Source organism: Molossus molossus, unplaced genomic scaffold, assembly GCF_014108415.1.
Source record: "Molossus molossus isolate mMolMol1 unplaced genomic scaffold, mMolMol1.p scaffold_m16_p_5, whole genome shotgun sequence".
Lineage (NCBI taxonomy): Eukaryota > Metazoa > Chordata > Mammalia > Chiroptera > Molossidae > Molossus > Molossus molossus.
Genome location: NW_023425388.1, coordinates 65,811,552 through 65,955,730, shown reverse-complemented (window position 1 = coordinate 65,955,730; position 144,179 = coordinate 65,811,552). Strand labels below are relative to the sequence as shown.

The 144,179-nt window shown below is 41.9% G+C and overlaps 2 protein-coding genes and 1 pseudogene across 2 annotated transcripts; all 3 read right to left on the bottom strand.

Moving 5' to 3' along the window:
- Positions 1-9,770: 9,770 nt before the first annotated feature.
- Positions 9,771-28,667, bottom strand: LRRC58 (leucine rich repeat containing 58). The gene is made up of 4 exons (XM_036243418.1): positions 28,105-28,667; positions 19,445-19,573; positions 18,524-18,801; positions 9,771-15,216 (listed from the first exon to the last, which is right to left on the bottom strand). Exons 1-4 carry the CDS (start codon positions 28,602-28,604, stop codon positions 15,008-15,010), a joined length of 1,116 nt encoding a protein of 371 aa, XP_036099311.1. The 5' UTR covers positions 28,605-28,667; the 3' UTR covers positions 9,771-15,007.
- A 14,476-nt stretch (positions 28,668-43,143) lies between these two features.
- On the bottom strand, positions 43,144-43,601 carry LOC118617515 (annotated as a pseudogene).
- Positions 43,602-55,964: 12,363 nt separating this feature from the next.
- On the bottom strand, positions 55,965-112,078 carry FSTL1 (follistatin like 1). Its single transcript, XM_036243837.1, has 11 exons — positions 111,992-112,078; positions 111,776-111,832; positions 75,204-75,308; positions 72,989-73,118; positions 72,094-72,126; positions 70,664-70,794; positions 65,775-65,893; positions 64,344-64,456; positions 63,925-64,035; positions 61,477-61,553; positions 55,965-58,548 (listed from the first exon to the last, which is right to left on the bottom strand). The coding sequence occupies exons 1-11, from the start codon at positions 111,992-111,994 to the stop codon at positions 58,504-58,506; spliced, it is 924 nt and encodes a 307-aa protein (XP_036099730.1). The 5' UTR covers positions 111,995-112,078; the 3' UTR covers positions 55,965-58,503.
- Positions 112,079-144,179: the final 32,101 nt, after the last annotated feature.

Genomic DNA, 144,179 nt, shown 5'->3' with positions numbered 1-144,179 from the left:
GTAAATTATTCTTTATTTCAGTTAATGCCTCCTTCATTTCTGACTGTGCATCCATCATTTCTGACTGGTCCTTTTTTATGCTCTTGAGGCCCTCACTAAGTTCACTGAGGTTCTCACTAAGTTCATTGAGCATCCTTATAAGCAGTATTTTGAACTCAGCATCTGTTAGGTTGCTTATCTCCATTTTGCTTAGTTCTTTTCTTGGGGTTTTGTTCTGTTCTTTCATTTGGAACCTGTTTCTTTGTCTCCTCATTTTGGCTGCCTCCCTGTGTTTGTTTCTGTGTATTACTTAATGAGAGGTATGGGGCTATCTGAGACCAGATGCTGCTTGTTTGAAAGAATTTAGGAAAACCTGAAGCAGGATCCAAGACAGGCCAATCCTATGGTTAAGCAACTGGCAACAGCTTGGGTGGGCCTGAAAGTTGGATGGGGCAGGGCCTCAGGGAATCACCAGGGCGGGGCAACCAGTGTGAGCCAGGTTGCTGGAGTCCCAGATATGGTGGCTGTCTGCCAGCCCAGGGAAGGGCTCACCAAAGAAACAAAGGCCTCTGATAGCACATTTGTCCCGGAGAAAGCCCTTTCTCCAGCCCTTGCTCCAGTGCCAAACAGCTCAGTTCTTCCCTGTATGTCTCTGGTGCCCCTCGAGCTACCTCCCCTCCAAGCTTAGAGGGAAAGAGTCCGATAAGTCCGTGCGCGGGCCCTTTAAGGAGCTACTTGGGCCTCCAGCCGCATCAGCTTTCCTGAGCCTCAGTTCCCACTGGTTTTTCCAGCCAGAAGTTATGGAGACTTCTCTTCCTGGCACTGGAACCCTGAGCGGGGCACCTGGTGTGGTAGGGGACCCCTCAGTCCTCAGGAAGGACCTTCCCACCTGAGGTGTCCTCCTGATCTTTATCTGCCACACATGGGTGTGGGCCCAGCCGTTGGCCTCCGCCCCTCCTACCAGTCTCGATGTGGCTGCTGCCTTAATTCCATTCAGCTTGATTTCAGGCGGTTTTGAGTGATGGTTGTTCTGTAGTTTAGTTGCAACTTTGATGTGCTTGTGGGAGGAGGTGATACTGCCTTTACCTACCCGCCATCTTGACCGGAAGTCAAAATTAACTTTATTTTTGACATTATCTTCTTTAATAATGAAAACAATTAAGTTGTATATTTCCTTCTGCGTACAGCTTCCATTGTGATATTTGGGTTTTGGTTAAAGTGTATTTTCCATTGCTTTATAGATATTTTATAATTTTGTTTTGATTTCTTTGTATGGTCTTCTTTACATTATTTTTCAACTTTATTGGATTAAGACAGGAGGATGTGATTTTTACAGTCTGTTAAGATTGTCTTTGTTGTCAAATATGACTAATTTTTAAAAATATTCTATGTGTACCCAAAAATGTTTTGTTATTATTCTTTGTTTGAGAGATATTAGATTCTATACATAGCTATTACATCAAGTTTATTGATTGCATTATTTAATTCTATTGTCATCCCCTATTTGTTATATACCATATTTGCCCAATTCTGAAATAAAGTATGTCTTCCACTATAATTGCATTTTATAAAATTATTTTTATATTTCTTATAATTTTTACTTTTTTGTAGTTAGCTGTTATGTTGTTTGGTATATACACTTATACATTCTCAGGCTATGATTATGTATTTCTCTATATTTTATCTGTTAATCTTTACTGATTCCTTCCTTCTTTATCATAACACACTCACTATTATAGTTAAGCCTCTTCTGAAGTATTTTCTTTAACTGGAAAACAAAAATGTTAGTCTCTGACTTCTTTTTTTCATCCTCACCTGAGGGCATTTCTCTTTTTTTGCATTTATCTTCAGATAGAGTGGGAGGGAGAGAGGGAGGAAGAGAGAGAAACATTGATGTGAGAGAGACACATAGGCTGGTTGCCACCCACATGACCCCAACTGGGCCGGGGACAAACTGCAACGGAGGTACGTGCCCTCAGCGGGAACTGAACCTAGGACCCTCCGGTCCGTGTGCCGACGCTCTTTAACTGCCGAGCCAAAGTGGCCAGGGCATTCTCTGACTTCTTATCTGTAAGTATCTTGCTTTCCACATGACAACTGAATGATGTATTGGTTGGTCATGGTGTTCTTGTGTAGCCATCCTTTTCTGTCAGAGTCTGAAAATACCATATCACTGATATGTGGAATCTAATGAACAAAATAAATGAACAAACAAAACAGAAACAAACTCATAGATACAGGGGAACAAATTGATGGTTGCCAGATGTGAGGGGATTGGGGGGCTGGGTAAAAAGGTGAAAGGATTATGAAGTATAAATTGCTAGTTATAAAAACAGTCATGAAGGTGTAAAGTATAACATAGGGAATATAGTTAATATTGTAATAACTATGTATGGTGTCAGATGGGTAGTGGATGTATTAGGGTGATCACTCTGTAAGTTATATAAATGTCTAACTACTATGTTGTACACCAGAAACTAATATATTGTATGGCAACTGTAACTGGGGGAAAAAAAAAAGCCTGCAGATGTTATTCCACTAACTTCTAGCTACTGGTGATGCACATAAGAGGTCTGATTCTGTTTGTTTGTTTGTTTGTTTGTTTGTTTGTTTGCAATAATTCTTCCTATATGGGAGCTTGTAAAAACATTTTTTTTTTTTTTTATTACAGTTTAGGACTCTTACCAGGACATTCCTAATTGTGTGTGTGTGTGTGTGTGTGTGTGTGTTTGTTCACTGATTCAGCTTGAAACTTAAAGAGCCCAATCAATCCACAAACTAAGATATTTCTTGGTCCCAGAAAATTTTCTACTTTTATATATTTAATTATTGCCTCTCCTCCATATGTGTCTTTTTCTCCACCCAGATATCCTAATATTGTGTGCTAAGGCTCTTGGATCTATCTTCAAATGTCTTGTCTCTTTTCTCACAATTTAATAGTTTTATTTCTTTCTTTGTTCTGTGCTTTGAGATATTTTCTCCATTTGATCTTCTAGCCCACTAATTTAGGTCTCAATAGTGCTCAGTCTTTCCTTTCGGTCATGCACCCAATTAAATTTGAAAATCTTTTCTTTTTTGTCCTGCTCCCCCCCCCCCCCCCCCTTTCTTCTTAGCCCCAGAGGCCTTTCTTTTTTCCTGCACTTGTATCTTCTTGGCATATGTTTTATCTGTTCTGATTGATCTTCCTCTATGCTACTGAATCCCTTTGGATACATTATTTCCTTTGCTGACTCAGTGGGGCTCAGGGATGCTTGTGGAGTATCCTAAGACGTAGTAGTCATAGAAATGGTGGAAGGCAAAATGATCTCTTCTCTTTCAGTTAATTGTATTAAGATAAATTGTCTGCAAGACTTCTTTGGAAGCAGGAAGGGAGATACCCTGCTCCCTGGTCTTTGTAAATTCTATCAGCCTTGGAAGCAAGGAGGACACAACTCATCATTCTGTTCCTTTTTGTCTTCTTGGGACCAGAAAAAAAGCCACACATCCATGTAGGGTTCAAATCAGCCTTTATTCTTAGCTCCCACAAGTTCTCTGAGAGCCAAGTTTTCCCTGGATTATTTGGGTTCTTCTTGCCCCAGCCATTTCCAATAATGGTTTCTCTTGTATCTTTGGTAGGGGGATCGCAGCACCCTTTCTTCGCTCTAGGACTCATGCAGAGCCCACAGTTTCACTTTCATTCAGACACTCATAGGCCTTAGCTACCATTTCACGAAAGAGTGAAGTTGCTAGTTGGAGAGATTGCCATCTTCTCCGTGTTCTGGTTCTCAGCTACCTTACTAAACCCTTGGAAGGCATGACTGACTACCTCTTTATCTTCCATGTCTAATCCTGTGACCTACACATCATTAGTATAGTGAAGATGAAGAAAGAGAAGGGAAAGAAAGAGAGGAAGAAAAGGAGGGTAAGGAGAGTAAGAGAATCAGGGAGAAGAAAAGGAAGGAAAGTAGGTCACCAGGGCCAAAAATCTTCAGTGGAGCAACTGTCTTCTGAAGATTAGTTCTTAGTATCAAGGAATTTCCTCAAATCAGCATCTGCATCTAAAATGACCTTCTCGCCTTCCCAACCGCCTGATTTTGAGGGTGTGCAGCCATGGGGCCTGGAGTTCTGGATCTGTTAGTATATGAATGATTGCCTAATTTGGTCTGGGTGCTCATGGTTGCACAAAGAAAAGAGATTAGATGCTGGATACCTGGGGCTAAAGGGCATATAGAGGAAAATCACCCTCATCAGAGTTAACAGGGTCATTAATGATAAGCAGATCCTTACAAATCTTGATTTGAAAAATGAGTCATCTGCTTTATGTCAGATTGACTACTGGATCTTTGCTCTAAGATGGCATTGGCACTGCATTTCTCAAAGGAGAAGAAACCCTCCTGTCACAGAGCCTAGCGCTGCCTGCAGTGTCACCAAGCAGCTCATTTACTCCTCTCTGGGCCACGTGCTCAGGTGAAAGTGACAGGTACATTCTGGCTTCTGTGACAAAGATCCAACTTCAATCTTTGGATGTGCATATGTGTACATTTGCATGGGGTATCTGTATGTGTATGTGGGATTGCATAGGGATTAGGGTTTATCAGAATGTAAATAAAGGTTTGACCCAGTTCAAGTCTCTCTCCTTTATAGTACCTTGAAGAAATTATGTTGCCTGAGAGTTCATAAGAACAATCAAAAATAAGTAAGAGAGCGAATCTTCTTTTTGGGATAAGTTTATAACAATTAACATGTACATACATGTATGTGGAAATTTACAAATGATATGCATATATAACTGCACGGTGGTTCGGGTATCAATCACCTGCCTTCCTCACTGGAGCATCCATGGAGCACTCAGCCAGGAGTGGCTGGGGAAGCCTCTTGTCCTGCTTTTCTCCTCCTGGATATATCAACTCCTGTATCCATACCCATCTATCTGCTTATTAGTGGTAAGTTTAAAAGCTTCACTGTCAAGAATTCTTTTCTCACATATTTTTCTTTTTAGTTAATACTCACCAGAAGGTATTTTTCCATTGATTTTTATTTATTTTTAGATAAAGTGGAAGGAAGGGAGGGAGGGAGAGAGAGAGTTTAGAAACATTGATGTCAGAAAGACACATAGATTGGTTGCCTCTTTCACAACCCTGACCAGGGCTGGGGATCGAACCTGCAACCCAGGTACATACCCTTGACCAGAGAATTGAATCTGTGACCCATCAGTCCTTGGGCGGATGCTCTAACTGCTGCACCAAAGAGGTCAAGGCTCTTTTCTCACATCTTGATGTCCACTTCTTATATTATTTGATTTATGTTTCAACTGCATAGAGCTGTGACCCTATTGCTTTCTAATTTTTCTCTTCCTAATAGGTGTTGCACAAACACCTGTTGGAAGTGTGACTCTGCATGCATTGACTTTCAAAGTGGTAGAAGGAGTCTGGGTTGGGAGAAAGGACAAAGTACTGAGAGGAAGGGAGCAGCAACATTTTGGAGCCAAAGGTAGAAAAAACATATAATGCATATGTGCATGTACACACACACACACACACACACACAAACACTATACTACACTGTCTTACTAGTGTCATTCTGTTTCTCTGCTGACATCAATAATGTAAAAGTTGCCTTCATATCTAATCTGGCTAGCACAAATCACAAGAACCTTAAGAAATACTACCTCTAGTGACAATTTTTTAACTTCAGAATTGCAAAAGAAATAAAAATCATCTCTGAGGTATTTAAAGAACAGGATAGGTCTCACCCTGATAGTTGAAATGTCCTCTTGTGTAAAGTGGTGTGATGATGACTTTTCAAAGTCTTGCTACTAAATATTTGATTCTGAGATCACTTAGAACAAGAGAAAAATTCCTACTGCAGGCCAGGTTTAAAAATGTAATTATATAGCCCTGGCTGGTTTGGCTCAGTGGTAAGAGCGTCACCCACGGACCAGAGAATCCCACTAAGGGCATGTACCTCGGTTGCATTTTGTCCCCGGCCCCAGTTGAGGTCATGTGGGTGGCAACCACTCGATGTTTCTTTCTCACATTAATGTTTCTCTCTCTCTTCCTCCATCTCTCCCTCCCGGTCTATCTGAAGATAAATGCAAAAATGTCCTCGGGTGAGGATAAAAAAAAAAAGTAATTGTAGTTACACCATGGCAAAAGTCATAGGTATCCAGTAATCATCTGATTCATTCTTATCCATTGGTCAATTACACCAAGTGATATAAAGGGCAGAATTTTAATTGCAGATTTGGGGGCAAAGTTCTCACAAACTCTGCCCCTGGCTGCACGTGCATTGGCTCTGGAGGAGAGAATAAAACACTTAAACACAGGTGACTTAGAAGGGTGTGGTGAGTGATGCAAGAACTTAGAAATATTTTAGAGCTACAAAAATAGAAAGGAGTTTTAAGCACAGATAATTGTAGACTCAAAGTGATGAGGAGCCTCAGAGATCACTGTCAAGGTAACAAAGTTTAAAACTAACACAAAGGACATTTAATTGTAAAGCTTTCTAGCTGTAACATAAGCTTAATTTCTAAGAAGTTAAACTTATTGCATATATCTTTAGTTTAGCTTTTAGAACTCCCAAAGCAACATTTTAAATCCGGTCTTTATTTGTAGGAAGAAAAGAGTCATAGTAACATTTTAAGAATATTTTCTTTGTCATGAGTTTCCAGTAAACAGACAAGTTTACTTTTCCATTTAAATCTTCCCTATATTCACACAGGTCTTGCGAGTGATTATGCAGATATAAGAAGTAAAATAATCATGTAGTCTCATAGCTAGATCTAAAATAAATGAAGGTAGAAATTATGTTTAGTACTTATGTGTAGTGTTGAACTTGTTTCCTATCAGGGAATTCTATGTTTATGGATTAACGATAGTGTTTTCTTCTAGACAGATGTTTACATTTGTTATCTTTCATGGTAATGCCAACCTGTTCATCACTGCTGCTTAGGATGTTAGTCATGTGTTTATCTGTGGTCAAAAGAACCAGCGTATGACTTGACAAGGTTTTCCTCTCCCACGGAAAGGCTATCTTCTGCCTCATGGCTATAAACCTGAGCCATCTGACCAAGCCATCCTTTCGTGAATATTTCTGGTCAATTTGATCTGTTTGCTGCATTTGCGTTCCAGATACTCTTAGTTGCAATTGGCTTCAGTATGGACAATTAGCTTGAATATATCATCTTACATACTCAAAATACTTTTTTAAAAAAGTGGCTGATAGGGAGACACAAAGAACATTGAATTAGCAGTCAGTGCCTGGTCTAAAGTAGGCATTCCATTAAAAATAATAGTTTTAAAAAACAGATGAAGGGATTCTAACCCAGCTCTGTTGCTGTTTATCTAAGAGTACTTGAGCAAGTCGCTTTATCACTTTGGGCTAATTTCTTTAACTGTTAAAACCCTAGTTCACTGACTTCAAGTTACCAAGATGACTTTCCCTAAAGAATTATCACCCTTGCTGGGCAACTGAGTCATCTAGGGGAGCTTCTGCAACTACTGATGTCCAGACTCCACTTCTAGAGATCGGGTTATAATTGGTCTGGGGATGGGGCCCAGACATTTGAATATTTTAAAGTTCCCATGGTGATTCTATTGCACAACTAGGGTTGAGAACCACTGCCCAGAAGAAATCTTTCTAGTATCCTTTTCCTCCCCATGAAAGACTAATTCATCTGCTTACACGGCCAAAGTCTGATAGTTGTTCCAGGTTTCTCTGTTGGATAGTGCTACAGGGTTTAAGATTTGACCTGTCCTCCATCGGATCGTAGTGTGTGCTGGTCAGCCTTGTGGAATGCTATCTAGGGGTAGACAGCCCCTGCAGGGGAGTCTGTGATTTGGTTGGTTATATTCAATTTAAGAACAATATAAGCAGCTCCATTCTGATTCGATAACACTGATATTTAGATCCCTTTCTCCAGTCTATGTTAATTTCTTAATAGATTTCGAATTCAGAGGAGTAAGAGTGTAATCCACACCAACTTGACCAAATCTAGCCCTACCTCACAGTTGTCATGAGGTTTAAATAAAGTAGGTTTTGAAATGTGCTTTGTAAACAGTAGAGCTACCCAGATGTTTACTCTTATCTAAGGTTTCCCAACATCTAAAATTTTGAACACAGAGATGTCGTGCAGACAGCATCACTTTGATGCCAATTGACCTATTACAGTGCAGCACCAATTCTGTTACTGATTTCCTATCAATAGAGTAGTAAAGAAAGAGAGGGGCATATACTATCGGAGAAACAGCACTGAAGTGGGAATCCAGAGGCTTGGATTCAAGATTTAACCATGTGAAGTCTTGAAAGGTCTCCCTGGGCTTAAATTTTTTCATCTCGCAAGCGAACGACACAATTCCAGACCTTTAAAGTTTATTCTAGCTCTAATGTTAGGGAATGCTGATGGAATTTTCCATAAAGCTGGCAGTGACTGATGTGATGGGAAACATCCAATTCTCACATATCCCCTGAAGCCTGTGGCTTCCTCTTTAATTTCTACATAATTAAACAAGCCATTAAAACAACAATGTTCTTCTGACACTTGTTCTAAAGACAACATCCCCAACTGGGCAGATTAGGGCAGTTTTAGCCTCAAGAAAGCAAAGAGATCAGTTACACCCAATGTTTTCTCTCTTGTGCCCTCAAGTTTCTGAGCCTATGCATACTAAGAAGCTTTCCTATACTAAGAGGGAAGTGTTGAGCTTCTTCCACCTCAGCCAATTTGAAACATTGGCTGTTTCACAGTGCCTCTCCTATCCACTCTATTTTACCTCAACTCCTAACCAACCACAATATTTTTCCAAATTTAGAAAAATGTCAGCTTTCTAGAGTCACTAAAATAAGGGCACTAAAGAACAATACTAGCCCAGCTGGTGTGGCTCTGTGGTTGAGCATTGACCCATGCACCAAGAGGTCACTGGTTCAGTTCCCGGTCAGGGCACATGCCTGGGTTGTGGGCTCTCTTCCCAGTAGGGGAATGTGCAAGAGGCAGCCTATCAATGTTTCTCTCTCATCGATGTTTCTATCTCCCTCTTCCATCCTCTCTCTCTAAAAATCAACAAAAACATATTTAAAAGAACAATGCAAAATACTATAATATTAATGTTGCTCAGTTAGTACTATACTACTTTGTGTTAAAATTGTTTGATTCTGGACTACGTGCAAGAAGTAACTGACCTTAAGTTAGCAAAATGACCTCACCAATTTCTTATGAGAGCATGCATCCATAAATCTAAGACTGTGAAAGCAGAAGGAACTCTAGTAGAAAGGAATCTGGTATAATTCATCTTTTATCCCTTGCACCTAGCACAGAGAGTAAATGTTACTATATGCTTAATGCATGTATTCATGTACTGAGACAATTCAATAAACAGATGAGCAATGATATAGCAAGTAATCAGGCACATAACAATATTATAAGGATTTTAGTTTTTAAAAAAATAAGTGCTTGTCGATTAAAACTAAAATACGATTACTTTTCCAGAGTATAGAATCAAATTACAACACACTTTTAATACAATGTTTGATATGGCAAAATTCACAGAGGGTTAGTTCATATAAGATCACATTCTTTTCTGTGTCCTGGGGGGAGGTGGGGGCAAGGGGAGAGAAGGTACAGAATTGGAGTGGCTTATTCTTTTTAGAGCATTTACCACTACAAGATAACACAGACATTTGATCTAATAAACTGCATCTTGTCCTGAAAATAAAATTTAATTATTGAATCTTGTTGCTGAATTACATTTATTGTTGCCATTAAGTTTTAAATATCTATATACCTATATAGATATTCTTAATTCACAAGATTTCAAATACAGAAAAATTTAAAAATCAGATAAAAATAACTTGACTAAAGTATATGTATTTTCAACATTCTGTTTATACTTTAAAGTCCCAAACTTCATAAAAAGTTAAAATACTGATTATTTAAAATATTTCTCCCATTATGCTTTTGTTTCTCATGAATACAAAGTGGGCTCAGAAATGCAAAACATTAACTGTAGGCACACAGGTCTCTCCACAATGGTTGTATAAAGTGACCACAGAGTTTAATATTCTTTCCCAATAATACATCAGTATCAACCATTTAAGTTAGTGAAAGGATTCTCTTAAAACATAATTTTCAGACAGAAGTATTAACCAATTTGGTAATGTTTTTTTGTAGTATCAGCAATAGAGATGTCAATCTTATCCTAGTTTGTTTCCTTGACTATTATTTAGAATAAAAGGATTTTATTCAATTTATTCACAACCAGTAGTAGTTCTGGTGAATGCAGACAGTCTCTCTAGGAACCATGCTTTCTGGTATGATATAAAAAACCTTCATTAAATTAAATACATTTTAATATTTACAAGATTGAATACTGTCTCTGGTGATAAACTGAGACAGATCAATACTAGATAAGCCTAGTAGCACCCAAATCAATATTACCCTGAAAATGTTAAATTATATGCAATGTGTGTTGTTAGTGAACTATTATTTTCTACATAATTCTTGGCAAATATGGGCCAAGGAGAGAGAAAAAGAATGAAGATATTTACATGCAAAAATATTAAAACACTCCCTTCAACCTAGTACTATAGAGAAGCCACTCACAAAATATGCTAGGCCTCATGGCAGTAATCTTTCTATGATGTTATTAATTATGAACTTGGTTAGGAACTGCTATCACCCCTTAGTGGTAGCAGATACATTTTTTTTATGAAATAATATTAAAAAGAACATACCTCTTTACTGATTTTATTTCAGGATACTCTATCCTTATAGCTTTGACCTTCTGAGAGGATGCAGGCTTGGGATTTTCTCTCCAGAAGCCCTAGGCTCAGATATGAGGTCTTATTTAGGAATCCCTTAGGATCATAGTGTTTCTTCCTCAGTCAGATGCAAAGGATGACAAGACTGTCACAAAAATCTTATTAAATGACATAATTCCCCAAACTCTGGGTAAAGAGTGGAGGATTTAAGGCACACACTTCTGAGCACAAATGAAGACACTGCTTCCTTTGAAACGATCATGACTCTAATGAAAATACAAAATTGCACGCTATTAAATACATCCCATTAATGTTAGAGAGTATAGTGCTTAATACAGATACAGTGGAGGCCAAGCACTTCTTTTCTATAGAGAGGACATCAGAACTATGTACTGCAGAGCATGCTGCCGAACAACCTATACAATAGCCTTTACTTTTGTTAAACGCCCAGCTCACTATTTTGGACTAAATGGGGAGTAGTATCTATACTGCCATATTAAAAATCTCTGTTTTGGATAAGAAGGGAGTCATTTAGGTAAAAATTAGGTATTTCTAAATAAATGCAGGTTAAATAATTTCATATACACATACTATAACTGATATAGTTTTGCCTAGTCTTATTATTTAGAATAGCTTGTTATATAAAATGCTTTAAAAGATCAAACTTTATTTGCAGTAATTATGTTTTGTGGTTTTTTTTTACATAGTAAAAAGGTAAACATTAACCAAGACTGTACCACAAATTCCAGGTTAATGGGGTATTACTTTCTCCCTCGCTGGATTGGCTATAAGAAAATCCTATTATTTGCAGGCCCTTCATTACGGAGGAATGTGGAAAATATCCTAATAGCAGAAACTAAAGAAATCAATGAGAAAGGCTTTCAGATTGTAGCCAGGGGGGCACTTAATTTTAAAACAATTCACTATTACTTTAAAGAACTTTCTTTGCTCAGGGATATCCCTGGTGACTTCTATTTCCTTGCCCTGTGTTGCTTTAAAAGATTCCTTTCATTTTACACTCCTGCAATGAGCCTTTTCCTTCTCATCTTTTGTTTAAAATTGATATTTACAATGTTTGGTGGAATTGGTCTGCAGTATTACACTGCACTAGTGTAAATTGCCTTTAACTTTTATTTACATCAATACAAAAATTTCTCAAATTTGAGGTATAATTTACAATGCAAATCTTTAAAAAATTTTGTAGCTTAAAGTTCCAGGTATCAAGAATGTTAGAATAAGAGACTCTTCTGGCACACATTCAAGAAGTAAAATATGAATGGTAACCCTTAGCTCTACCTCCACTACTCAAATACAGGGAATACTGAGAACCCTGACTAGCTTGTCCTTAGGTCAGCCACTCTCTGGCACCATGAAAGCAAAATACTGTATTAGCTAATCGTCCTATTTCCTAAAACCCTAGGACTATTTCACAACTCAATTTGGAGACACTGAGAACTGTGTCTTTATTCTAGGAATAAAGATTACTAAGAACGTCCAACGTATCCATTTCAATTTCAAATATTAACTCTTAAGAATTTCATTCCAAACACATTAATGATTTGGTTAAGTAGTTTTATCCACATAAGTGTTGGTCACAAAATTATCCAAGTGGAGATAAAAATACTTATTTCATTATGAAAATTAGTGCAGATTCTATAAATCTCAAAAAATGTAGTTAAAGTTTATTAACTATAGTTTAACCACAGATATGTGATTTAACTAGAGATATAGACTATCATTTTAAATACATAGTCAGCTATATGATTCGGGAGCTGATTATCTGGTTTCTGGAATATCAAGTCCCTTATATCTCACTTTCTGGTTTAATTTCTACAGTCACCAGTTACGAAAAAAGGGAAGGTGGAGGAAAACAAGCAAACAAACGGAAAATCTTAAAAATTATTAGCAGCTCTTGTAAAAGGTTAAAAGGTAAACTTAACAGCTATAGTTAAAACTAAAAGCTATAATGCAGATTTCAGTAAAAGTCACCAAACAGCTGGATACTGATCATAGGTTTTCAAATATACAGAGAACCATAGCAAACATTTTGCTGAAAGATATTTTGCTGAATGGTATGTACATTATATAGCAAAGGCTAGAAACTGTTTCTGGTTAGACCTATTTACATGTGTAAAAGCTCAATCAGTATATCTTCTTTCTGGGAAGCTGGAAAGAGGTATGTAAGGTTAATTACCATATTTACATACCTACCCACTTATTTTACAAAGATTAACTCTTAGAAGATTACTCAAGCTGTTACTTAGGTCAAGCTGGTAATGAATTTGAAAGTAAATTGAAGCATTTAAGCCAGAAAATTTGGTCCTATTGAGTATCTTACTATGAATACATTATTTTCTATGAAAATATTTTATGTATTTAAACTAAGTCATTTACACAACATGTTAAGCTTGCTACTCATGTACTGCCTAAGCCATCTTTACCATTCATAACTTTGTGGTATGTAGCTTGCTGTGGCTCAAATGGAGAAGTAAAAAAAAATTCTTTATTACTTCCATTGTAAGATATACTCACCCATGTACTACTTTGCTAGGCAGTAGATATATACTAGATTACTTCCACAGAGATAGAAAATTTCCGAATCAAAAGGAAAAAAGTATCTTACATTATAAAAAGGGAAAGGGATTTACTTTATAGCAGCGTTTCACAACTGCAGTCATGAAACTCTCATGTTTCATGAATTAACATATAATAAACAAACCCTTCACTATCCTAAAGTATATGTTCTTCTGAAATAAAAAATAATATATATGACAGAAAGCTAATGCATATAACATTATTATTATTATTCTAAAACAATGTGTTTTAAGAAATGATGTGCCCATTCATGAATGCCAGCAGGGAGACTGTCTTCTGTTCCAACGCACTTCTGACCTGTGTATTATTGCACAGGTAACACTTACCAACAAACCATCATGCTATTATAGGTTAATGATCTAAGATTGCTAGTATGTGTTTGCATTTTATTTTATAGTATCAGCTTATAATTGGACCATTATTCAATTTTTATTGCATATTAAGCTAGTTAATAAAAATCTGGTCATTAGCAAATAATCTGTGAAAGCATTTTTCTGCAATACTTTAATATTTGTATGTTATCAATACATTATTTTCAAAATATATTTCATGGTTAAACTGGTTTTGAAAATTGTTCTAGTGTGTACAAACACAATGACTTTTGCCCCCAATTTCATTTAGTTATTGTCAAGTTTTTCTAGTGTCTCTTTAAAATGTAGAGAAAGTTACATTTCTGTACACACAGGCAATGGTGTCATACCTGACTGTTAACATTTTAAGTCATTTTCTCATTCCTTTAAAGCAAGATATAAAGCAGCCTTTCTGGCTTACATCTCTTTTCTGTCAAAATAAATCTGACCAATTTTTCAATCAAAAACTCTTTTATTCTCCAATGAACAACTGATCAAGACTGTGGCCTCCCATTACATGTGAAAGTGACTTTCTAGGGGATTACTTTGTGTTTAAACAAAAATGAAGTTAAGGTGGCCATGAGCCCAGATGTCAGATATACAGCTGTTTACCTAGGTCTGTTGAAGCATAATTCAAAGTGTTCTGCATAGTATGACAGCTACAGGCTGCTCTGGTACCATTTCTTGAATACAGTTCTAAATCCTAGCTAGAACTTAAGGCACTATAACAGTCATTGCTGGGTTACCTAAGGGTAACAATAATCACATAAAATAAAGGAGCAGAACTGAACAGTTTAAAACACCACATGAAGTTATATCCCTTACTTTACCAGTTAGTAGGTCAGAAAGGTTTAGGTCCTATGTAACCATCTGTGAGCTCATCTGAATAGCTCTGTAATTTAGACATATGGCAACAGATGAAAGGAAGGGTAGTCCTATTATGGTACAGTGTTCAACCTACACCCAAGGACAACTCTGGGAATAAGTACAGCTTTGACCATTTCTTTCTTCATCTCAACTGTCACCACTCATGGTGTATCACAGCACTGCTCCTCAGAATGTTCTAGCCTGCTGAGGGAGTTACACAAAACTTGAGTGAAAAGTGCAAACAAGCAGCCACATTTGAAACTGCTATTCAGAGTGAATTACATTTAAAAAAATCCAAACATGGAACTGGATTCATTCCTGCTGAATGGGTGGATGAAACATAAAATCTTTTACATCATCTTTGACTCTTTCATTGACATTCAAAATGGAAGATAATGTTTCCAGTGAACTTCATAGTCTATTTTCTTTTCTAACCATCTTTTCTCACTCAGTCTTTTAGTGCTTCACTCCACCCCGCACTCTTTTCAACCAAGAAGAACTTTCTGCATCCTGTGTGCGGCAACACTAATTTCATCCTCCGAGTCAGACTCGCTCTGGGACGTGGAGCTGTGAGAGGCGGAGCTGCATGGTGAAGAGCACTCTGGCGAACACAGGTAGTGCATCAGGGGTAGGCGGTACTTCCCACAGAAGTCCACAAATTTTATCTGTCTGACACAGCAGTCAAAGTAGACTCCTGGAGAGAGGGAGGAATAAGTATAGAGTAATCATTACAAAGCAAAAAGTCAGTTCCTCTTGCAACCATTTCTCCAGCATTCTGAAGCAATGCCATGTACTGTCTTCTCTTTTGTGAATCTCAAGCTGAACTAGTAGATATTTCTACAGCATTTTATAGCTATTTATAGCGATTTGGCTGCAAAGAGAAGGCCAGGAGATTTATCTTAAAGGGAGCTGGTATTAAAGTACACTGTTTATTTATCTTGTTTTCTCTGGGTGATTTGGAGAACAGTGCCTGATAGAGATTATAAAATACCTACAGCACCCTTCCTCCACCAACCAGCAGCTCCTTAGTACTACTCTACAGTCAAGAAACTTTAAAAAGTCCCCAACACTTCAAAATTTGCAGAAAGGGGACTACTTTTGGTACCTCTGTTCTTATGTATTGAGAAGCAAAATGAAAAGAAACAAAATGCTATCGTACATTTCCACAGGTTCTAAATCTACAGGCTTCAGAACTATTTCACTAATGGTCTCATAGTGTTTTCAGGCAACTATATATTATTAGGTAGAGTGAAACTCGTATTCAGCTCTCGTCATTCCTAATTTTGATTCCATAGTGCTCCTGAACTGTGGCCCTTCAGCTAAGTAAAAACACAGTTAGAGCTGAGAGAAAAGCAGAGGTTGCTGTATCTCAGGGTTCTAGCTGCTCCTTGAAGACACTGCATATCTCTAACCCAGGCTAATGCAGTGACTGCAGTATCACTGGAATATCTGGAACTCAGGGTCCTATCTTCTCTCTAGAGAGGAATGTCAACCTCTACACCTTACCTAAGTTTCCTCTGGCACCAAGTACTCTGTGTGTGTCACATAAAAGACCAAAATAACAAGATGTGGTCCAAACAAAGGAGAAATAATAATTTCTACTTATTTTTTTCTTATACTTTCCCATTAACTTTCTAATATTTTTGATCCTACAGTAAGTATAACTCATAGTTTAAGAAAGGAAATTCAAGATATATTACTTTGAACAATTAGAAAAGTAGATAAATTCAATAAATTGGTCAATCAATTTTTATTTTTCCTTTATAAATATTAGAGAGAGAGGAAGGGAGAGGGAGACAGACATGAAAATATTGATTGGCTGCCTCCTGCATGCCCCCCACTGGGGACTGGGCCCACAACCTGGGCAAGTGCCCTGACTGGGAATCAAACCGGTGACCTCTTGGTGCATGGGTCGATGCTCAACCAGTGAGCCATGCCAGCTGGGTCAATCAATATTTTTATCATACCCTCAAAATGTGTTAGCTTCTTGAAAACAGGTGGAAATAACAAAATAAAGCATTATAGAATTACCATGAGCTAAAATAGTACAACATTATCTTGCTGTTTGTAAGATCTCAGACTACACAAAGAAAATATCTCACAAAATACAAAATTTTTTGTTTGGAGTTCAATAACTAATGAATCTGAGAAGGAAAAGTGTCAATAGTTCATTTTATATATTATCTCAAATTTTAAGTAATAATTTTAAATGTATTTTTGTTTCTAAGATAAATAACACATCAGTATACTGAATAAGTAATTCAGAGACAACTAAGAGAGAAGAGAGAATTCCTATAGAGGTCCCTTTCCAGAAAAGGATAGATTTAAAGAAGAGATTAGATAGAGACTATGAAGCCTGGTGTGAATGTTGCCCACGGCCACTGTCAAAGCCAACTGAGGAATGAGGACCAGAGAAAAGCGTAAGCACTTCTAATGCGGCACAGCACAGCAACCTCTACTTCTAAGAGTGAGTGGCTAGTAAGGGCCCAGAGTATTGTTCTTTTTGAACTAATAGTCTCTTTTTCCTCTTTTGACAGTCTTTGAGGAACTTAAAATCATTTCTCCTTTTTAAACCTTACAATGGTTTCAAGATATGATGGGACGTCCAGGAAAAATCTCTGGTCATCATTCTGTATCATTTCCTCAGCACCTACATTTATATGACAACAGTAAAAACCTTTCTATATCCCCATCAAATTGCATTTTTTAAGAAGTAGTCTTTTATGAGGGAGCCAGAATAAAATGACCTGCTATCAGTCACCAACTCCTCCATACCCCTGGCATTCCAGGCCCTTCATAACCTGGTCTCAATGTATCTTTTATAAACTCTTTTCTCTCATTACTCCTCTAATTGTACATTTGAGTCAAATTATTATTCATCCAACATTCTGCCCCACAATGCTGTTTTATCTCCAATTTTATTCTTTCCATCTGAAGAGTTTCTAATCTGCAATCTTACCCTATCAAAATCCAACTCATACTTAAAGAACCATCTCACCTTTTCCAGATCTAATTAAATGTATTCTCTCCCTCCTCTGATTTCCAATACTATAGTGAATTCCTACTTCACTCTGCTTTACATTATAGCATTTGTTTAATTCTCTCCAAATGCTCTAAACTCAAGAAATTTTGAACCATGGATTTAAAGAATACAAAATTACAGGGTACATTTTGAAATTGGTACACATTCTGCCCATTCTCATATATCTTGAATCATACTCTATAAAGGTACCTGATACTCAGAATGGTGTCTTTAAAAACATGTCCCTCACATAGACAACAATGCTGGGGACGGGGTGAGAGGGGACTTGGGAGGAGGGTGTTAATGGGGGGAAAAGGAGAAACATCTGTAACAAAAAAAAATTAATAAAAAATTAAAATTAAATAAATAAAAACATGTCCCTCAAATAAATATGAAAGGTAGCTAAGCATTTTAGAGATTCTAAGCAATGAGGACTTATGCTTCTTTTGTGTTTCCTCTCATTTTATAAATCTTATGACAGTTCCAAAAGAGGATGAGACTTTCTGGGTGTTTTCCTTATGTATGAATTGTAAAGAACTATGAAAAGAATAGAAACAAAAGAAAAAAAGGAAATCCAGAGCAGGTGAAATGTCGTTAGTTTCTGGTAAAGGGGTGAAAGGATAAGGAAAACAGAAACAAAGACTGACTGCCTTTCTCTGAAAAAAGACAGCTAATGAAAACAACACTTAGATCATCAATTTTATTTATTCATTAATTAATTGATTTTTAGAGAGAGAGGAAGGGAGAGGGGGGGAGAGAGAGAAATATCAATGAGAGAGAACATCGATTGGCTGCCTCCTGCATGCTCCCCACTGGGGATTTGGCCTACAACCTGGGCATGTGCCCTGACTGGGAATTGAACCGGTGACCTCTTGCTGCATGGGTCAATGCTCAACCACTGAGCCACACCGGTTGGGCTAGATTATCAATTTTAAAAATAGCTAAATGAATGGGAAACAAGGACACTAAATTGACTTACCTCCACACTTTGGGTTTGGGCAATTGCTGGCTAAACTCAAGTATCTAAGAAGATTCCCAGGAAGATCACAGGGAGTGTAGGAAATATTTCTAATTTTAATGGTCCGTGCAGCTAATTCCAGGAGAGTTGGAGGGTCGTAGGTTAAATCTCTAACAAAACGAACAACCAACGGATTTCCTCGCAAACTCAATTCTTCCAAATGAATAAGGTTGAGGATCTCTCGAGGCAGGTATGTCAGCAAATTATTGTGAAGACTGAGGGATCGAAGTGAATGCAACCTAGAATTAATGTAGTACAAAAACCAATGGGATTACTAGCAGAAAAGTTAAGTGAAGAACATGATTTTCCCATAAGAACGAGCACTTAAGATTAAGGTCAATGGAAGTAAAATTTAAAAGTGCTGAAACTAGATCAGAGTGCAGATTTGTAAATGTCATGAAGGCCTTTTGCCTATGGAATCGTAGAAAGTTTAGAATACTTAAAAATATTATGATGTGCTAGATGAAATATAAATGCTAGATTTAAAGATATGGTGGGAGTTTTATCATTCAGATAACCAAAAAGGAAAGATTCTAAATGCAACAGGAATCAAGATTCTTCACATTATCTTATTAGGACAGGAATGATTCATATCAAATATAAAATCAATAAACTCCCATAAAACCTGGGAAATCTTTGCCAAATGAATACTCTTATTTTTGATTACAGAAAACGGGCTATACAAATATTGTGAGGAATAAACCAGAGATTTTAAAAGTAACATTAAAAATAAGCAACACCATTCACGGCAAACCTCAGAACTGTAATTACCATGTATATATCTAATTCTTTTCTACATATAAAACATGTGGGCGGATACCAAAACAGTAATTCCTGAGCATGTATCTCTATGTATATACATAAACTGCCTGAATTACTCACTGTGAAAGCTGAGGCGGCACACTTTGGATTCTGTTGTCACATAATACCAAGTAATTTAGAGAAGGCAGATTTGCTAATTCTGGTGGAATTTCTTTGATGAAGTTTCCTCCAAGATATAAACACTCTAAACTGCAAAGATAAATAAACAAAAACAAAAAGTAAATAAACGAAAGCTAGATAAGATACCCCATTGCCTTTATTACAATGGACACATTTCATTTATTCATTCAGCAAATGTTTTACTTATGATTTGCTATGTGCTGAAGCTTACAAGTAAGCAGAAAAGACAAACCAATATTAGACAATATTATCGATACTACCTACTGGTTTTAATTTTGTTAGTATTTATTTCATTTAATCCCAGCTTTACCATTTACCAATGTAATAATTTGAGCCAGTTACTTAATCTCATTATGCTCATTTCCTCTTCTTTAAAATGGAATAATATTAGTATATATCATGTAAAGTGCCTAGTCAACAAGTATGAATCAGACACCTACCATGCACCATTCTATGGAATATAGTGCAAATAAGACCAAGTACTTGACCTTAAGTAGCTTACATTCTAGTGAGGGAGACAGACAATAAATCAGTGAATTTGTGTATATTTTGCCAGATAGCTTTAAGGGCTATGAAGAAATAGGAAGGTAATCAGACGTTGATGAAAGTGATATTCCTGATCAGGTGGTCATAAAAGGTTTCCTGTAGAGGATGACATCTGAATGGAGATCTGAATGAAATGACTGAGTACAAATCCCTGTGTTGTAAAAGAACACCACAACCAGTGTGGGTAGATCAGGGAGATAGAGGCAGGGCAGTGACAATCACACAGGTCAGAGAGGTAGCCTAGGAAGGCCAGATCAGAGGGTCCTTCAGACATTAGTAAGGACTTGGAATTTTATCAAGTAGTGTACTCTTTACAAATACCCCAATACATTAAAAGTAAACAGATAGAAAAAGATATACCAAGCGAATTTCTACCATTTCACATCTGGACTACTACTACATTAGCTTCCAGTCTGGTCTTCCTGCTTCTACTCTTCCCATCACACTCTCCTCTCACTCCAGCAGCTGTTTTCCACACAACAGACAAGTTATCCTTCTAGAGCACCGATTTTCAATCAGTGTGCTGCAAGAAGTTTTACACCCTGGCCGGTTTGGCTCAGCGGTTGGAGCGTCGGCCTGAGGACCAGAGAGTCCCGGGTTTGGTTCCAGTTCCCGCTAGGAGCATGTACCAAAAAAATAAATAAATAATAAGAAGTTTTAAAACATATAATACCTATTTAGTCAGGGGCACTGACCTCTTTTCCCTTAGCCTGTCAAATAAAAAAGCGTCAATAGCCATTCGGTGTGAATGAATCCAAGTTATACCTATTTTTTGTTGTTGTGTTGGATAACCTGAAATATATTTTTTGGTGTGCTGCAGAATTTTAGTAAGTAGTTTGTGTGTGCCATGAGATGAAAAAGGTTGAAACTCGTTGTTCTCGAATGTAACACAAGTACGTCCTTTAGAGATTCTTTCAGCAAGGACCCACTATGGTTGTTAATCTCGGAGGCCTGTGTCTCTAATATTTTTATTTTTTCCCACACTCTGGAGTAACAAACAGCTTGGCTGGGCATTAAATTATAGATTGACTGTTCCTTTTATTAGCACTAGGAAGATACTGCTCCATTATCTTATTTCAGCCAGTATTATTATTGTTCCTTTGTAAGTATTCTGTCGTTGTTGTTTTTAATCATGAGCTTCTAGGATCTTTTTTCTTTCTTTCTTTTTTTTTTTTATCCTCACCCGAGGACATTTTTCCATTTTTTTTTGTTCAGATAGAGCGGGAGGGAGAGGGAGGAAGAGAGAGAGAGAGAGAGAAACATCAACGTGAAAGGTACACATCTAGTGGCTGCCACCAGCACAACCAACCAGGGCCGGGGACAAACTGCAACCGAGGTACATGCCCTTAGCGGGAACCGAACCCGGGTCTCTCTGGACCGCAGGCCGACACTCTAACTGCTGAGCCAAACCAGCCAGGGCGGATCTTTTTTCTTTATTTAACCTTATTGTTCTAAAATTTTGTGTGTCAAGATATCAGTTTAATTGTGGGAAATTATTGGCCACTGTTATTTTAAACACTGCCTTTCTTATGTACTCTCTATTCTCTTTCTAGAATTCCTACTCAATAGCAGTGGAACTTCAGAATCAATTCTCCATGTCTCCTAACATTTCTTTCATACTTTCCAGTTCTTTATCTCTTTGTGCTACAAGCTATCATTCCACCTACTGAGTTCATAATTATATTTTTTCATTTCTAGAAATTCTAATTGGGGTTTTCATAACTATCAATTTTTAAACTTCTTATTCTTGTTTTATTGATGAAGTTCCCATCTTTACCTCTCTGAAGTTAGGAAACAATCTTATTTTAAAGTCCTTTGTAGATTATCTTATTACATGTATTTTCGAGGTGTAATTTCTTCCATTTGTTGAATTTCTTATCTGTACTTCATAATCTCACTTTCCTTGATGTGTGGTGATTCAAAGTGATGTCATTTAAAAAATATATTAATAACACTTTTTCTATTTCTGATTGTGTAAATCTTTTACATTTATACTGCTTAGTAAAAGCAGACAAGTTTAATCCCAACATGTTAATGGTTTGTCTTTCAAATATTGCCTGTATCAAAAATCAATTATCTGTATATGAGACTGAATTATCCTACATGTAAATAAATGTTTAAGGACTGGTTTAAAAACTTCCATGCAGGATTTTTTGGTCTTAACAAAAATGGTCTAAGTTAATGCTCAGTTATTCAGAAATCTCTATTTTTGCAATGATTAGAGTTACTAGAATTAGAATAGAAAATCTGGAGCCCCCAAAACAGAAACTACCCTGGAAAAAGAATTATTTTATGAGAAGATTATCTAGGAAAAAAATTAGCAAACTTGAAAGTCTTTTTATAATGGATTCAATAGTTAAATAACAACGTGTATTACAGTCTACCAAAGGAGAAAAGACAGTGAATAAAGGAGACAATGAGTGAGAGCAAAGTTAAATATTGTCTTTTCTATTTAAGTCAAAAACCTACAGAAACTAGAGTCTGGTGGTAAGTTACTACTCAATGTCTTTTTCTCTCAGTGTTTTGGAGTGGGTGGGGAGGCATACAGACAAAATGCCAGACCTTAGTAGTTATGGTGACTTGGCAGAGAAGAATCTGGTGTTCTACAATATAACCAAGCCCATGATTTCAAAATTATATCAATTCTCTTTTGCAACTGATGGGTATCATTAATCAGATTACACAACCACTATAGTAAATTTATACTTTCAGGATTATTTCCTCACTTAAACTCAAATAATTCTCAAAGTTCTAGGGACTTGAAGCCTTTAAATGATTTATGAGAATTAAATTTCTAAAACACACACTACTGTTTCAAAACATGCTTTTCTGTAAGGAAAAAAGAAACCATTGTTGAATTTAAAGCGAAACTGTAGTATTTAGCCCTGGCCAGTGTGGCTCAGTAATCAGAGCATTGGCCTGCGCACTGAAGGGTCTCGGTTTTGATTCCTGGTTGAAGGCAAGTACTTGGGTTGCAGGTTTGTTCCCTGTACCCCTACAGGAGGCAATCAATCGATGTGTCTCTCTCACTTTGATGTTTCTCTCTCTCCTCTCTCCCTTCCACTCTCTGAAAATCAATGGAAAAAAAATATCCTCGGGTGAGGATTACCAAAAAACAAACAAAAAATGTACTATTTAAAAGTTCTGTGTTTGTCAGCATTGCACCTCTGTTCACCAGGCTTGGAACAACTCTATTTTTACAGTGTTCGACAAATACAGAAAACAGGAAAATCATTAAAAATTTTTATAGAAGTCTTCCTTTCCTTTCTGTTTATCATTAACACACCAACCTTAGATTTGTTTCTTGAAAAGTATTCCATGTCTCCAATCTCTAGTGATACTGAAGTGGGTGGCTTTTCTCTAGCAAAGGTCAATGACCCATTTAAAAAAACACACTACAGCCCTGGCCAGTTTTGCTCAGTGGGTAGAGTGTCGGCCTGCGGTCCAGAGTGACCCAGGTTCTGTTCCCACTAAGGGCGCATACCTAGGTTGCAGTTTGTCCCCGGCCCTGGTTGGTCGTGCAGGTGGCAGCGACTCAATGTGTCCCTTTCACGTCGATTTTCAATCTCTCTCTCTCTCTCTCTCTCTCTCTCTCTCTCTCTCTCTCTCTCTCCTCCTCTCTCTCCCTCCCACTCTAGCTGAACAAAAAGTGGAAAAATGTCCTCTGGTGAGGATAAATAAAGTGTAAAAAAACACACTACATAATCCCTTAGTGCCAATCAATTTTAATCACAGATATAAGTAGAAAATGTTTTGCTTCTCCATCTAAATAAAAATGGCATTAAATATAACAAAAATATACATTAGTCCAATATTACGATTTGTTCAAGGGAGATGAAATTAAAGTGAGACACGTTTGTATACAAAGAGGCAGAAAACCAAGTAAGAGAAACACAAGAACCATATTTTTGTGGCTAAAGAAAGTAATTTTCTTGAGATAGCATCCCCATATTGAATCATACAGACTTTTAAAGTACATTATATGTTCAAAAGTAGAAGCACCAGTGGAAGAATCACCTCTTGGTACTTGTCCCAAACTAAGGCAATAAATGAAAGAAATCAGAGGGAAAAAGTTGAGAACCAGAGAAAAACTCAGTATGTGACTCTAAATGGGGAAAATTTTTTTTTATTTAAACTTTATCACATTCTATTGACCATCTGGTCCAGTCACTTCTTTCGTAAGCTATTAATTTATTTATTGCACACTAGCTTCAAAACATTCCAGCGCATTAATATCTACCTTTTGTTTCTATCACAATCCTCTTATCTTCAATTTCTGAAACCACATCAAGCAGACAGTGAGAGACGGATCATGAACAGAAAAAAGGCATTACTTGAGAAGAAAATATTGTGAGAAATGGTGCCAAATGTAACTCACTTGTGCTCAAACCTACTCTCCAAATGAAATGTTTAGAATCCTGGATGCCAAACAGTCCTGAAGGCTCCCATTTAAAAAAATAACCAATGGGTGATAAGTTATTAAGTGTCTAAGCTAACTGAGAGGAATAAGTTAAGAGGTCATAGGAAACAGGTCAAAATACTAATTACACCTACTTTTGCAATGTTATAAAAACAAAAATAAGTTTGTCCATATACTAGTCCAACAGATATTACACCGACTAGTTGAAGAATAACCTCATACTTTTTTTTTTTTAATCCTCATCCGAGGACATTTTTTTTCATTTTTTGTTCAGATAGAGTGGGAGGGAGAGAGAGAAAGAGAGAGAGAGAAACATCGACGTGAAAGAGACACATCGACTGGCTGCCACCCGCACAATCAACCAGGGCCGGGGACAAACTACAACCGAGGTACGCGCCCTTAGTGGGAACCGAACCCGGGTCTCTTTGGACCGCAGGCCGACGCTCTAACTGCTGAGCCAAACTGGCCAGGGCTAACCTCATACTTTGATGATAAGAATTTATATCCATAACCTCATGATTCACACTGAGCCTAATTTACTCCATGGGAAAGAAGTTAATCATAAAAATAAGATTTTCAGCACCTACTAATTTGTTATATTTCAAAATTGATCTTTCAGAAGCCATTTTTAAAGAGATTTGCCACTAGGGAAAAGGATTAACAAAGTACAGAAAACATACATGAAGACACCATACAAATCAAAAGAGGTTAATTATACCAATGAAGCTAAAGTTGACACCCTCTCCCCACTCCATTCTTACACAGCAAAAAGAGATGTGCTTAAAACTCTGTGTACTTAGAATAAAATAGAAACTTTACCAGGGCCTTCAAGATCTGACATGGCCTGAGGTCTGGTTCAAATACATTTGCCACTTTCCTGCTTGGCCACTTTCTCACTATGCTCTAATACAATGTTCTCCTTTCAAAATTTTGGCCTTTAGTCCTTCTTGCTTCTGGGCTTTCACCTGTGCTGTTCCTTCTACCTGGACTGATCTCACCCCACCCTCTCCTAGTTAATTCTTACTCTTCCTTCAAAAGCTCAATTAAAATGTTATTTGCTCACGAACCAAACTAAGTCAGGCCCCTCTGTTATTTCATTTCAAGGCACTCTGTAGGTCTTCAAAGAATTTATAACAAATGTAATTAAATAATGAGGTTTAATGTCTCTTGAAGTATGTTAGTTCCATGAGGGCAGGGTCATGTTCACCACACCTGACACATGGTAGGTATTAAATAAGTATCTGTTGATGAGATGAGTAAATGAAGAGACATCTTGTCCAAATGCCTCATTTTGCAGATTAGGAGGCTATAGTCAGGATATGCTAAGTGACTTGCCTAGGGCTGGGACATCAAGAATTCTTATTGTCAGGCCAACGTTCTTTTCACTACAATTAACTCTAAGGCCCCTCCCAGCTCTAACATTCTGTTATCTCAGAAAACTCAATAAAAGCTGCGAAAATATTTTACAGACCAAAGAAACTTTTTTTCCCCTGCTTTAGACAATTCCCTTGCTTTTGTTCTATTTATTTCCCTGCACAACACATTTAAGGGAATTTTACTGTGTCTCTGTTTCTTCCTTCTATTTAATTCAACATACATTAACCAAATAATCTAGTAGGTGAGAAAGATCTGTAAAGAAAGAATTATAATCAATAGGATAAATGCAATGGTGGGATGAACGAGGTACAGAGGAAGTACAGTATAGGTAATAAATTAGCTGTTGTCCAGGAAGTAGTAAAGAAAGAAAACAAAGAGATCACCATCAAGATGGGTTTTGAAGGATGTATAGGAATTTGCCAGGTACAAGCAGCATTCCAGGCAAAAGGAAAAGAATATGTACAGAGGCAATGCATCCATTCAACACATATTCAGTGAGTGCCCACAGGTGCTGGTAACATGCATGGTTCACTGATTTCTACAAATTGTACAGTAGTTCCTTTTGTTTGCAGTTTTGTTCTGCAGTTTCAGTTACCTGTGGTCCCAAAATATTAAATGGACAATTCCAGAAATAAATACTTCATAAGTTTTAAATTATGCACCATTCTGACTAGTGTAATAAAATCTAGTGCCATCCTGTTCCATCCCACCTAGGTTGTGAATCATCCTTTGTCCAACACACACACACTATATACACTACACACCTGGTAGTTACTTAGAAGCCATCTCAGTTATCAGCTGATGTTCAAGTAACATTTATTTTACTTAATAATGGCTCCAAAGAGCAAGAGTAGTGATGCTGGCAATTCTGGTATGTCTAAGAGAAGCTTTAAAGTACTCCCTTTAAGTGAAAAGGTCAAAGTTCTCTACTTAAAGAGGAAAAAAAAATCATATGCTGAGATTGCTAAATTCTAAGATAAGGATGAATCTTCTATCCATGAAATTGTGAAGGAAACAGAAATTCATGCTAGGTGTGGCACCTCAAAATGTGTAAATTACAGCCCCAGTGCCTGATAAGTGCTTAGTTAATAATGAAAGAGGCATTAAATCTGTGGGTGAAAAACATGAACAGAGAAAGACTACATTTACCTAACGTTTATTACATGTACATTGTTATAACTGTTCTATTTTATCATGTTATTGTGGTTAATCTCTTACTGTGCCTAATTTGCAAATTAAACTTTATCACAGGTAAGTAGCTGTAGGAAAATACATGGTACATATAGGGTTAGATATTATCTGAGGTTTCAAGTATCCACTAGGGGTCTGAAAACCTAGCCCGCCATCCTCCACCCCCTATAATGGGGGACTATGGTATTGCTGGTATCGCTAGAGAATAGAGAACAGGGAGAGTGTCTAATAAATGTCCTAGAAATCAAGGTTCAGATCAGAGTATATCTTGCGAAAAGGCCTAAATTTTTTCAATAGCAGCGATTTTCAACCAGTGAGCAGCAAGAATTTTTAAAACATGCAATACCTGACTATTTAGTCAGGGGCACTGATTGCTTTTCCCAGACTGTTAAATAAAATTTTAAAAAAAGGCAACAACCAACACAATACCCACCCAGTGTGAATAAATCAAAATTATACCTATTTTTTGGTCAGATCTGCAAGAAATTTAGTATATATTTTGTTGTGCTGCAGAGTTTTGGTAATTAGTCTGTGTGTGCCCTGAGATGAGAAAGGTTAAAAATCACTGATCTAACCCTGGCAGGGTGCTCAGTTGGTTGGAGCGTCCTCCCATAGTCAAGGCTGCTGGCGATCTCCGAATCTCGGGTGGGACACGTCCAAGCAACCAATGAATGCATAAAATGGGTGAACAACAAATCGATGTCTCTCTCTAAATCAAACTTTTTTTTTTTAAATCGCTGGAAAACCATCAAAGACTACAGAGCGTGAAAGTAACAACATGTACATTTGTCTGAGTAGCTATCAGTTTGTATCACTCCCCCAAACCCAATAGACAGAAAACTTGCCTCGAAAATCTGCACACGGGAAACATATCAAAAGCTGTCACACACTATCTTATTAGATTCGCTGAGCTGGTACCGGGTGGTACCCACTGCCAAGGAGTTAAAGGAAGAGCCTGGAAGAAGGCATTTAAGTGACAACTAAACGGTCCAAGACCAGGCCCAGCGCCCAGGGGCTCCGGGACACCGATCCAGGCCTCCCTCCTCTCCGGCGGGGACCCGCTTACCTCCGCAAGTTCTCGATCTCGGCCGGGATGGTCTGCAGCTGGTTGCCCCCCAGGCTGAGGGTCTGCAGCGCGCGGAGCTCCAGCACCGAGGCGGGCACCACTTGGAAGCAGTTCCCGCTGAGGTTGAGCACTTGAAGGCTGCGAGAAAGAGGCGACTGGGCCAGACCCTTGGGCAGCGCGCCGGGCCCGCCGAGCCGGTTGTTCTTGGCCAGCAGCGTGCGCAAGCAGCGCAGCGCCAGCAGCTCGGGCCCGAGCGCCGTCAACGCGTTGCCGCTCACGTCCAACAGCTGGAGGTGCGGGAAGCCGCTACCCAGGGCCCGCGGCAGCGACACCAGACGGTTGTGCGGCAGCAGCAGCCGCAGCAGCGCCTCCCGCGCGCCGCGCCGCTCCTCGCCTCGCAACTCCAGCTCCGACTCCAGCGTCTCGGGGGACACACTGAGGCGGGACAAGTTCAGCTCGGCCTCCCCGGCCGCGGTCACCGCCGCTCCAGCTTCCTCCATCCCGGCCGCCGCAGGGCGCGCGGCTCCGGAACCCGGAGAGCTCCGCGGCGCCCCGGAACCTGAAGCGAGGCCTGCGTTGGAGGTGGCGGGGGCGGGCGCTAACTCCGCGCGTCCACGCCCAGTCGCACACGTGAGGCGGCGGGTGCGCGCGCACCGCCCAGGGGCCTGGCTTCGTCTCACGTGGCGCGCGGCGCGCGGCGCGGCGTCGGGAGCTGCTGGGGGCAGGGAACTGGGGGCGGCCACGTTGGTGTCTGAGTCCTGCGGCTTTGGGCCGCTGCGCTTTATCTAGTCCCCATCTGGTGACCTGTCCCTGGAGTCCAGGGCCGCCTCTGTAAACAGCCCGAGGACTGTTTGGCTATCTGGCATTTGCTGCTAGTCCCCAGTTAGGAGTGCGGCCCCTAGTTTGCAAGATTCAGTGAGAACTCAGGAATTTGGTGATGATTCAGCCCATTACAGCAAGTCCAGGAATGTAAGGTCTGGGGATTAACCAAGCTGATTTCAAAATGCGGAGCTAGCTGGACTAGAGATCAGAACCCCTAGCTTTTGTCTCGGGTTCTCCTGTTAAACAGCTTTGTGTCCTTGGACGTGGAATTTGATTTGTTTCTCTATACGTAAAATATGGATAACATTTATCCTGCCTGTCCTTCATACAGGGTGTTTTTTTTTTTTAAGCCTGATAAAAGTAATGTATATCAAGTAGGACTGTTTTGGCTATAGAAGCACTTCTGTGGTTTTGGGTTTAAGTTGTAGTGGCTAGAAATGAAAGTCATGGAGGAGGTTCATTAATTTGAGATAGCTCAAACTAATTGATCAAATTAAGAACTCACAAAGTATTGAGATTTTATTGCAGGTTAAAACTACAATTTAACTGGGAAAATCTTGACTCTGGCTTTAATTGGACACTTCTAAGTAACATATTTTCTCTTGCCCTAAGCTTGTCTTTTCTGAAATTACTTTTTATTATTTTGAAGACATGAATAGAAGTGAGGAAAATATTTAGCATTCTTTTACAAACCTAATGCATTACAGTGTTGAAGTTGTTTATAGTCAATGACATTAGATTGCTTTCCTTCTAACAAAGAATAAACAGTGTTTCTTGCCAGTCTTTTGTGTGAGAAGCTTTATGTCTCTTACCTACTGCCAAACTTTAATTTCTAGTTGAGTTATACTTGTGGGAGGATATACTTTGTCAGTTTAAACCAGGGATAGAATGTTTTTAAAACTGATACTGTCCTGATTTTGAAACCTATTTTGAAAGGATCCTTTTAAAAATTAGACCTTGTTTTGGATCAAGATCACATTCTGGCAGGAACCCTAATATGTGAAAATTACAAATATTTAAAATAATACAGTTTTATGCTTTAAAAAAATGTATATATGTGATAAAAATAAAGTGACAGGAATGTAATATAAAATGCAAAAAAATACTAATGTGATTCAGAAATAGAGTTAAGATTACAAATCTGTGACATTAAAGGGGAAAGGTGGAAATAGCCTCAATAATAGAAAATGAAGCTACCTGATAGAAAGTTTTTTTTTTGTTTGTTTGTTTGTTTTTTTATCCTCACCCGAGGACATTTTTCCATTTTTTGCACAGACAGAGTGGGAGGGAGAGAGAGGAAGAGAGAGAGAGGGAAACATTGATGTGAAAGGGACACATCGAGTGGCTGCCACCAGCACGACCAAGCAGGGCCAGGGACAAACTGCAACCGAGGTACGTGCCCTTAGCGGGAACCGAACCCGGGTCTCTCTGGACCGCAGGTTGACGCTCTAACCGGCCAGGGCCTGATAGAAAGTTTTGAAGAAATGTTTAGATTAATGTGAGAACCCATTTATTGCTCATTATAATAACACCCTCTCTATCTCAGCTACCATGGATACATCCCTCTTTCTTGTGGCCACATGGGTCAAAATTAAGCAGCATCCCCAATACTATAGTGGCCTTGAAATTATCCAGTTAGGCTGGAGAAGTTTGAATAACCCCTGGGAGGTAAAAGGGCTTTGGTGGCTTGCAGACCTTCATAATGATGGGGTCTGTCTTGTGGGTAGCAGAAGGAGATGCCAGAGAAGCAATGAGGCCACTGGAGAATATGAAGAGGAAAGGAGACAATATAATGAATTATTTAGGGAAAGGGTTGGATTTCAAGGGAATGGGTAAGTACATGATATATTTGTTCACTTATCAAAACTATACCACTAAGCTACTGTTGGGTCAAACTGACTATATTACAAAATAAGCCTTTAAAAAAATTTTTTTTTCTTTATTAATTTGAGAGAGAGAGAAAGATAGAAACATCAATTGGCCACCTCCTGTATGCCCCCCGCCCCACCGGGGATTTGGCCCACAATCTGGGCATGTGTCTTGACCAGGAATCGAACTGGGGACCTCCTGGTACGTGGGTCTATACTCAACCACTGAGCCACACCGGCCGGGCCACAATCTCACTTTTATCCTTAGCTCAAGGTGGCATAAAATATAAACATAGCAATGTTAAATATTGCTGGAAATCAAAGAAATGCAAAATAAAATACCAAAATGGGATGTTTTTAATAAGTTGAATTAACAGAAATTTTAAAATGGCTGTTTCCGTTTCCAGCGCTGTGGAGTCCTGGTCAAAAATGGCGGCAGTGGCTGGGTCCTGGGATTCTAGGCTCCTAGGTGGGTTCTGGCCACAGCTGGTGCAGCCTATGTCAAATGGTGCCCAGGGTGAGGAGAGCTCAGCTCACATGTGGAAGGCCCTCACCTACTTCATGACACTCCCAGGGGTGGGAGTGAGCAAGCTGAACGTCTTTCTGAAGTCACACCACTGAGAGCAGGAGACACCCAAGTTCATTGCCTACCCCTATCTCTGTATCGGGTCCAAGCCCTTTCCCTGGGGAGATGGTAACCATACTCTATTCCATAATCCTCATCTGAATCCACTTCCAACCAGCTATAAAGGTGAATATACAGAATCTGGACCACTACCCAACGGGGACCACAGCACTGGTTTGGACCATTACTCTGCAGACGGACCAGAAATGTGTATGGGACCTTAAGCTGACCTTCTTTCCTAGTATAAAATGATGACTAGAACATACTGATGTTCTGTCTCTTTTCTTATGGCAGGAGATGACTTAGATAAATAACTTAGATTGGTCACAGAGGCAAAAAAAATAAAAGAAATTAAAAAATGGCAGAAAGGCTGCAGAGAAGCAGGCACTCTCACAATCTGCTGACGGTAGAAGAAAGTGCTGCAAACTTTCTAGAAGGCAATTTAGGTCAAAACTATGAATCCCCTTTCAAATAGCAATTGCATCTCTGTGAATTTACTTTAAAAATAACATTGGATAAGTGTACAAAGATGTAAATACAAGATTATTGTTGAAACTCAGTTTACAATATCTAGAAATAAAAAACCACCTAAAAGCCCATCCAGAGAGAGATGGATCCATTATGGAAATAAATGATGTAGGTCTAAACTTATTGACACAGAAAACATTACTGTGTATAGTATGGTCTCATTTTTGTGGAGGGGGGAATAAAATGTCTAAGTAGGTGTACACATAATAGAAACTGGAAATACGTGCCTCAGAGCATTGGGCACACAAGGAGGGGTATGATGGGCATAGTCTTCTCTGAAGCATAAAATAATGGAATTAAATGGTCTATAGTATATTGATGAACAATAATAAAATCCACTAAAATCAGTCTGCTTTTTAGTATCACCATCTCTAGCAATTCTAAACAACAACAAAAAAATATGGTATATAAGCCTGCATTGCCTTTGGGTCCCTGATTCTTATGGACTCCCTCCCCCCAAAGCTCCTGTATGTACGTATGTCATAAATTTTGTTATTCCTTCCTGTTAATATATCTCATGTCAATTTATTATTGGACTATCCAAAAGAACTTAAGAGTAGAAGGAAAATTATTTTTCCTTATAGCTATTTTTATCCATTTGGAAAGCATCACTATAACTTCCCAGATACACTTGTATATTTTCTAGTTGCATCTCTTCCACTGTTGGCTTTGCCCCAGCAACATCCAGAAAGACCCAGTGACAGTTGCTTGTGAAGTTGTCACTGACCCGTCAAATATCGTCTTAAGGCAGACTCTGATCCAAATGAATGTAAATATAACTCACCTAGAGAAACGGATTTGTATGTTAGATAAATCGAATTCCAGGTTTATATAGCAAATCAAACACATCTTTATAGGATCAGCCTGAGGGACCTTGACTCAGTGGGCACCTCACAAGGAATGCTGAGGTGCTGGATGTCTCTCTCTGCTAAGGGTATATCTGGTAGGTGTGGAATCTGGAGGTGGTGTCTGGGGAACCTTCCTGGGATCTAGCAGGGAGTGGCTGGGTTATGCTGACCCATACTCTTTTTTGGCTAAGGCAAATTTTTACCTTTCTTTTTGTTCTTACAGAATGTCTTTCTTTTGTTGACTGTCAACATACTTCTTGTTCATGATGCAGGTGAGTTGCTTTTCAAAAACAACTTTGTGGGTATGTCTAAAACAGCTTTGGAGATAGTGAAGAAAATAGTGGTTTGGAGATTCTTTTTAAAAAATCAAGTGATTTAATCTGACCTTCAGTCTTTTCATTTGTTTTATGCGGATAATGCTGCATTTGTTTCATAGGAAATAGTGATGAACAGATGGGAAAATGTAACAGGCACCAATCGTAAAGCATTATTGTTTACTGTAATTTCATTTTTTAATAAGAAAAACCTCCCCACACCCCCATTTTGGTTTGTCCATTTGAGGCCATATCTGGATAATTACACTTATTCACACCTATAATTTGAACTCCCCCAACGAAAAACAAATCTAGACTTCCCCCAACTCTTACATGTTAGGTGACTCTGACAAGTACTGATTTAGAGTATAGTATCACAGAATATTTGAAGTTAGGTCTGTCCTGAAAAATCTGGATGGGCAGTCAACACAGTATGGTTCTTGGCTTTTTGTTTTTTATAACTCTGTACTCAATGCTTCAAAAATGTTGGGACGAACAGTATATACATGTTGAAATATTAATGTAATTCAGCTAACTCAAAGTATATATGCAACAATGTCTTTACTAAAAAGTATTAATCCACAATCTGCAATTTAACTACTCTGCAAAGTCATGAAACACATTTATATTTTTCAGACACATGCCGTCTCCCAGGGACCTACAGCAGTTCAGCTGGTCGCTTAAAGGTAACAGCTGCTTGAAGGTAGCAGATCTCAGGCTCCAAAGATCTACTCAGGAGTTAGTGCAAAGCCTGGTCCGCCCAGGTTACTTCAACTGGCTCTTTTCTTTTGATGTGCGGTTAGTGTGTGTGTGTGTGTGTGTGTGTGTGTGTGTGTGTGTGTAGCAGAGCAGTAGGTCAAAGTAAGATGGTAATTCAATGATGGTCAGGAACAACCCAAACAAATAAATTAAAGGAATGGGTTTGTATGTAGGTAAGGAAGAGAAGGGTATATTAGCTCTAATATTATCTGACATTTTATAGCAATACTGTATTGGCAACTAATACTATGTGCTAAGTACTATAGTAGGTGCTTTAGATATAGGGTCTATCTACAGTTTTTAACATGTTTTCCCATATCAGCTTTTTGCTGAGCTTTTGCCTCAGCTTCTTAGGCCTTGGAAAGCTAAAGACACATGATTTAGAAATAATACAGATTGAACCAAACCAAAAGAGTTATTCAGATTCAAGTAGGACCATCTGCAGACACATCAGAAGTTGGTTTTTATATTGCTGATTACACAGTCAGTAGTTTGTGTTTCATGATTTGCTGGCTAGAACCCTTGGATTCTTGAGCCTGAGACCTTTCCTGTGGGGCCAGAAAGAATGTAGCTATAGCAAGACCTCCTGGGTATAACTTAAGAAGCTAGAAGCTATGCTATACTGAGGTATCCACCCATCTGGTTCACTCCTCTGTCCCTCTGGAAAATGACTAAGCCATGTCCTTAGGTTCTCAAGGTATTTCATAACTACCTAGGGCAGGTGTTCTCATCCTAATTATACATCAGGAAATTATAGCTCAAAGAGATTAAGTAACTTGCCCAAAGCAAAATGACTTAGGCATTGGGGAGACTTAGAATTAGAACTTGGATTTACACATCTTCAGACTAAGGTTTATAACTATAATCCACTGCTTCTTGACTATAACCACATCAGACAAATAGCAACAATTTGAGTAATACTTGAACTGAAACATAGGCTGTCCTTCATCTTGAGCCTTCAGAGTCAGACTGGAATATATCATTGCATTCTTTTTCTTTTTAAGCATACAAAGACATATTATATTGGGATAACCATATCACAAATTGGAACAAAATGTCCAGCAATAGGAATAAGTTAAATGCATTCTATTTCGTTCATAATTTCTCTTCCATGATTTCCAAGGTATTTTTTTTTCAACCACGGTTCACATTCAGTACTGTTCTGCATCAGCTTCAGATGCACAGCAAAGTGGTCAGAAAATCATGCACTCTACAGAGTGGTCCCCTGGCATCCCAAGCATCCACCCGCCCCCATACATAGTATTGACCATATTTCCCATGCTGCAATCCACATCTCTGTGCCTGTTCTGTAACTACCAATTTGTACTGCTTAATTCCTCCACCTTTTTCACCTACCCCCCAAACCCCCTGCCTTCTGACAACTGTCAGTCTGTTCTCTGTTTCTATTTTATTTGTTTATTTTGTTCTTTAGATTCTACATATAAGTGAAATCACATACCATCGCATTCTTGGGACTCCACCTTGCCCACTGAAGATCTTGGGATTTCTCACCTCCATCATAACGTGATCTCTTTATATAGGTTTTATTTGTTCTGTTTCCCTGGAGAACCCTGACTAATATATCAGGAAATATTTATTAAGTGTTTTCAATGTGCTAGACATATTCTAAAAGCTTTTCCTGAATTAATTTAATTTTTATACTAACACGGAGGTAGGAACTGAGGAAAGAGCATTCTGGGCCTGCCATAATGTGGGAACAGACAAAATACACACATTGCAGCTCTCACCTTCCATGTCCATCGGTGGGCTCATTTTTTCAGTCTTCCAGTGATTTTGCAAATACCGGATTTCTTATACTAATTCCTACCTGCTTGAAATAGTTAGAGTGATTTCTTTTTATCTATTATTAAGTCCTACCTGATACAGCATTCACTGGTCTTTATAAGCACTCTACTAAGTTCATTTCTTCTCTGACCGTCTCAGTGTCTACAGAGGAGTAATGGGCCCACCCTTTCTTTTTTCTTTTTTTGTTACGTGCCCCTAGCAGGAACCAAACCTGGGACTATCTGGTCCGCAGGCCAACGCTCCAAACACTGAGCCAAACCAGCCAGGGCATGGGCCCACCCTTTCACTGATGTTACCCTCTCCTGCCATTTCTCCTTTGTGGAGGACCCAGAAAATCTTGAGAGGAATATGAGGTAGAAATGATAAAGAATGCCTCCACTTCTTCAAGTACTAGGATTTTTTTGAAGTTTTCTCTAAGTTGGTTTACCAGTTTTGTAATAACACAGAGCAACTAGAGGACCAAACCTCTTTGTATGGAGGAAGAGTCTCCGTGGATCGGGCTGAAATTTCTGAAATTTCACTTTTACTGAGAAATGTGGATCTCATGGATGAAGCTCTCTACAAGTGCTCAGCCATCACACCACACGTTAGAGGTGGAAGTATAAGTAAACTAATAGTAGAAGGTAAGGAAATTTATTGGACGAACTTGGTTTTAAGCTCTGACTGTTCATAGGGATAAGTTGTAAGTTTTCTCTGCCAGTAGTCTCACTTTTTCTCTTCTACTCAAATCATTGTAAACTCCTCTCATTCCTATAATGAGAATCAGATATTTGGAATGTCAGTTCATGTTAGTTAAAAATATGCTCTGAACCAAAGTTGCTATACACCTATCATTCAAATAAGCAAACAAAATATAGGGAAAAAAACAACACTGGCCTTATCCCAAACTCACCAGATTGTAATGCTGAAACACCAAAAACATTAAATAACAATATTACTACATGGGTGCTCTGAAATCTGATGTGTGGTTTAGTGAGAAAAGCCCTGCATTGAGAGTTAAGAGGCCCAAGTTCTAATTCTGGACAACTCATTAGCTTTTCTAGGCTTCATTTAAATGCTATTAAAATATAGGTTTGGGATCTCCGTAGTGACTCAGGGATCTTCACCTTCCTCAGCATTACATGGAGAGTGGTCTTCATCCCACCAGAGTTCTCACAGGGTTGTGGAGGGACGCATAGCAGAATTCCTCCAGGATAGGAGGTAGAAGAGATGGAAAGGTGAAGGTGATGAGATAACTTGTTTGTTATCTTCCGTGTTTCTCAGCAGAGTATATGATGTCAGCAGATAGTTAGAAATGAACCCCCTGAAAAGGGGAAGATTCCAAAAATAAATATGGCAGCAGTAGGTGAGACCTGGAGGGCAGGAGCATATGTGTCTCCTGATTTTCTCTCACTGTACCTGGATCAAAATTTTAACTACAGTGAACCTCAAGATATGTTGCCTAAATAAGGGTTAATGTAAAAACTCAGGGCAAGATTTCTGCTAGCCCAACCCTCCTGGGGCTGAAATAAAAAAGGAACTAACTGTTTTGTTATTTTTTTTCAACCAGACTCTGAAATGCCCCAGGTGCAGTTTAATAGGATTGATGATAAGGATGTGGCCACATGCGTCTCCAAGGGCTGGTATCTCATGCCCAATGTGACCTGGTTGGACCAGGCAGAGAGGGACCTGAGCAACAACCATACCATGGAGGTCCTAGAGGAGCAGATGAATGGCTTCTACAGGGTGTTCTCCGTCCTGAAATACCCTGTCAAGTTGAATGAGAAATATGTCTGCTGCATAACAGAGACAGATGTGAACAACCAGCCCTTCAGAATCATCTGCAAGTACCCAAGTGAGTGAGTGAAGGCAGGGTGTATTTCACCACAGAGAAGTCATCAGTCATTAATATTACTGAATGCCAAATGTATCAGGCACTTCTGGGCTCTTTGGAGATTTAAAGAAACATCAGGAACATAAGATTGTAACTTGGGGCAAGAGAAGGTGGTGAGGTGGAATCTCTTTGGGTTTGAAAAGAGACCACACTTCAGGGACTGACAACGTTTACCCCATTGATGTGGTGGTTACTGTTGGTGAGGCTTCTGTTCCCTTGCTAAGGACATCAACTTTATGACGTGGTGGGCTGGGTAGTCATAGCTGCCATTTATCAGCCTCTCACCACATGCCTGGCACTTTATATATTTCATTTTAAGTCCTTGTCTCAACCCTGCAAGGTAATTGTTATTGTTGTGCCCTCTTTTATGAGGAATCTAAGAAATTAAATGGTTTGACTAAGGTCGTGGCTAATAAGCACAAGAGTTAGGATTCAAACCCATTCTTTCTGAATCTAGGCTTCATGTACCTTATTTTCTTACACCACACAACATTTACATAGCTAAGACCGCAGACTGTGTGAATAGATCTAAGTTTGGGGAAGGGGAGCCCCTGTGTGATAGGTAATGAGACTAGAAATGAAGTCACTGGCCCACTTATCAATCGTGGACAGTCTTTATGTTGCTTCTTGCTACATTTTGGGGAACCCTGTAGTTCCTTGATAGAGTCTTTGAGAAAAAATGTGATGGATAATTTGTGTACATTGGTTCTGTTATATCCAAACTGTTTCTGCATTCCTCAAGGAAGGAGTCAAGGACTTGAAAAGCATATAAGAAAAGGAACATGTATTTATCGAATATATATGGTGCGCTAGGGTGAACCTAAGTACCTTCACATACCGCATTTAATCCCACAGTGATCTCTGAGGTAGATATTATTATTCCATTTAGCAGAGAAGGAAACAGGAAGAGAAGGTAAATTTCCAAAGGCTACACAGCTGAAAGTATTAGACCTAAGGATTTGAACCCAAGTCTAAATGTTAACAAAGCGAGTGTACTTTCCACTATAACATAGTTGACTCAGGGGCAGTAAAGTCCTTGTGTTATAGCATCCGGAGCCTCAGGCAGAGTCATCGATGTATGCTGCCACAGGTGGCCCCACCTGCCTCTCCTTTGAGGAGGAAGGTGATGGTGATGGTGATGATTAAACTTGCACCATAAGCTAATTCCTTCTACTTTCCTGTATCCCTGACTTAGATCCTTAGCAAGGCCTCCTTGGAGGGTTCAATCTGGCAGGGACTTTAGCCATTATCTTCTACTAACCACAGCATGAGGAGTGAGGAAACAGAAGTCCAGAGAGGTGAGATAGTTGTCCAAGGTTGTACAACCTCTACATGAGAAGTGTTAAGGGAGTCTGACTTCATGCAAAGGTTGATTGGCCTCATTTCAGGTTTGGTAAATGTGGGCATGGCAGTTAATCAAAGCATTCAAGACACTTTTGCAATACTGGATCTTCCAGTAACTAGCCGTGAATATTATACAACCATTAAAATTATTCACTAAAATTTTTAATGACATGGGAGAAGGCTCACAATATAATGCTAAATTTAAAAAGCAAGATGTAAGCTTGTATGTGTAGTATAAGCCCAAGTTGTTTAACTGTGTGCATATATTAATAACTATTATTATTAATGATAATTGCTGGTTACTTTTGCCTGATTGGATTAAGGCAATTTTTTATTTTCTTTTTTTACTTGTCCATCTTATGTAACATTCTATAATTAATATGCATTATTTTTATAGTACAAAAGAGCTATACTTTAAAAATCTTTTTAAACACCTTTATGAAGTATAATTCACATACCATAAAATTCATACATTTAAAGTGTGCAAATCAGTTGTTTTAGTGTGTTCACAGAGTTATGCAACCAATATCACAATTTAATTTTAGAACATATTTATTGCCCTGAAAAGAAATCCTATATCCATTAGCACGCACTCTCCATTCTTCCCATTATTCTCTCAATCCTAGGCAAACACTAAGCTACTTTCTGGGCAATGTAGATTTGCCTATTTGAACCTTTCATATAAATAGAATCATATAATATATGGTAAATGGCTCATTTTACTTAGAATTATAATATTTTCAAGATTCATTATGTTGTAGCATGTATCAGCACTTCATTTATTTTTATTGCTGAATAATTCCACTGTTTGGATATACCACATTTTATCCATTCATCATTTAATGGAAATTTGGGTTATTTTCACTTTTTGGTTATGGTGAATGGTGCTGCTATGAATATTGGCATAAAGCATGTGTGGACGTGTCTTTAGTTTTCTTGGATATATACTTAGGAGGAGAATTGCTAGGTTATGTGATAATTCTTCTTTTTTTTTTTTTAACTTTTTGAGGAATTAACAGACTGTTTTACAAAGTGGCTCTACCATTGTACATTCCCACCAAGAGTGTATGTTTCATTTCTCAACATCCTTGTAAGCACTCATTATTATCGGCCTTTTTTTATTTTAGTCATTCTAGTGGGTATGAACAGGGTCTCATGTAATTTTGATTTGCATTTCCCTGATGGCTAATGATGTAGAGCATTTTTCTACATGTTTATTGGTGATTTGTGTATTTTCTTTGGAGAAATATTCATTTAAATCATTCTCCCATTTTTAAAATGGGCTACTTCTTTCTTTATTATTGAGTTTTGTTTTTTTTTTCCTCACCCGAGGACATTTTTCCATTTTTTGTTCAGATGGAGCGGGAGGGAGAGAGAGGAACAGAGAGAGAGAGAAACATCGATGTGAAGGGACACATCGAGTGGCTGCCACCTGCACGACCAACCAGGGCCGGGGACAAACTGCAACCGAGGTTCGTGCCCTTAGTGGGAACTGAACCCAGGTCTCTCTGGACCGCAGGCCGGCGCTCTAACCGCTGAGCCAAACCGGCCAGGGCTTGAGTTTTAAGACTTATTTATGTATTTCTGATACCAGGCCCTTATCTAATATATGATTTGCAAATACTTTCTCCCCTTCTGTTGGTTATCTTTCACTTCTTTATTTTATTTTTATTTTTGTTAATCCTTTCTTGAGGATATTTTTTTCTTTGATTTTTTAGAGTGGAAGGAAGGGAGGGAGGGAGAGAGAAAGAGATATCAATGTGAGAGAGACACATCAATTGGTTATCTCCTGCATGCAGCCCTGGTTTGGGCCAGGGATCAAATCTGCAACCCAGGTATGTGCCCTTTGCCAGGAATCTAACCTGTGAACTTTGGTGCATGGACTGGTGCTCTAACCACTGAGCGAAACTGGCCAGGGCTCTTTTCACTTCTTTTTTTTTTTTTTGAATGTTATTTATTTATTGTTAATCCTCATTCAAGGATATATACTTTTTCTATTTATCTTTAGATGGAGTGGGAGGGAGAGAGAGTGAGAAAGGGAGAGAGAGAGAAACATCGATGTGAGAGGGACACATCCACTGGTTGCCTCCTGAATGACTGGGGATGAACTGCAACCAAGGTACGTGCCCTTGGCCAGAATCAAACCCAAGACTCACTGGTCCGCAGGCCAACGCTCTACTGCTGAGCCAAACTGGCCAGGGCTCTTTTCACTTCTTGATGATGTCTTTTGAAGCAGAAAAGATTTTTATTTGCCTATTCCAAGATCACAAAGATTTACTCTTATGTTTTCTTCTAAGTGTTTTATGATTTTAGTTGTCTTGATTACTATAGCTTTTTAGTAAGTTTTGATACAGGGAAGTGTGGATCCTCCAACTTTATTCTTTTTGAGGATTGTTTTGGCATTTTTGTTTTGATATTTCCCTATGAATTTTAGGATCAGCTTACCAATTTCTGCAAAAAGGTACCTGGAATTTTGATACAGAATGTGTTGAATTTATAGATCAATTTTTGTTTGTTTGTTTGTTTTTTTATCCTCACCCGAGGACATTTTTCCATTTTTTCTTTGTTCAGGTAGAGTGGGAGGGAGAGAGAGGAACAGAGAGAGAGAGAGAGAGAAACATCGATGTGAAGGGACACATCGAGTGGCTGCCACCCGCACGACTGACCAGAGCCGGGGACAAACTGCAACCAAGGTACATGCCCTTAGCGGGAACCGAACCCGGGTCTCTCAGGACCGCAGGCTGGCGCTCTAACCGCTGAGCCAAACCGGCCAGGGCTATAGATCAATTTTGGAAGTACTACCATCTTAACAATATTTTCTTCCAGTCTATGGACATGGATGTCTTTCCATTTATTTAGGTCTTCTTTAATTTCTTTCAATCATGTTTTGTAGGTTTCAATGTATATGGCTTCTACTTATTTTATTAAATTTATTCCTAAGTACTTCATTATTTTTATGCTTTGTAGATACAAGTGTTTTCTTAATTGTATTTTTTAAATGTTTTTTGCTAGTATAAAGAAATACAATTTATTTTTGTACATTGTATTTGTATCTTGCAAACTTGTTGAATTTATTAGTTATAATAGGGTTTTTGTGGATTCCTTAGTATTTTCCATATATAAGATAATGTTATCTATGAATAGAGACAGTTTTATGTCTTCCTTTCCAGTCTCAATTACTTATATTTCATTTTCACAATTAACTGCCCTGACTAGAACCTCCAGTACAATGCTAAATAGAAATAGTGAGGGTGAACATTCTTGTTTTGTTCCTGATCTTAAGGTCAAAGCATTTTGCCTTTCATTGTTAAGTATGAAGTTAGCTCTGAGTTTATTGTAGATGGATTTATTAGGTTGAAAATATTTTCTTCTATTGCTAGTTTGCTGAGTGTTTTTTTTTTTTTTATTATTATTATCACAAATGAATTTAGGGTTTTGCCAAAAGCTCTTTTTAATCAATTGAGATAATCATGCAGTTTTTTTTTTTTTTTTTTTTATCCTCACCCGAGGATATTTTTCCATTTTTTGTACAGATAGAGTGGGAGGGAGAGAGAGGAAGGGAGAGAGAGAGAGAAACATCGACGTGAAGGGACACATCGAGTGGCTGCCACCCGCACGACCAACCAGGGCCGGGGACAAACTGCAACCAAAGTACGTGCCCTTAGCGGGAACCGAACCCGGGTCTCTCCGGACCGCAGGCCGACGCTCTAACCGCTGAGCCAAACTGGCCAGGGCAAATCATGCAGTTTTTGTCCTTTATTAATATAGTATATTACACTGATTGTATATTGAACTGACCTTATATATTCCTGAAATATATCACATTTATTCATGGTACATAATTCTTTTTATATATTTCTGGATTCTGTTTGCAGATATTTTTTTGAGGATTTTTGTATCTCTGTTGATAAGAGATATTGGTCTGTAGCTTTCTCTTTCTTTGGTATCAGGATATTATTGGTCTCAGGGATTAAGTTGAAATGTATTCCCTTATCTTGTAATTTTTTGGAAGAATATATGAAGGATTGGTTTTAATTCTTCAACTTTTGGTTTTGTTTATTTTATCTATTGTCTTCCTATTCTCTACTTCTTTTACTTCAACTCTAGTCTTCATTATTTCCTTCTTTCTGCTTGCTTTAGGTTTAGTTGGATTTTGTTTTTCTAGTAACTTAAGGTACAAGGTTAGGTTATTGATTTGAGATTTTTTTTTTCTAGTGAAACAATGATTTTATTGCTTGAGTACATAGACATTTTATGCAACCAGGGCAGAGGCTGTGGATGACTTGTATTTCCAATTGGGGATGGGGGAAAACTCGTTTGGTCTTATAACATAGAGCCAACCGACAAATATGGCTCCTGGTCAGAATCTGAAGGAACCTAGTATCCTATCTTTTCTGTTCCTCTCAAGATGCTTTCAAACAGCAACAGCTTTCTTAATTAAATTGTAGAGATCCTCAGGGAGATCAGGAGCAAGTTCTTTGGACTCGACAATTCTCAAGATTTTATTGCCTGTCACAAAATGTACTTGTGCAATGCCATGTGAGTCTCTTAGGAATGCACCAATTTGTGAGAGAGTCAGACTCTTCTTGGCCATTTGTAGATCTGTTCCTTCACATGGTCAGATGTCAACTTTAGCCAGGTCTGGACACTGCGGTGGTAGGGCAGAGCTGACTGAGAAAGGCCTTTCCCAGGAACAAGCATGCAACCCATGATGGCAGAGGACAGGTGGAAACCTTTTTTTTTTAATATAGGCATTTATAGCAATGAATTTTCTTCTGAGTGCTGATTTAGTTGCATCCCATAAGTTTTGTTATGTTATGGTTTCATTTTCATTCATCTCAAAGTATTTTCTAATTTCCCTTGACATTTCTTCTTTTGCCCATTATTTAGAATTGTGTTGTTTACTTTTCACATATTTTTTATTTCCTAAATTTTATTCTGTTTTTGAGTTCTAATTTTATGCCATTTTAATAACCTTTGAAAATGTGAAGTGTGAGCATTGAGGAGAGTAGTGATTCTCTAAGCAGTACCTCCAGACCAGCAACATTGGCACTACCTGGGAGCTTGCTGGAAAGGCAGACTTTTGGGCCCCACTCAAGATGTACTGAGTCAAAAATTCTGGGTAAGCCTAACAGTTTGTGTTTAAGAAGGCCTCCAGGTGATTTTGACTCACTCTCAAATTCAAACACCACTGATATAGGGTATTGACTCTTGCGGGAGGGGGTGAAGACACCCAGAGAAACTCTGGCCTGTCCCTCCCTATGAGGGTGGGGTGCCATCTGCTCAAAGCCATGAGCAGCAGGTGAGGAAAGCAGAGTTCCTGACTCCTTGTCCCATTCCAGTAAAATAGGGCTAACTAGACAGACTCAGAGATTTAAATCTTATTTTTCCTTTAAAGGAAAGAAGAGTGGGGTTACTTACTCTGCAGACTATTAAGCCTTTTCCAATAATCAGAGGTCTTTGACCAGTTTAGTGGGCCACAGACTCTCTCTGAGACACTAGGATAAGTTATTAATGAGATGTGTTTAAGGAAATTCGTGTTTTATGTCCTGCTAAATTTCAACACCTAAAAAAGATCCTGGAAATGCCTAACAGGCCCATATATTTTACTTTTATTCACCTCCTTTCATGGGTGTATGTATATAAGGCCCTTTGAGATTTAACATATGCCTGTTTTTCTAGCCTCATAGCTCTCTGCTTTTCAACACATGGGTATTGCTCATTGTTCTCAGCTTACCAACTCCTGTAGTCTCTAGATTCTATTTATTTTTTCATTTTGTCAAGCCTTTTTAGAGACTCTTCCAATGCTTGGATGCCTTTCTTTTCTTGGATTGCCTAATGGACTCCTGCTCATTCTTCAAGATTCGGCTCAGACTTTAAGCCCTTCTTAACTTACTCTCATTTCCATTTGTTCAGTAGTTCATTCATTCATAAAATATTTGTTGGGCTACAACTCTATGCCAGATTTTTTTTAGGCATTGGGGTACAACAAGGAGTAAAATAAATTCCTACTCTCATGGAGCTTACATGATGATAGTAGGGAGAAACAGACAGTAAATAAACAGATTTTTAAAATATTTAGTGTGTCCTCCATGGACAAAAACTAAAAACATTTCCCTTAAGAACAGGAACAAAACAGGGATGCCCACTTTAGCCATTCTTCTTCAACATAGTACTGGAAGTCTTAGCCACAGCTATAAGACAAGAAGAAAAAATAAAAGGTATTCAAATTGGAAAAGAGGAAGTAAAACTGTTATTATTTACAGATGACATGATATTGTATATAGAAAACCCTAAAGACGCCATTGAAAAATTACTAGATTGCCCAACCAGTGTGGCTCAGTGGTTGAGCGTCGACCCATACACCAAGAGGTCACTGGTTCGATTCCCAGGTGGGTCACAAGCCCAGGTTGTGGGCCCAATCCCCAGTGGGGGACATGTAGGAGGCTGCCAATCAGTGTTCTCTCTCATCAATATTTCCATCTCTCTTTCCTTCTTCCTTTCTCTCTCTCTAAAATCAATAAAGAAAAAAAATTGCTAGATTTAATAAATGAATTTGGCAGAGTAGTAGGATACAAAATTAACATCAAGAAATTGATAGCATTCTTATACACCAATAATGAACACTCAGAAAAGGAAACTAAAAAAACAACCCCATTTACCATCGCAACAAAAAAAATTTAGATATCTAGGAATAAACTTAACCAAAGAAGTAAAAGACATGTTCTGAGAAAACTACAGGACATTGAAAAAAGAAACAGAGGAAGATATAAAAAAGTAGGAACATATACCATATTAACGGATCAGAAAAAGCAACATCATTAAAATGTCCATACCACCTAAAGCAATCTACAGATTCAACGCAATCCCTATTAAAGTACCAATGGCATATTTCACAGATCTAAAACAAATAATCCAAAAGTTTATATGAACAAAAAAAGACCCTTAATAGCCACAGCAATCTTGAAAAAAAAAAAAAAAGAACAGATATCAAGTTATACTACAAAGCCATCATAATCAAAACAGCCTGGTACCAGCATAAGAACAGGCATATAGATCAGTGGGACAGAACAGAAAACCCAGAAATCAACCCACAACATTATGTGCAATTAATATTCGACAAAGGAGACAAGAGCATACAATGGAGAAAAGACAGTCTCTTCAATAAATGGTGTTGCCATGATCTCACTTATATACGGAATATAATGAACATAACAGTCTGAGGAATACAGTAGACCCAGACACATGGAAGTGGGGCACAGACTGACATCCCTCAGAAGAGGGGATGGGGTTTGGGGGGGGGGTGGGAAGAGATAAACCACAGAACTTATATGCATGTATGCATGACTAATGGACATGGACAACTAAGCCGGGGACAGGGTGGAGGGGGGGAGGGGTGGGGGGTGCCAATGGGGTAAAAAGGTAAAATATCTGTAACAAAAAAATAAATAAATAAATAACATTTTCAAAAAAAAATAAATAAATAAATGGTGTTGGGAAAATTGGACAACTATATGCAAAAAATGAAACTAAACTACCAACTTACACCATACACAAGAATAAACTCAAAATGGATAAAAGACTTAAATGTAACCCATGAAATCATAAAAATACTAGAAGAAAATGTAGGCAACAAAATCTCAGACATCACATATAGCATAATTTTCACCAATACATTGCCTAGGGCAAGAGAAACAAAGGGAAAAATTAATAAATGGGACTACATCAAACTAAAAAGCTTCTGCACAGCAAAAAAAAAAAAAAAAAAAAACCCACAAAAAAACAAAAAACCCAGCATCAAAATGAAAAGGAAACCTACTCTTTGAGAGAACATATTTGCCAATGATACATTGGATAAGGGATTAATATCCAAAATATAAACAGTACTTATACAGCTCAACAAAAAGAAGACAAACAATCCAATTAAAAATGGGCAGAGGTCCTTAATAGACAGATCTCCAAACAGGACATACAAATGGTCAAGAGACATATGAAAAAATGTTCCATGTCACTAATCATCAGAGATATGCAAATTAAAATGACTATAAGGTATCACCTCACACCTGCCAGAATGGCTGCCATCAACAAATCACCAAACAACAAATACTGATGAGAATGTGGAGAAAAGGGTACCCTAGAATACTGCTGGTGGGAATGCAGACTGGTGCAGCCACTATGGAAAACAATATGATGTTTCCTCAAAAAATTAAAAATGGATCTGTTATTTGACTCAATGATCCCACTTGTAGGAATATATAGTAAGAAACACTAATCAGGAAGGATATATGCACCCCTATGTTCATAGCAGCACTATTTACAATAGCTAAGATCTGGAAACAGACCAAGTGCCCATCAGTAGATGAGTGGATAAAAAAGCTGGGGTACATTTACACAGTGGAATACTGTGCAGCTGTAAGAAAGAGAGATCTCTTACCCTTTGAGATGACATGGAGGGTATTGGAAAATGTTATGCTAAGCAAAATAAGCTAATCAGAGAAAGACAAGTATCACATGATTAAAAGGTCTGAGTCAACAGGAGATCACATCCACAACGCAAGGCCAATGTAGAACAACATGATTTAATTGCATGTGCCGGAGTGCAGGTGGGCTGAACCCACAAAAGGAATCAGCCTCGAATAACAGTTGGGATGTAGGTTATATATTCTGCTTCTAGCTTCTAGAAATTCCTGCTGACTTACTCTGCCTAGCCCATTGTCCACTTGGCAGTTGGACTGATCTGGTATCACATCCTGCATCTGCTGGGTGATTCATTGTCTTGGGGAATATCTGATAATTTGTACTCAGCAGAAGGCTGAGCAAAGGTCATGCAAGCAACACATTTTTCACGGTTTCTGCCTTTTGCAAGCTTTTGCCTTTACCCTTTAAAGTGTTATTAACCCTTTCAGTGATCTCACTTACTTACGGAGTATAATGAACAAAATAAGCTGATGATCAAAATAGATCTAGAGACATGGGAGTAGGGAACAGCCTGACAAACCTCAGGGGGAAGGGGATGGGAGGGTGGGAAGAGATTAATCAAAGAATTTATAAGCATATATGCACAACTAATGAACACAGAGAACAAATGTGGTGAAGGTTGGGGTGGAGGGTTGGGTGGGAAGCAGGGAGGAGAGTGTCAATGGAAGAAAAAAGGAAGAACATCTGTAATACTTGCAACAATAAAGATAAATTTTAAAAAAGCATGTTTGGGAGAGTTTAAGAGATAATATCAGAAAGATAATAGGAGGCTGAATTGCATGGTGCTTATAAGCCATTATAAGGGTTTGGCTTTTGCTCATGCTATGGGAAGAGATGCAAAGTTATTAGAGGGTTTTGAACAGAGGGGTGAGATGATCTGACTTATATTTTAAAAGTATCTTTCTGGCTAATTTTGAGAAAAGACCCAAGAGAGGCCAGGTGTGGGAACAGGGTGACCAGTTGAGATATTGTTGTAGTAACCCAGGTAAGAAAAGATGACTTGGTCCAAGGTGGTAGTATGTGTATATGTTTTTTAAAGTAGAGCAAGTGGATTTGCTGACAGATTAGATGTGAAGGAAAGAGATGATCAATGATGACTAAGGTTTTTGCCCTAAGCACCTGGAAGAATGGAGTCACCATTTTATTCTGATCAGAAAGTCCTGGTATTTTGTTTGGGATGTGTTAAGTTAGTGATACCCATTTCAGATATTTGAGGGGCAATGTAGAGTAGATGGTTGGATATGAAATTGGAGTTTCGAAGAGAAGCCTAGGCTTGAAACATAAATATGGAAGTTGTCAACCTCTAGATAGTTTTGAATTATGAGACTATATGGACTCACCAAGGGAGTAGTCATAAATGGAGAAGAGTAGAGTTCAGACACAGGCCTGGGACTCTCCAGCATTTGTAGGTCAGGGCAATGAAGAGAAACCAGGAAAGGAGAATGAGAAGGAGTGGACAGTAAAGTGGAAGGGAAACTAGAAAGTGTCATGACCTGAAAGCCAAATGAAGAAAATGCTTCAGGGAGGAAGTTGTGGTGACCAGTGTCAAAAACTGCTGATGGGTCAAATAAGATGAATGAGAATAGGTCATTTGATGGGAGGAACATAGACTACTCTTGAAGTCTTTAAATAGATCACTAGACAGTTAACATAGAGGACAGTTTTTTCAAAGGGGAGCAGTAGAGCAATGTTTATTAACTGAGAAAGTTTTAGGGTCTTGTTTTTCTTTTTTTCCTTTTATTTAGATGGGAGAAATTATTAGTATTTGTATGCTGATCATGAGCAAATGGAGAGCGTAAAGATGATGTAGGAGGAGAGGGGGAAATTACTGAGTAATGTCTCTCAGGAGGCAGAGGGGATAGGGTCTAATGTGCAGGCAGAAGGGTTTACCTTGGTAAGATTATGTGAAAGGGAGTTACACAGAGTATGTGGGCTCAGATGCAGAAAGGTGAGTAGTGGTAGTGGGTGCTTGTGGAAATTCTTTTCTGCTTGCTTCTAATTTTCTTATTGAAATAGGAGGCAAGTTTTTGGCTGAGTGTGAGGTTAGGGATGGTGATGTGGAAGACTTAAGAGAAAGGATGAAATAGTCACCCAGAAGAGCAGGCGAGAATAACTAAAGACACGTAAAGGCTTCCTGGGCAGTACTTAAGGCACTTTTGAGATTCGTGGTCATGAATTTAAAGTAAGATCCCTCAGCATGATTGTGTGTTTTTCTCCAGCCACATTCAGCTGCTTGTGCGTGGACAGAGAATGAGAGGAGAGTCGGGTTAACCAGATGTGGGGGTTTCGCCATGCATGTATAACAAAGGAAGACAGATGCATGGTAGAAAGAGAAGAGAAGACTCAATCTTGGGATCTCAGCTGGGTTAGGAAGGATGAAGAATGCAAAGGGAAGGAGGGACAGTGAAAAAGTGGTAGGATTATTTGGTTTTAGGTCCAAAAGCTTCTTGAAGTTGGGTGCTAGAGATAGTGAGATGGAGGGTTGGAGAGTCAATGCCTGACATTGAGATAATGGAGGTGGTTGTAGTTACTGCTGATGACAAAATCTAAGTTCTGACCATGGGGAGGGTGGCTAAGATAAGATGGAAAACAAGATCCTTGGAAGAAAAATCCAAGGGTGATCAGTGGATGGATCATATATGAGATAGTGACATCAAGAATTATGGCAGAAGTACTGTTGTACAGCTTGACAGAGACAGCAGCTAAAATAAAGGCATGGTGGTAGGGATAAGAGAAGACTAACATGGAGGGGTAGCAGATGGAAAAGTTTAATGATGTGGAATTGTAATACAGTGGTTTGTAGAGAGGAAGGTAAGAAGGTAGCTGTAATGAGAAGTAAGAAATTCACCTACCCCAAATGTATGAAGAATGTTGGAAAGAAAACCAGCACCACTTGAACGAGCTGGAAGGGAAGGAGTGTCCCCAGAAGAGAGCCAGATTTCAATCAGAGCAAGAAGGAGAGGAAAATATTAACAGGAAAAGTTGAAACTGGAAGGTGTTTGCTAATGATTGATAGCAAGTTCCAGAGGGACTTCGGAAAGGATTCCAGAAAGCTGGGAATGGGTTGGAAATGGGGTCAGAAAAGAGAGGGTACAGAGCCATATGGGGCTCGGAGTCCATGGGATGAAGGATACACTGGGGTTCTAGGGCTTCCTGCAGCCCTAGAACGTGAACAGGGAAAAGGACATGATGAGATTAGATGTGGTGGTGTCAAGGCAGACCCTGATGTCAAAGTTATCAATGTGAGGGGAAAGAGGGTGAGGGTGTCTCCAGGAGCACTTGGAGTTCTGAAGTCCTCTCTTCTCTCTCTGATGGAGTTGTGAAGGCCAGGGTGGAGCTGACTTATCCTGAGCACGTGGAACTCTGGGACTCCGTTTGGACTCTTGTGGGTGATGACATGGAAGCTAGAGAAAGAGATGCAAGACAGCCACATTTAGTAGCGCAGGTTGTGCATGTTACAGTTCAAGGACGCTCCATTTGCATAGGCTCTGGTGTGACTGGCACCTCTGGAGGAGTGCAGTGAGACTGCCCTGGAAAAACACTCTCTGCATAGCACCCCAGACACACTGTATTTGCAAAATTGTTGCACTGCTGAAATTCATCTTCTCACAAGACTGTGAATCCCTCCCGAACAGGAACCACATTGCCCTATCTTTCTCTTTTGGCTCCTGACACATAGTAGGCTCTTGGAACAGGTGTTGTTAGCTGTTAATTCCTGGGTCTTTTCATCATGGCCTCAGAGATGCAAAATAACTTGGAAATTTGAAATGGAAATGCAGGACCTCTTTATTCCTTTCCTCAGGAAAAGTCAGAAGCATCCGCCTCCCTTTTCGCCCTGTGGGTTTGCAAGCTAATGAGCAGACTCTGCAGTAGTTCATTGGCCTGGGATGAGTTCCTTGCAGGGTACGCTGGGGTGTTGTGGGCTTTGCTGACTGATGACATCAGCCTCACTTTCTAGTGTCTCATTCCCATAGACCTAACAGACGCAGCAGTGCTGTTTCTGTCTCCCTTCTCTCTCTTTTCTCTTCTAGCTTCTTTAATTGTTCCCCAAACAATATTGTTAAATTAATGAATGAGAAAATCAGGATTTTGCCTTTCAAGCAAAGGAGAGCTGCCCGAGGTGAATGAGTTATTTGAAGGCAACTGGTCTTAGGCGGAACGAGGAGAATTTGTTTTTCACAACTGGTCTTTCCTGTGTAACCTTCAGAAACACACTGAAGCTAAACGCAGGGTTTGTTTCTGATCCCAAACTCCAGCCTGCAATGTTTCCTTTCTTTTTTGCGGGGAGAAAATATCCTTGTACTTCTGACTACTATTAGAGACTTGAATCACATCTGCCCAAGAACCAGGAGCTCCTGGTTTTCTCTGTGGATGATAGTCTTCTTTTCCTGAGCACCAATCTGCCATAAACAGAAAAAAAGTAAGATGGTACCCTGGCCTGTGTGGCTCAGTGGTTGAGCATCAACCCATGCATCAAGAGGTTGCCGGTTCGATTCCCAGTCAGGGCACATGCACAAGTTGTGGGCCAAATCCCCAGTGGGGTGTGCAGGAGGTGGCCAGTCAATGTTCTCTCTCATCGATGTTTCTATCTCTCTCTCCCTCTCCCTTCCTCTCTCTCTCAAATCAATAAAGAAAAAATATTTTTAAAAAAAGTAAGATGGTAATGGGACCAGTGTCTTGGATGTTGATTAAAATTATAGGAGCTCTCCAATTTTGTCTATCATAGGTCTTATATTGAAGTCTTGTTTCTTTCTCCTATTTTATTTATAAGATTGACTTTTATTTGACCTATGCCTCTCACACATTAAGTTCTCTGAGTAAATTTGAAAAATCTTCAGTACAAAATGAAAGATAATTAAAGGCCTTATGAACTGCATACTCTGTATATTGATGTGGTGCTTCCGTGACAGCTTGCTGGGGAGTTTGGAGCAGAGCAGGTTTTCTCTAAGACAGAATTTTGGGGGTTTGGTAACAATGTTACATAGGCACTGTGCTGATACAAAGGAGAACCTGAGAAAGATACATCCGTAAAAATGCTTGTGAAATTATTATATTTGTAAAAGCCTTCTCTGGGCATTACTAGACAAAGTCTCTGGACATGTTGGAAATGCAAAGAAGGTTAGACTGGGGACCGCATTTCAGGGAACGTCACAGGCCTGACCTGAGCTGCGCTCACAAACCTACTCAAAAGAAGCTGAAGCGAGACGTGCAGATGGTTATTAGAACTAAATGGAAGAACTGATGACTTACTTATATGTGATCAGCAATTACATAATACAGAACACCAATTAGGAATTAATGGTTCACATTGATGTGGTGATCTTTATTATTTTTTTAAATCCTCATCCAAGGTTATTTTCCATTTATATTTAGATAGAAAGGGAGGGAGAGAGGGAGGGAGGGAGAGAGAGAGAGAGAAACATTGATATGAGAGAGACACATTGATTGGTTGCCTCCCACACAACCCGACCAGGGCTGGGGACTGAGCCACAACCGAGGTACATGCCCTTAACTGGAATGGAACCCACAACTCTTTGGTCTGCGGGCTGATGCTCTATTCACTGAGCCAAACAGGCCAGGGCAATGATCTTTTTCTTTTTTTCCAATTATAGTTGACATTCAGTATTATTTTATATTAGTTTCCGGTGTATAGTATAGTGGTTAGACAATCATATAATTTACAAAGTGATCCTCCTGATAATTCTAGCAGCCACCTGGCACCATACATAGTTATTACAGTATTATTGCTTATATTCCCCATGCTGTACTGTACATCCCCCTGACTATTTTGTAACTACCAATTGTACTTCTTAATCCATTCACCTTTTACACACAGCCCCCAACACCTCTCCTATCTGGCAACCCTCAGTCTGTTCTCTGCATCCATGAGTCTGTTTCTGTTTTGTTTGTTCCTTTATTTTGTTCTTTAGATTCCACATGTAAGTGAAATAATATGGCTTTTGTTCTCTGACTGACTTATTTCACTTAGCATAATACCCTCTTGGTCCATCTATGTTGGTGCAAATGGTAAGATTTCATTCTTCTTTTTTATGACTAATATTCCTTTGTATGTGTGCAACACATCTCCTTTATCCATTCATCTATTGATGGACACTCGGGTTGCTTCCATATCTTGGCTATAGTGCATAATGCTGCAGTGAATGTAGGGGTGAATGTGAAGATATTTAAAATAAAGGGAAAGAGTGTGACAAAGTAGAAGGAGTATGAGAGGGACCCAGGTTTGAATCCTGACTCTGTTCCTTGCTAGTTGTGTGGCCTTAGATAAGTTCCTTAAACTTTATTAACTGTATATTTCTTATATATAAAATATCTTTTCACAGGTCATAGAACTATTACAAACCAATAAGAAAAAGACAAACAACCAATAGAAAAATGAGTTAAGGGAATGAAAGAAAAGGATATGTATCAGTAATTCATGAAAAGATACTCAATCTCACAAACGGAATAATAAAATAAATAAATAATAAAGCAACAGCCCTGGCCAATTGGCTTAGTTGAAGCATCATCCCATATACCAAAAAGTTGTGGGTTTGATTCCTGGTTAGGGCACATTTCTAGCTTGTAGGTTTGATCTCTGGATCCCTGTTAGGGGTGCATACGGGAGGCATTCAATCGCTGCTTCTCTCTCACATCGATGTTTCTCTCTCTCTCTACCTCTTTCTCTAAAAACAATAAACACATATCCTCGGGTGAGGATTGAAAAAAGTAATCATAAAGCAATGAGTTACCATTTTTTCTCTATCAGAGGCTCAGAATTTTAAAGACACAATGCTTGCAAAAATGTAGTAGAGAAATAGACATGCTCAGCTCATTTTAGTGTGAATGTAACTGAGTGCAACCTCTTTGAAAGATGATGGGCAAATTTATAAATGTACACATTCTCTAACAGGAAGATTTTTTCCACTGTATACAATTTGGATTTTTTTTTTTTTTTTTTTGCCATGTGCATATATTACTCTTTCAATAAGAAATAAGTGTTAAGTAATTTGAAAAAATTAACTCCTATTGACAGGAAGACCCCATCATTCTAGCAGCAAAATGATGCTTCTTAGGTGACATCATGAAACAGCCCTGAGCAGCAGTAGCCCAGGGTTTCCTCTCCTCATGTCCCACATCCATCCAGACTTACTCCAGGGCTCTGAGGGAATCAGATCCATCTACTCTTTCATATTCTTCTTCTTTCCCTCTCGTCCTTCCCCTTATTTCAGAAACAATTCAAGAGGGAATGATGGGAACTTAACACAGGTGCTCCAGAGCTAAAGCTAATTAAAGTTATTTGTACTAATTTGCACAATTTGTAATATTAAATTTTGATTATAGAAAACTTTTCTGGATTATGCTCTTTTCAGGCTATTTTATTTTTACTTCCTGAACACATGCATACTGTAATAGCAGGAAAAACGCTCCCAGAACATGGTAGAAGGTTGGCAGAGGCCAGCCAGTTATTTAAAAGTGGTTGTGGACGAGGTACACTTCAAATTGGGTTATGATTCCCTTCTGAGAATGAAAATTGAATAATCAAACTGTGATTAATGAGATTGGTAATCTGTGACAATAACATAACCAGAGATAGCCTTTTAAAAATATATATTTTTATTGAGTTTTTTTTTTAGGTAGAGAGAAAGGGAGAGGGGGAGAGAGATAGAAACATCAATGAGAGAGAAACATTGATTGGCTGCCTCCTGCAAGCCTCATTACTAGAGATGGGGCCCGCATCCTGGTCATGTGCCCCGACCAGGAATCAAACCAGTAACCTCTCAGTGCGTGGGACGACTTTCAGTCCACTGAGTCTCACCGCCCAGGCACCAGAGAAAGCCTTTTAATATTTGATTAGCATTTGAGTAATATCCCAAATCCAATCAAGGTGACCTGGCTATAATTTTAGGGAAGCAAGACATGAGATTAAATTAAGAAAGTGTAAACGTCATCAACCATAATGAGCTCTTTCGGAAGATGGTGTTACTGGGCAGTGGGGAGTGCATGAGGCCTATAACAGTCCCTGGGACAGGGTGGTGGGAGGCAAGTGCTGGTCATGTGTCTCCGAGGCAGATTGGAACAGAGGGTCTTAACCACCAACATACAGTCCACTTGGAAATGTTTATCCCTATGGATAATGTATGTCTATCAGGTAAAAGCCATTAAAGTTATCCAGCCAGACCTGGCCCGCTCCCTGTGCCAGCTGCCCAGGTTTATTTGGCTTCTCATACAAGTTTACCTTCAGCCAGCCTGACCTGATGCCATTCCGGTCTCAGAAGACCCCTGCAGGCTTCAGGAGTCATTTAGTTTAACCTCTTCTCAATACAGGAATGCTCCCTGACGTCTTATCACTTCCTACACCAGTCCCGTCATCCATCATACTTTTAAATAAACTTGTTCTATTTCTGAGTAAATTTTCTCTCCCAGCTGCAGTTCCAAAATTGTATCAGTCCTCTTTTAAGGCTCCTGAAACCCAAATCCACTTTTATGAAGTGAATATGTTCTCATAACTTTATTTGGGGGGAAAGGAAACCAATACAATTGTTATTTTAATTTCTTTATTTATCAAGAATATCCAAAAAAAAAAAAAAAATCAGGAGTTACAAAAACACGTTAAATGCAATATGGAAGCCTACTAAATGCAAATACATTTCACAAACACATAGGCAACAGAAACCTGTTCAAATTGCTTCTTGAAATTTGACTATTTAAAAACATAAGTGTAAAGGAAAGACATTCAGACTGGTTCACATGGACTTATTGGCAGGTGGAAGAGCCTTGCTTTCCAAAAACAGTGATGGAGTCCAGAGTCCTGGAATGTGAGGTTTCCATGGACACTGGATCTTAACAGAAGCTGTAATTAATGTTTATAAAACCATACACACACAGAGAAAGCCCAAGGAAGCTTGCAGACTAAGCCCTGTGCTTTTAGAGAGCTGGAAGAAATGAACCCAATTTAATCCTGTTTATTTGCTCCATGCAAGACTCCCCAAAATAGGCTAGTTAGCAGCTTTCTTTGAAAGGTCACCAGATCGAGTGATTCTGTGGTGCAGACAATAGCTTCCCTATTTACAGGGGGAATGCACACTGACTCTTGGGAATTCTAAGTTGCAGGGTAGGGTAAGTCTTGGATGGCAACCACTGTCCTAAATGTTACTGGTGAGGAGACACTCTGGTTTCTTGCTGTAAACAAACTGGTATTCCAGTTCTCACTCCGTGTCCAAGTGCTGGCAGACTCGCTCAAGCCGTGCTTCTGGGGGTCTTCCAAGGCACTGGACAGGAGGTGCATTTCACAAGTAGGGTTCGAAGGGAGCTTTTAAGTGGGATGTAGATAAAGCTTAGAATTCTACCCAAGTGGAATGTTCTCCTTTCAAAGGAGAATAAAGAAAGTTGTTCAGAAGAAGTTCCATTTTCAGTACAAGTTTCTCAGTTGCCTGTGCAGTACAGTCTACATAACTGCCCTCTGGCGCTCTGTCATCTGCCTTCGGAAAATGAGATGTCGAGTTTTTCATCTTTGTTATTCCACATGCATGTTCAATGTGGTATTGAGTGGGGTTAGTAAATACACAGGCCAAAAGACACAGGAAGGACATCTCACCAATCACAATTTTAAGATCAAATTTCCACTTTTCCCCCCTCTTAAAATGTGACATCTCCTTGTGTCCTCATCTCTAAATGGACAGCCCTTTCTGTTTCCAAGAAGGTTAAAGAGGAAATGCAAGAGTGAAGACAAAGTGGCGTGGTTCTCCTCCCCACGCTCCCAGGGCAGGGTTTACCCCAGAGCGCTCTGCCGCCACACAACCGGAGGGGCCGTTCAGGCTGAGGTCAAATTTGGTCATCTTGTTTTTGGCTGTATCTTTTTCTTATAACAAGTTTCCATTTATCCTAAGAAGAACTTGAATGGCAGTCACAGGAACCTGTCTCCTCTAGACCAATGATTGGAACCAGACTTTATAATTTATGAAATCGAAAGGTTAATGCATTCCTACCTGCTCACTGAGGAAACTGAGGCCCCGAAATAGGAAAGGCCAGGGCCAAAGTCACTCTCCTAGTTAGTGGTGGATCAAGGAGCACGCCGATAGGCTGGGATATCCAAGCCTTACTTGGCTACACTTGTCTCCATCCTTTGAAATACTGATGTTCATGAATTTAGAATAACAGAACAAATTAGCCTTTGGATCTTGAAAGCTTTGTATGGAGATGCTTCTCTTCTCTGGCAGCCTGCTGATCCCCTGGAAGCCGGGAGTGGGGGGCAAACTCTGGGCTGTAGCTAGTATATGGCAGGGTGGGAAGTCTGGGTTATAGCGGTCCCCGCAACAGGAAGAACCCCAAACTCCCTCACCTCTGAAATGGTAGGACTACTGGAAAATAATTACAAAAGCTTAATTTCTAGTCAAGAAAATAAAATATTAAAAATAACAACAATAATATGATAATAATTTGAAGATGAAGTCAACATGCCAAAAAAAGTTTTACAGAAAAATAGCACCTTTGGTAAAAAGTATTTAAAAAAAATTGTTTAGGTCTCTAAGGGGCTGAACATACACAAGTATCTGCATCATTTGGGTGCACCCTCCCAGAAACTCCATCAAGTCTGAGTGATGCTGGGGAACGAGCAAGACAGCTGCGTATCTAGAGGCAGGGGGTGGGGCCACGAGGAGACGCAAAGATGCTGGAGTCTGTTATGCAGACGGCAGCAGAAAGGGCTGGAAGCAGAATGTGTTCTTCTCCGCGAGCTTCCCACACCCCTCCTCTAGGGATAGTCTGCTAGATTCTCTCTGGCACTGCTTGCTCTCCCTGCAGCGTGTTTATAGCTGTGGCAGACACAGAAGTGGTTCAGACCTGGGTCCACTCCTCTCCCGGCCCTGATGCAGTTTCCTTACTTGCCTCCAGCCCCCAAGTCCCATGAATAGTTTCTCTCAAATCACTCCCAGAAATGAAGGCTATGGCCCTTCCCCTCCTAGCCACCACTCCCTGTTCCTTTATTGCAAAACAAATAGACAAAATAAAACTTGTTGCTATACAGGCAAATACTGGTGATTTGGCGATTGTAGCAGACACTTGTGTATACTGGACTCAGCGCTGAAGTGGAGGAGAAGGTGCCGGGCTCTGGACACCGTTCCCAGCTGCCTCCTCACTAGATCTCTTTGGTGCTCACTCTCTTGGTCTTTTCAGCTGTTTCCTTTGAGAGGCAAGAGAAAAATGAGCATGATGAAATATTTTTTTTTAAATCACTAGCATTTATCCACTCCTCCAGACTTTATCTAGCACTGACGGACATATGGTGATGCTGAATTTTAGTTCTGTTTCCTTGTCTGTCTCCTCTATGGATGGCAAACGACTTGTGGGCATGGATCATGTCTTCTTCATGACATGGTCGTGTAGGGGCTATCACTGAATTAACAGCTGACCCCATGTGAATCCCTAGGAAACAATCAGGTCAGATATTGTTATGCCCATTTTAAAGATGAAGAGAAGGATACAAAAGGAAAGTGCTACAAGACGTCCTGAGTCCAGGTCCGGAGAGGCATTAGGAGCAACAGGCTCTGGAGGCATGTGCCTGAGCTTCAGCTGTGGCTGTGCTACTTTCTGGGGGACTTGGAGCATGTTATGATGCTTCCCGTGCCTCTATGTCTTCAACTACAAAATGAGGCTAATAAAGTGTCATCTCTTACAAGTGATACATTTCTCCAAAGAAGACATTCTTCTTACAGCCTATAAACACATGAGGAGACATTCAACATCATTCATTACGGAAATGCAAATCAAAACTACAATGAGATGCCACTATACCAGGATGGCTAAAAGACTGGACAGTGACAAATGTGGGCGAGTTTGTGGAGAAACTGAAACTGCTGGTACGGATGTAAAATGGTACAGCCATTTTGGAAAACAGCTTGGTACTTCCGCAAAAGATTAAACAGAGTTACCATTTGATCCAGCAATTCCACCCCTAACTATATACCCAAGAGAACTGAAAACACAAAAAGGTGTGCAAGAATGTTCATAACGACATCATTCATCACAGACAAAAGTGGAAACCTAAATATCCATCAACCGCTGAATGGATACACAATATGTGCTATATCCATACCATGGAACGTTATTTAGGCACAAAAAAGAGGAAAGCATGCATGTATATCAACAGTAACTGAAAAAAATTTTAAAAAGTACTGAAGCACTGATTCATGCTATAACTAGGATAAACCTTGAAAACATTATGCTAAGTGAAAAAAGTCAGGCAGAAAACACTGTGTAGTATATAATTCCATTTATAAATGTCCAGAACAGTCAAATCCACAGTTAGAACGTAGGTTAGAGGTGCCAGGGAAGAGTGAATGTAGAGTGTCTTCTAACGGCTGTGAGGTTTCTTTGGGGGATGACAATGTTCTGGATAGATCATGATGGTGGTTGACAATCTTGTGAATATACTGAAATCCACTGGATTATACACTTTCAAGGTGTGAATGTCACATATGAATTCTAGCTCAATAAAAAATTAAATAGGAAATAAAAACAACAGTGACTGGTATCTAGCAGACGCTGTTGGTGCCCTGTCCACAGCCCCTGGTCTCTACCGTTTCAGTTCCCTGGTGAGGCTTCTTACTGCGAGTATCTGCACCTCTTTTTCTGCTGCTGCAGCCTGCTCTGCTCACACGTGTTGGCAGGCCAGAAATGCCAGCGGACTTACATTTGCTGGCGGCAGCCTCACCAATGGCTGACAGGAGTTCGTGTAGGAACACCCTCAGGCATGGAATCTCTGCTCCCACAGTTCTGCACAGGGACTAAGTTCCCTTGCCCACAGTGGTTAACTCCGCTGGATACACACTTGATTGCTTCCATCCCTTCCTGAGCTCACTTCCCAACTCCCCTTCTGGTGTTGCCTGTGTTGCCTCCCAAATAAATGATTTGTACTTGAGTCCTTGCCTTAGCATCTGCTCCTGAAGGAATTCACAGAGACACTTAAAAAGATAGCTAACCCCTCACTCTCTACTCTGATCATCTCTATATCCTAGAAGAAAGAAATTCCCATGAGTTTTTTGTTTGTTTGTTTTTGTTTTTGTTTTAATGGAGTTGTATTTATCTGGAGACTCAAGCCTGCTAAAATATGGAAAAACAGAAGGTTGGGAGATTCTACTTTGGTTCAAAAAACTGACATGAGGTTTCTACACTATTAGTGACAATAATGACAAAATTCATATAAAATCAATAAATATGAGCAATTACAGTTAATATGAACAATTCTTTATTTTCAAGTCAAATATTCCATCTTAATAGTTTCTCAGTTTTTGTGACTGCTATATTCCTTAAAAACGTCTACATCAGAGAGAAGGCTTGAATTACCAGACCAGATTTGCAGACAGGTGGTCTAGGGTACAGTACCTTAGTTAAGGCCATCTCATAAACTAGTGGAAAGACAGGCCTGGGAGTACAGCATACCCATGTTTTCCCTCTAGGCCCTTAGCAAAATATGTCAGTGGATCACTATTCTGATAAGAACTTTTTCCCCAAGAAGGCCTTCAACTTGACACAGAATCTGAATAGAATTCTTATCTTCTCTTCAGGAAGCAGAACCTCAGAGTTTCCAGTGTTTGTGAATCCCAGACTGTTTTCTAGCCAGCTTCGCATTTAACTTAAATCCTTTCTGCTGTAGTCCAAACCCACTAATTTCACGCTCATTGAGGCCAAGTGTATATCAAGCCCTGTGCTAAATACAGGGATGCAGTGGTGAGCAAGCCATAGAGCTTGGCCTGCAGGAATCCATGGTCTTTGGGTCTGACACTGGTTGTGACAGAAAACACTGAATTTATTTAACCTATGCTCATTTGCAAACCACTTGCAACCCATTTGCAAAGCACCAACAGGCTGATTCTTATTTATAAAGCAATTTATCAAGTTGTAATCTACATCTGTTAGGACCAACAGGACCTTGCAAGGACCCCACCAGGGGACTGTATCATGGTTTGATGCTATAGGTGTATCACACAGGACCTACTGTATTAAGCAGAATGCATCTTTCTGGTCTCCTGGGACATTAGGCAATATCTGAGTGGTGGAAGGGCCTGGTGGTGGCAGAGATACCTGAATCAGCATGGAGGCTGCAACTCACCTGGTGCTTTTGGAGCTCCTGGACGTATCTGGTCATCTCCTCCCCTGTCTGGGTCTGGGCCCCTTTCTGATTCTTTCCTGCAAGAAGAACCAAGGCTCAGAGCAGAGGTGGCTGACTGAAGCCAGTTAGAGATCCCGCTGGTATCTACTGTCTACGTTCTTAATTTCATCTCCCATTAAATCTGTGGGAAAAGAAGTGAATTACCTACATTCCTCTGACACCTCCAAAGCGACACACCTCAAACAAAGCAAACTACCCCCACTCTTCTCTGGACTCTGTTCCTAGTGGCTTCAATTGCTCCAGCACTGAAGGGACTGGCCTTACAGAAAGAGCTACGGAGAAAATCCGGATCCTGACTCAGAAGTTCTTCTGGGGCTGTGATTCCCTCCCTTTCACAGGCCCTGGAGAACGATTCAAATACAGTGTTCAGACTGCACCGCCAGAGACCGTGATTTGATTGTTGTGAGGTGGGGCCTGGCATGGGGTTCTGTAAAGCTCTCAAGATGGTTCTGACAAGTAACCAGGGCTGATCACCACCACACCTACAATATTTACCAAACTTGCAGAGTGGAAAAAAAGAAAAATCACAGAATACATCTTAAAAACAGGTCTTCAAGCTGTTCTTTTGCAGATTCTGATTCAGTATGTTTGGGATGGAGCTCAGGAATCTGTACATATCAAGAACAGCACTGTCGTTAGGTAACACTGCATCACCAAGGCTTCCTGACTTCAGCATCTAGCTGCCTCCAAGGCAACTTCCCTTGGCCCCGGCTCCAGCTGCCTTCACGTCTCGGTGCCCCTTCTTTTCTACTCCATTGGGATTTAGGATCTAACTTTCAGGTACTGACCTGAAAATGCCTTGGATGCGCCCTCTACAAAGTCCTCTAGATCCACAGCCCACACACTAAGACTTGCTAATGCCCCTGGAGCACCACCATGGAGAGCGCTCTTTGCACCCACGCAGGGCTCTGAATCTGGGCCATCCAGAGAGGGCGAACAAACCAGTTACTGTGGAAATGGATGTGGTTCCATGGGGACAATCATTTGGATTTTGTCTGATGCATGTGACAGGGTTCATTATCCAGATGATCATAAACCAGCTGTTCGCCATAAACCAACTGCCTGCGTCTTAGAAATGGATGGCTACCTTTACCTAGCCAGACCAGGAGCAGTTAGGTGTGGAAAGCTATTGTGGGAGTTTGGGGAAGATGAGTATGGGAGGCTTCCTCCTTGAGGCAGGCTGGGTACTGTTTTGAGATGTTCTCTCTTGGCTTCAGTAGCTACTATGTGCTTCGCATGGCTACCCTGTTTGATTTGGCCTTCAGCAACTTCTAGGCAGTTCTAGTTTCTAAACAGCCTCTTCCTGCTCTTTCACTTGTCTCTGGAGTTAGGGGGCCTCCTGCTCTCCCACACTAAGAAGAGACGTAGTCCCGGGAAGTGGGACACAAGGGATCCCCTGGGTAGTACTGAGTTCCATTTGTACTGTTGGTGTTGTCTGGGCTTTTGAGCTAAAGAAATCTCTTCCTGGATCCTTGAACTCTGCCTCCAGTTACCAGTTTCATTGACCTTGAACATGACCCTAGGACCAGACTTGTCTTGACTTAGTTGGCTTTTTAAGATATAATTTTAGGTTCACTCCACCTGGTGTAAAATTTGGGCTTGATTCCTTCCAACTGACCTTTCTTCCCTGAGCACATGTGACCTGGCTTCACCTTCTCTGTCTTGCCTCCACTCTGAATGGGGCCTGGTGTTTTCCAAGGGCTCAGCTTTAATCTTTGACATCATTGGAGCCCAGGACTCTGATGGGGCCCTAGTGGTTCCAGTATACACTTTGGCTTCTGCACTGGCCTCCCAAACTCTCTGACATCTCTAGATCCCCAACCCATCCTGCCCATGTCTCAAATACCTCAACTTTCTCTTTTTTGAAGGAATATCTAATTCTGTTAGTTCACAGAAGGTCTACAAATAATCTTCCTTCTTCTGCTGAGAATAGGTAACGAGGAGGAGTCATTTTATCTTCCAAATACCTGAGTTTTTACATTGAGGATTTCCTTAGCTGTCATAAGGATTAAGTGGGTTAATATGTAAAGTGACTGGAAGCTGCCTGGCACGTTGTTCTCAGTAAATTAAGTGTTTGCTTTCATTATTATCACTAGTCCAATCTCCTATCAACATCTGATCTTGCCCTGGGTCTTGAACGTCTTTTGTTCCAAGCCTCTGGAGTGGTTTTCAGACTTTAATCATCTGGGATAAGTGCTTCGTCCTCAATGCTGCCTTCTAGGAGCTCCAGTATGACAAGTTCGAGTCTGTCCCTTGCTGCCCAGGTTCCTTGCTCCCAGCTACCACCTTACTCTTCTCGATCATCCCCACCCCGACTCCTCTCGTGGTGATTCTGTGAAGGAAGCTCTCTCCCTGTTGTTCCTTCTTTCCGCCTGAGGCACAGCTCACCGTCACAGGTCATGGCTGTGCAGACCCAGTTTCCACAGGCACAGACACAGCGGTTACAGTCCACCTCCGTCTCGGCTCCATCTGCGTACATTTCATCCTCCAGGGCACACTCTGTAGAGACCAGAAATAAGGGGCAACAGTTTAGGGTGAAGGTGGAACACAGAGTCCTGACTACAGTCTGTGCACTTTTCCCCTTCCAGAGACACGACCTGCCTGTCCCTCAGAGGCACCACATCTGAGCAAATGCTACACCAGCCAAAGGTTTTGGGACCTGAACATCACCCTGGAGATGATGGGCTGGAGCCCACCTAGAGTCATGGAAGGGAATTTTCTTAGCAAGCTCTGGAGAGTGCCATCAGTTTTGGCTCCCCAAAATGCTCCCAGCCCCTCTAACTCCCCATTTCTTGGGTTAAGCATACTCTTCTCGGGGGGGTTGAAGGACGGGTTGAGGCACTTGAGGAACTCTTGGAAGCTGAGTTTCCAGTCAGCATTTTCATCAGACAGTTCAATGAGAGCATCAACACAGAGTCCTCTGAAACAGAACACAGGAGAAATGTGTCAGCCAGACCTCAGTGTCATTCCCGAAGAAAGAAGGTAAGCATCAGGACCACATACACCCAGGACCCCAGAGGAGGCCAAGAAGGTGACTGTTAAGTAAGAAAGTTTCTCTCTACACTGACCTCCCTCAGCCACCCACCATCCTCACTCTTGTAACAACCTTCAGTTTGTTATACCGAATGTCAGTTCACGCAAATGTTCCCAAGACAGCTGAAATTTCCCAAATGGTTTTGTTCAGTTTTGACTGACAAAGGTTTCACTGCCTGCACACCTTCCACCAGTAATTGCCTTTCCCTGTGGAATAAGTGTCAAGCCAACCAAACTAGGAAAATCAAAACAGAAGAAAGAGGAATAGACGATCTGAAAGAACGTGTGATTTGAAAGAATGCGGAGTTCAAGCAAGCATCACTATTCTAGAAGTTTCATAGAACCCCAGCTCCCTCACTCTCCCCGTGGCCTGGATTTTGAGCCCTGGCTCAATCACTTACTACCCAAATGGCCTTGAGCTAGTTATTCAACCTTTCTGTGCCTGTTTTCTCATCTGTAAAATGGGGACAAGAAGTCCTCCTTCACTGAGATTTAATGAGGACCAAATGCTGAACTTGTAAAATATTGTCTAATTTTAGGTTATCAAAATGTGAAGCATTTTCAGATACTATATTTAGGCCATGTACTATTTTTAAGAAGGAATCTTTCTAGAATCTGGGCTTTGTACTTCTTTTAAATGCAGTGGTGCTTAAACTATTTTTAATTCTTACCAATGTATTGGAACCACACCAGAAGTTTCTTAGGGATTCATTTTTATTACTATTTACTCTGGGATAATACCAGAAAAGGAGAAGGATGTACTCACATTTGTAACAATTAAGGTTCTCTACATGCAATATCTCAAAAAATTATCTCAAAAAGTCAGAACTAAAGCTATTTTAGACCTACACTTAAATAATACATTAAAGTAATTCCTTCAGAAAATTAACCATTAAAACATTACCCACAGCACTCATAAACAACTTTGCTCTGATGTGACCATGGTCATTTATTTTAAAATTACACGCTTCTGTTCCTTGCAAGTTTTAGCCAAAAACAATAACCATTTGATCAGATAACAGTGATGCTCAGTATATTAGTTCATAATGTTCATAATGTCCACAGAGTAAACCAGGCAGAATTCCTGTTTTAGTTTTTACTTCACATTAGCACTGCTCTCCTTTGCAGCTAGGAAGAGGTTCAAACCCCTGCTCCTCTCCAGCCTTCCCCGCAGGGACCCTTCCAGCCCCTCTCACTCCACTCACCTAAGCAGCTTGTTGTTCTCCTGGTCTGCATAGGTGGTGATGTTGATGGCGGTTTCATTCTGCTCCACAAATTTCAGGAATTCACTGGAGTCCAAGCGAGAGTCACCATTATCGAAGTTCTAGAAAGGGATGAAGAGATCTTTCAGGAACACTTTGTAGAACCCAGTTCCAGCGTTTCCCTACGTGGCCCGACTCACTTCTGATTCACCTTGTTCTTGTCACCTTCCAACCACCCCTGCCTTGACTTGGCCTCAGAGAGCTACAGCACCAAAGGCTCAAATCCCTGGGCACTCAGAGACGGCGCCTGAGCCCCAAGATGGAGTGTGACATGCCCGGGCAGAGGCCACTGAGGGCCTTTCAAGCCCAGACCTGGCTCAGGAGGGCAGCCTGAGCCCACTTGTGTTGCCCAAGAAGCCTAGAAGGCTTGGGAGACTCTGCAGAGAGTCAAGATGGCAGCCCCGGGTTCAGGCCAGCCACCACACCAAGTTCTCAAACCCTAACGAACATGGACTAACAAAGCTGTGAGTCAAAATACCTGCAGTGGAGCATAGGATGTGTATTTCTAACGCACTGCTTGGCAGCAATGACACAGGTGGCCCTCAGCGCTCATAGGACCATTTCCTACTGCCTGATCTCCGGCTTCTCTGGCCTGCTCAGTGCTTAACTTTCACACTCGTACCCCCAACTGACCACATCAGTGAGTCAAAGGCAAAAGGTTTGTATCAGAACCTGCAGGCGGAGACGGTGCAAAGTCCCCCACTCGTCCTGTGCTCTGGGCCCGACTACAGATGTGAGCACAGGTCCTCGGCTTACCCAGGGCAGGCTGTCCTTGTTACCCAGCTGACATCCCACGAGCACAAGGTGAGGGTGTAGTGAGCTCAGACATTGTCCCTACTTTGTCAAGATGATAAATCAAGACCTCTTACTCAGGCCCCAGCTGCAGGAGGAGGCTGTGAATGTCAAGGCTTGGATCAAATTCCAAGTTGAACACTGTTTTCCTAAATAGTTCCAATGGAAAAAGGTTTTTCTTCCAAATTCTTTCCTTAGGTTGCCTCATCCTGCTGCCCTGAGAAATAATCAGCACCCCCATGTCACCTTCAAGGTGGCTCACCAGAAGGTGTAAAGAATTCTGGAAGTAAGGTCTGTCCATGTTTCCAGGTAGAAGGTAAAGGTACAGCTACCAACACTCCTCCCATGACTGTTATGGTCGCATGTGTTCTCCTCTAAGGTTGTACATCTTTCCAGGGTACAAACAGTGACAGGAATGTTTAAGACAATATGAGGGCCTTTGTTTAGTACCTGTTTATCATTTTTGTCCTCCTTTCCAGGAAGAGGTCTCAGATGCACCCCAAGGAAACTTCCCTGAGTGTTCACCTTGTGAGGTCTTGATTCGTTAATGGAGAGAAATGAAAAAAGATTGCCCAGGTACCATTCTTAGCAGCATAGGACTTTCTTGAGTCCAAATGTTGCAAGTGCTGGACAGACCGGAGCTACTCTTACAGACCCCAACACATCAGGGCCTGAATACAGACTGAGTATGGGGAGAGGAACAGTCCAGCAATGGCTGTGGACCCAGAGGGCACCAGGGGTGCCCAGGACCTGGCGACTACAGCTCAGGCAGCTCCGAACGAGCAGTGCTGGGTGCACGCATGTCACATTCAGTGGGACCAGAATCCAGGCCTGAAGCGGAGGGAGGTGCCAGCCTGCCAGCATTCATCTCATGGGGGCCCATTGGGCTTCCCCAGGCCAGGTCTGTATGTGGCATCCTCAGGAAAACAGAGGTCTGATACCCGCCCCAAAACAGCCTGGAATCCCTAGGGGGCCTGCATGGGGTGGGGCATGAACTTGGACCATGAACTTGGACCATGAACCAACCTAATTCACTTGGCCTCTGTTCAACTAACCAGTGACAAAGGCACAGTACCTCTTTATACCTGCATTTCCCAGCTCTATACTTCTCAGTAACCATAGGGTTGTGGAAAGGCAGAAAAGCGTGTTATGAGACCCATGTTTAGGGTTTATTGCAAGTTTAGGGGTTGTGAAAGGAGATGGGCTAGGCCAGGTGCTCACGCACGCTCAGCAGCTGGGGCGATGGAGAACGTGATACCGGGATAAGGGAGATAAGGCTGGATCCGGTTTCAGCCTGGCCCCTAGGAGTCTGCCACCCAGAGTCCAGGGGGTGTGCGTGACATGGCCATGAAAGGCTCTTTCTTCACCTCTGCTCACCCTTCCACCTACGAAATAGTGACTGGATCATCAGCTGAGGTGAGGGTTTGATGTTGGTCTTACCCACATGCTGATTACATTTGCTTTTCAATTAATTTTGCTACAAGGAATGTCAGCTGGGATATCGGGGGATTTACTGGTTCAGTCTCCGTGAGATATGAGATCACCTGTCAACAGGCAGCTGTGTGCCTGGTGGGAAGGATTCTCCCTTTGCAATCGGCACACACAGGTCTCAGATAATCATCAAAAAAATAGATAGCGAAGGACAGATAAAGAGCTTCCCAGCGAGAAAAAAGCTAAAGGAGTTCATCAGCACCAAACCAGTATTACAAGAAATGTTAAAGGGTCTTCTTTAAAAAGAAGAAGAAAAAAAATATGAACAACACAAGGGCAATAAATACATGTCTATCAACAATTGAATCTAAAAAACAAAATAAATGAACAAGCAGAACAGAAACATTTTGACAGTTGCCAGATGGGAGGGCGACTGGGAGATGAGTGAGAAAGGTGAAGGGATTAAGAAGTACAAATCGGGTCCTGGCTGTTTTGGCCCAGCAGTTAGAGCATCAGCCCGTGGACCAAAGAGTTGCGGGTTTGATTCCAGTCAAGGGCACATACTTCGGTTGCAGTTTGGTCCCCAGCCCTGGTCGGGGTCGTGCAGGAAGCAACCAGTCGATATGTCTCTCACACTGATGTTTCTCTCTCTCTCTCTCTCTCTCTCTCTCTCTCTCTCTCCCTCCCTACTCTCCCACTCTATCTGAAGATAAATGGAAAAAAAAATACATCCTTGGGTAAGGATTAAAAAAATAAAGAAAGAAAGAAGTACAAATTGGTAGTTACAGAATAGTCATAGGGATGTAAAGTACAGCACAGGGAATACAGTCAATAACATTCTAATAACTATGTATGGCTCGGATGGGTACAGTTTGGATGGGTACAAGATTAATTGGGATGATCACTTAGTAACGTACTTCGTGTCTAATCACTGGGGTGTACACCTGAAACAAACACTGTATGCCAACTGTAACTGAAAAATGAAAAATAACTTAAAGTAAAAAAAAGTAGACAGTGAAACCCCTATTTGCTTGGAAGACACTGCCCAAGTGATTGGGAAGAATGAGCGTTGTGTGTGTCGGTTGTGACCCAGCTAACCTCGGCTGGGAGAGAGAATGCCCTACAGAAAAGCTACTTTCTCAAGAGGCCTTGTAGGCTTCTGAGGGGAGCCTGTCAGAGTAACTTACTGTCGGAAAAGGTGGTACTGTGCTGAGGGAGGTGTGGCATCCAGGTACTTGGAAATCAAATTAACGCCAGGTGTCGGATACCACCAAGGGGCCACTAAGAACAGTGACGAGATCCCAGACGCCTCTTGGAAAGTGTCCTGGAGCCCCACAACTACCGTGCCATGATGACTCGGCAGGTGCCGCTCACAGGGCTTTTGAAAAACCAATTTCTTTAAGTTTCTTTCTTTCCTGTCTAACTCTCCTGATTTAGCAGTACGGTGAGTTTTTCCATAAATGAGGAACCCCTCCCTCTACCAAGGGCACCATAACATGGGAAGGCTGAGACAGAGAAGGGCTATGCTTTAATGTCCAGGTGTGATCTCAAACACTTGGAATCCAGAGAGAGATACTTTCTGCCAAAGAGGAGCACTTTCTGTCTAAAGACAACAATACAAGCAAATGACCACATATCCTAACCCAGTATCTGGGGTGCATAATGTCAGTTAGAAAGAGGAATCCAGACTGGGCTGGTGCTGAACACATTTGGTGACCACAGAGATGCCAAGAAGTCCCTCATGTGTCTGGGGTTGCTCCTGAGTCCTGGCTGGTTAGGTCCTGGGACAGAAAGCCCTGGAGGCATGTATATGTCTGGGGATAAGCAACCACCCAAAGAGGGGCTTTTGTGCTTATGTGGGAATGTGGGTAACTGAATGCATGTGTCTGTGAGTAGGATGTGTCTCTGTGTGGTGTGTGCATCTCTGTAAATGGTGTGTGTGCATGTTTGCATGTGCCTATGCATGCTTGCTTTATGTATGGTTCGTTTATCTGAGAGTGGCACACATACGTGTGTGTCTGTGTTCTGCCCATCAGCTGGAAGTGTCCTTAACTGCTTCGTCCAACACCTGTCTCAAGCTCTCTGAAAGAGCCTATGACATGCTAGCCCCGCTCGTGGCCAAGTACGAAGTCTTCCCTCATCTTCCTTTTTGAAGCAGCATCTCTCCTGTCTCTTTAAATATGAAAAGAGTAGCAATATCTAGGTTCATCAAGGATCCTGAACCTATGAAATGCCAATCCATCGACTCTTCTCAGATGAGAGTTGTCCTGCAGGCCATGGATGGTCAGTTGATGACAGAGAAATGTCAAACTGGGTTGGAAAGTAGCTGAAGAGGCCTGGGCCTGAGTGAGATCAGAAGGTGTTTTATACCAGCAGCCAGTTCTATAAGGCGTCATTCGGGGTAGGGGATGGAGCCCGGCTGTACTTTTCATGGATTAGAGCCCAAAGGCTGTACTGCTGGGCCCCCGCTGATCAAGCTGGTCAGAAGGCAACTGCTACTGCTCCATGGAATGATCTATGATGAGGAAACACTCAAGGCCTCTCTGCAGGTTTGGATGTCCTTGTGGTCTGGCCACAGGGGACAGTCTTTGACCCCAACTGTGGATTACCTTAAAGTACTTGTCCAGGATTTCACTGTAGTTGCTGCCTTTAGAGAACCAGCTGTCTGGAATGATCTCTGCTTCCAGCCACTGAATGATACGACGCCGGAGCTCGTCGCGGTTGGACTGATAGCAAACGACTGCAGGAAAGGAGGGGCAGGTCAGCTACGCGGTGAGGACCCCAGTGTTACCCAGCACCCACTACGTGCAAGCCTGGGGCTCTGCACCATCTCACTGAAGACCCACAGCACCCAGGGAAGCGGGATGATCATGCACATGCTACAGGGGAGTCAGCCCAGGGCACACACTGGAACGTGTCTTACCCAGGATTCAAGCTCACATCTCTAAAGAATTTATAAACATGAAGAGTATTGAAACAGAGAGACTATGTTGTGTAGGTGAGAAATAAAAAGTAGAGCAGCAAAATAAAGGATATTTTCATTAAGTTTAAGAAACTGAGGGGTAGGGGGAAATCAATCAATCAACAGAACAGCTCTCTTGGCCTAAAGATGAAGCAAAATAATAAATGAATAAAAGAGACCACTGCAATTCCTTATGCCACTGGGTTTCTGATTCTCCCTGTATAGCTTTTCCCTCTCTCACCAACTGGGTCTATCAAAACTTTCTTACACCTGAAATTTTACACTGTCTGCATTTATCCTTTATTATACGCAACAAAAAACGAGGCTACGGAAGGGCCATGTTGAAGCCAGGCCCTGGGCAGTTGTGTAAGCCACATGGAAACAACAGGTGAGGCTGAGGGTTGGGTGGGTCGGGAAGCAGAGGAGGAAAAGACTTGGCCAAAGGGAATTCCTGGAAGACAATACATGTGAAAAGGGCACTGAGCCAGTGAATGAAAATCAGGGCACCTCGCCCCACCCTGCCCCTTTTCAGCTGTGTGATTCAGGGAAATCCACTTGGTCTCTCTGAGCCTCAAGTTCCTCATCCATAAAGATAACTGCAATAAGATCTGCCTCACAAGGTTATTGTGAAGATTTAAGGAAAAGTATATGCTAAAGGGGTCTGTAAGTATAAATTATGATGACATTTTACTTTTTATTCATAGAAAATCACAGAAGAAATCTTACTGGCATTTCAAATTATCCCTTTTCAGAAAAAAGTATGCCTTCTGACCCTGTCATTCCCTGACATCAGCATATCTCACAGAGCACTGAGGGAAGGGAAGGACTCTGGCTTTCTCGTCCTTGCAGTTCAACCACTACTCAGCAAAAATGCCAAGTGCAGTCAACATTCTGACCCAACCAATTGCTTCAAATGGCAAACACAAAAAATGCAGTTTTGCAGTTTCTCTGAGCTATGTGTAGAGTGACCAGTTGTGGGTCACAGGGGCTGACCCACAGATCTTGTGGTCTTCAGCAAGGACTGTGGAACATGAAATGTCCATCATGAAAAGAATTTCCTCCCGAAGATGCACTCACCTGGGCTGGCAGATGGACTGATAGATTTCTTCTCTGAAAGACAAAAGGAGAAGATGCATAATGCAAAGTCAAGAAAATAGAAAGTTTCTGTGTATTATTAGGATTAAAACGGCCCCACATTAAGGGGCCACTTGTAACCTTTTCATCATTTTGTCTTAAGTCCTTGTTTCTTTTCTTTCTTCCAGGACCCAAGTTTAGGGGTCTGTTCTTTCCTGCTTTGTTTGACATTTTGGGGCCACTGAGTTCCCTCCTGGTGTCACACCTTGTCCTCTTAGGTTGAGGAATAGGGGAGGTCACTGGGACCTTGAGAACCCATATGGAATCACTATGGACATGAAATGGAGTGGAGACCAACACATGGGAAACAGCTTCCTGTTTCTCCAGGGAAGTTCAAGACTGAGAAAGGTTAGGCAGGGCAGTGGCTGGGCAGGGGGCTAATGTCTGATGAGCAATGAGCATGGGACCCCTCCCCTCTTATCCTTATGGCAACGGTTTGAGTGTAAAGTAGAGGAAATATAATATTACTAGAGCTGAGAGGTACCCAAATGTTAAAACCATTGGAAAAGTGAAATTTACCTGCTTTTAAAAAAGATACAGAATTCATTTAAATACTTCCTTATTATTACTGATTACTGACGTGGTCCTCTATCCACTATCCAGCTGCAGATAGAGCTGGAAGCCCCCTTGGGGGTCTGATGCAGAAAATCCTGGGCAGAGGCCTGGGCCAACCAGGATGAACCCATCAAGCTCATGAGTGCCAAGAGGATGTGCCTCCAAGAACCTAGGTGGTCTCCATGGCTATGGATGCTGTGGTCAGGGTGGAAAGGACTCCAGGACCCATGCCACGCTGCTCGGCTCGCTAGCTCCGCATGGTTGCAGTGGGAGCACGCCCTACCTTTGCAGTGTCCATCGTAGTCGACCTGGATTTTGGATCCAGTGAGGCAGGCATCTCGATGCAGCTCACAGTGGTTGAGGTAGGTCTTGCCATTGCTGCCACACACAGGCCTCTTGTGAGGTTTGCATTGCTGAAACAGACCCGCAAAGGATGCTCATGCAGTCAAGGGTGCCGGCACACACACGAGCATGCACACACGTGAGCATGTACACACACAAGTATGTACACACGTGCCCCCACAGAGCCATCTTGTGAGGACTCCCCACCAGCTCTGGCATCTGTGACCCTACCCCCCTCAGTGTTGGAGGCACCTTGTCACCTTGCAGTCCCATGTGAGCCCGTGTACTGATCCTGGTCATCTCTTCTATTCAGTGAAGATACAGAACCCCCTCCCTGTTCCACCCCCATAAAACTAGCAGAAAGGGCATTTTATTAGAAGTCAGGAATTTGAGGTTTTTGTCACTTTGTAGAAAGTCACTCAGTGTCTTCGGATGCTCTAAGATCCCTTAAAATTCCAACACTCTGTGACACAAAACAGCCAGAGCTGAGCTGGAAATGTGGAGACTGAAAAGCAGGTAAACGCCCCAATTCTTCAGCTCTTCTGGGGCTGAGCCATAAGAGTCTTTGCTCTCTTGCTTTGTTCAGTATTTTGGAGCCATTCTGTGTTCCTCCTGATCTTACAGTGCCTGTTGTAAGGCTGGGGCTGGGGCGCCTCGTCTTTGTGAAGTACCACAGAGAATCATTATGAACACGGAAATGGACTCAAGTTCACTTGGCAACTCGGTTCTACTTTGGCTACTTAAAGTGCCATGGTCACAGGCGAGCTCTTAAGACTTTTGTGGTTGAAAGGAGAGACAGGGAAGCAAGTTCAGCTCAGACCTAAAAAGGCATCCAAAGCAAAAAAGAGCAGATGCAGTGGAAAGAAACACAGAACACTGGACTGGGAGGTGGCCCAACCTTTCCAGTTTACAGACAAGAATACCAAAGCCGGGAAGATAAACTAGACTTCACCTATATTTATTTCTGGGTTCTACTATGTGCTGGGCACTGGGCAAAGCCAAAATATGGTCTCTGTCTTCATGGCATCCAGTGGCAACCAGCTTGCTTCAAGTCACACAACTGCACGTTTCCAAGCTGAGACTAGATGTCAGGTTTCTGAACCCTATGTCTGAGCTTAAGCCACTACACAGTGACCAGTACATCTCCAGTGAGGCCCTGCCATGGTCCCGGCATATCTGTTTTTCTGGTTTCTAAATTGGAGGACTTCCTCTCTGGGGCAATGGGTCAGGACCCTTCCCCTGGGGACTGAGTTGGGTGTATTTATTTGCAGAAAGACAGATGTATTCCAGGCTTGGGTTGGTTTGACAGAAAGGGGCAAAGGGCACACACCCAGGGTATCTATGTTTGCCTGAAGAGTGAGAACTTACCAGAATCCTGCTTACAAAAGAAGTATTTCTCGAAAGCACATTTTGCTGTTCATAGTTCATTAAAAAAACAAAACTGAAAAACCTGCATTCTGTTTTTTTTTTAATTGGCCTATCCTTTGACTTAGCAAGCCCTACTGGGAATCGATCCTACAAAAATAAAGGCAGCAGCATGTAGGGCTATTTGCACAAGGATGGTATTGTTTAGAGGCAAACAATAGAAAAATGATTACATAAATCTGCTTCTTTTACACCACTAAAAATTATGCAGCTGTTACAAAATGAGTTAGAACTATACATGCTGGCTGGCAGGGCTTTCTGTGATACATGAATGAGTACAAAATGCAAGTGGCATATTACATATCTATTTATATTATGATCCCATTTTTGTATAAGATACAAGGAAACCCTATATGTTTATAGTAGCAAAGGAAAAAGTGTGGAACAGTTACCAACTGTTAACACTGGTTAACTCAGACGAATAGGATTTGAAGGTTATGCGGAAGATTATTGTTTGTACAAATATCTGTAATTTTTTGACTTACATAAAGAAATTATTAATTTTGTAATTTAACAATCTTATAAAGCTAAACATGAAAGAAAAAAAAATATATGCCTGCATTCACATCTGATTTTTAACTCCTGGATGAAAATTCCACTTTTTCAGACAGACAAGGTGTGCTTTCGTAAAGATGACAAAATGGTTGGCACTGCTCTGCCGACTGGCGGCTCCAGCAAGGCAGCCACACTGGCCTGCGCCGCTGTCCTCGGGCTCCCGACTCAGGACTTACCTCAATGCAGAGGCAGGTGGGCTCTCCCTTCTCAGTCACTGCACATTCCCGGCCGGCTCCACAAAACACATTGGCGCAGATCTTGGATTTGCTCCTTAGTTCTTCCTAAAACACAAAATCACAAGGAAAATCGTGTCACTGAAATGAGCCCATCATGGGATGAGCTCTTCCAGGCTCAGGACTCGGTCTGGAGTCACGGCTCACAGTGTTGAAGGGTCCTGAAGAGCCAGAAGCTGTCCCCGGCGACCAGCACCAGCCTTGCTGGCCCTGCTCCAGCCCAGGCCACCTCTGAGTCCCTAAGATTGTTTCTTAAAGAGCAAGAGCTCCTTTCTTGCATGCTCCCTTTCTTCTAAGAATATTTATTGGGTAATATAATATTACCCATGATATGCCAACACTACACTAAGGAATGGAGATATAGGGGCACAGTCCCTGTCCTCAGGAAGCTCCATGACTCTCTGAGGAAGCACAAATAAAGAGATCTTTAGAAAGCAATATGGAAGCACCAGGGAGCTGGAAGGGAGAAGGAGGGCAAGAATCACATGAGGCACTGTGAGAGAGGAGGCCTTGACTGATTCCCAAAGGATGAGAAGAGTAGACCAGGGAGACATGGAAACATTTGAGAGAAATATGGATATCTGAAGGACCAAAATCTCACTGAGTGGTATTCAAGGCAATATCATCTCAAAAGGCAAAAGAAGGATGGCGAAGCCACTGACACATGGGTCTGCTATTATTCGATATGGTCTAATTCAGCCCCTGTCTACATCGGCCTCTTGCTTCAAGATCAAGAGGGTCAAACCATCTGACAAGCTGAACTATCCTCAAACCACTTGTGGTCAGACATTCCTGTTCAGACATGTGCACCAGAATGGAAAAGGCAGGGAATAGCTCCAATCTATGCCTGTGAAAACATGGATGTTTGTAGTCATGCATGTCAGCGACACACTCGTTCTCATACTAATTGGTGGCTAAAAACCAGTGCCACCTCATTTGCCACTCAGGCCAGCAATAGTGGTGGCTGAACGAAGGAGAATGGATTCCTCCAGACACTTGTGCTGACTGGCTGAGCAGGCGATCACCACAGGCCTGGGGCCCTGCCCACTGGGGTGCATCGGCTGAGACAAAACCTACGAAGATGGCAGGAGCTGTGATGGGCTCATGGGACTGGCGGTAGTCAAGGTGGGGATGGAACCTAAGGTTCTGCCCTTCAGGCCACGTCTACTATGCCATGCGGAGAACTCACATTCTCCAAATCACTTCTAACAGTAAATTCTTTTAGCTGGTAGATGTTTTATATCCAAGAATAGGTCAAAGAAAGCAAAAAACAAAGCAGGTATTGAGAGCTGAGGGACTGTGTCCAATACAACTGGTCTGCTGCCACCCAGAGGCTGCTTTGCAAACTCCAGGCTATTATTTTTTCTCCTGAGCCAGCTTGCTGGTCACACAAGGCTCCCATTGGTCTAGAAACCCTTGCCACGCTCACATCTCATTGGTTCACATGCTGTTGCTACACCCATTCTTTTTTGGATGTTGCTAAGGCGAATTCAATGAAGCTGGCAGGCAGGGAAGAAAAGAGGAAGTAATTCCCAGAAGGCTGGGAGGGCTAGAGAGCTGTTGTTTCCTAAACCAGGAATGGAGATAAAATCTAACATATTCTCCAGACAGAGCAGCCCTCTTGGAAACTGTACCTGGGAATAGAAAGCAGTTCTAAAAAAAAAAAAGTGGAAAAGGCTATTGCTGACCAGTATATAAAAAAATCTCAGATAAGACTATCTTCTCCTTTTCCTTTTAGGAAACAGCCCTATAACAGAGGGATACAGACAAATATATAACCTTCTGTGAGTGTGTCACACAAAAACACACAAATGCATAAAAAGCCTGCTCAGACATAGGCCTACACTTAAAGACATACCAGCACACAGTTCCATTGCAGACGCCCACAACTGTTAGACTTATTAGCTGTGTGTTTTAATTCTTTGAGTCTCAGTTTTCTCCTCTGCAAAATAGGGGTAAACACCACCCCTGCCCTGTGAAGATGAAATGACATATTTGGAAGTGCATCACTAACTGTGAAACAAACTGCCCGTGAAAAGTGCTATTAATGTTAATGCTTATAGGATTCCTGCAGAATAATAGCCTGTGGCATTTATGGAGCCTCTTTTTAAAAGCCTTATGTTGCTTTTTAGTGAGTGTTAAGACGAAAAGCTTTCAGTTATAGGTAGAATTCAACCTAAGTCACTTTTCAGAAATAGTTCTCAAAAATCCATGTAAAGATTTCACCTTACTGTGTGGACAGCCTTGCAAGAACATGTATGTTATTAACTCCATTTTATAGAAAAATAAACATCAGAAAGATCAAGTAACCTCTCCAAGATCCCAAAGCTAAAAGTGAGAGGAGCTAGGATTCCAACCCAGACCCTTAGACAATAGATGATTAAGCTTCCATTTATAAATATCTGGCACCCTGCTAAGAGACTTTTATTATACATTAGTTTAGCTAAGCTCTACAACAACGCCATACGTTCAACATCATAATTATTCCCATTTTACAGATGAGAGAACTGAGCCTTATGGGTTAAATAACTAGAAAGTGGCAGATTCTACCCAACCTAAGGGAAAAGCTTTTATATTTATTTTCATACCCAGAAGATTTAAGGTTAAGGAAATTATAGTGAAGATGTGATTTGCATAATTAGTGTCAGTAGAAAGTGCTTAACACTGCGTCAGAGAATTAGATTTGATCCCCTACCTCTGCTCCTCAGTTGCCCGGGTAGTGGGCAAAGCTGGGCAAAGCGCTGTCTTTAGACCGGTTTCCTCATGTGTACAATGAACACATTGATCCCTGTGCGGGCCATGTGGGATTAAATGAGATGTACCGCATGTAGCAGAGTGCCTGCCACACAACTGAAAGTGGCCATGGTGACAGTGCAAAACTGACTTTCAGACAATTTTCCCTCTGAGATGCTGTTGCCACTTTGGGCTGTCAGGTCCCCACCCATCCTTCCTTACATCAGAATGACAATACTGAGAGCAGGAGGACAGACCAAATGGATCAATCGAAGGGCCTGCCAACCTGTTACCCTGTTTGAAGACCACAGAGAAATGCTAGTTACACTAGCATTCCCCTTTGCAGGTGGCGCATCTGTCAATAGGTGGCAATCTCTCTCTGTCTCACAGAGCCCAGAGCCGCAATGCAGGTGCAGCCCTGGCTCCTGCAGCCTCTCCCGGCTTGTCCTTGCAGACATGGAGGAGGGTGGGGGTGGTAAGAGACTGGGGAGGATGCCCAGGAGGCACAGGCAGCGCGAACCCAGAACTGGGGATTTGCCGAGTTGGGAAAGGATGTCTTACCTGACTCCCTCATGGTCCTCCCCAACTTCCCATTCACATGCATGCTTTAATGCAGAAATCAACAATGAAGAAAATTTTCTCCCAAGAGGTGGCTTCTTCGTGCCATCAAACACCCTTCCCCAAGCCCTATCCCCTCTGGGATCAGGAGTGTCTAGAGCATTCCCAAAGTTTCTGGAAAGTTCCTTAGGGTGGTAGGTGTTTTTACCCATCTGCTGAGTGACTGATTCTGAGCGAGGGAGAACATCTTGAGATGTTCATGGCAGGAACACGCTCATGGGGAGGGAGGGGCGTGCGAGGAAGAGAGAGATGAGGTAGGGTTGCAGGTGTTGGGCAGCTGATTCAAGGGGTTTTCCGAATCGGGTGGGCAGTGAGGATCTTGGGAAGCTTGGAATGGGGCCAGAGACATCAAGAATGCGGTGCTTTGGAATAATGTGTCTGGTTCCTTCCAACTTGGGGATTCTGACTCCCAGTTCAGGGCAGCCTGGATGAAGAGAGGCTGGGGGCAGGGAAACCTGCCAGGGGTAAGGAGAGATCTTCGAGGGGGGTGACAATGGGCTAGGGCCTGATGCTAATATTCATTAGAGCACCGACACCGGAGTGAGGCGCTTCACAGATACCTCTGTCCTCACAACGTCTAGGCAGTTTTCGTATTTTCAGTCCCATGTAACAGAAGGGGGTAATTTAAGATTCAGAAAAGCTCTGTGATGTACTAGTGAGAGCTGAGTCAAGACTGGAACACAGGTTTGCCTGACCCCATGGCCCTGATGTTCCTTTACCAAGAACAGTCAAGGGAGTGAGCTCTGGAGAGAGGGTACAGCTCCAAGGGCGGCACGGGGAGAAGTCACGGGGCACAATGCAGTTCTCACAAATGAAACAGATTTTCTTTATCACCGCAGCAATTTTAGGAATTAGGTCCCAAGGCTGTATGAGAATGCCGTCTACATACAGACAACCACATTGGCATATGAATGTTTCCTAAGAGTGTGACATCACAGGTATGAAAACCCACCGGTCTCAATATACCTGTGAGAATGTAATTGACTGGGGAGAAGGGATGTGTTCTGGAAGTGTAGACACCCTGATATGTTGATAAACATCAATAAAATACTTGTTTTCAATGGAGAAACATGAGGTTGGTTTCTAGTTCTATCCATCTGCATCATCTCTCCGACTTGACTTGCGTCTGTGTTGTTTTCATTAAGTGTTGCAAGCCATGCCCTGGGGATCTGGTCTCATGGTTAAGTTTCACAATGCTAATGTCTCTTGGTAAAGACTGACAGGGAACATTGCTGACTTTTACCAGAGAAAAACTTCCCCTCTGAGCAACTGTCAGCCACTGCGTGGTCATGAATGATATTTTATATTTGTACCACAATTGTGATTAATCTTTCATTCTTACTATCATTTTTTATTCTCGAAACCTTTGAGAACAGGCAGGCAGGAGTCATCTCTCTGGCCCTTCTAGATGTAACATCCAATGATGAGGGAGAAATCGAGATGCGCGGATGGTTTACATGTGACTGGTCCAAGTCCTTGTGGGGCTCAACCTGAGTTCTCCAGACTTTAATCCAGTCCTCTTCCCACTAAACTATGTTGCCTCTTTACAAATCAAAGCTAGAAAAGTGTTATCTTGGATCCCCGGTCTAAAAAACAATGATTTTTGAAACTGAAAAAGCAAGTTATTTACAAAACCACCACTAGAGGTGATAGTGTTTCTGAGTCTCTGGGCCCACCAGCAATAAGTCTGAACACAATATACACTTTGAATGTTTTTAAAAGTCTTCTGAAGTAAAACAATTTCTGGAAGAACAATGTGCTCTGGCAGGGGAGGGAGCTTATAAGCAAAGGCATAAAACTACATCTTAATACACCACCAGTCGAACTGGGTCAGCCCTGTGCTGTCCATCCTTGTCCTCCTTCCCCACTTTCTGTTTGAAAATGTAAAAACAGCCTTACGTATGCCAAGGTGGAATTTTGGCTCCGCTCGCCACTATTCTGTGACAGAGCGGCTTTGTTGACGTGAGACACGCTCTCCGTGCTTTGCCAGCATTAGTCATGGAAACTTCACAGAAACACCAGGGCCCCTCAGATTCGCACAGCATCATGGAGTGGGGGACAAAGGAACTCACAGAACTGGGGAGAAGAGGAGACACGGGTGGGGGTAGGGCGGCACGCTGGCTGCTCCCAGGAGGCCATTCTAGAATGGAACCTCGGAGCCCAGGCCTGAGAAAGCCAAGGAGAAAGCAAAGGCACTTCAGGGCCTTGCAATCTAGCTGGAGCACCATGTGACCTTGCTCAGGTTCTCTGATTCCTTTCTCTGAAAAGAACACGAGGGTGCATCCTACATATTCCAGGGAAAGAGGAAGGAGTGGTGATTTCTAGCAAATGTCCTGGTGTGCTTGGCAGCAGGCACGGCATTTGTGGGGACAGCGCCCCCTATGTGCTCACAACCAATCCCTCCTCTAGAGTTTATGCACCAGAGTCAGATCCAGGTTTTGTGGGGCCTAAAGCTTAAAAAACTTGCCCTGGCCGGTTTGGCTCAGCGGTTAGAGCGTCGGCCTGCAGACCAAAGAGTCCTGGGTTTGATTGCGACCAAGGGCACGTACCTCTGTTGCGGTTCATCCCCGGCCCCGGTTGGGGTCGTGCGGGTGGCAACCAGTCGATGTGTCTCTCATGTGGATGTTTCTCTCTTTTTCTCTCTCTCTCTCCCTCCCTCCCACTCTGAAGATAAATATAAAAATATCCTTGGGTGAGGATTAAAAAAAAACAAAAACCTTGAGGGGCCCTCCTTAATTAAAAGAATAGGCAATGATGACTACAAAATTGGGCACGGGGCCTTAGACAGGCCCTTTAAGTAACAGGTCTGAAACTGAAGCTTTATTAGCTTCCCAGTCAATATCCCTTTCCATCTACCCTTCATTTTCTTCCTAAACAAGAAGGCTTTTCCACCTTTCGTCTGTTAGAGCCTTGTTTAATATTTTATGCACACACAGTCAAACCTTGGTTCTCCAATTTCTCTCATCTCAAACAATTCCGTTCTTGACCAAATTGTTTATGGAAAAATGTCTCAATTGTTGAACAAAACTTTAGTTTTTGACCTGACAACCCTTTCATGTCAATACCTGTATGATCAGTCTCACATCTCCCAGGTGACAAACAAAGGAGAGCATGGGACAGTACGAGTCAGTTTACCGTTTAACCTCACACTGTTAACATCTCAGGAGATTGTGCTGTAAATATGTTAATTTTTTTTTTAATTTTGTTGCTGCTTATTATTATTAAATACACACAGTAAGTCACTGTGGGTCCTATGAAGGTTAGTGATGGCAGGAAAGTGACAAGGACACTTGTGTGAGAACAACGATAGAGCTTAAACAGGAAATAATTACAAAGAATGATATAGAGGTATTTGCACATCTGATCTGGCTACCGAGTGTGGCGTGGTGAAATCGACTATTAGCACAATTTTAAAACATAAAGAGGCCATCAAAAGTGTTGATGTTGCTAAGGGTGTGAAAGTGCTCACGAAATAACAATCACAGGCAACTGAGAAAGGTTAAAACAGAATCATTTGGGGGTCTGGAATGGATTAATTCAATTTACATTATTTATAATGGAAAAAAATGGTTCCATTTTCAAACAAATCACTTCTCGGACAGCCTTCTGGAATGAATTAAGTTTGAGAACCAAGGTTCCACTGCATAGCTTATCTCAAGTAGACTAAGCTCTTGTAAATTTTGGCTTTCCACAGACCCACCACATTGTCCTGCCTGAGAAAACGCTTAATGACTGTTTTTTTTACATTATTTGTCATTTGAGGTCCGTTCAGATTAGTGTCAGTGTCAGTGGCCAGTGTCAGTGGCATTCGGGATGTTTGGGGGAAGGCACGGCTGAGCTTTATAACATCAAAAGAAGGGAGGCATCATCCAAGAGGATTAGCTTTAAGATTAAAAACAACAACAAAACCTATTATAAACCTGTCATTCGAGAATTATCCAGTTCTCCTTTCTATTACATTCAGCCTCTATCACAGCTTATGGGATTACATGCTCCGGACATTCTTTACTCATGTAATAATGTACTGTGTGCCTAAAAATTACTACTTTCAAATTTCAAATGGGACAAAGTTATTTACCTTAACCGTTGTCTTCATTATTTCACAGACTCTGTTACATTCTCTAAGTGTCTGCCTTGTCAGACTGAAGGACCTAAGCCGTCATCTTCACAGGGAAGCCCTTTCTCTGGAATGCCTCCCCCTCCATAGATTAGGTCTTTCTTTATGTGGCCCAGATGCAGTGCAGCAACTCCCAGGCTTCGTTTCTCCATAACACTAAGTCCAGTTCTCTGGGATGGTCTCCAGTCCTCGCAGACGCTTAGTAAGCACTTACAGAGTTAGAAATATGCCAGGCACTTTCCTACAGCACTGAAAATCGTCTAGGAGGTTGGAGGATGCGTCCCTATTGGCAGTGAGAAGACTGCCTCCACCCAGATTGTCTCCAGCACCTGAGGAGGCTGTTTCTGTTCTCATACCTTCGGGTCCTGGTCCACAGATGAGCTGGGGTGTCTCCCCAGGGAGTGCCATGCTGTCTCCTCAACTTAGTCTCATCCAGTGACCCCACTCTGACTGAAATGCTCCCCAGTATCTGTCTATAGTCCTCAGAGTCTATAGTCCCTGGGAGTGCCCAAGATATCCTATTAGTTTTCCTAAAGAGTGCTTTTTGCAAGTCCGCTAGCTTCACAAATTCACCTGTTAGATTCTTCAGATCACTGAGAGGGAGCCTTTAAGTCAGACCACTTTCTGCCCTGAATTAGCCTGGTAGGTCTGAGCATAGTACATATTCATTTTCCACTCTCCAACTGTCTGCCTAAGACATGCCCACGCTAAAGGATAAAGGAGGGATATAGATAGTCCTCCAGTCTTCAGTAAAGGATGAGGCAAGTCGTTTAAACCCATCAGAAAGCATATTTGTGCTGAGTGCCTATAACAACAAAAGAGGAATGGCGGTGTGTCACCAGCATGGTACAAGCTCTAAGCCATACACTCGAAAGGAGCGGCCTCTGCCTTCACGGGAGTTTCTAACCGAGTCAGGGCTGCGAAAGTAACACATGCAGATCCATGAGGTGCTGAAGGAAATGGGGCCGAGGCCTAGCGGCGGGGCTTCATGGACAAAATGGGACTTGAGCTGAGCCCTGAAGAATGGTAAGGTCTGGATGGAAACCCTGTAGGTTTTGAGCAGAAGGTTTTTTTTTGTTTGTTTGTTTGTTTTTTAATCCTCACCCGAGGATATTTTTCCATTTTTTTTTGTACAGATAGAGTGGGAGGGAGGAAGAGGAAGGGAGAGACAGACAGAAACATCGACGTGAAGGGACACATCGAGTGGCTGCCACCCGCACGACCAACCAGGGCCGGGGACAAACTGCAACCGAAGTACATGCCCTTAGCGGGAACCGAACCGGGGTCTCTCCAGACCGCAGGCCGACGCTCTAACCGCTGAGCCAAACTGGCCAGGGCGAGCAGAAGGGTTTTAAGAACAGTTTGGCAGTCGTACATGGGAAGAAATGGGTGAGGAGAAATAACTGCAGCACAAGGAAATGAGCGAGAAGGAGCCTGGGATGATGAGAGTCTCATGGAGGGTGGTGGCAGAGAAAGGAAGGAATCCAAGGGAAATCTCTAAAGGACAAGGAGATCTGGCAACATACCGGATAGAAGTGAGGAAAGAGAGAACCCCGGAATCTGCCAGAATCCCTGGCTTTGAGGCCTGGAAGATTGCTGGTGTACCTGTCAGAGATGGAGCCCTGGGAAGGGCCAAGTGGGAGAGGGGCAAGCAAAGATGAATCAGTTATGGGCACAAGTCTAAGGGGATGTAAAACATCCCACTGACAGTTGAAAATAAAGGACTAGAGATGCACATCTGGACATCATCCACGAAGGAGTGAGATATATGGCCAAGAGAATAAATGAGCTCAGGAGGAAGGGATAAGGATCTGTACAGAGAGGAGCAAGAAGGAGAATAGGCTGCCACCAGCCCACATGGGGTCTTTGTGCAAATTGGAAAAGGTGCCTTCCCCTCTGGGCAGATGCAACAGCCGCCAGGTCCCAGGGCCTGGCAAGCCCCCCTCACCTTCTCATGCAGTGAACAGCCTGCATAGCTATGTGAGGGCTCTGAGGGCAAAGCAGCCAAGAAAGCAGAGTAGGCACATTCAGGAAACGGAGCAAAACCAGGAAGTGTAGAGAGCTCCAAGAAGTGGATGATGAATGCCACTGTGTGAGAAATGATTTGGCAAATGTTAGGATGAGGCCTCCCTCCTAAGAAAAGCCTTTACACCTCTATTAAAATCTGAACCAGTAAGCCAGAGGGCAGACCAGACAGAGGCAGTGAGGTTCCATGTAAAGAGAACCGCTGCAGAAGCCTGGAGACATATAATGCACTGGGTGGCTTAGGGCAAGGCGCTTGACCTCTCTGGTCCTCAGTTTCCCCATCCATAAAAAAAGGGTTGTAGATGATGCCAGAGTCCCTTAAACTGTTAGGATTCTCTTAACTACAAAGCACAGGAATTTACCATTTCAGATGAACCTGAATATCAAAGTTTATTCTCCCAGGGAAGCTAACCCAAATGCCCAAACTAAAGAGACTATTTACATATAGAGCCTCTTGAGGGTATTTCAGGCTTTTTGCTGGGTTTTGGTTGGGGAATTAAAATTGGCTTTCCTAGTCGAAGAATTTTAATAAGAAATGCCTTTTTATTCCCTCCTGGATCGTGGCAGAGGGAATCAGGAGAGCAGTAATGGGACCCCAATCGAGTGGCCTTTTTTCACTAACCAGTTAACTGGTTGGAACCCTCTACTCCCCTAGAATGCCATTAATAATCTTTTTATTCTACGTGTGTTTGCCTTGCAAGAAAAAAAAGGAAAGGAAAGAAGGGAGAGAATGGTTAAGGGAAATTCACATGAGATTCACAATTCTTCGTTCCTGCCAAGAACCTGTCACTGAAGTATGTCTGTGACTGCCAGGGCTCACATTTACTCAGCATTCATGATCTAATTATTTCCACATGTAGTTCAAGGAAGATGGTTGATTAAAGTTAAAAAAAAAAAAACCAAAAAAAAAAACCAACCCACACCTAAATCCCAATACCCTCAACTAAAGAAGGGAGACAGCGCTGGGGCAGCTGTGGGAGGGTGTCCCCTGCAGAGCTTGCCACATCTGGACCAACATTCCTGCACATTCTCAGGACCCGAAGCCAACCTTCCACCTCCCGAAGCTTCCCAAGCCCAGAAACAGAGGATTCACATTCGTGGGCTTCTGAGTGGAATGTAATATCTACTCTCCTGCTTTGGTGGGAAGCAGGCAAGATATGGATATAGCCCAAGAGCTACACATTCTCTCCACCCTTTGCCCCAGGGTCTACTGAATTTAGGTAGCCTCTCGGTAGTTCCTGATACACAACCCTACTAGGGATGAAATCCCTCTGGCAGAGAACTTGGGTACCTTTCCAGAACTGGGGAATAGTCCCCCTTCCCACATCTGTGGCTCTTTTTCATTATCCCAATTTGCACAGGGCTCCCCCTAAAACTGAAGGCTAAGTCACCGTTCTCCAAGGTGGTTCACATGACCTGGCACTGATTTAAATGCCTGACACTGTCATCTACTGACATCTGCTTGGCCACAATTAACAAGGTCTTTGCACGGGGCTCAAAGCCTTCTTCCTCTCTCCTGGGTAACTTCATCATTCACATGGCCTCAAGACCTCAAGATCCTTGGCTTCCTTACCTCCAGTAACTCTCTGGCTACGAGGAGCTTCAGCTGTGCCTATGGGTAGAGCAGGTAACCACAGCATATTTAAGTCACAAGCAGATTAAAATAAAACATATAGGACTCCTGAGGTTCCACATTTTGAAATGGGAACTCATTATCCTTTGAAAATGTCAGCACCGTTAGGTATTGTTAGCTATTTCTTTAACCTTCAGGCGGGCAGAAAATGTCCTACAAGATCAGCTAAAAAGATGTTACCATCTGCAAAGTCTGATTTATTGCCTGGATTGCACAAATTCTTCCTGTTCTTCAAGGCTTAGCTCAAGTTACACCACTCCATCCTCGGTGACCTTTTCCTTTTGATTGATATGAATTCCTTCTTCCTGCCACGGACTTTCATTCCACTTTGTCTAAACTCATTTTGATCACTTTTTTAAAATTTTAATTGGTTATACAGATTTTGTCTTCCCAGCTGAACCATAAGTTCCTAGAGGACAAGGATTATGTTTAAAGTTTTTTCATAACACCCTATGCCATTAGTCAACCCTTGTTGAAAGCATAAAAGGGTTACTTTGTCGCATGGCCCTGAGGACTTGGAGTAGGAACAGAAAAACAGATCCTGTGCCAACTCCTCTCCTGGAGTCGCCCCCTTCCTGAACCAGTCTTTTGGGGGAATACCTTAAAGACCCCACCTTTCTCCACCAGGCCATAAATATTTGGCCTGAAAATTCACTAATTAGAGATTGTCCAGACCCATAGAAAGACACTGGTGTGTGTGTGTGTGTGTGTGTAGTGTGTGTGTGCGCACGTATGTTGGTGAAGTGGACAGGAGAGCAATGGGAGACTGAAACAGCTTCCAGTCATTTCTTTTGTCCACCAGCAATGCACAAGCCAGCTGACACGCCGAGGGAATGAGAATCTGGTGGAGGGGGAGAGGGAAGAAGGTGAAGTAATGTGGGAATGTGAGCTACCTTGGAAGAAGGCAAAATTGGGTAAGACTTCAGAGTGTAGGGTGGTGGCCTAGACAGGGAGAAGTGGAAATAAAGAGAATCAAGTGAGAACAGGCCAAAAGAAATTGTGAAATGGGCTTACTCTCCAAGGCAGCTGTTTTGTGTTAACTCTTCCCAGGAGCCCCACCCTTACACTGTCCTATGAGGTAGAAGGGAGGCCAGTTGGTCAGTCTCCATAGACTAGAAAAAGAAGCTTCTTGTTCTGCCCCTCCCCATCCCCAGAATGTCGCAGGGTCTCCAACCACTCTCCTCTGGCTCATCCTCGCAGTGGGGTGCCAGGCAAGGGCAAGGCTGTAGCTGTGCCCAAGTGGTTTATTTCCCCTGGGGCTGGACACCTTAAAAGGAACTGTGATGTCCAACCAAGAACTAAGACACTCTGACAGAGGAAGGGGGCCAGGGTGATGTGTGGGGACAGCAGGGAGGTCAGGGGATACTGGAGCAGAATGGAGCAGAGAGATCCAGAGGCCCAGCACAGCCAAGCAGTGGGTGTCTCCACTCTGAAAACATGGACAAAGCCCTGGGAATCTTTGGGGGCAGGGTGGCTGCAAAGCAGTCCTCGAGTTTCTAGCATTTTGGCAATTATTCTCCAGACTAAGGAATGCAGAGGGGTTAAAACCCAGCAAGAAACTCCAGGCTAAATGAAGTCTCCATATGTGTGTCTCTGTATGGTTCTAGGAGAAGCAGACAGATGCAATTAGAACTTCTCAGACACTGTGTTGCCATGACAACTGCTGGCCAGGAAAAAGTGGAGAAAACCAGGAGTCCGAGGAATAGTCTTCCAAAAGAACGCCAGAGGCAGGTGGTGTTCATCACCCTCAGGCTCCACAGGCAGGGCTGTGCCTCCAGCTTGCCCTCTCCCTGACGCGGAAGGACCCTTCCTGCCCAAATACCCCATCTCCGCAGGCACACATCCAAAACAATTCCAAAACCAAATGAAGGACTCCCTTCAGATGGAGGAGTTTATGCCAGTGATGTTGCTCTCTGGATGGTCTCAGGTCCAGGGGCTTTCTAGATCTGAGGATCAGTGAGGGAAGCTGCAAGCTTCATTTACACGTCACCATGGAACCCAATTTATCTAGGTAGGGGATGCTGGATGGGTGCTGCAGGGCAAGCAGGGGTTTGTGAGCTTGAGCGGGAGAATATCTGAGGTTAGGAGGGCAACCATATATTTTATTACCCAAACTGGGACTTCTTCAAGAATAAAGGGGGGCCCTGGCTGGTTTGGCTCAGCAGTTAGAGCGTTGGCCTGCAGTCTGGAGAGACCCAGGTTTGGTTCCCGCTGGGGGCATGTACCTCGGTTGCAGTTTGTCCTCGGCCCTGATTGGGTTGTGTGGGTGGCGACCACTCGATGTGTCCCTTTCACATCGATGTTTCTCTCTCTCTCTCTCCCTCCCTCCCACTCTATCTGAACAAAATATCAGAAAATGTCCTCGGGTGAGGATAAACAAACAAAAAAAAACAATAAAGGGGGACCTTTTAAATAGATATACCTGGCCCAGCTGGTGTGTCTCAGTGGTTGATCAACCCGTGGACCAAGAGGTTGCTGGTTCAATTCCCGGTCAGGGTACATGCCTGGGTTGAGGGCTCAATCCCCAGTGAGGGGCTTGCAGGAGGCAGCCAATCTGTGTGACTCTCTCATCCATGTTTCTATCTCTCTCTCTCCCTCTCCCTTCCTCGCTCTCTAAAAATCAATAAAAATATATTTAAAATAAATAAATACACTTGGACAACAGGCAAACTGTGATACATGGTCACCTTAATTATTAGGCTGCTTAAGGGAAAAACGATTATTTTTATTTTACAGAGTGGGAATACTAACCTGGTGTCTATGAGCCCCCAGAAATGCAGCCATAGATTTTGGAACTCGATTTTTCTAGGGCATAACCTAGGAAAGATGAGAAACCTAACGGAAGTACTACTCTGAGCATGGACTGCCTCTTGCAACCTTAATCTCCATCCGTTCAACTGCCCCATGCAGATATGCATAGGTTTCAGCTGCTGGGAAGCTGGGGAACTTGGGCAGATGGAACCACATTTACTTCAAAATCTTGGTAATTACAAATCCTTCCACCTGCTTCTCTAAAAAGAGAATCATTCATTTCATGCATTGCTGCCAAAGGGAGGTGGTTCTCTATGAGTTGAAGGCAATAATGTGGGCAATAGAGTGTGATCATTCCACAGCAGAGTTACTAAATCTCCCCCTGAAGAGGGGAGGCTCTCAGGAGTGCCTTCTTACACATTCCTGAACAACTGAACCAAAAACAGGGGCTCGGTGATCCTGTGCTCACAAATCCCTGGGAAAGGTCAGGCTCTCCCGGGGAACCAGCAGAAATGACTGCATTTTAGGCGTAATGTAGCCAGCCTAGAAATTATGAGCATGTGGTTCAGCCACAAGCTCAGTTACAAAACTGTAGAATGTTTAAAGGGCAAGGCCCACCCAGGGTGCATCCCTAGTATTTTCTCAGAGGCTGAGGGAGTCACAGCCATTTGGTAAGAGGTCTGGCCAGCTACTTGGCAACCACGGCTGGAGGTGGTCCTCTACCCTCACTCCTGGCTTAAGGTTGGCAGTCACATGACCAACCTGACTTATTTCCTTGCACCTAAACCCAGATAGGTCCTGGAAAGTGGGGCACAACTCTGAACTTATGTGGAGCTTCCCCAAGATTTGGGGGTGGCAATAAGGGGCTCTTTAAAATCCGTAATCATCAATTAACTGCTGGGCATGGATGTCAGTAGGTCCCAACATGAAATACAGATCCCTTGGATTTTAATAATCCAGTTTCGAGGAATGTTAACTTTTCTGGACAAATTAAGAACCACAAAAAATGAATCCCTTTGAAAAAAGCAATACTCCAAACACAAATTAAGTTGCATTGCCTCATCATTGTCCAAAGTAGAATTGGATAATACCTATTTCCAAGCAAGTAAGCAATGTATGGGACAATCAAGTAACAAAATAGCAAACATCATGCTGGATGCTGGGCTCAGGAAGAATAAAGCACGGTGCATGCTCCCAAGTTACTGACAGTTTAGATGGGGAGATAGGGCATAGATGCATGGAATTTTAAATAATAGAACTCAATCTAATAGAAGATAACTCAAGACAATGTGTGGCTAAACGCAGTGTATGGTTAAGTGACAAGTGTCTACAGCAGCAATTGTCAACCTTTTTCATCTGATCATGGCACATATCAACTAGTTACTAAAATTCTGTGGCATACCCCAAAAATATATTTTCTGCTGATCTGATAAAACAAATAGGTATAATTTTGATTCACTCACATCAGATGGCTATTTTTGCATTGGCTATTATCATTTATTAATTTGACAATCCAAAAGGAAAAGAGGTCAGTGCCCTTGAATAAATAGTTAAGTATTGTATGTTTTAAAAACTCTCTGGCACACCAGCTGAAAATCGCCGGCCTAGAGCAGCTCTGTGCAGTAGAAATATAATATCAGTCTCATATATAATTTCAATTTTTCTAGTAGCCACATTTAAAAAGTCAAATGAAACAGAAAAAAATTTAGTAATTTGTTTTAAGCTAATATAGCCAAAATATTACCATTTCAGCATGTAATCAATGTTATTAATGAGCTACTTTACGGAAAAGAAGTCTTTGAAACCCAGCCTGTATTTCACACCCATAGCACGTCTTCACGGGAATAACCACATGTCAAGAGCTTAACAGCCACTTGCAGCCGGCTGGTGGAGTTTCCTACTGAGCAGCAATGCTCTAAACAGTAAGTCTGAGTAGTTCTGACAAATTACTGAGGGCTGAAGAAGAGAGCTTAGGTAGAAAGAGTAAGACTTTAACTTGGAACATTTTAGAAGTGCTGTATATAACTGAGTCAACTGATGTTATCTGAACACACGGGTGAGCAGCACACTGGGCTGTATCTGGGACCAGGATGCTGCAGTAATGAACATCCAGTCCCTTGAAAATGGGCAGATGTCAGGTGCACTTAAGCCTAATTTCTGGTTTTGCCTTCAGTGCCCTTGGACATTGTAAAGAATGTCTCCTCTGGTCTTCTGTAAGAAAGATACAATGTCTGCCATATCCTGTCATTAAGACTATATGGCTTCTCCCATGAAACAGTGAGAACCAGCTAATAAAACTACATATGTGGCCCTGGCCAGTTTGGCTCAGTGGTTGAGCATTGGCCTGCGGACCAGAGAGTCCCGGGTTCGGCTCCCACTAGGGGCATGTACCAAAAACAAAAACAAAAAAACTACATATGTGGAGTCTTCTCTTAACTATTTAAATACACTTTGAGGGGCAGGTAGATAAAAGGCCATTGACAAACTTGGCAATGATGTGGCTATTTCTCAAAAAAATTTTTTTTCATTTTCTTGGCTTAACAGCTTCACTCTGTTGCCTCCAGCTTTCAATAATATTACACACACACACACACACACACACACACACACACACACACTTTCAGTGCCTTGAGATGACATTGAAAGTCAATGAAAATGCACACATTCTATTCTTCTTGAGACATTCCTTCCTGCATTCTCTCCTTGGAGCAGCTGGGGAGTCACAGCTGGGTGGGAAGGAGCTGTAAACCTGCTTAGCTGACAGGAGGCCCACCAGTGACAGACTGCCAGGTATTCTGCTCCATTGTGGCAAAACTCCTTATTTTTGCAGAGATGAAAATCCTGTGAGACCCTCAAGCAATACCAACAATGCACAAAGACCTCCTTTTCTGTTCATTTTGTCCCCCGCCCCCCGGCATGCATTAGAAACTGTATACAAAAATCTACTAGTTTAGTGGTAAATAGCCTGTAACAGATTATCTACCATTCAGAGTAGCAGTATAGTTCTCAGGACTCTGTTTCTCCTTCATTTTTAACTAACTAAACACTGGAGAAATGCCACACTGTTAGCTGGTTTAGGTTACCCTGGCTCCACTAAAAAAATGGAGCAATAGGCTACATAAGTCAGGAAATGTGGTCCATGAATCAACTGTAAGAGTTTAGGGAGTGGGGCTGCAGGCAAGTGGGGGACAGGCTCCCTGGAACTCCACCCACTGCTGATAACTGTGCCTTTGGGGGAACCTTCCCTGAATAAAAGACTTCTTTGAGACCTAATGTAAACCCAGCAATACTGTTTTATCCATACTGGGCACATCACAGTTGTCATTCAAATGAAACAGGAGAGAAAGCAAGAGCAGAAAGAATCCCAAAAAGTAAAGGTCTCAGCAAATGGTAAGGTCAGAAGACCAAGCAACCAGAAGCTCTGGGGCAAGGAATCACCAACAACAAAATTTAATGCTTTATTTTAAATTCCTTGGGATATTAGCTTACTCTGGAAATAACACTCAGTGAAATCAGAACGGCTGATCATGGAAGGAATGAATAAAAATATTTACTATTCTGCTAGCCTCTGCTTAAATTCTGGCTTCACCTGGAGCTGAGAGAATCAGAATCCAGGTGTCAGACTAAGCTAGCCCTGCATCACCACCAAGTCCGAGGTTAAGCAAAGTGTGGATGGGCAAGTGTTAACTATCTTCCCAGAATCCAACACAGGGATGACTGGGGTACAAAGATTATAGGAAGGATATTGTGCATTTTCTTATATCATATAGGAAACATTTGGATTCCTTCATTGATCCATTCAGTCAGTGGATTATTTCCACAAATATTTACTGAGCACCTACTATATGCTAAGCTCATTTCTAGGTGATAGGGATTCACTGGTGAAATAGACCGAGAAGGCTCTGTGAAGGAGTACATATCATAAAAGGAGGACAGTGAATAAACACAAATAATGAGATCATTTCAGATTGTGAGGAACCTTTAGAAGATATGTTTGCCAGCGTATGTTCGACAGAGACATCGGCTGAAAGAGCACCACTTAGATCGAGTGGTTAGGGAACCTTTCTTGAGCTTAGACCTGAAGGATGAAAGGAGCAATTCAGACAGGAAAAAAGTGCAATGGTTCGGAAGCAGGATGGAATTTATTATGTTCCTGGAACAGAAAAACCTGCAGCTACAACACAGTTCCGGCAGTGAGAGCGGTGAGAGGTAAGCTGGGACAAGCGGGCCCCAGACTGGAGCGAGTAGGCCCTTGCAGGCACTGATAAGTCTGTAATTCATTCTCAAAGACACCAGGGCCACTGGTAGGTTTTACATAGGAGAGTAAGGTGATTAGACATGTGTTTTACAAAGATTACTACTCAGGCTGCTGTGTGGGGAAGTAGATGGAAAGAGGCAAGAAGGAATAAGAGGAGAGCAGCTAGGAGGCTACTGCAATAGTCCAGGCACAAAATGATGATGACTCAGACTGGGGTGGTGGGAATGGAGACCAGAAAAGTCAGTAAGATGTGATACATTCTGAGGGTTGAGCCAACAGGACTTGCTGATGGACTAGGAGAGTGAATAATCAATAAGAACATTCCAGAGTATTTCAAGTTGATAACCAAAAAGCCCCAGCCAGTTCCAGTCAGTGTATGGTCATAGCCATGCTAGTGGTCCGGTATGGAGTCACCCTCAGAAGGATCTTCCCTTGGACTAGCCCTGGGGTCCAGATAAGTCCCATACCTTTTTGATGAAATTGAATTAGTTTAGGTAAGTGAGTTACCTAAAGCCTACTAAGACCTGGGTCCAGATGTAAATAGCCTCCTCTTATGGAAATTTGCCCAGAACTAACCCATGTTTCCAAACTGTTCCATGGAATATCAACCTTGAAATATTTATGGTACTTTTTGAAATTATGTTGTGTGGTGAAGTGTATGAGAAACACTGCTTATAATACTATCCTCCTAGAGAGGGAAATACGTAATGCGCATAACACTGTAAGGCTCTGAAAAGTCCTGCAACTAAAAATCCACTTAATTCAGCACATATATTAATATCACTCATACACAGTTTAAGAAATATGGATCTCGCCCTGGCCACTTTGGCTCAGCAGTTAGAGTGTCAGCCCGGTCTAGAGAGACTTGGGTTCAGTTCCCACTAAGGGTACGTACCTCAGTTGTGGTTTGTACCTGGCCCCGGTTGGTATTGGGTGGGAGGCAGCCATCAATGTGTCCCTTTCGTGTCGATGTTTTTTTCTTTCTCTCTCTCTCTCCCTCCCACTCTATCTGAACAAAAATGGAAAAATGTCCTTGAGTGAGAATAAAATAAAAAAAAAGAAATATGGATCTAGGCTCTGTGCATCTCTCTCTGTAGTTCTGCTGTCTGCTGGAATTCAAGCAAAAACAAGAATAGCAACTACTAATTATTGAGTACTTACTTTGCATAAGGTACTTTATTTCATTATCTCCCCTGCTACACACTATATACAAGTAATGTTTTAATTTACAGCTTTTACATTATTGTTTGCTCTTGTGAGTTTTGATTACAGACTATAAAGTCTCTTAGCAAAAGCAGACATGTATCTTTTCTGATCATGTATATCGGTAGTGTTGATTCACAGTATTTGCTTATGAGGCAGTAAGAAAAAGACCAGAAATTCTTCACTCATCTTCATTTACTTATCCCACAACAATTAACAGTGACAGTTTCCCAGCCCCATCACTGTCCCCCTCCTCTTCCCCCAGTCTGCCTCATGACTATTTTCCATCTTCCTATTTACTCCATTCATTTCTCAACAAGAACCATTTTTGGGTGGTTCATATGCCTTGAACACCCCTGGGCTTAGAATCTCTAATTTTCGTCTCTCCCTCCATAAAATGTCATGACTTTCTTTTTTTTTTTTTTTATCCTCACCCGAGGATATTTTTCCATTTTTTGTACAGATACAGTGAGAGGGAGAGAGAGGAAGGGAGAGAGAGTGAGAAACATCGACGTGAAGGGACACATCGAGTGGCTGCCACCCGCACGACCAACCAGGGCCGGGGACAAACTGCAACCGAAATACGTGCCCTTAGCGGGAACCGAACCCAGGTCTCTCCGGACCGCAGACCGACGCTCTAACCGCTGAGCCAAACTGGCCAGGGCATGACTTTCTGAATATGGCTGTTGTCACATCTAAATCCCCAGATTGGTAACCTAGAGCCCATAATAACCTTCAGCTATCTGGACACACACACACACACACACACACACACACACACACACACACACTTCACCATCCTGGGCAAAGAGAAGGCTTTTTCCTGAGTGAAACAACAGATCACTGGGGGATAAGGAGGTCATCACATTCCAAGACACTGTAACATGAGTACTTATGGTCACTAAATGACAATGCTATTTACATTGGGCAAAAGAATGACAGCATTACCTAGAAAAAAACCCAATCGCCAACTGGTATCTAGCCAAGGGGGTGGAACCCAGCTTGTTCAATTGTCCACGAAGCAGTTCACTGAAACAACTTAAGCTGGAAATGAGGAGTCTTCTATCTGCTCACAGGTATAAAGGGAATTTAGAGGGGAAATTCATTTAACTAAGCTGCAAAATGACCAACACTGTGGGGTTAATAATCCTCAAGTGCTGGTTGTTCTTATAGGATTTTGTATCAACTTCGTGGTTTCTTTACTTTTGTCTTTTAAAAAACAGAGAGTGCCTATACAGGGCATGTAACAAGCACCAAGAACAATTAAGTTTTACAGTTTCTTATTATCATCCAGGTTGCATTGTACACATTCTTCTACAGGAAATAAAGAGAAACACAACATTCTTTTCCAGTTGTATCTCTCAGAGATAAAGCTGTTAACTTGGTAACTGTCCTTTAAACAATATGGCCCACAAGTACCTTAGGAAATTTTATTAAGAAAAAAGACTGCAGTGCCTACTGAATCTATTATACCCAAAATTTAGCAGATTTGAATGTCTGGCCTCTACTCAAAATACTTCCCAATCCCCTTCTCCTTTCCAACCTTGTCCCCTCAAGAAAGGAAATTGAGAAGCCCCTAAAGAGCTCACCTGAAGAGGGTGTCTTTGTGCTGGGGTTTTCTTTGATCATTAGCCAGTCCTTGGTGCCATGAAGAAAATTACTCTTCTCTTGAACATGATGCAGACACCAACTAGTGCATAAAGTGAGAGGCTTTACCCTAAAATAAGTAGCTGAACCAGGAATTCTGATTCTCCGTGTGTGGCTGTCGGCAAGGCCAAGTCCACACAGGATAAGAAAGGAAAGAAAAGAAAATTGCCAAGGATAGAAGACTGAGGAGGGTTGGGGTACAAAGTACAAATGGACACATTCCTGCTTAGGACTCAAAGGTGAATTCTCTACTTCTGGTGTAGACCTCAGCCTGGGCCTAATTAATTGTAACATCATAATAATAACATAAAGCAAAGACCCAAGGATGGGGATGCCCTTGGAGACGTGATGCTGAGTGTTCTGAGCATTTGTGAATTCTGCCTCCGTCCCCAAGCAGGTCTTTGTGAGCTGGGCTGGGCCACAGAGAAACCACACCTGGGCCTTCCTGATAGGGACCTTCACAGTGAAAGGAGCTCAAGTATGTCTGAGTCTGCTCAGTTCAATAGCTTTTAGCTGCTTTAATATTTTGTTGTTGTTGATTTTTTAGAGAGAGAGGAAGGGAGATAGAAACAGAAACATTGATGTGAGAGAGGTACATCCATCAGCTGCCTCCTGCAGGCCCCCTACAATGATAGGCACATGTCCTGACTGGGAATCAAACTGGGACCTCTCCGTCCATGGGACCATGCTCAATCCACTGAGCCATACCAGCCGGGCACTTTTAGCTGCTTTAATGAAAGTTTCACACATACCAATTTCACACTTAAGTTTGGATGAGCTTCTCTAAACTGTTTTTGAGTTCTTCGTCCATTTTATTTTTCTCTGTTGCAAATGTTATGCAACAAACGGGTCCTTCTCCATATCTGCAAATAGGTTTAGTTAGCCTAGTGTTAACAGAGAAGCTCGTGGGACATGCTAGCTTGAGAGGAAAAATTTACCTCTGGTTTTGGGGACGAGGTAGGAAATGAATGAACAAATGAATGAATGAATGAATGAATGAACAGCATACATTAAGCTTATGCTCATTAACAAGCAACCCACACATCCACAAAAAATAAGCACTCCTCCTCACTATTTTCTATATGCCTAGGCTCAGAAAGGAATTGAGACAGTATAACAGAAGTCAAACACTAAACAGTCAAATTAAGCAAAATTTTTTTTTTTTTTTTTTTATCCTCACCCGAGGACATTTTTCCATTTTTTGTACAGGTAGAGCGGGAGGGAGAGAGAGGAAGGGAGAGAGAGAGAGAAACATCGACGTGAAGGGACACATCGAGTGGCTGCCACCCGCACGACCAACCAGGGCCGGGGACAAACTGCAACCAAAGTACGTGCCCTTAGCGGGAACCGAACCCGGGTCTCTCCGGACCGCAGGCCGGCGCTCTAACCGCTGAGCCAAACCGGCCAGGGCAAATTAAGCAAAATTTAATAACATATATGCTTCTCTCCATTAGTTCCCATAGGGATTTGTTTTTTGTGAGGGAAGTGTATTTGAGCTGTAGGCAGATGGTCGTGTTCTCCAAGTAGTGAAATTTAACTCAATTAAGTAGTGTCAATTAAGGAGTAAAATTTATGTGTGTATCTGTGCATATAATTTACTTTGGAGCACAGCCAATTTTAATTCACTTCTGACACTGTACCAGGCAACGCTGGCCTGGCCCCTTATTTAGGACCAACAGTCAGCACAATTTAGCATACTGGGATTATCTAGTGGGATTTGGGAACTGGAATGCAGTCAAGGTACCAAGCATTTAAGCAAGACTAAAACATCTGATTGGCCTCTGTTTCCTTACTGTCTTCACCCCAGCAAGTTACTTCATTTAGTGCAGGGGTCAGGCCAAAGAGCAGTGCTCTCAGCTGTAACAATAGCCCCGAACTGATTTAGAGAGAAGGGCATGTGGACCAGGCAGTGACTTCATCAATACCTGTTCAGGAAACCCAGGATCCCGGTCATGGGCCAGGTAACATGGTGAGAAGACAACAAGGGCTCCAGAAATTAAAATTAGGATTCATGTAATATTTTTAAAAAATATATTTTTATTGCCCTGGCCAGTTTGGCTCAGCGGTTAGAGCATCAGCCTGCAGTCCAGAGAGACCCAGGTTCGGTTCCCACTAAGGGCGCATACTTTGGTTGCAGTTTGTCCCCGGCCCTGGTTGGTCATGCGGGTGGCAGCCACTTGGTGTCCCTTTCACGTCGATGTTTCTCTCTCTCTCTCTCTTCCTCTCTCCCCCTCCCACTCTACCTGAACAAAAAATGGAAAAATGTCCTCGGGTGAGGGAAAAAAAAAAAATATATATATATAGATATATCTATATATATCTATATATATAGATATATATATATAGAATTTTGGAGAGAGAGGAAGCGAGAGGGATAAAAAGAGAGAAACATTAATGTGAGAGAGAATCATCAATCGGCTGCCTCCTGCACACCCCCTACCAGGGATCGAGCTTGCAACCCAGGCATGTGCCCTGACTGGAAATTGAACCATGAACCTTTCAGTGCATGGGATGATGCACAACCCACTAAGCCACACCAGCCAGGGCCATACCACATTTTTAAAAGAAAATGTGAGCATTTAAGAAGATCAGAAGAAACATAAAAAAAAACAACACAAGTTCAATAAAAGCTGAAGTTGCACATTTTGCAATTCTGGGTTATCTTCCTTTAAAAAACAAAAACAAAAACTCCTCGCTCAACCCCAAGGGGACCCAGCAGTCTTCGTTTCTGCCCAGATGTTGTTGAGCAGCTGGTTTTTGAAGCGGAAAAATCAAGTGATTCCTTTCTATAGAGAAAACAGCATTTGAGCTTCCTGGGCATGAGGACTGTTCAGTGCCACATGCTGTACTGTTTACATTACACTCAACACAGGCAGGAGGAAGTAAGGGACACAAAATGCCTCCTGCTTTTACTCCTTCTCTTTTTCCATTCCTGCTCCTCCCTGGGCCGTTAATTAAGACAAGAGCTAATCAAATACCCTAATTGCATTAAGTAGAATATTTTGATAATCCAACCTAAAATCTCTGACTCTTTTTTATGGATTGAGTTTTAGAGCTCCCCTATTCTGATGCCCATGTTTTAAAGATGAGGGGTCCAGTGACTTGCTCAAGTTCACACTAATCTCGGAAGGCATGAGGCTTATATGGGTGCCACCGACTGGGTTATTCACTCCAGCCTATCTCCTGCCAATCAATGGAGGCTTGTCCGAAACCAGTTCACATCAAGGATCTCTGTAACCTCAGGCAGCACTGCTGGTATTTTCTCAGCCCAGAACCTCTCAAGACAGTGGAATCTTAAATTCACTCACCTGCTTCATATATGTGCGGTCATGCCAGTCCTTGGGACAGTTTCAGGCTAAGAAAACTGGGGAAACGAGTGAGGAGAGGAACCCAAGCAGAGCTGCAGAACTGTGCAGACAGACTGTGCTGAGAAGGCCCAGTGCCAAGCAGACACTGTCTAGACGTAACTGGCCTCTCCGAAGGGGGGTGCGGGAGGAGGAGAAGCAAGGCCGGAAAGCCCGCTTGCTTTTTGTTCAGCTAATGCAAACACAGGACACAGCCTCTGACAGGCCCCAGGCTGGGAGTTCACTGTCTAAGACATTTCTCCTTTGGGGCTGGAATTCAGCTGCGGGCTGAGGGAAATTGTGCTAATCCAGCAATCAGAGGGAAGCTAGGAATGCTTTTTCTTAATTCCTGGAGAATCACAGTTCCCAAACTAGACTGAGTTGGGCAACAGCTAGAAGAAGCACATTGGTGGATGCAAAAAAAAAAACAGATTTAAAAAATTTTCCATTCGTATCGCCTTCAAGAATCCATGAGGAAAACCCGCAAAAGTACAAAACTGGCTTTTGATGGCGGTCTGGAATGAAAATTGTGTAAGACTGAATGATATTGATTTAGAAAATATACAGATGGAGAAATGGCCTACCATAGTCCAAAAAGCATCACACCTCTGAGAGAAAATGTTGTGTTTGGAAGCTTTGCACATCAGTTGGAAAAAAATGTGCCCCTTCCTCTGGGTGGGCACACAAGCCCCATGCCCGGCGCATAGCCTGGTAAGCAGAGCAAAGGATGGAGTCAGTCTCATTTGCCCTCTTAGCCAGTTGTACTGTATAGTAGATGGTCTGAACAACCACACCCAGCATCTCAGCTGGGGTCTTAGACATGGCTTGCAATTTGGCCTTATTCAATGTGGAGCAGTTATGAATATATCAGAAGGACAAAGAAACTGCCTTTAAACATTGCCTGAGCCACTGACCATTGTGCTACAAGTGCTCTGGTGGAACAACTACACCTCAGTGTGGGTCAGAGAAGCAGCTGCACCTGAACCCAGGCAAGACCAGACTATGCCCATATCTATGTGGCCAGAATGACCAGCCCTGAAGTGTCAATCCAGGCACTGAGCAAACGTATGTGAAGAGGACTGTACAGGGTTTGTTTGTTTTGTTGAGTCCCTGTGACCTAGAAAAAAAAATGTTTTCGTTTGTTTTCAAAGTCACTTTCAGAAATAAGACACAGAGGGTCTAGAACACAGGTCATTTGTCTTGAGAGTCGAAGTCCTGGGTCTGCACCTGGCTTTTCTATGTACTAGGTAGCTGATTTTGAGCAAATAACTGAATCCTCTGAGCAGCGGTTTCTTCACTGACAAAATGAAGATGATAATAACTTCACTATCAGGTATGAGAATTAAATTAGATGAGGCTCGTTCCCTCTTCTTCGGCCTGTTGTCCAGCTAACTACCACTCATTTTGCAGGCTTCAGCTTGCGGGGCGCCCCCTCTTGGAGGACTTCCTGGATGCCACAGTGCTGAGTTCCGTTCTCAGCCTTGTCCTAGCACTTCCCACACTGCGTCAGTCTGAGCCTGTGTCCGTCTGCCTCCCCACTGGACTGCAAGCGCCCTGGGAATGGGGTCTTTCTCTTTGTCACCAGTGCTATTTTAGTGCCTGACAGAGAACAGGTCTGTGATACTTTTACCTTCCTTTCTTAAGTTACTCTTAAAAGTCAACTTTGTCCCAGATGGGTGAAACAGAACAAGGCATCAAGATTTTGTGCTGCTTTCTCTCGGTATGAAATGTGAACTGGGTATCTGGGGAAGTTCTGACTGCTCCTAACGCATCCCACACACTCTAGGATGAACTCTCTGGAAGGGTGGAGAAGGGAGATGAGAAGGAAAAGGAGAGACAAGAAGAAAGAGGGGAAACATGAACAAGAGAGCAAACAGCCACACAGGGAGCAGTGGAGACCCGGCTCTGGGGCTTGGGAATGGGGGACCACGTGAGGCTGCAGACAGGGCTGGCAGCCAGACACAGCAGTGCCCAGACTCAAGGTTTGTGTGCAAAACACCCGAAGCGTTGCCGTGGCTCCCAGAGGGGGCACATCCAGCCTGCTCCAGGAATACTTCCTACCCTGTCTTTCAAACAATGAAAGCAAAAAGGTTCTATTCCTTTGCCTGATTATATTTTTCCAAACTCCAAATTTAGGATCTGTGGCCCAGTCACAGACGTGTTATAGGAACTACAGCAAGAATATATGAAAATGAGCTTACCACAAAAAATCCAAGATATCTGGTGGCCAGCTCCACGTTTTCAGGAGGGACATAAAAGAGAGAGAAACTGAATGTGGAAAAGTTCCAGAGGAGTTTGATTACCTCTCTTCTTTGCTTTTTCTCTCTGCTTCCCTTTCTGGTTCTCTGCCTCATTCTGTCTTCAGGAAGAACCTATGCTGGCTCGCACAGCCTACTGCCTGTGCACGGAAGGTGCTCAATGAGTACTTAGTTCTTCTCCTGGAGGAATGCTAGGGTTCTGGTTCCACAGAGGAAACACTAGCTAGAAGTCCAAAGACAAGATTGGCTCAGTAGAAGCAAGGGTTCTGATATGGATTCTGGGCGTCAAAGCGTCCACTGAAATTAATACCCGAGTTGCATTTTTTAAAAAAAGGTAATCCTTAATCTCCGGAAAGAGTAAAAGAGGCAAGGGGGATTTTGTGCCATGAGCACAGGCATGGGCCCACGCACGCACATCCTTATTTGTTGGACGAGCTCCAAAAGCTTTCCAACAAACAGGGATGCTACAAGAATGATAAAAATAGCTAACACTTACTGCTCTCTATGTGCAGGACCACTTTTCTATTGCCTCTCATGTAATAAATAGTTTGTTTGATTCTCACAAGTAAGCTAGAGGGGAAATATTCTATAGTAAGCCCATTTTATAGATGAGAAAATAGGCCCAGAGAGGTTAAGTAGCTTCCCCAAGATCACAGGGCTATAAGGGCAGTGCTAGGATTTAAATTTGGGTAATCTAGCTTCAAGGCCTGAGAGCCAAACCATTATGCAATACTTTCTTTCAAGGATAAGTCATAAAGAGAATAACAACCTGAGCCAGCACACAGGTCAGACAATACCAAGTAGATGCTAATGTGTAAATTGAGAATGTTGAAATCACGACAGAGTCAAAAACGTGGTCAGTGCCTAGTAGGGACTGGTGAGAGGCACATCATCTCTTGCAGATGTTTGGTGTTAAGTATGTGCCATCAGTAGAGAAAACCTTTCCATTATTGAATTGGACAGCCAGGGGGAGAGCCATTATTCCCATTTTACAGATGAAGAAAGTGAGCTCAGGGAGGTTGACTTGCACAAGGTCTCCCAGCCAGAGGACCCCAGAACGGAACTCGATCCACTACCCCAACACCCTTGCTCCTAACTGAAGCTGCAGTCAGAGCATTGGGTGTCTTTAGAAAGGTCACAGCAGCAAGAAAGAAGCAGAGCAGGACTCCTAAGTCAAGGACTGTTTCATTGTATAATGTCCTTCTTAAAAATGAGAAGGTTCTGCCACAGGGTCCACGTCAAAGACAAGAGCTGGAAACACCCAAGTGTGAGACCTCAAGAAGAGAATGAAGAAAGGAGCTCCGGGAGGCTGGGCTGACATGAGATGAAAATGGGCAACACTCCAGAACACACCCAGGTTCAGATGAAGTTCCACACAAAAAAACTGCCACCTATTGGACAGACCAGTCGAGTGGTCAAGGTGGACAGGTGGAAATGGCCCTAGCACCTCCAGTGGAGCCTCTCAAATCCTGAGAAGGCATCCACCCCACTGTCGCATTGTAGGAAGTGAGGAAGCGGGTGGTCACTTCTGCAAAAGCCATAGATTCGGGCCCCTAACCGCCAGGTCCATTCGAGCTGTACGGTTGCGGTGGTGGTAGCAGCTCCTTCATGGTGTGGCTTCTAGTCCCACATGATTCTTCACTGTATCTGTGCAGTGACTAGCATTAATGGCTGGCACTTTGGTAGGAGATTAATAAATTACGCTCATTTACTATGGTTAGAGGAGACAAGGAAAGACTGTGGGGAAAATGACAAATTTTGCCTCAGACACAGGATTTTAAATCTTGAACACAATGAAACGTAAAGACAATGAGGCATTTTCCCTACATCAATTCAAGCCAATATCCCACGACACACACACATTTATAAATCTGGGTCTGCAACACGTCATGGCTTTTGACACGTGTCACATGACATGTTTTAGCAACAGCTTAGTTGGTCCAGGATTATTTAGGGGACATTTTAAAGGACATAAATCCAGACTTAATCCTGGGAATAGCTTATAGGTGATGGCCTCCAAATGAGCATATAAAAAGTCTGTGAAGAGATTACATGGAAATCCTCCAACCACAGCAGAAAATGCAGATTTATAGAATCTATTTCATACTTCAAATACCCAAAGAGCTTTCTATTAGCAGGTTATTGCCAGACGACTGCTAATGCAGAAGTTGTTAGCTAAGACAGCAGCAGCTCTTAAAACCTTAGCAAAAGCAATGGTTTACCCCATCAGAACAGCCAAAAGAATTCTCATTATCATATTTTTGTTGATAGCTAACATGAGAGCATTTCCCTTACTTTAAGGTGTTCGAATCAAATTCATTTAAAGAACCTAGAAGCTTGGCCCTGGCCGATTTGGCTCAGCAGTTAGAGTGTCGCCAGTGGACTGGAGAGTCCCAGGTTCGGTTCCCGCTAAGGGCACATACCTCGGTTGTAGTTTGTCCCTGGCTGTGGTTGGGATCATGTGGGTAGCAACCACTCAATGTGTCTCTCTCACATCGATGTTTCTCTCTCTCTCTCTCTTCCTCCTGCTCTATCTGAAGATAAATGGAAAAATATCCTCAGGAGAGGATTAACAAAAAAGAAAAGAAGAAAAAAAAGAACCTAGAAGCTTGGGCCAAGAACAAAGTGCTACTTTCTTAACATTTTCATCTTTTTGCTACCCTGGTCCTATCACAATTACCCTATGTCACGTAGTCCCAGATTCTGCCTTCTAATCACCTTCATTTTGGCTAAAGATACACTAGTGTTTGTCAAAGTGGATTGACTTTTCCAGTAGGAATGGCAAATTTCTGTGTAAAAATGTAGATGAGAACAAAACCAACTCCATCTGTGCCTTGAATTTTTTTTTAATTTAATTTTTCTTTATTTTTTTTTTATTTTTTATTTTTTCAGAGCGAGAGGAAGGCAGAGAGAGAGAGAGAGAGATAAAAACATTGATGAGAAAAAAACATCGATTGGCCACCTCCTACACGCCCCCCACTGGGGATCGGGCCCACAACCTGGGCATGTGCCCTGACCAGGAACCGAACTGGCGACCTCTTGGTGCATGGGTCGATGCTCAACCACTGAGCCACACTGGCTGGGCTTCACTTCATTTTTAACCAATCTTATGATCTTAGAAAGCATATTAAAGCTTCCTAGTTGATGATTATCTGTGTTTCTTGAAATGTAGCCATAAGTATTTTTTTGTCAGTAACAGCCAGAATGCCATGACATCCAAGATGAATATCAAACTGATACTAGTATGGATCATAAACAATCATCTATCACAAGACCATCAGGAGGTATGGTCCTGGTGCTACTGCATTCTCTGTCCCTTTGTCTTGTCAATCAATAGTACCCAAGCTATACTGTAAAATAAGTACTGTAATAGGGGTCTGTTAGCAGAGAATACTCTGCAGATGGCTGGGTCATCTCTTCTGCTCCGATCCAATCTTCCCGTAAGTAAATTACCCTATAACAAATTCGGTCATATTCTATGGCATTGCCTGCTTCATTTTTCGATATGAAGATACCTTCCCGTAGCAGTGGCCATTACACCTTTGCCCCATCGTCAATTTTTTATCTCACATACAGATCAACTGATTGCTAGTGGCTACCTAAAATATTGCTAAAAAGGATTTTCAAACCTCCTCCAGGCTCATAAGGAAGGAATTCTATGATTGATTAACAATGTCTGTCATGGGTAAGGGAGAGGGTAGTAGTAATGTGTATCATGTTTGCTCTAACTTTGCAGGCCATTCATCTCACAGTGTTGGGAGGCACTTATTTTTATCGCCTACAGTGTCTAGTAGGCACATCACATACATCTGTTGATTGACTTAGATGATTTCTCTGAAAGGAGGGATGAAGGGCTGGTTTATCTGTAGGTAGTAGAATCATGGGTGATTTTATTCTGTGCTCTAGTTTTTTCTATATTCTCTAAGTTTTATGAGCATATTTTATTTTCCTATTTTATCAGAAAATTGCACATAACTTTTTATTGAATTAAAATAGCATATATTAGGAGGGTAAATTCCTCTTCAAAAGGGGAGGGGTCACAAGAATCTTCATGGATGAGTTCAAGACTTTTTAAATATTTCTCTATAAATTTTTAAACAGTTGAGAGGATAAAGTATAATCATTTGCCAGAGCCCTAAAATTTTCTGTAAACATAACTTTTAGTGGCACATATTGCTGTTAACTCTTAACTCTTGTATTATTGGATCTATAATAGATTTTAAGTTCCTTAGCTCTCATAAATGATGTGACAGGCATCTTAATTAGAGTCCCTTTAAAAGTAATAATGACCAGGACAAAGTGGTCAAATAGAATTGAGTCTTTAGTTTCTCAGTGTAGATAATATTGAGTTTTGAAATATCCACCTGCAAAGCAGTAAAGTCAGCTCCCCCAAAGCTGATCCAAAGTTTGCTAAAATGGATTCATGTCAATAAAGACTGTATTTAACTGTATTTGCTATATGTCTATAACAATAAAAATAATTTTGTACTGCAAGAACTGTTAAGTACATCTTTAAATGCTTACAATAATATTGAAATCGCAAGTTTCATTATCAATAGGATTAATTTACCTTTTTATTGATTATTAAAGGTTTATGATTATTAAAACATGAATTAAACAAATGTTACTAGGGCCAGACATCAAGAGACTGAACTAATTAAACCACAATGATCCATGAGTGATGAAATGTAACCTTGATTATATCTACGCCTCATTTTTTTTCACTGAAACTGTGTCCACACACCCTGAGTTCTTAGCCTCCTTTCTGATTCAGTCTTGGTTAGCTAGTGGCTACATGGGCACATCCATATGTAAAAGTCCATTAAGCTGTACATTACAAATTTGTGCACTGTACTAATGTAAAATAACTCTAAAAATCAAGAGAAGCTTTATGCTAATGAAAAAGTAATAAGAATAAAAATCACAAAGGTATTTGTTCACCATTTAGTTATACTAATATACATTGTAGCTGCCAGTGTAAAGCACCTGGCCCACGAACAGATTGTAAGTAACTTGAGGGCAGAGACCATGTCTTCTACTTCATCTGTGACTCTGCCCTGTGTGTAGGGGCTGTTCAGCCTGCAGAGGGAATCCTGACTGACTGATGGGCACTGTGAAGGGAAGGTCCATGCTGTTAATGACTCACCCCCCTGAAGAAAGAACTCAGTGTCAAAGTCGCAGGTGTCAGAAAATAGTACTTTAGAGATAAATATGCATTTGACCCATAGGACATTAATAACCTGACTTACGAAATGAATCTAAGTGTAAGTATTTTTTCAGTCCTATAATATTTGGTGTCATTAAGCTAATACTATTTGTGGCTGCTAGAAATTTTATGTTCAGATGTCCAATTATTTGAAGAGTAGGAAAAAGCCATGGTGACATTTCCAATTCTATATGTGTGACCCCTGGTATTTACAGCTCGTCCTTTACTTTCTCCATTCTCCTGGAAACACACGTCTTTCTGGCTCACTGGCTTTATTTCCTTCTTCAGGGACGTTACATCCACTGCAGCCCACGCCTTCCGACTTTTACCTCACAGCTCCTCCCCAACTCACTCCTCTAAGCCTGGGAACTGGCTCCTGCTTTCCATCACCCAACACGGGACTTCTATGGGAATTGTAGCATGTCGCCCTTCCAAAGACATTTTCAATGGCCGGGGCCTCAAAGTGCAGGACGCTTGCCCATCTGTTCTGACTACTCAGCAGAGTCCCTGCTATGTTTTAACATCCGAATTCCCAACAATGGTCTTTAAAATCACAGCAAGTAGTTTATTTGCCAAAAGATAAACAAACAAGAGATTATTTTAATGGCTAATGTACACGGTGGATATTAAAGCCCTAGTTTTGCTGCAGCTCCAAGAAGTCAGAGGATGTGGGTTAGACTCTAGGCTTGCCTCAATCCATAGTTAGAATAATTCTAAAGAATATGGAGGAGATCCCACATCAGCCAATAAAACCCCTCATGACTGATAAATTGTATGTTGATAATAGGGTAAAACCGAGGTTAAGAAATATGGTTTCAGAGGAACAATGCCCTAATAATTTTCTTGTCTGTCTGTATAAGTGTTATAGTTCCTGTTGCTATTATCTTAAGTGATGCACTCACAGTTCATGGGTCAAACACTCCCTTGCTGGAATGAGGGTTCTGATTTGTGAATCATTCTCTTGACTTCCGTGACTTATCAGGATGAGCCTGTAGACCGTGACTGCCGGGAATCAGAGTGCCAGCACAGACAACCACCAAGGGAGAGCGCCTAGGCACTTGCCAAGGCTTTTTCGGAAGCAGGCGGCTGGGCCACAGGGTCCCCTCCAGCCTGCCATGTTGGAGTGGACTTAGATGCACCTCCTGAGACTCAAGGGTGCATGTACTGACACCTGAGTTCTCAAACGTTCTCAGCCTCTCAGTCAACTTCAGTATGGGAGGGGGATGGGTGAGGGGAGTGAGCAGGCCCACACAGCCCCCTTCCAACAGACTCCAGAGAAGGGGTAGCTGTGCAATTGTTAGTTCAAGCGCTCCCTTTGCTGCTGCCACCCCCATTTTCATCCATACCAGATGCTAGCCATACCATGGAGAGATGTGTCACACCCCCCAAAACCCTATCGAGTAGACTCTAAAGAGTGCATGGGTGTGAACTCAGGCGGACGGGCAGAATGTTGATGCAGGCAGCCTGAAGGAATGCATTGTTGATAGGGAACGAAGACTGAAGGGAATGTAAGAAAGAGGAAGTAATTCAAAAAAGCAATCCTGAGATGCCAAGTAAGAGACAATGGAAAACATTCCAAATATAACACTTTCCTTATGAGATCTGTTAATAAATTCTTGAATCTAACCAAACAGGATTTACAGACTGGCATTAATAATGAAGACAACCACCATTTCCCAAGCTCAGGACACCTCTGATTCTGGAGTCTACTATTCCAAAGGCTTGGTTTCTTAAAATAGCAATAATAGCAATGTGATTTGTCAGGCAAACACATTTAAAAATTTTTTTTAAATGTTAATCCTCACCCAAGGATATGTTTTCACTGATTTTTAGGGAGAGAGGAAGAGAAACATCGATGTGAGGGAGAAATATTAGTTGCCTCCTATACACACCCCTACCAGGGATGAAACCCGAAACCTTTAGTGTCCAGGATGATGCTCCAATCAAGCCAAAGGCAGGGCGTAGCAATCACATTTTTATTTATTTCTTATTAAAACATTTTTTTTCTTTATTGATTTTACAGAGAGAGGAAGTGAGAGGGAGAGGGAGATAGAAACATTGATGAGAGAGAACATCGATTGGCTGCCTCCTGCATGCCCCCACTGGGTTTTGGGCCCACAACCTGGGCATGTTCCCTGACTGGGAATCGAACTGGAGACCTCTTGGTGCATGGGTCAATGCTCAACCACTGGGTCACACTGGCCAGGAGGCCATCACATTTTTTTAAAATAATCTAAATGAAGCCCTTTTACTTATATTCAACCAAAAGGCACCAAGGAAACAGTTTATTTTCTAAATTTCATTTTTAAAAAGTTTAGCAATATTTATACAATTTGAGCCCTAAGTCTACTAAAGTGGGTTCATTCAATAAAAACTGTAAATATCATAATTTGGGTCTATTTGTCATACATTGTTGTAACTAACAAAGAAAAAAATTTCTGCAAGCACCATGAACTGCATGATAAACTTAAAACCCAAATTGTTAGAGTTAGTTTGCCTTTTTACTAATAATTAAAGGTATATTATTTAAACATGGATTTAAAAATTGCTGAAAGTTACTAAGGCCAGACACCAAGAGATTGGATTGAGTAAAAGATAATCCTAGATCATGCCTACTCCTCACTCCTCACACACCCTGAGTTCACAGCTTCCTTTGGGCACCAACTCCCTCAGTTTTCATTATCTCAGCACTTCTTGATTTCACCTTATTCCCCATAGATTTTGCCTGGGAATTCTGTGAGAGTACTCTCTGCTCTTCTACCTGAAGCAGGAAATTGGCTGGTGGAACCTCCTATGAGAACTAAGCTTTTCCCAGCAATACACTGTGGGGAGGGGGTACAACGCAGGCCACCTAGAATAGATCCTGGACCTCGGGCCACACAGCCCTGTGGAAAGAGAACCCACAGTCTCCTCACACCTCATATTAGCATTCCAGTTCACAGAGCGATTTCACACACTGGCTGGCAATTCCTAAGCCTGCCATAAAACCAACCGGGATCCACCTCATCCATCAGAGGGCTGCAGCTGCCTTTTGAGGGCCATTGCAAGGGTGTTCCTTAGCCAGGACTAAGTCAGCCAGTAAAGAGGGATCTTCCCTCAAATTCAAACCCTGAAAAACAATGCATAAGAAGCTGACTTGGGATTCAAGATGGGTTCCAAAGGTGGAGAGAGCTGGTTTCAGATCCTTCTTCAGAACTAACTAACTAACTAACTAACTAACTAACTAACTAACGGTGTGACCTTGGGCAGGTTACCTAATCTCCCAAAACCTGTTTCTTCCTCTGTAAAATAGGGATAACAAAATGGACCTTACCAGATTGGAGAAGCTTTACAAGAAATGATGGCATGCAACCCAATGTCTGCTGTACAATAAGTACTCAGCGGTTGTGAGGTCCTTGTATAGGGTAATGGTTAAGAGCATAGGGTGTGATGCTAGACTGTTTGGGTCCAAATCCAACCCCTACAGTCTTAAAGCACCAGATAAATTATGTAACCTCTATGACTCAGTTTCCTTATCATTAAAATGGAGTTTTATTACAACACAAAGTAGTCAATAAGTATTAGCTATTTTTTATTTCATTGTAAAAACAGCCTGTGTTTTCAGCTCAACCAACACTGTAAGAGTGATTTACATGAGAGTTCAACATAACGTGTATTATTTGAAATCGTGAAGACCTTGCATGCTTTTATGATTTTTCTGGGCAGAGTCCAGCAGTGGTGCTAAGGGTGGGGCTAAACTGTAATATGAAGAAAAAAAATTCAAAGAGGGAGAATAACCACCCACCAGGGAGCTATTTCTTTTGTAATGTACATTCCATTTCTTCTCCCTCATGCTTTTTAATTCCTTCCACATTTCCTGCCATAATTATCAAATGTTTGGTTTCTGACCTCACTTTTCTGGAGACTAGAGCCCAGGGAATTTAGAATTGTTTATTTTCTGTCCATAAACCTTTGAGTTAATGGAAGGGCTGGTGAGTGAAGGGTTTGTTGGTCTGTTTGTAGTGTCTCAGGAAGGTCATTGGAGTTGAAAAGAAAAACATTACCAAAAAAGTGCTGAAATACTTTTGACTGGAAAAGCGGAGCCCTCCAGGAGCTGAGCAGTGGATGGCTCACACTTGGCAGCAACGCCAGTTCAAGGGAAAATTTGAGATTTTAAAGGCCGTTATAAGGTCCTGACAATAATACAAACTCCGAGGACACTTTACAAAGGAAGAAAAAAAAAATCAGAGAATTATAACCTTACTTTATAAAAGAGAAAAAAAAAAGTCTTCCCTAAAAGAAGAATCTCTTGGGATTTGTGGGGGGTTTTGTTACCACCGCCACCCCCCACCCCGCCCCGGGAGACAAACTCGAAAGGAAAAAATCCCCAATTCTTCTCAATTTCCTCTTAAATGAAGGAAAGAACTCAAGGCGCCTTTTTGAACTCGGCTGCTGCTCTGTCGCCGCCTCCGTCCCAAACGGCCCATCTCTTCCTCTCTCCCCCTCCCCACTCTCCCTCCATATTAGCCTCGGTGGGGCTCCCGCTCGCGGCCCGAACTTCTTTTCCCGATTTTGAGGCTAAGTTTCGTACGTTGCATTCCCGGTCCGAGCGCCCCTCTCCCCACCTCGGGAAACTCCCAGTCCCACCCGGGGAGAGCATCCCCAGGACGCCCCGCCGCCGCCCCGCACGCAGACCCAGTGGCCCCGGAGCCCCAGTTTGGAGCCCCTCAGCCTCTCACCTACCTCGGCGTGGACCCAGGCGACCGCCACCAGCGCGAGAGCGAGCCAGCGTGTCCACATCTGCGGAAGAGACAAGAGCTAGACTGAAGGCACTGGGCCGCGCGCGGACCTCGGAAACTTCCTGGGGTCCCGCAGGCTCGCCCCCTCCGCCCAGCCCCCTCGGCAGCCCCGCGGGGCTCGGCCACCGCGCTCCGCCCCGCGCCGCGCACCGGCTCTCACCATGGTCCGTCCCGGTCTCCGGAGGGCGCGGGGCTGGGCGGCTGCAGCAGCTCTAAGGTGGGAGCTTAGCCGATCGCCAGCCTCGAAGGAAATCCGACCTGCGCTCGCCGCCCCTTAAGACCCCTCCTTCCCCGGCTGCCTGCCCCCCAGCTCCTCCCCATTCTCCTCCCCTTCTGCAGCAGCGGCCCCCGCGGCTCCCGGCTCTGCTCACTCCTCCCCGCCCCTGGCTCCGGGGAGCCCGCGTGCGTCCTGGCGCCGCCGGATCCCGCTACCTGCCCGGCCCCGGACAGAGGCAGAGAGGAGGTGTCCCGGGGGACACCGCAACGAAAGCGGAGGGTGTGTGTGGCGAAACCCCACACCCGGAGGGGTCCTGGCTTGCGGCAGCTCGAGCGGGCTGCGGGCCCGGGCTGCGGACGCGGGCTGCGGCGGTGCCCAGGTGGGCGGTGCTGCTGGGGGGCCCCGGCCCGGAGTGGGGTGGGAACCTGAAGGGAAAGGCGCCCTGCAGATTAGCGAGCCGCAGCCGCCCTCCGCGGGTGACAGAAAGAGAACTGGAGGTGCCCAGGGACACCCACAGTCCAGGGGTCACTGCAGCCGCGGCTCGAGGAAGTGGGCGCAGGGCCCAGAAGATGGGCCAGACTGGGGCTGGTTGCTTTGAGTTCAACTGTGGATTTCCTGGGGAAAAGGTGGCAGCAGCCCTGCTCTGCTGGAAACGTCCTAACCCCGACGCTTACTAGCAGCCTCGCCCGGTCAGTCCTTTCCTCCCGCCCAGGAGCTGTGCCCCCCTTCTTCTGCCCACCCATCATTTGTCCCTGCTCCTGTTCCTGTCATCCCAGGTACCCTCCATGTTCCTGTTTTCCATCTCCACCAGCTTCTTCCCAGCAGCCTTCAAATGTGCGCTGCCTCTTTGTACTGACTCCCCCAAACTACCAGCTATGGCCTCTTTCTTATCTCGCCTCCAGTGTCTCTGATGCGTAGAACAAATTCACTTGGCACCTTAGATTTGACATGCCCTAAGCTGAGCCCCACTTCCCACCAGCCCCAAGGCCTGCTCATCTGCCCTTTTCAGAGTAGTGCCAGGAACACTGTTTTCCACTTCCCAGACCTGGGTTGTCACCATATCCTGGCAGGTTTCCCCTTGACAGCTCCTGTGCATCCCTTCGCCTTCATTCACATTTCCACTTCCCTAGGCCAGACCTTCATCTGCCCTCACTGCGGAAATTCTGGAAACCACCTCTTTGCCATCCAGCTCCAGGCTCTCTTCCACTGGTCTCCACTGCAGCTCTGCCATATTCTCACTACCTGATTTAAACACTGTCTTTCTCCTGCATTTCCCCTGCTTGGAAACGTTTAACACTCTTCTTCCCACATAAATCCTAACTCTACCTTTGTAGTAAGTCTTCTATTACTGGGACCACCCATCCTTCTAACCTTACTTCAGCTTCTTACCATATTCCCTATGCTCAGATCAGGCCAGTCTTCTCATTGTCCTCTGAACCAGTCACGTTCACTCTGCTATCATGGTTTGCTTAATGCCTAATGTTGTGGTTTTAGGGGATTCAAATAACACCCATATTCTGCATGCATGTTCACATGCCATTGGAATAACCACCGGAGTCAAACTGTTGGAGAGCAAAACTTCAGCTTTGTCCCTGGCAAAAGCTGGAATGGTGGCCATGGCTTCAGATTTACAGGGACAATGGACCTGCTCATACTTCACCCCAGAATTAAATAAAGTAAAACATGTTGAATGTCTCCCTCAGTACCTGGCTGCCACACACAGATTTGGAAAATCTGCTTGTGTAAAATTGGGGAGCTGGAGCTGCCCCTCATGGCAATATGGAGAGGGTTAGAGGTACAGAAGGACCCCTCTTGTGAAAATCTGCTTGTGTAAAACTGTGGTGCTAAGTTTCTGGAAAAAGCAGAAAACACACGCTTCCTAGGGCAGGTCTGTTCCCCAAACTTAAGGGGGTTAGAGTGACACATGATTTCCAGCTCACCATCAGATAACTCGCTCCTGCTTCCTTGATGGAAATAGGAGAAATGGGAATAGCTGTCTCCCACCAGCTACTCCATCCCAGTCTCTCTGCCAGGACTGAAGTGAACTGTGATGCACAGGTTTTGCTTCTGCTCTCTAATAATCTACAATACTCATCATCACTTACAAATGTACTGTACCCCCCTGAGTCTGGTATGCTCTTTTCTCTCTTCCTCTTTCTGTCTATTCAAATTCTGTCTTTTTTTTCTTTATTGATTTTAGAGAGAGAAGAAGGGAGAGGGAGAGGGAGATAGAAACATTGATGAGAGAGAACATCAATTGGCTGCCTCCTGCTTGCCCCTCACTGGGGATCAAGCCTGCAACGGGGCATTGCCCTGATGGGGAATTGAATCGGTGACCTCTTGTTTCATGGGATGAAGCTCAACCAACTGAGCCATACCAGCTGGACCAAAGAAATCTGGCTTTTAATTCTGTCACTACCATTTATGTAGCTAGCTGTGCGATCTACATCTAATTATTTAGACTCTGAAACTTTAAGCAGAGATAATGCCTTGCAGTGGACTGTGAAATTTAAGTATGGTATATTATAGAAAGTATCTGGTGAGTAGTAGACCTCCATACATGGAGGCCATTACTATTTCATAGATCTGCTTTGCAAATGAATTCAGTTGGCACCATGTGCCACATACTAAAGAGCCATTCAACATGTCTTATTTATTTAATTATCATAACAAACTAAAAGGTATATATATTTTTAAAACCTCACCTGAGAATATTTTTCCATTTATCTTCAGATAGAGTGGCAGGGAGAGAGAGAGAAACATCGATGTGAAAGAGACACATCAACTGGTTACCTCCTGCATGACCCCGACCAGGGCTCGGGACCGAATGGCAACTGAGGTACGGGCCAAGGCTCTTTGGTCTGCAGGCCAATGCTCTAACTGCTGAGCCAAACCGGCTGGGGCAAAAGGGTGTTTTTTTTATTGTTTTCATTTTCCAGGTAAAGAAACTGAACCTTGGAAAAATGTGGGTACTTTTCCAAGGTTAACAGTTGGTTATACAGCCTTACAGCTTGGCATTTATTGGATACTGTTATAGTACAACCTTGAACACTGTCCACGTAGTTGTTCTTGATTCTCCAGCTAGATTTTAAGTTGCTTAGGGCATAAACAATGTTTTTTATATCTTTATTCTCTCTACATTTGGGACACAATTGGTGGATTTGACCATAACAAAATTAAAGATTGCTGCTCAATCAAGGACACTATAGGAAAAAAATGATAGATTAGAAAACAATCAATATCTAAAACTAACAAGGAACTTGTAACTATATTATACATACATGTTACCCTTGCAAATCAATAAGAAAAAGATAGAAAACCCAACAGAAAAATGGGCAAAACATATGAACAGGCAGTTCCCCAAAAAGCCACCCCAAATGGTAGCACATAAAGAAAAGATATTCAAAGTCACTAGTATTATTTAAACTACCAGTTTACAAAAACTCTATGAAATCAATATTATTTTATTCCTATTTTTTACAGATAAGAAAACTAAAACATGAAGATTTTTAGTAATTTGTCTAAGATTGCACAGTAAGTAGTAAATATCACTTTACATTCATCACAGTGGCAAAAATTAGACCATTGCATAATGCCAAATGTTAGTATGTAAGTAGCAGAGTGTTTCTGGTGTACTGTAGAGATTTAGAGCATTAGTTTAGGAGCCAGAGCCTTGATTCAAATGTGCCTTGGTAGTAAATCTTGGCTTTACTACTTACCATGTAACCTTGGGTACTTTATTTAAGCTCTTTGTGTTTCAGTTTTCTTGATTGTAAGATGGGGATAATAACAGTACTGATTCCATAGCATTATTGGGCAGGTTAAATGTGTTAATATATGTAAGTTACTTAGAACAGTGCCTGATAGATAAGCTTATAATTAATGTGTGCTAGTAAGGAAATAATTGTGTGCTATAGAGTATGGTTAACTTAACTCTACAATAAATAAAAACAGAACAACAATAACATGAAACAAGTTGCATGAGGGAGTTGACAGTTATATCAGTGAGGACTTTTTTGGTTGTAGGTGAAAAAGAAGCTAATGTAAATAAATGCATTGTGGAATTTATTGGTCCTTATAGCCAAAAGATCCATGGGTTGGTCTAGCTTCAGGAAAGACTGCATCCAGGAGCTCAAACAAGGTAACCAAGAATCCAATTTCATGCCATCTCTTGCCTTTATCTTCAGCAATCTTATTTCATTCCTGGGTTCCACACAGTAGCTCCTGGGAATTCCAGCCCATGCTCCCTGGGTGACAGACTGGCTACAGTGATGCCTCATCATGCCCTTGGATTAACCATCTTGGTGAGGGAGAGAGCCTCTTTCCAGAGCTGCTACATAAGTCCCAGAATTCACTTTTTTAAAAGCCTAAATTGAGTTTCTTGATGTCCTCATGCCAGTCACCGGGGGAAGAAGGAGGATGGTGTGGGAATGGGGGTGGGATGGGTTTGAGGACTCATTCAAAGAAAATCAAGCTAATGATGGTCAGGAAAAGCAGGGAATAGCTGCTGGTACTAGTCAAACAAGGTCTACTGTGTGACAGATCACCAACCTACATTCTCAAACTAGAGCTCTTCAAAGTGGGTGCAGGGTCCCAGAGGGTATGGGAAAAATAATACATGTGTTTTACTGATTTTCAACCTAAAAATAGAAGTCAACTTTGCATATATGTAGATAGACTGTGGTGCCTGTATCTGGTCCTTATGTCAGTCATGAATTACACCCCATTGCCAGGTACCATGAGGAGAGAGTGGGCGTTCTTCCCCAGAGAGGGACGGACAGCAGCCAGTTTCCTTTAACACATTGTGATATACAGAAGTGTAGCCACTTAAATGGATTACATATAATACTATCTAAGCTTGATTAAAAACATTTCAGCTATGAAAGCAAAAAATGAGGATAAAGATTTTTTTATATTAATAAGAATAGGGCAGAGCTGACATATTTCCTACTTCTGTAAAGACCTCTCTGCTGCATTAGCAAGGTAAAAACAATGACTCAATCGGGGCTGAGGACAGGTCAGTCAAAAAATTCAAAGGTAACAAAAAGCTATTTGAAATAGGATTCACATTCATTATTACTAGTGATATCCTCATCCCAAATATGCTTTGAGGTATCAGTTAAAAATACTTAGGATTAGCAGGGATTTTAGAAACTAGGTATACAAAACATAAAGACAAATATCTGCTTTTTCTTTTCTTTCATTCTGGTGATAGTTGAAGATGTGCAATAGTCACTTCAGTACTTTAGAAAAATTCACTCAATTTAGATTAAATGTTTAGAGACTTTCTTTTAGATTTCTTACTTAATGGCAAAAGACATACCTTTAGGGGGAACAATTATCTTCCTGCCATAATCAGGAATAGTAGAAGTAGTACATGGGAAATGGGATGTCAAGCTAAAATGCATTCTTTGGTCAGCATACACCACTGAAATTGGCGAACAATTATATATATATATATATATATATATATATATATATATATATATGAAAATTATCAGGAAAAACAAGTATTAGAGTAAAGTACACCGTGGTGATTGGCTATATAGGGAATGAAAATAAAGGTGTTTCAAATGTTTCTTCACTTACATTGGCTGGATTCTGTTTCAACAATGACATAAACAACCGTTAGCAACTGAGGAAAGCTATACTGGAAAAGATACATTCTTAATGATCAATTAGTTCTTGAAAGAAATATATTCTGGAAGAATTGTGTGAGTGAAGCCACAGAGGAATGGCTGCTCTGAATGGAGCAGAAGGATTCAGGATGAGGTCCCACAACCACCCTGCATGTGGGGTCCTTGGCTGCACCATTCACAGCTGAGCTGCTGCAGCAGACACCAAGGCCAGAGCTGCACAGGGTATTACAGAAAGTCACTGACATGGTTAATTTTGCAAGTTACCATATAGCAGAATATTTGTAATACTTGGTAATGATATGGGAAGCGACTGAATATTTTAAACCACATTGAGGCTCACAGATGATCTTAGGACAGAGGCCATTGATGTCAAACTTGACAATACAAATGTTTGTTTGACATAAAGATGGCTGTCCAAATTTGTTGTCTTTTTATGTGATAACAAGTAGAATGCTACCTATCAGTTAAAGAAATCCACACACAATCTACCACTTCAAGGAAAATTTGTGATGCTAGTAATGAATGAGAAAGTAATTGCTTTTAAAAACATGCGCTATGGTGCTGGCCAGTGTAGCTCAGTTAGTTGGTTGTCGTCCCATGCACCAAGTTCAATTCCTAGTCAGAGCACATACCCAGGTTGTGGGTTCAATCCCTGGTTGGGGTCCTGGGTTCGGTTTCCGCTAAGGGCATGTACTTTGGTTGCGGTTTGTCCCTGGGCCTGGTTGGGGTCCTGTGGGTGGCAACCAGTCGATGTGTCTCTCTCACATCAGTGTTTCTCTCTCTCTCTCTCTTCCCCCCTCTCTCCCTCCTGCTCCATCTGAAGATAAATGCAAAAATGTCCTCAGGTAAGGATTAAAAACAAAACAAAACAAAACATGTACTATGGAGAAAATATTTTGAAATTGGATATTTGGAAATGTTCCTCTTTAGTGATTTTGTTGTCCAAAACAATAAAGGTGGCACACATAAAAACTCTCAGACGTACATGTTTTTAAAACATCAGCAAAATTTACTAGCTTGTTTAAAAATCTTCCAATCAAGAGTTCTAGTGGTTTATTTATTCATTAGTGAAAAATATGAAAATGCAACGACTTTCAATTAATGTGAAGAACAAATTATTTCTAAGCAGATGGAAATTTACTAGCCAAATTTTGACCAAAACTTTTGCATCATTTGCTCGTAGGACTGAAACATGAGTGCTGTAATTTTGTGAGCGAGTCAAAGATGCACATCTTCCATCTAGATCTATGTGTGTTTGGAGTACATTTGTCTGCTAGGGACATCCAGTGATAGAATACCGCAGACTGGGTGGGTTGTACACCAGCAATTTATTTTCTCATAGTTTTGGAAGCTGGAAGTCCAAGATCAAAGTGCTGGCAGGGTTGGTTTCTGGTGAGGTCTCTCCCCTCAGCTTGCACGTGGCCACCTCCTCTCTGTCCTCACACAGCCTTTTCTCTGTGTGTGCGCATCTCTGTGTCTCTTTCTCTTCTTATAGCAATGCAAGTCCAGTCCAATTAAAACTCCATCCTTCTGACCTTATTTACTTCCTTAAGAGCCCTATTTCCAAATATAGTCACATTGGGGGTTAGGGTTTCAACATGAATTTGGGGGTCACATAAGTCAGTATACAACAGTGAGTTATTTTTATTTTACTTTTTTACTTCTGACAGTCATAAAACCAAATATCAAGATAAACTGGACTTAGATCTTCAACTCTCCCTTTCACAAAATGTTAAGCAAATATTTTCTAAATGAAATTAAAAAATCATTCTCATTAATTTTATTATTGTTCCAGTGAGAGTAAATTGTTTTTTAATCATTAATAAATACAATGAAGTGTTTTAAAAATGTTGCTTATTTTATCTTTAACTCATCTTGTTACTTTATATTTTGTATATGTCTTATAATGTACATAATATATTAGCCCACTGTTATTGGTGAGGTGTATCACCATCAAGTTTGAAGCCCATCACTGCAGAAGAGCAAATCTCACACTTAGGCCAAAAGAACACTTTGAGAATTGAGTACAATATTTATTATTGTTAAACAAATTTATTGTGACATTAATCACATTCATTGTGACATTTTGTTTAATCATTGAGAGCATCAATGACAAGATGCTTTCATCAGCAACTTGGAGGAAATAAAAAGTATTTATTAAATATTCACGTGTTTCTTGACTTATACTGTATAGAGCTCCACATAATTTAAATATATGCTTATTCAGCCCTGTCTAAAGATGCTAACTCCACACAATCTCCTCGGTTAACTTCTGAAGTTTCTGTAGATTAGTCATATAAATTTTCATATTATATTCACAGAACTATGATTTATGATAATCGATGTACTTATGACAAGGTTGGCAGGCCTATTAATTTGTGTAAATAGAGGAATTTTATGTCATGAAATCCTCATGATAATCAGTGCATGTCTGTTCCTTTTGCAGTCAACATGCTTTCGCTCTGTTTCTGGTAGCCATGTCCACTTTCCCTCTGGAAGACTCCCCTCTCTTCCACTCATCGTCTGTGTGTTCTGCTTCACTCTAGAGGTAAAGCAATGATCTGGGTAAGACAATCAGTGCATTTCATCCTTCTGGCCACATGTCAGGAGTAGCCATCTGACAGAAGTCAGGCCAATTCCAAGACTTTTGGTCTACCTTATAGGGAAACTGACTCTTGCTTCCATTGGCCCAGGTACAAGATAATGTGAGTCTGAAGATGCAGGGGGCACCTCCCGAGGCCTGAGATACTGTCAACTCTACAGAGTCAAGAGGTGGAGCCCAATAATATCATCAGAACCTCAATCTGAGCTGAATCTGATTAGCCCCAGACTTTTTAGCTTTGTTGCCTGCTTGTTTTTGCTCAAACCTCTTAGGTTGGTTTTTTTTGTCACAATTAAAAAAAATCCAACTGATTATTAGGCCATCAATATAATTCCAGAGTGTTGAAAACAATAAAATAGTTAGCATAAATAAATGCAATTGCTCTTTAAGCCTAATATTTGTAAGAGCTCTGAAACATCAAAGCTGGGGAAAGGAAGTGATTTTCTCAAACACTTGCCGAAGAGCAGATGTTCCATCCACTGCACCAGGCTGCCTCCCCCATTTCCCAGGCTGCTGCAGACATGGGGATGTGTGTTATTTAAAGACACCTTTAATGTAAGTGATTGAACTCAACTCATACTAGCCCAAGGCAAGAGGGAACTTATTGGCTAGTGAAGGTATGTGGAATTGAAGGAAGAACTATAGGAACCAAGGTCTCAGGAATTTGAATGGGACTATCATAAGCTAAAAAAATTGCTCCCTCCATCCCTGCCAAGATTTACTCATGTCCTAATCTCTGGCACCTGCATATATTACCTTATATGTAAAAGGATAAATATTGTCCCAGATGGCAAAGATGTGAACCAGCTAAGACTCTTGAGAGGAGGAGCTTATCTTGGGTTATCCAGGTGAGCCCTACATGCAATCTCACGCATCCTTATAAGAGAGAAGCAGAGGGATCTCAGACACAGAGGAGGAGGAGAGACACACACAGAGAGGGCAACACGAAAATGGAGGCAGAGGTTGGAGAGGGGCACCCACAAGCCAAGGAACACCGGGGAATACTGGCAGCCATCAGAGCTGGAAGAGGCAAGGAACACATCCTTCCCTGGAGATTCTGGAGGGAGCATTGCCCTGTCAACAGCTTGATTTCAGTCTTCAGAACTGGGAGAGAAGAGATTTCTGTTGTTGTAAGCCACTAAGGTTGTGATAATTTCTTATGGTAGCCTCAAAAAACAAATACAGGTCCTGGCTGGTTTTGCTCGGTGGTTAGAGCATCGGCCTGCAGACCAGAGAGTCCCCGGTTCGGTTCCCGCTAGGAGCACATACCAAAAAATAAATAAATAAATAAATACAGGACTCAATGCTGTAAGTTCTCTTTCTCTCATCAGACCTCAACTTATTCTGCAGTTATAGCGTCTCCATATGGCTGAGAAGATGGCCAGTAAAAGTTCCAGAATTGCATCCTCCCAGCTTTGAAACCCCAGCTTTTATTTTATTTATTTTCCCAACGTTCATATATCCAACCCAGGGAAGGGTTCTGGTTAATCCTCTTTATGCCATCCTCCCTCCCCACCTTGGACAAAGCATATTGCCAAGAGGGAGGTCCTGTGGTTGGCACTGTGTGGGCAATGATACCATCCCTACCGCAGAGAGCACACTGATTGATAGCTTCACAAACTACGTGGAACGAGGGAGGGGGTCTTCCCAAAGATGGGATACTGGGCAGACCAGAATAACAAATATACACTGCAAGGACCAGATTCCTGGGTCTTTCCTCCAGATGCCATGAGGACTTGCAGGGGTATGGGCAGAACAACAGACTTGTCCTGGGGACATGGGATAGTGCATATTCCTTTCTCCAATCCAGATGTGGGAGTGAACAACTGCCTTTGCAATTGATGTGGAGACTAGAAAGGCTGCATGTTTGATCAAAATGATGGGCTCACCTTCCTATAGGTTCCAGTCTGAGTGGGACTGGTCTAGACTGGATGAGATAGTGGCATCAAAGGCTCCATGATGTTGATTGGCAGCATCAGATTATTGATAGGTTGGGGCTCCCTTGCGAAGACCCCTGGGGATAGAGGGTTTCACGGCCAGAGCCAAGTCTGAAGAGAGCCTTTCTTTACTCTGTGGCTATTTTATCTCCCCTTTTCCCCTCTCCTGTTTTAGTTTCCTTCCCTCCAGTTCCCTTCCTTTGTCTTCTTTCTCTCTTCTTCTCTCCAGACTCTCATCCTTGGGAGAAGCAGCAGGATGATAATGAACGAGCTATGGGCTTTGTAGAAAACAGGTGATGCTTTTTCCCCCACTGAAAAGAAAATGCCTTCCCTTGCCTAGTTTTGGTGGAACACTGTTATCAGCATAATCACTGACATTTATCATAAACCTCACTGAAGGAGATTCTCCCAGAGCCCAGGCTACTCCCCTGGAGTGAACCAGGCACTTTTGAGCAATGGCGGGGCTTCCTTCAGTCCCTCAGGTATTATTTTTAATGCACCAGCAAAACTTAAAAATAGAAGTGAATAAATGCAGCTGGTTAAAGCAACGGACCTGCTCATGAAGGTCATGCAGTGGAAGAAGTTGGCTCATTAAGAATGTGTGAACGTGGCAGGAAATGCTCATTTTTACTGGCTTTTCACAGTAAATAGAAATGCTGCCTGCTGGATACCACTCAGAGTGAGCCTGCCAGAGATGCTGCCCGAATGCCCCCTCCAGCTGGGTCTGCCCCTTGATGTCTCCTCTTTGCCCTCATTAAATTTTTAGTTGCTTATGGCTACTTCCAAAGAAAGCTGACTCTTTCAAGTTATTGCTTTAAATAGCTGTAATGGATGTATGAGGGAGGAAGTTGTAATATCTCTACAAGGAAAAGACTTACAGTTTCTTCTTCTCCTTCTTCTTCTTCTTTTCTTTTCTTTTTTTATCCTTTATTGATTTTAGAGAGAGAGGAAGGGGGAGGGAGAGAGAGATAGAAACATCGAAGAGAGAGAACATCAATTGGCTGCCTCCTGGTCGCCCCCCTCCAATGGGGATTGGGCCCACAACCTGGGCATGTGCCCTGACTGGGAATCAAACCGGCGACCTCTTGGTGCATGGGTCGATGCTCAACCACTGAGTCACAACAGCCAAGCGAGACTTACAGTTTCTTTTTTTTAATGTGAGGAAATGGTGCTACTCCACTACAAATTTTCATTCATAGGGACCTGATTGACTGCGTTGGGGGTCTTGAAGACCACCTCCAGGTTCCACAATTTGCTAGGGGGATTCACAGGACTGGGCATACAGCTGAGCTCACGACAATGATTTATTACAGTGAGAGGATACAAAGCAAAATCAGCAAAGGAAAAGGCGTACGGGGCAACGACCAGAGGAAACCAGGCATAAGCTTCCAAAAGTCACACAGGATGCACTTGGTCCTTCCAACCACAAATTGGGACAGGTGTGAAATGTCCACTAGGGTAGCTCATCAGAGACTCTGCCTAGGGTTTTGGTTGGGGGCTGGTCCTGTAGACACTCTCTGCCTGCCTAGTACACATCAGAAGTTCAGACTCTTAGAAGGAAAGTAAGTGTTCAGTATAAGCCATTCTGTTTGCACAGTGAACCACTCAACGTTTCTGGAAGTGGGGGGGAGCTCTCCTGGAATCCAAGTGCCCTGATGCCAGCTATGGTTCAAGCTCGCGATCAGGCTTTCTGAGGATAGCTGTCTCCGGCTTGCTATGTTAATTTGTTAATCTCTGCCGTTTACCAGTGGCCATGGCATTTCCTGCACTAAGGAAAACTTGAAGTTATAAAACAGAACTTAGTAAATATAAATTGGGAGATTCACCATGAAGTCACAAATGCTTGTCATGCCCCCAGCTTTCTTTCAGAGGGTACTTAATGCTGTGTGTCTATCCTGCTATCCTGGCTGTTAATCCTGGAACAAAAAACTAAGAGGCATGGTTGGACATGATTGAGACCAAGATTAACAGCCAGGATAGCAGGCCATTTTTAAAGTTTTTCTTAAGCCTACTTATTTTTATTTTGTTTGTTTTGAGGAATTGGAATGTGTTCTGAAACTTCTGTTTTGCAGTGTAAGGTGCTACTTTCTGTTATTGACCTAAACTATGTTCTTTCAAATTTCCTCAGATGTCCTTTAGTACAACCATTCTCATTTTCATTGCCCAATCGCTTTGTAAAGGGAATATTTACCCCACTGGGCTCCTTCGGGCTACTTAGAGAAGACAAACCCCTAACAGCGCCAGGAAAGAGAGTGATAATCTCCGGTGACATAACTCTGGGGTCCTGGCACACACAGCTCCAGGCAGGAGGAACCCAGGATGGTCTGGAGCAAGGGCTCCCTTAATGAGGCTGCCAGCAGGGGCTGTGGTGTTGATAACAGCCTCTAAGGATTTCAGCCCCAGGATCTTCAAACCAGACTTGAACAGTGAGCAGAAACCGCCTGAAGGGTTCAGTGCACCCCAAGCAGGCTCAGAGGCAGGAGTATAATGTATTTATCAACTTGTCTGTGGATTAAATATATCACAAGAGTCTAGATTTTGGAACTCTGCAAGGATGAGGGTAATCAGAATGTAATCAGAAGAGTAATCCATGGGTATTGCTTGGCCCAGGATGTCCTTGTGCAAGGCCCCTCAGAACACGCAGTTAGTATTGGGGGACACACCATTTGCCATCTGGCTAAGCACCTGAGACTCCTATTGACATGTTGGCTAAAGCAGGATGGAGATTAGAAAGGATGGTTTCATTTCAACACCATCACCTTCTTAAGGAAAGGATAACCTCTCTTTATCTGGCATGTGACCTTTTAGTAGAACTTGAAGTATTGGGGACTGTTCAGAGATAGTGCTAAATGGCACTAGAATACTTACTCTGGGATGATTGTTCCCTAGTGAGCTTCCTGAAGTAAAAGTGATAAGGGTTTATCTGGTTTTAGTATTGGGATCATTTCCGTCCTTTGTTATTTAAAATGGGCTTGGAATTTTCTTTCTCTATGGGGGTGGGGAAAAGGAATAGCTTCCATAAGCATTCAGGGTTTGGTTATGCTTAGAATACAGGGTAGGGTGGTGAAGACTACAGGTTCTGAAATATTAGAGTCCTACAAGTTAGCTGCTTGGGCCACTTAATCCTTTGCTCCTTCCTTTCTTCTTTAAATGTGAATAACAGTAATATCACACAGGGTTTTTATGAGGATGAGACTGGATAATGTATGTAAAACACTTAGCACTAAGTGACACTCAATTACTGCTAGCTATTGGTTTAACCATTTTATTTTTTCACAGGTACTGATTGCTTTATTCCTGAACCTTCTAGGGTCAGAATTCCATCACCAGAAGCGGTCCAGAGCAGAATATTTTACAGACATTTAGCAAGGGTAGATTTACTGTCCACTGCAGACCTCTGGCTTTCAATTTTGTGGTTTCCACTACTCTTAGACAGCCTCAAGGGTCCATGGCATGGTATGTTTTGCTTTTATATATCTCATCTTAATCTAAAAGAGATAAAAGTAGTCAGGATGCAGGAGAATCATTTTGGGTACCCACCCAGCCATGTCCTTCTCTTAGAACTTTCCCTCTCCCTACCCAGCCCCCCAGAGAGATGGACCTCAATGCTGGCATTGTGCCTCATGACCCCTCACCACAGCTAATTGAACACTTGACAGTAAGAGCCAATTCAGGGTTTGAGTCAATCCAATTTTCAAGACATACATGAAGAAACTGGGGATCACATCTCATAATAGCTACAACTTATTTTCAAATGGTTCAGAAATAAAAGTGTCTATAATACACACACACACACACAGAGCAAACATCAGAGTCATAACAATTGGTACATCTAACTAAAGGGTATACAAGTGTTTGTTGTACTATTCTTTCCATTCTTCTTTGGTTTAAAAATTTCAAAGTTGTAAAGGGTTTTAATGGAAAATAAAAACCTCCTTTAAAAAGATTAAACAAAAGAATATTCCTTGAGTTAGAAGTTAGCTTCAGTGCCTCTGGTCGTCTCTTCTAGGCCGTGAGCTGAGAAACTGCACGTTAATCGGAGGAGCCAAGCACACGGAGGAGAAGCTGTATTTCAGGGAGGGACTAGAGGAACAGGTGCAGACACACGCGAGGGGAGAGAGCCTGACATCCCTGGGAAGTAGGGAATGTAGACTGTATTCCTGACCTCCTAGTTCTGGTTCCAGAGGCCTGGTTCTGGTCCAAGGCCTGGGTCTTCTTGATGTAGGGTATGTGGTGAAACAGCTACAATCCATAAAAGCTACAGGGACTGTTAACGAGGAAGTACGACCACCCCACACCAGATTTGTAGCTTAAAACTGGCAGAAACTCGATATTTTCTTGACTTTTACAAAACACTTTAAGTTAAAGAAACTATCTCGCCCTGGCCGGTTTGGTTCAGCGGTTAGAGCGTTGGCCTGCGGTCCTGAGAGACCCGGGTTCGGTTCCCGCTAAGGGCACGTACCTCAGTTGCAGTTTGTCCCCGGCCCTGGTAGGTTGTGCGGGTGGCAGCCACTCGGTGTGTTCCTTTCACATCGATGTTTCTCTCTCTCTCTGTTCCTCTCTCTCCCTCCCACTCTACCTGAACAAAAAATGGAAAAGTGTCCTCGGGTGAGGATTAAAAAAAAAAAGAAACTATCTCAATCAACAAATTTGCCCAGCCACCAATTCCCCATTTTCCAACAACAAAACTAGGGCTGATATTCTAGAACATCGTAGTACAGCCATACTAGTTCCTAAAATACTGAAATAGGATCATATCAATTGTCAATAGTCACAATCCGACTTCCTCCCACCCTTGTCCCTGAGTGTCCCCCATTGCCCTAGCTTCTGACTTGCTACCCAGAATCCAGCAAAGGTGAATGCCTAGCACAGCTGGAGGCCTCCAGGAGCCATCGCCAAGGCTCCCATAGTGATTGATTCAATGTTCCGTTGGTTGTTAATATTTTGCAGCTAAATTTTTATGTGTTAATCTAATTTCCTTTATACTTGGCCTTAAATTCAAACCGAAGAATCAAGAATACACAGCTTTTGGATGAATGTGTGTGTAATATTTTACAAGCATTCACTCACATAGAAGTACACTTCTACCACAAATGCATTTCAAACCACACATAAAATTGAAGTGCCTCCAGTTTGTCAGTCCTGAGAAGTTTCTGAGTTGTAGTTGAACCCAGGACAGCGACAGGTGGACTTCCAGGAACAATAACAGGTGTGATGGGTAGAATTTCCGTTGGGATTAACCCAACTCCAGGGATTACGCGTGCTAATAAGTAGCAAAGCTAATAGCCGTATTTGTCCTTATTGTGAGACCTATAGGAAAAACAGGCTTTTAAAGAAAGATAACACAAGATAGAGATAGCTTTAGAATAAAACTTAAAAAAAAAAAAACCCAAAAAACAAAAAAACACCTGGCAGAGACCAGATCAATCCAACATGGAGACTAATTCCACCCAACAGTAACCCCTAGCCTCACTATATGCTCATTGTAATATATTAGCATGCTGGACCACACACCTTGAACCCCCATGACTGAAAAAGGAAAGCCCATATAAGAACACAAAATGGCCCAAGGAACTCCTTGGAGAAAGCTCCACCCCTCTTCTAAGAAGATCCTGAATATTCCTCGCTGTTAGTGAAAACTCTACTCCCTGTTGAAATGAGCCTCAAATAAAAGAAGGAAATCCTGCTAAGGGGTGCTGCTCTGTCTGTGGAATAGCCCACTCTCCGTCTCACTGCTTCACTAATAAACTCGCTTTTCCTGTGAACTCTATGCTTACTCATGCTGGAATTCTTTGTTTCACGAATCTAAGAACCCACTGTGGGTTGTGAACCCTTAGGTCCCCAGACCCCAGAACGTCCGCATCATTCGTTCTGCCTCTGCGGTCCATGAGATACCCTGGTATCCTTCCAATAAATTTTTAAAATTGGCTTATGATAGCTTGAGTGGTTCTGGTCCTTGTGAACAAGTGGGCTCTCTGACCAAGCCCCCTGGTGGGCTTGTGGTAGCAGGTGCACTGAGGCATGTGAGGGACCCTTTGAGTTGGTGAGTGAATGAGGGGCTCAGGTAGAGAGTGTGCCTTGCAGACTGCTAGCATCTGCATCTCCATGGAGTGTGCAGGACGGGGAATACAAGTATTAACTGGAAGTGTAACTTCCCATTATACTTTATAGCTTTTGGGGGAAGATAAATCATATGTGTAGTGGGAACATATTCTTCAGGACACAAACTCAGGAGTGGAGTGGGGCTTGGGGAGTAACATTCTTTCCTTTTCTGTGCTGAGCTAAAGTCCTATCTGCAGCCTCTTTCTACCTGGTAGCAGAGTCTGAGTTTGCTCACTGGGTTCACTGTTTTCCCTGGGGTAGTAATTTGGGGAGAACGGGCTATAATCCTGGGTCATCACCATTAATGCACACCTGGCATCTCCAAAGATGCCCCCCTCTGATTCTCCCCACCCTCACTGTGGGGTGTCTCCTGGCTCACCTGCTCGTGGGGTCCAGACCTGCTGCCTGGGTCCACAGGAACTGTCTGAGGCAGCCTCTGGCCTCTCAGCCCACACCCTCTCTAGGGCCAGACCATTCAACTGGCCCCTGCTCCACAGGGGTAGAGTCTTACCACTCCCTGGACTCAGATCTCCCCAACAGATTCCGAGAGTTGTGTTTACCTTCCTCCCTAGTTTGTGGAAGGGCACAGGGTCTTTCTCAAGTCACCTAGGTGATGTCTCTCTCTTCCCTCCTGTGCAACCCTGGGATGGAGTACTGGATCATAGACCCCCTGAAATTCTTCTCAGTCTACTGTTTATAGCACATTTTCTTTTAAAACATAGTGTTTTATTTTTACTAGAGTAGCTGCACAGAAATGGCATATTATATTGTTTTCTTTAATTTCAAAATAACTAGAACTAACGAACACTTTCTATGTTGATCTTTTAGAAATATGGATTCCAAATTTAATATATAATCTGGCATAATTTTATGCCCTGAATCATTTTGGATATTAGATGTTGATATCTAAAGACCAAGCTTTTGGATCGCAAAATCCTTTTTTCTTGCAAAACCTATTTTGAGAACTGACTCCTCTGTTATTTGCATTTTGTTGTAACAAGCCTACCCTGAGGCAAAGACAACTTCAAGTCTAGGTCAAACAGTGACTGGTCTGGTCACAGGATATAAGAAAGTGTGGAGTGGGCAGGAGGAGAATACGTCAGGTTATATTATCTACTCTATATGCCAATGTAGCATGTATGAATTTGGGAATTTAAATAGATACCCAAGTTTTCTTGCCAATGTCAAGGTTTTCCTCTGTTGAAAGGTACAAGATTTTTTCCTTGACAAGATTCTTCTCTGTGGGACCATCTCATGGACCTGAAACTTGAGTTGGATGGGGAAACCTCAACAATCTAAACACAGCTGGGGATAGGATGTAGCAAGCAACATCTGCAAGTCACTAACACAGGTTTCATAGAATCCACACACAAAAGAATTCATCCATAGGCAAGTCCCTTAAACAAAGTCGATTTATTTTTATTTATATATTCAAACTCAGCTTTCAAGTTTCTAAGATTGGATTGGGGTTGGTAAACAATAGAAGGATCATATTTCATATTGCAAACAGCAAGAAAAGCTGTTGCTAGCATTAGATAGCAATGGAGGGGTCAGCGCAAAAACAAAAAACAGGTGCAAACGTTTGAAACTTCAAGGCTGTCTAGGGACTTGAGTGTAAAGATAACATGTCTTCAATTTTACATTTGTTCCTGTAGCCAGTACTATAACTGATCAGTGTCTTACGGGTCAGTGGAAATTCAGAGAAATCTAATCCAAGTATGATATATGGGGTTCATAGTTTAATAATATGACATAATAATACTGTGACATGATTTTATGCCCTTGGTCTTTTGGAGGCATTAGCTTTTGATAACTAAAGCTCTGTTTTTTCTTTTTACAAAATTGTTATGGGCTAAATTATGTCCCCCAAAATTCATATTCTAAAGTTCTAACCCCCTAGTACCTCCAAATGTAATTATATTTAGAGAGAGGGCCTGTGAAAAGGTGGGTGAGTTAAATTGTGGCTATAAAGGTGGACCCTAATCCACTCTCACAGGTGCTCTTATAAGAAGCGATTAGGACACACAGAGAGACCCAGGGATGTGTCCACACAGAAAAAAGACCAAGTGAGGGCACAGTAAGAAGAGGACCGCCCGGAAGCCAAGGAGAGAGGCCACAGAAGAAACCAAACCTACTAGCACCACGATCTTGTACTTCCAGCCTCTGAAATCTAGAGTCTAGACTGAGACAATAACTTTCTGTTGTTTAAGCTGCCCAGTCTGTGGTATTCTGTTATGGCAGCCCTAACAACCTAATACAAAAACTTTTGAAACTCAAACACTAAGAACCAACTTCTTTGTTATCTTCATTCTACTGCAAAAGGCCTAGCGGAGGCTTTATAATTTAGTCTGAGAGCAGTCCAGGGTTCCCCAAACTCTCCCCTCTTGGTATACAGCACGGGCAGCAGAACGAACATGAGGCTTCTGCTTCCGATCCAGGCCCTGCCACGGAGTAGATGAGCTGCAGTTTATACTCTCCTCCCTTCTCTAAGCCTCAGTTTGCTCATTTATAAAACACAGGTGAGCTATAAAAATCACGTGAGATGGCGTTCAGGTTGCATATTTCAAACACTTAGCACAGGCAGGTCACAAATATAGTGCTATTATTACTTCTACTCGCCTCAGTATGACCATAAGCCATCAATAAGAGTAAACTGTTTTGTTTTTCTCTGTTGAAGAAGGGAGGAAGTATTTTTTAAAAAAATAGATTTTTAGCTTTGTGTGGTAAGAGTCAAATGTCATGGTGGTTAAAGGGATGAGCATTAGGTATTCAGAATGCTGAACTATCCAGAACTGTTCTGCAAAGACTGTCAATAGTTGAGATTTCAGTGTAAACATTTTGTGCCCCTGAACTGTTTCAGTTCCTATTCTCCTTGTTTAGTTCTCTACTCCAAGGATCCCAGTTTTCTCATATACACTGCATGGCTTCTCAGAACCCCCCAGAACTTAAAAAAGAAAAATGTATGTTATTCTTTTCTGGTTTTCCAAAATGTCTATAATGACTATGTATTAATTTTAAACCAAGAAAAAAACAACATCATAAAATCTATACCAAGAGGTTAGGTAAGAGAAGCACATGATGGATTCAGTCATTTTGTCATTGCTGAGCTTGGTGGAAGCTGTTTAAAAGAGGGACAGTGACGGACACCAGAGTGCAAGGGTGCAGTAGTGACTGAAAGGTGAGCAAGCAAAGACACCGTGGACGGGAGTGTGAAAATGGAGCTGGATTTGGGGAAGCCCCTTTTTCAGCCTGAAGAACACAGGATGTATTTATAGGTGGAGTGAAAGTAGCTCTTGGAGAGGGAGAGGTTGTAAAAATACAGACAAAAGAGGAAGGCCTGGAGGAGGCAGGAGGGATTGGGTCTGAGACTCACACAGTGAAGAGGTTAGCCCGGATCAGGCAGGAGAGAGAAGTTAGGACCATGATAGGTAAGGTTAGAGGAAGAGAGAAGAAAAGTTGAGGGCTTCCTGTCTGATAGCCCATTTTCCTTGTGATAGATGATCTCAGGTGCTGAGATTGAGGGGGATAGGCTGGAGAAAGGGCTCAGGGAGAGTGTGTGGAGTTGTCAACACGGAGAATGAGAAAGGGCATTTAAAAGGGACAAGTGAAATCATTGCTGGTCAAGGCAGAGGGCCTGGTCAAGGTTGAGAGAAAACAGGGTTGTAGAGACGACTGTGAGTTCCCAAAGAAGAGGAGTAACGTGGTAACAGATGTATTTCAGGGGATTTTTTAAGGGCTGGCATACCAGATGGTACAGGTGAACTTGGCCAAATTTTAGAGTGACTGGTAATGAGGCCAAAGAAAGAAGGGATGGTGAGCAGAATCCTCTTGAAGGGAGATCATCTAGACGTTTATAAAGGAGATATCATCAAAGCACATTTCTCATTGGCCAGCTAGCTCCTCGTAACACAGACAATTGAGGATGCTATAGAGAGACTGGAAGCCTGGAAGAGCTTCTTGGGACTATTTGGCTTTCTGTTCCTCTTCGTGTCACCACAGAAAAGGTTTTTCACCCTGTTGATGACAACTGGTTTTGGTTTCTCTTGCAAGCCGACCTTATAGTGTCCCCTTGGAGATATCAGCCCCAGCCAGACGGCCCCCTCTCTTCAGAGATCTGAGTTCCAGTTTGGTGGGTCCCTTCTCTGAACTAAATACACCAACACTGACAGGCAGCCTCCAAGCCTGGGCCCCTGCTCAGCAGGACCTCTTCCCTGAGCTTCTGGATTCTGATAACTCTACCTCTTCCCTTTTCCTCTAGCCCTAGGATGGCAGCTGCTTCCTGCAATTCTGTCTCCTCAGTTCCCCCTTTACCTTCCAGCTCCCGATACCTGTTTAACCAGTTTCTTCAGTTAAATTCTTTTTGTAAAAAATAACTGAAGTGGTTTTTGTTTTCTCAATTAAATCCTTACTATAGAGTCTCTTTATTAGTTTGCTAATGTTGCTATAACAAATAACCCCAAACTGGATGGCTTAAACAATAAAAATGTGTTTTATAGTTCTGCAGGAGGTGGGGAGCCTGAAATCAAAGTGTCCGCAGGGTGGGTTCCTTCTGAGGGTCACGAGGGAAGGTTGTAAATGGTCTTTTTACACGGTCTTCCCTCTATGTGTATCTGTCTCCAAATTTCTCCTTTTTATAAGGACACTAGTCATATTTGAGTAGAGCCCACCCTATTGACCTCACTTGGAATTCATCACCTCTGTGAAGATCCTGTCTCCAAATAAGGTTCCAGTCTGAGGTACTGGGGGTTGGGACTTCAACATATGAAGACGGCAGGGGTAGGGAAGACACAGTCACAGTCACAGTCAATCCAGCAGTCACCTTCAGCATCATGAGCAGCAATCAGAGAAAAGGGTGGGTTTACCCGTTAGTGAGCCCACTTCTAGTTTTATGTCCTTGGGCAAGTAGCTTCATCTCTCAAAACTTCGATTTTTATACTCTGTGAAATGTATATAATAACTCTTACTTTAAAGATTAAATGAGATAATATAAAGAAATTCCAACTCTCCTCTCTTCCCTTTTTCGTTGTGTTTCCCAGGAGAAGATAGATGTGTTGCTCCTTCTCCCACTGCTCACTCAACTATTCTTACTCTGTTTCGATTTAAAAAAAGGGGGGGGGGGTGTTTGATTGCTCACCACTGGCTCTCAGGCTTGACAAGGGCTGTACTGACCACTGGAAATTCACCTCCACTGACAGCTCTCTGCAAACCCTCATTCCCACCGAAGTGGTGGCACTAGGGCTCCTACCCAGCCTCCCTTTACTCTGTCATTTTTCTGCTCCCTTTGGCACGATCAGGGTGTGCCCCTGTTAGAGACCCCACTTTCCCAAACAACTCTTGGCCAAGTTTCTGGCTGCTAACCACACCCCTGCCTCTCAGGGGAGATTGCTTTTCCACATAAGACTTTGTTTAAATATCCATGTTCCTGGAAGCCAACAAGCTGTGAGCTGCTTAAAAAGTAATGGTTACCTATGAACAGCATAGCTAAATATAGTCATGCAAAATGCAGTATTTTCAAACAGCAGAGCGTTGTTCAAACAAGAATTTGAACAGTTTTCTTCCATGTAGGGATACAAGAGACCTCAGTGAAACCTGTATTATATAATATTTAAAACAAAACAAAACACACAGAATGTTTAGAGTGTTGTGATGGTTAATTTTATGTATCAGCTTGACTGAGTCACAGGGTGCCCAGATGTTTGTTCAAACATTATTCTGTGAGGGTGTTACTGGCGTCTAGTAAGTAGAGTTTAGGAATGCTGCTAAACATTCTACTACGCACAGGACAGTCCCCACAAAGAATTATCCGGCCCAAAATGTCAACAATGCCCTGCTCTAACACTTTGATTTAGTGACCTCATTCCTGTCCATGGCATCAATCACTTTCCCTAACTCCAGCCCAGTCTCCTGAGCTTCTGCCTTACACAAGCAGCAGCTTAGCAGGTATCTTTTACCTAGTGGTCTCAAAGGCTTCTCGGACTCAACATGTCAAAAACACGTCTTCGTTCCCAATTATTCAACAAACATAGGTAAACACTGTGTGATGGGCACTATACTGGTGATGCAAATATAGGAGTAGCCCGGCTGGTGTGGCTCAGTGGTTGAGCGTTGACCCATACATCAAGAGGTCGCTGGTTTGATTACCGGTCAGGGCACATGCCCAGGTTGTAGGCCTGATCCCCAGTGGGGGGCATGCAAGAGGCGACCAATAGATGTTCTCTCTCATTGATGTTTCTATCTCTCTCTTTTTTTCTCTCTCTATAAATCAATAAAGAAAAAAAAAGAAGATAGAGTGGCTGCCATCTTAAAAGTTCTGATTTTGTGGAGGATCTAAGCAGCCAAAACAGGCAATTAGAATACTGAATGGGAAGTGGTCACTAGTCCAACAGAAGACAAGGTTTTAGAACATGTGACCAGAAACACACCACAGGAACTTAACTCTTATTTACATCAATGAGCCTATGTTAACATTGGTTTTGTTATATGTCATTTCTCTTAACGTCGAACTTTCGGAGAACCTACTGATGACACGTGAGGACTTCGGTACATGTGTTCCTTGTATATGTGGTCACCTGTTGTCACACCATAGTTTCAGGACCAGACTGCACTTTCCTCCAGGGCTCGTAGCAAATACTCTGAGGGGACACAAATGTACAGTTGGGTACTGCAGCTCATTTCTAAGAAAAAAACAAAAGTATCATCCTTCCAAAGGAGGAGAAAGAATTCATAAATAATTGATGTTCATTGGAGGTAAGCAACAACCTAGCTCGTTCTGTTAGCCATCAGAGCATAAATGGGTAGTGCCAGCCTGAAGGTACAGTGCCACAGTGAACCCTCCTCCATGCCACCTGTCAACTACTTTTCTCCAGTTGGCCGAGCCCATTGTCTCACTGGCCCCTGAAGAGATCCTGCCTTCCTTGTAGCACCCCTGCTCCCTCACACCTATCAAGGTTAGCTCTCCACTCCTCGGGTTCTTCCCATCACCCACCACACGGGCCTCCTAATAGAATTCCAGGACATTTCAGAGTCAATGGGAGCTTGCAGAGCATACTATCCAATTTCTTCACTTTACAGCTGAGGAAACACAATTTACAGAGAAGAGATGATGGAGGAGGCCATTATCTGCCACATGGGCTGAGGAACAGAGAAAGCCTGGCTGCAAAGAGAGACCACAAAGCAGTGATGCCCAGAAAGGAGCAGGGATCAGAGGCTATGAGGAGGATTCCCACGTTGTCTGGTTTTGTCTGTTCTTGAGATTCAGCTGCATTCCCCCGTTCACGCTCCATGAGACTTCTCTGGACCCTAATTACAATTTCCCTGTTCCACTTATCGTAGCTAAAGTCACTGTCCAATATATGCGTGCCCGTGACTTCATGCACGTAATAACTCAGAATTTTATGGTGTTGGAGGAGAGCTCTATGAATACCCTGGACCCCCAGAAAGACACACAGGTGGGTCTTAGAACAAATTATGCCTGAAATATTTCCTGAGGCAAAAAATGACAAAATTGAAGCTGCCCTACTTTGGGCACAAAGAGAAGGAGAAAGCAGGGTTCTTTGGAAAAGATGATAATGCTGGGGAATATAGAAGGCAGCAGGAAAAGAAGAAGACCAAATATGGATTGACTCCATAAAAGAAACCACAGGCACCCTGGGTAGTGGCTCAGTTGGTTGAAGCATCATCCTGTCCATCAAAAGTTTTCAGGTTTGATTCCCAGTCAGGGCACATTCCTAAGTTGCAGATTTGATTCCTGCTCAGGAAGCAACTGATCGATGTTTCTCTTCCTCTCTCCCTTCCTCTATCTCTAAAATCAATAAAAACATATCCTCCAGTGAGGACTAAGAAAACAAGCCATAGGCATGACTATAGGAGCTGAGCAGGACAGTTGAGGATAGGACATGCGGACAACACTTCTTCATAGAGGCTCCAGAAGTTGGAGCTGGCCAACGGTACATGACACACTCAAAACCACCTGCAATAGAAAGGGCGACTCTCCCTCAGAAACTGTAAGTCTGGGTCTATTAATTCTAAGGGCTGCTATAAAAAAAATGACCACAAACTTGGTAGCTAAAAACAACATAAATTTATTTTCTCACTGTTTTGGAGGGCAGACGTCCAAAATCAGTATCACTGGGCTGAAATCCAGGTGTTGGCAGGGCCATGCTCCTTCCAGAGGCTCTAGGAGAGAATCTGATTCTTTCTTCTTCCCTTTTCCAGTGGCTGCATCATTCCTTGATTTGTGCTCACTGCAGTCTCTGCCTTCGGCATCATGTTGCCTCTTCCTCTTCTGTCTGTGCCCCAAATCTCCTTACTCTTATAAGGACACTTGTGATGATAACCAAGGCCTGCTCAGTTAATCCAGGATAATAGTTCATCTCAAGTTATTTAATGTAATCATGTCTGCAAAGACCCCTTTTGCCTTATAAGGTATCATTCACAGATTCCAGAGATTAGGATATAAATATCTTTTTGGGAGTGTGTATGTGTGTGTAGGGGGGCATGATTTAACCTACCACATTTGGGATATTTGAAAAAAAAACAAAATGCCAATTTAAATGGGTGTTAGCTGGCAATGGAATGGTAAAGAAAGGTAGAGTCAACGAGTGTTTTTAGCAACCGTCTGAATAAAAGGTATCTAGACCCAAAGAACACAAAATCTGGCTCTCAAGCTTGGTAAATCCCCCTGGAGGAGATCAACACATCATGTTGTTGTGGTCTATACCTTGCTCTGGATGCTAGCTGAGTAATCATAAGAAATTTTCTGATAATTTGGCTGCTTATTTAGATTAACCTACAGTAACAGAATAAGCTGATTTGTACACCAAAGTATTTGGTTTGTTGGATCATTACATTTATGATTGTAAATGTAAAAATCAGAATTCTGTGTTATTGTTCATTAGTTTTTATGAGTTGGGTAACACATCAGGTTCTGAAATGAAGTCTGTCCATTTTACAAGCTCAGATATATAATTTGCCAGCACAGTAATGGTAATTCATCCATGAAGATGCAGTCAAACTGAGTTGTAATCTCTTGGTCCTGATTTCAAACTCTTACGGAAGGAGTGTATTTAGTCAAACTTGAGTCAATTTTCTACCCTGGAGCAATTGACTGTGGCTAGGGAAGGAGTCCCCTTTGAATGTACTGCTCTTGTTTTACATTCACGGGGGAGGGATAGGTCAGTGTCTTCAAAAGTAGGAGAATATGGCAAATGAAGGACATAATGGTCCGGGGTGGTCTGTGTTGTACCTTAATTCCCAGAAGGCATTCTATTTCCAAATGTCCCCCGTGCTGCCTACTAAGTCTCCGTAGTTATGTGTTTGTGTGCATTTATGGGATTCATAGTAAAACTACAGTTTCTCCTTCCTCCAATGTATTCTTCTCACTTCTACCAAATTAATCTATAAAGTACCTTTGATTTATAATCTATCATGACTATTCCTCATCTCTGTGTTTTTATCCTTACCTATGTGTCTTCTGTATTTTATTAATATATTTTTTAATCAACTCACTCTATAATTAAATACATTAATTAAAAAAATAATTTTTTTCTACCATAAATAAAAAACATACCACTTTTCTTAAATAGAAAGTAATTATTCAAATGAATGTAGCAGGACATTAGAGTGTGGTTTCCAACCACAGTTTTGACTGAGTCTACAAATACAAGATACAAGATACAAGATACAAGATACAAGATACAAGATACAATATACATACAACCAGAGCTAGTGTCAGATGGACTCCTCACATGCAAGTTTACAAAGGAACTGGTGGCAAACTGGCTCCATGGTGTTTGCACCCCTTTGCCAGATCAATGATATTTACAATGGGTCAGCATGTAGAGGGAGAGGATTTGTGAAAGATCTGATGGGAGGGATCTGGTGATATACCAGAGGGTGCTGCCTTCTCAGACCTGTGTGACAATCTTTCTTTGGACCACATGGAAAGCTAAGGAAGGTGTTCCCTGAAGTTAGCAGATATAGAGCAATGGCAACTGACTCCCACCTAAGGATGGATGGAAGTGGCTGTGTTAAGATGGGACTGCATACCCAGAGTTTTGGGGACAAGGGAGGTGTGACTATTTCCTGTGGGCCAGATGTGGGCCACTTGGGAAAAAGGGAACTGGAGTCTGGTCTGAGCATCTTGAGTCCTTCCAACTAAGTGGCCTGGAGGAACTCAAGCAGGAAGTTGCAAGGGTTTCTTAAGGGCTGTGAGAGGAGTCATCGGTGACCACCGGGACCTGGAATGCTTGAGTTAAGTGCCCTGCCACAGGGAGCGACTGAAATCTTCCTGAAAGTGCCCAAGCATGAAGGTTTGACCTACTTGGCCCCCAGCCAGGAAATACGGTCCTCCCACCTTTACTTCTCCCTCTGACCTCCCCTTGTCTAACCCTGGAAAGAAGTAAAACCGCAGCTAACAAGTGAAGGAGAAAGTGAGGGGAGACAGCAGAAGCCAAACGTACTCGCTTTCTGGAAAGCAGGCAGCTGTCAAGTAGAGGCCTTGCCCAGGGGTGGACTAGTATCTAGTACTCGACATCCAAATTGCCAAACTAAGACTGTGTAAGGCACTAACACATCAAATGTTGATTGATTGATTGATGTGGGCAGTAAAAGAAATGTGAAGTCAAATTTAAAAATCCTGGGTTCTATACCCAATGCGGCAATAATTTGCTGTGTGACTCTGAGCAAGTCACTCCCTTCTCTGGTCTTATAGATACCGATAACTAAATCAAATCAAAAAGGGCTGGAAGGGTGCAAGAGCTGTTGGTGTCTCTCTATCTTTTTAAAATTTGTTTTTCAGTTATGGTTGACATACAATATTATATTAGTTTCAGGTGTATATAGTGATTAGACATTTATATACCTTACGAAGTGATAACCCTGATAAATAGAGTACCCATCTGACATCATACATAATTATTACAATATTATTCACTATATTCCCTATGCTGTACTTTATATTTCTGTGATGATTATTATAATTATTGATTATTATTATTTTTTTATCCTCACCTGAGGACATTTTTGCATTTATCTTCAGATAGAGCAGGAGGGAGAGAGGAGGGAAGAGAGAGAAAAAAACATCGACATGAGAGAGACACATTGACTGGTCTCCACCCACACGACCCCAACAGGGCCAGGAACAAACTGCAACCGAGGTAGGTGCCCTTAGCGGGAACCGAACCCGAGACTCTCTGGTCCAAGGGCCGACACTCTAACTGGTGAGCCAAACTAGCCAGGGCCCTGTGATTATTCTTATAACTGCCAATTTGTACTTCTTAATCCTTTCACCCTTTTCACCCATCCTTCAACCCCCTCCCATCTGGCAACCATCAGTTTGTTCTCTGTTTGTTTTGTTTGTTTCATTCATTTTTCTTTTTAGATTCCATATATAAGTGAAATTATATGGTATTTGTCTTTCTCCGTCTTGACTTATTTCAGTTAGTATAATGCCCTGTAGGTCCACTCATATTGTTGCAAATGGCAAGATTTCATTCTTTTTTAGGACTGGGTATATGTACTACTTATTCTTTATCCAACTGTCTATCGATGGACACCTAGGCTGCTTCCATATCTTGGCTGTTGTGAATAAGACTGCAATGAACATAGGGGTGCATATATCTTTTCAAATTAGTGTTTTGGATTTCTTCGGAGAAATACCCGAAGTGGACTAGCTGGGTCATTAGGCAGTTCCATTTTCCACAGTGGCTGCACCAGGCTGCATTCCCACACAGCGCACGGCAGTTCCCTTTCCTCCACATCCTCGCCAACACTTGCTGGTTGACTCATTAATGATAACCATTCTGACAGGTGTGAGGTGATAGTTCACTGCGATTTTAATTTGCATCTCTCTGACGATTAGTGATGCTGAGCTGTCTTTCAGACATGTATTGGCTATCTGTATGTCCTCATTGAAGAAATGTCTTTTCAGATCCTCTGTCCATGTTCTAATCAAAGTGTTTGTTTTTGTGTGTGTGTGTTACATTGTGTGAGTTCTTTACATATTTTGAACATTAACCCCCTATTGGATGTATCACCAAAGACATTTATGATTGCTATATCCTTTTGGTGGGTTGACTCATTATTGTGTAGTGTCTCTCTCTGTCTCTGGTAAGTTACTTTTCTCTGACATCTGCTTTTTTGTGTTATTAATATAGCCACTCCTGCTTTCCTTTGATTACTGTTTGCATGATACATCTTTTTCTATATTTTTACTTTCAATTGTCCCCATATCATCATATTTGAAGTAAGTTTCTAATAGAAAGCATATATCATTGGGTCATGTTTTTCAATCCAATTTACCAATTTCTGTCTTTTATTTGTTGTATTTTGACCATTTGCATTTAATGTAATTATTATCTCGGGACCTATGTCTTCCTTTTAACTTTAATTTTGTGTTAATGAAAATAAACATTATTATATCAAGTAATAAATACATACAAAAATAAAAACTGTTTAGTCATTTTTTCCAGATGTTTTGATCAAATTATGGTAAACAGATCTAAAATCTATATATAGTGTTAGAACAAACATTTTTATTTGGTCGGTTGCTCTTTCTTCTGTATTTATAACTTGTGCCTTTTTATTTATTTTTTTAAACCATTTTTATTGTTGACACTATTACAGATGTCCCCATCACCCCCCCCCCCAATTTGGCCACCTCTCCCCCTCTCCCCCTTTCCTCTGGTCCTCACCACCAGACTGTTGTCTGTGTCTACGATTATGCATATATGTTCTTTACCTAAACTCTTCACCTTCTTTCAGTAACTTGTGCCCTTTTATTTTATTTATTTATTTAATCCTCACTCAAGGATATTTTTCTATTTATCTTCAGATAGAGTGGGAGGGAGAGAGAGAGAGAGATTCATGTGAGAGAGACTCATCGACTAGTTGCTCCCCCTGGCACGACCCCAACCAGGGCCAGGGATAAACTGCAACAGAGGCCGACACTCTAACTGCTGAGCCAAACCAGCCAGGGCAAATTTGTGCCCTTTTAAATGGACTTTAATGCACTAATAGTCGTGCAAATACTTAAGCAATAAAGAACTTACATTATGCAGAATCTATAATGTATGGCAAATAGGAACTGGCTACTAAGTAAAATGTGCTGTCATTATTCATTAAAAACAAAATCCTTAGAGTTGTGTTGGCTTGTGAAAAGGAACAAGGAACAATCTGGATTAGATAAATATATTCAATAGAGAAGATTATAGTGAGACATGACATTTCAGAGGCAAATTACAATTTGCTATACATTAGATTAATTTTATGTGCATCTTTTAAATCAACACTTAAAAAAAAAAAAGAAAAGAAAAGAATAGTTCCTAACTACTTAAAATGCAAATCCTAATCAACTGCAAAATCTCTTCTGCAGTCAAGACCTAGTGAAAATTATGAAAGAAAAAAAGGGAGAAAAACCAAACTGTTACCATTTTTAAAACATGTTTTATCTAAATAGAAGTGATAAGTTGTAACTTCTCATCTTGTGGGCAAAAAACAAACACACAGAAAACCTTTCAAAGCTAACAAGGTGGCTAGGACCTGGAATTCCGTTCTGTTGTAGCCCAGCGCTCACTAACCAGTCCTCCAGTATAAATGATGACTCAGCGCAGGAGGGTCTCAACACTTTTTCTAGCCCTTATATGACAGTCAGCATCTCAGCATGTTTGTTTTAAGGCACCTGGACTGTCCCCAGTTCCCTGGATGTAGCCTAGTGACCCTGGATGGTGGCTCAGAGTCACTCAGCAGCTAATAGTTCTGTGAGGACATTGCCACGAATGTGAACGATGAGTGGACATTTGTAGTTTTATGTGCAATAAAGCTTAGTTTATAAGACTTGCCTCTCCTCCTGACTATCAGTGGCAGATGGTGCCAGGGTGCAGACAAAGGGCAGACCCATGAGTGTGGCAGTGGAGCGATTTGGTGGCTTAGTACTGGCTTAGCCCTGATATTTGTGTGCTGGTTTGCTACTCATCGGTGCCCTCCCCAAGCTCCTGTGCACTAATTATTTCCATTTTATTTTTTGTTTTCTGTTTTCATTTCTCTGTTGTTGTTTTTTGTTTCTTACCTTCTTGTGGATTACTTAAATATTTTTTAGAATTTCATTTTCATTTACTTGTGATGTTTTTGAGTATATATCTTCACATAGCTATTTTAGTAGTTGCTCTAAGTAATGCATTATATATATTTAGCTGTCAGTCTTTTGATGTTATTTTACCAGTTTGAATAATGTTAGAGAAGCCTTATTTCCCTTCATACACCTTTACCCACCCCTATTCATAATACAATTGTCTTAAATATTTAACATTTAGAATCACATCAGTGTTATAATCATTTCTTTAATTGTCAAATGTAATTTTGAAAACTCAAGAGGACAAGAATATTCTATGTATTTACCCATAGTTTTGCTTCCTGTGTTCCTCTTTGGTGATATTCTAGGGTACCATCTTTTATTGTTTTCTTTCTGCTTAGCTTCGTTTAGCCATTATTTCAATGTGGGCCTACTGGTGACAAATTCTCTTAATTTTTTTCTTCACTTGAGAATGTCTTGACTTTCCCATCATTCCTGAAGGATACTTTCGCTGGGTATAGGATTCTGGATCAAAAGTTCTTTTCTTTCAACACCTGAAAAATATTATGCCACTTCCTTTTGGCATTCAGGATTTCTGATGAGAAATCTGCTGTCATACAAATTGTTTCTCCACTATAGGCAACGTGCTATTTTCCTTTGGCTGCTTGCCAGAATTTTTCTTTAGTCGTTAGTTTCCAGAAGGTGAATGATCATATGTCAGCATGAGTTCTTTGGATTTATCCTGTTTGGAGTATGCTAAACTTCTTGAATCTGGAGGTGTATAACTCTTGCCAAATTTGGGAAGTTTTCAGTAATTTTTCACTCTCACCCTCTTTCTCCTTTTCTGGGATTCTGATGACACAAATGTCAGAGATATTGTTATGATCCTACAAGTCTGAGGTGCTGTTCATTTTCTTTTTCAGTCTATTTTTTTTCTCTGTTGTTCAGATTGGGTAATTTCTATCATGAATTTTACTGCTTTTTTCCTCTGTCCTCTCAAATCTACAATTGAGCTTCTAGACTGAGATTTTAATTTTTGGATTTTCAGTTCTAAACTTTACATTTGATTCTTCTTTATGCGATTATTTCATTGCTGGGACTTTCTACTTTTTATTTGTTTCAAACATTTGTAATTGCTCATTAAACTTTTTTTTATCATGGCTGCTTTAAAATCTTTGTTAGATAATCTATTTTAACATCTGTTATTTTAGTGCTGGCATCTATTGTCTTTTTTTTTTTTTTTTTCACTCAGTTTGAGACATTTCTGGGTCTTATATGATGAATGGTTGTTGATACTTGATCATTTGATACACAATGTAGGAAGCCTCTCGTTACTGTGAGACAGGTTTGGGAGTTCTGATTCTCCATCTGGTCTCCACTGGCTCGTGATGCAGGTGGCCTGGTTTCCACAGTATGATGGTAAAAGTCCTGTCTCTTCACTAGGCCTCCTCTGGTACCCTCTCAGCAGAGAAATTGAGCAATATCTTGTTACCACTGGGTAGGGGTAGAAGTACAGGCTCTTTGCATAGTCTTCACTCACACTGTTGCAGCACCCCAGCAGAAGAGTTGGGGTGTCTCATTACAGGCTCTACAAAGGTAGAAGTCTAAGTTTCTCACTAGGACTTGGCTGGTATGGAGAGGTTGAAACATGGTTTTTCCTTTATGTCACTGGAGTAGAGTTGGTTTTGTCTAAAGTAGCTGTCTTTTCTCAATTCCTATGTTCTTGTCCTTTGGCTAGAGAGAGCAATCTTTAGTTGAGGGTTTCTTTTGTCTGCATCTGTTG

Excerpts from the sequence above, each read along its gene's own strand:
- LRRC58 (XM_036243418.1), bottom strand. The coding sequence starts at position 28,604 with ATGGAGGAAGCTGGAGCGGCGGTGACCGCGGCCGGGGAGGCCGAGCTG. Across the intron at positions 19,574-28,104 it reads GAGATCGAGAACTTGCGGAG|TTTAGAGTGTTTATATCTTG; the intron begins GTAAGCGGGTCC and ends TTATCTTTGCAG. Across the intron at positions 15,217-18,523 it reads CCCAAACCCAAAGTGTGGAG|GAGTCTACTTTGACTGCTGT; the intron begins GTAAGTCAATTT and ends CCCTCTCTCCAG.
- FSTL1 (XM_036243837.1), bottom strand. Across the intron at positions 73,119-75,203 it reads CCACCTGCCTCTGCATTGAG|CAATGCAAACCTCACAAGAG; the intron begins GTAAGTCCTGAG and ends GGTCTGTTTCAG. Across the intron at positions 65,894-70,663 it reads TCCTGGACAAGTACTTTAAG|AACTTCGATAATGGTGACTC; the intron begins GTAATCCACAGT and ends ATCCCTTTCTAG.